Source organism: Prinia subflava, chromosome 15, assembly GCF_021018805.1.
Source record: "Prinia subflava isolate CZ2003 ecotype Zambia chromosome 15, Cam_Psub_1.2, whole genome shotgun sequence".
NCBI lineage: Eukaryota > Metazoa > Chordata > Aves > Passeriformes > Cisticolidae > Prinia > Prinia subflava.
In genome coordinates this window covers 13,724,045-13,845,940 of record NC_086261.1, presented here as the reverse complement: position 1 = coordinate 13,845,940, position 121,896 = coordinate 13,724,045, and the positions used below count along the sequence as shown (strand labels likewise).

Sequence of the window (121,896 nt, the reverse complement as noted above, 5' to 3'; positions counted from 1 at the left end):
GAACAACTGACATTTAATAAGAATATTTGGGGCTATCAGAGATCAGCACAGCTAGTTCTGACTCTCAGGCACAGTGAGAGTGAAGAGGAGCAGCGTGTCCAGGGACAGACACTGCCAGCCTGCCAGGAAATGAACCTGCTGGGCATTACCTAGGTGAGAAAATGCAGCCACTGCACGCTGTGCCACAGCTATTTGTGTCCAAAATAACAGCAAAATTAAGGACAAAACCTTCAGCAATCTCAAGAGGTAGAACAGGGACTTTTATGTTCCAGCCTCTCTTTGCTCCTTAGCATTCCCCTGTGGCACTTCCCATCAAAGCTGATCCCAGCTGAGCTTACATCCATTGCTTTTCTCCTGGCCCAGCCGTGAACAAGAGGGAGCTGCACAGAACACAGAACATCAGACAGGCTCTGTGTAAATGGTGTGGTTGGAGGAGGTGTCACTCACCTCCTCCATTTTCCCACTCCACACTAACAGTCTCTGGCTAGTTATGTTTAATAAAACAGGATGAGCACTCAAGATGAAATGCCATTTTCAGGCCTGGCACGTGACGTTTGCTAGCATATGCTGGACTGAATGAACAGTTTTTAGAGCTGGATCTTTCTTGCTACCAAGGTGTTCTTCATCATAGCACAGATGAAAAAAAAGGGAGCATTCTACTGCAAACAAACTACAGCTTGTTAGTTTTGCTTTTCTGTAATAGGCTTTCTAATGAGGAGTCTGCATCAATTAAGGTGCATTGCCTGAGTCACCTGTTTAATGCTGCAGCCTTTAAAAATCTACTTTTATATAAAACAGGCTCTAATTCAGTATGTTCTGTTGAAGGATGTAGTTTGTATAGATTCTCTAATAAGCATCCTAATGCAAAGAGCCGATCCAAGCAATGAGCTGACTTTGTTACAGAAGCAGTGAAGCAGGAATGAAGAATGGTTCTGTTAAAAATACATCAGATTTACCTTTCACTTGAGTATTTCCTGCTGAATGCACAAGAAAATTCCATTTCAAGATCTCAAAACTTCCTTTTATTACATACTGGAAACTCTTTTCAAGAGCTTGTGTATACAAGTTTGAAGAAACATGACAATAATGTGAAACACCAAGTGAGTAAGAGCCTGCCTGGCAATCCCAGGTTCCCAGCAGAGCCTGTGCTTCCCTGGAGCTCGTGTGCCTGTGAGCCACAGGAGCAGCTCTGAGCAGCTCAGAGACATTCTCAGCACATTATTTCTTACACAAATGACAGGGACAGCCACAAAATGTACTTTTTGCCTTGTGTTTAAATGAATTATCAGGAATGCTAATTTTATTCTCTGGTGGTAAAACCTTCCTTTGGATCTGCTTTGTTGGGTTGCAGATTCCATGAGTGTTTTGGAGATTCCATGAGTGTTACAAGAAAACTGGTGGATTTGAGCATTTACAAAGTGCCTTATAGAAAAACATCTCTATGGCAGTGCTCAGTTTTTTGCTAATCTTAAGAATACTTGTGTGTAGCTTTTCTATGTCAACTATAATGCAACAAAAAAAAGCTATGATTTTGCTTTCTGTGCTAGTATTTATCTAGTGGAAAACAAGTTCTACTCTACTTTTCTGGACACTTTCATATATATTATGTAGGTATTTGCAGCATGTGCATGCTAAATTGTATAAATAGATTTAAAGTATAAATCTAAACCCTTTTGCCAGAACATGAGCTGGAGAAAAAAAAAAAAAAAGGCAAACAAAGTAAACAGAAGTAGATATTGTCTTCCTGGTACTCCAAGACTATATTGTGCAATATTGTTTTCCAAGCTCACTTCATATAGATAAAAGCAATTCTGTTCAGGTTTTTTGATCCTCAGGTACTGTCAGATACCAACTGTGACAGGTGCTTTTGGAATGGTTACTCCCAGCAGGACATAAATTAATCTTCCAGGTGAATTGCATTTGGGGTATTAGGAAGCTCTACTGCTTATAACTTTTACCACTAACAAGTTCAACTCATGCAGCCCTAGATTTCAGGAATTCTTTACCTTTTTTCCAAAGCTTCAAGACCTGTAAAGAAAAAAGGATATTAACAGAGAACAGCATGCCTTCCATCTCAAATACCATGAAACCCTTTACTCCTCTATTGAAAGAAACAGAATCATCTGGGAGCTGGAACTTCATGATGAGCACTGTATTTAATTCTTCTTCCTGTGACCAAATGACCATAATTCCTCTAACTACAGTGTATTAAGTTTCAGGCACATCAGGCTGAAACTGGAAATGTTACATGAATTCTTCTAATATGAGCAAGTATCGTAGGCAAAGAGATAAACTCCATAGCCACAACAGCTAGATTCCTTCCAACAGGAGTTAAAGTGGCAATACTGTCACTGAAAATAATAACAAACACTTAGCTTGACATATTTATTTTTCAAGGTCAATAAATAAATGTAAATACACAAATTTGGAAAAAATCTTAGTAACAGAATGTTTTTAAACAACATTCTGGCTTAAAGTCTCTGTTATTGACACTATTGGAATAGTTTCTCATCTACTTAAAAGTAGCTAAGTCATTATCTTGGTGATCCTCCATCACATTAATTTGTTTGAAGAAGTTAGGCTGCTGCAAAGGAAAAAAGACATCAACCTTTGCTTTGACATAGAAAATTATCTGAACTGCATACATTACGTATTAAAATTACTTCTCTGGGCATGACTTTTCTAGAGAAGACACTTTTAAATTTACAGTTTATATATTAGAGACCTCCTACTGTTCATTACTTCATCATTATAAAAGGGAAATCATAACAAAAGTGGAACAAAACAAAAGAGGAAAAGGCATGGAAGAAAAGTGATACAAATTGGCCCTTTAGCTGGTAAGACATTCTTCCTTTATCTCATTTTCATTCTAGGTTGGTAACAGATGTGTGTGGTGACTGGCAGCCATCAGTGCAGCGAGTTTGCCTGAAATAATTGTGAAGTGGCTTTTTACTGGTGGCTTGTGTCAGACACCCACTTTTCTAGACATTCTCCAAACACCTGGAAGCAGGAATGTCACATTCCACCTTCGCTTGCCCAGGTTATTCTGTGTGAACACTAAGGCTGAGAGCACAGGTACAGAACTTGTCCAGGAGAAGCAGCCTTTTTCAAAAGTATCTACAAATCACTAAATAGAAATTTTTATCAAAAGCAAGAAAGTAATTGTTATTGAATTAATGGAAGTGGAGGAAGATCTGTGGTTCCCTCAAAATTCATCAAGTGTTCTGTTTCTGCATTCTATAAATACTACAAGATGCAACATGTTTATTTGGTTCCCATAAATTAGAAAAATCTGGTTTCCAAAAATTCTAAATTAGTGATTTAAAAAACAAAATATTACACCTGACCACCTTTCAAACCATCTCAGAGAGCAGTTTCACTCCTCTCTCACCCCTTCAGAAGTGTGCTTTTTTTTAAGAATACATGATTTATAAAACAAACAAAATAGTGTGTTTTTAACTACAGTACACTTGCTTAAATATACATGTGGACACGTTAACGTCATGTTGAAGTTCAAGGTACTTCTGGATAAAAGGCAGATAGTTAGTTATTTTAACTCTGCATTCTTACATAGAATAACGATTATTATAGACTTTAGTATCCTCTCATCATTCATCTATCATGTGGAGAGGTCAATAAATAAAAGCTTATCTGGTCCAGTTTACCTACAAGAGAAAAAAATAATAAAAGAAAAAGAAGTTACCTATAAAATTACTTGTTTAACCCTGATAATATCTGAGTTTCCATACCCAGTTTGTAGTTGCAAGAAAAGCAAACAATATTCATCTTGCTTTTTAATAAATGCCCCCTTTTTTCATGACGATTTTTGTACACTGCCTACCAAGTCACATATTCTTGGGGCAAGAAAGCTGGCCAGGAGATGCAGTGATAGCAGTAACAAGTATAAATCTGGGTTCAAAAAAAGAACATACCAGATCCAGAAGCAAAGAAACCTGGACACACTGAGGAGGCAGTGCCCAGCTGTTATTTGGGCTCTTGTGTCGTGGAGGCTATACCCAGCCTAAGATATAGTTTCATACTATGGTAACACAGAACTCCATTGTGCTCGTGTACAGACTTCAGGAGAAAGCCTTACACAAAATGAATTACCTTTGTTTAGAGTAGAAGATAAAATAGCTTACTAACTGATGTCATGAGTAATGGATGTCACTGTGACACAGGACTTGCCATGAGTTGTGTGTTCAGCTACAAGGTGCAGTATTTCTTATGACTAACTCAAAGCACAGCCGCATCCAACTGTGATTTGGAACTCCCTCTTGAGCAGCACGCGCTATGACTTTGAAGGAAGTCTGATTGTTACAAAGTCATCCATCCTCTCTTGGAACGTGAACAAAATCCATGGGGTAATCAGGCACAGGCGGCATGTAACAGGTTTGTCTTCCTTTCTACTCCTTGCTTTGCTTCTGAGGACACGCACTTGGCTCCGGGTGGACTCCCTTCTCTGTTACAAGAGGACGCAGCTGTTCTTCTCCTTCTCCCTCTCCTTCTCGCGAGGCTCTTTGCGCTTGCGCTCAGTGCTCCCGGATTGTCTTGCGCTGGCTGGAGAGGCAGCTCCTTGTACCTGCTGTGCAGGGAAAGGGACATGGGAAACAAACCCAGCACCACGGCAGGCACAGCCTGAACTGTCACTGTGTGGGCAAGGTCACACACACAGAGTTTAGTATTATGCAAACCAGCAGAATTCTGGTAGGGGTTTTTGGTATACCTTCTCCAGGACCTCCACAAAATTGTGTATTTCTTGAAAAGTTAAGTCAGCTGAAAATATATTTCAAGTTTCATGTGTCCCTTCTATTGTATCCACATATTCAGATCAGCAGTTTCAATAAAATATGATGTTCAAGCATTTTCTGGCACTTCTGTGTTATTGCACTGCAATTTTTTCCTTATTTCTCTTATAAGTACATAATCCACATTTCACTATCTGCAGAGTAAAAGTGCTGGTGTGGACAGTGAGATAATGGGAAGGCAGCAGCTTTTTGTGACTAGAAACTCTTTAATAACTTGGCAAGGGCAACATAAGTTTTACTAATTCATCATCTATTCCCCCTTGTTACCCATTCACAGCTTCAAATGAGCAGGCTCTGAATCCTGCTCAGCAGGTTCTCAGTTCCTTCTGCCTTTGGCAGCCAGCAGTAATGAATCTGTGTTTTAGATAGGTACTCCTATTGAAGCAACAAGCAGTGCAAATAACACGGCTTTTACCTGTGAAAATTCTTGTTTCATGCTTAACAAACTTACCAGTTAATGGTTCTGAATTACTTCAGGCCAAAGATGCAGGCTTTATATAGATTATTTCCTACATATTTGTAAATAAAAGCAGTTCTGAAAGTCCTCAGTGATTAAGAACTCTCTAAATCAAAACATCAGTATTGTCTCTGCCATAGAAGATTCAGTTAAATCACATTTTCAGAAGATTTTTAAATCAGCTGCTTATGGGTATGGGATGGAAAGGTGTACTGGGAGAAACTGTGAATTGCCTAATTTGGGACAGAATAGATTCACATGAGATCACAGTCTAAATCACCTAAAAATGTACAGCAACAAACTTCTGCAAGACAAAGCTTCAACTATCGAAAAGTTTAATTGAATGCTCTTCTGCAAGTAATATAAAATACTGGCTAATACCATCTTTGTAACCTGATATACTAATTCATACTATCATTCCCAATTAAGTAGTATAAATTAAACCCTAATTTAGAAGGTTAAGCCTGCTTTAAAGTATTTAAATGTTTGCACTTGCCATATTTACATGCGTAGTCCAACAATTGCAGCATATTCCTGAAGATTCCTATATTCACCTCAGGAAATATGTACAAGCACTGATGTGTCTATGCAATTATTAATACTTCTAGAACTGATGATCATGTTCTGTAGTACTGTTTTCTTACCTGGACCTGAGCAGCTGCTTGTTCTTGTTCCTGATAGTACTGAGAAGCTCTCCTGTCTTCCTCTTCCTGGAGCTTCTTTGCTAGCTCTAGATCACTGATTCCTTCTGGGATCTGTTCCCAGTTAATCTCTTGATTCTGCTGCTCTTGTTGTAGAGACAATGCCATCAGATAATCCTAAACAGTAAACTTGGTAATTAATGCTCTTTCACAGAGAAAAGAGGTCATATCAAGTGAACTTTTCAGCATGTGCAGCTACACAGTACGATCACTTTTCTCCACCTTATCTTCAAATGGAGATCAGGAATTTGTTTCACAACTTGTCCATAACCTCAGCTGCAGAAAGGCTGAGAACAGCTATTTTATATGTCTGCTTTCATGTCTAAGCTGCAGCACACAAAACACAAAAACTAATTAAAAATTTTTGCTTTCAAGTTTAAATTCTGTTACCCAGACAGCAGCAAATTATCTGTCAGATTTTTGAGAGATTCAGTGCCTCAGTTTATTAAGAAGCACCTTATTAATTTTCCTCCAATACTTAAAAAACACAAATGGTGATCACTATAAACTTGTTTAGAATGCAGGATTTCCAAGGAACTTTGTCTTGCTCTACACTTGTGCATTATTAACTGGTACAACTCAGCCCCACCTCAGACAGGACTCCCCCAACTCTGTCTCAGTCAGAACAACCAACACCCACCATGACACAGAGTCTGCTGTGGGGTTTGTCCTGCGCTCAGCCAAGAGGCAGCACGAGGCAAAGTGCAGCTGTGACAATCGTAATGAGCTGAAGGGAGTTTGTCACGTAGGAGGAAATGCCACAGGCCACTTCTGTTTCCATGCACAAGGCAGAGGTGACATTTCACCTGAGTGAGGACTTTGAATGTGGATTCTGAGAGATTAAAATCCCATTTTCCAAACTACTCGGTTTTACTTCTCCTCCCTCAAAACCATATTAATACGTTCAAGTGGCACTTTTGGGAACCCCAATCTAATTACCTAGAGGAGTTTTATAGTCCCACATGTGCATGAGTACACACACATACACATCTGTGGAACTACACATAAATAGGACTATAAAAATCAGTACTAAGGGACAGTGGAAAGGCAGAAATGCAGTACCTGATCTATTTGATCCTGCTGCCCTCTGTAGACAGTTTCAGGGTCTGATGGAGGCCGCAGGTGGAACTCAGAGTCACAGAAATTCCCGTCACCATCCACGTTGTGTAAGCTTTCCCACACAACCTTCTCTTCTGTAAGAAAGCCCTGGTCTGTCACCAGCAGGTAAAGTTGACCCTATGCAGAAGAACAAGAAAAACTTGTAAAATTAAACAAAAAATACTTTTTACAATCTAAGTAGCAGAAATGATACAAATGTTGCATTCCAACAAAACATTCATTTAGAGTTTTTTAAATAAATCAGCAAACAGCATTAAACCACCAGATACTAGTATTCACTGCTAAATTAACGGCCACACAATTTCTCTTTCCCATCTTGCAACTCTTCATTCTTAATGAAAATTCATATTGACTAGAAATTAATATAAAACATTAATATAGATATATGAATAGAAATACTAATATAAAGCTATATACCTTGACACCTAAGAAGTAGACTTAAAAACTGACAACAAAAACTTGAAATCCCAGGAGTAATCAAATTAAATTCTAAAGGCAAATGATGGAAACAAAGGTGATCTTTCCAAACAATCCAAGAGGCATTACCTCAAAATGGCCACATCTCAGACGTCATGTTTCATAATGAGTTTTGACAGAATTTGAGCTCTGTCAATTGAAAGCTCTGAATTTAAGATTCTTGCTATGACTTATCACCAGTAACTGCTTTTGTTGGTATTTTAGTAATTTTACAGTTCCATAAGGCCAAATTTCTTGATTTCAAAGTCTGAAATTATAAAACAGGCTGGTCTGGAGTGAAGGAGACAATGCTAACAAGTGCAGATAGCAAGGCACTGGAGGGATGGAATGTAAGCTTAGGCTGAAGGAGTGGGAGAGGAGCTGAAATCAAAGGGAAATAACTGGAGTAGGCCACAAGTAAAAGGAGATGGTGCTGCATGTCTGAGGGACAGAAAACAGCACAAAATACCCATTTCAATTTCCATTTAAATCAATCCATTTATTTCATCCTACCTTTTTTATCAAGATTTTAGGATTATACTCCAAATCAGGAATGTTGTTACTGACCACACAGCACATTAAGACTGAAGCCTCCATTAATATCACTGAATGTACCAGATCAATACATGCAATACAAAACTTGTAGCAGTGGTTTAGCTGTTAAAATCAAGGCAGTTTATTGTGACATCCATAAAAATTTGTTATTTGTATTCCAGCAGCACACAAAGGGTTCTCAAAGATCACTGTGCTAAAGTTGTACCAAAGCAAGAGGCAGATCCTGTTCTAATGATTTCTAAGGCTAAACAAGAAATGGAAACTCTATCCATACCCAACACATACAGAACAAGCTCCCTGAGTTCTCTGAAGTCATCCCATAACTCTCTAAGGGAGATGCTGAAATTCCAGTCACATCTCGTCAATCCCACTCTGTTTACAGCCACCCCTCCTGGGGCTGGGAGGTCACTTGATGTCACAAAAATATTATTTGAAGACTCACATGCAGAAATTACGCCAGTATTACCTAATACCCTAACATGGACTTATACACAAGGCCAGAGGATAGAAAACCCAACCCAAAACCAAACAGGTAACACTACTCTATGTTCAAGCTTGGGAATGGGAGTTAATCAGCACAGGGGGGCTTTGCAGACATAAATACAAGTATCAGCAATAAGTCTGATCACATAACACGATCTAAGAAATCATCTGTCCCTTGGAAACCTGATTAAGAACTGAATGATACTCCTGACACTTAAAATCACCTGAAGAAAATAAAAGGAAGTAATTTCACAACATGTCCAGTTTGCACAGAATACCTATTTCACAACATTTTGTGTATAAGAAGTCCCCAAAAAGATGTAAAAAAAAAATCCCAGAATTTTAAAGATACAATGTATTTGAACTTTTACATTTTATTTTGAACGGTACATTGACTCAAAACCTAAAAAATGGGGTGGTGTGTGTGTCTCTCAGGTTTTCCTCTATTATGCCCATACATTTTTAATTAAAATCCATAAACTGTGTAGCTTAGTGATACTGACATTGTGAAAATACTAGCTTTTCTATCTCCAAACTATTATAAGACTTATTTTTCCACACACAAATATTATGGCATATCATTGCCTTCATGGAATTAGAATCTAGTATCGAAGGATGGATTAAAGCTAACACTTGTTTGAAATAGAGACCTGTTTCAAATCTTAAATATGATTTGTATTTTTACTTTGTAAGAATTTCTCAGTTGAACACTGTAAAAATGTCACGTTACAGTAAGTATTAGAAAATAAATGTAACACAGCTTCCTAATGGAAGGCATTAAACTGCATTACATATCACCACATCACCAGAACACCAACACTGCAATTCCAGGACCAACTGCATACCTTAAAACATTCTGCTTCACTTGAACAAAGCTTAGCAAACCAACAAACACAGCCTCCCTAGTACCTGATAAGAGACAGAGTTCGTGTTCACATTATTGGAATGAAAGAAAAATGGGAAATCACAGATCAGAGATCCAAAGCCATCTTTCCCTCATTTTTAACCAACTCCTCTGTTCTATACATCATATCAGTATAATTAAATTGAATCCCACAAAAAAACCCAACCAGGACCCTCATAACATTGCTAATATTCACGGAGCATTTGCCAATAATTTCAGATATAAATTAAGAGGAGTTGGCTCTTTTGCTAGGAGCTGTGATGTAGCCTCTCATCATGGGTTTGCTCCTTCTACTCGCAACAAGAAAATAGAGGCCCTATCTACAGACTGGCTTCCTTTTAAGCAGAGTTCTAATGCCAGGCACGTTCTCTTCCCAGTGCCGAAAGCACAGGCCACATTCAGTGGCACACCCGGACTCCAGCAAGGAGAAAAGCCTTTTATCCTCTGACCTTGGCGCTGCTCGGGCCGGCCTGCACCGAGCCACGCCGGGCCTGGGGGGCAGGACGCAACCGCCCTGCCCGGGCACTCCCACAGCGCGGGCCGGGGCGGGCTGTGCGGGACACGGACAGACCCCGGGGACAGGGACAGCCCCGGGGGACGGGGACAGCCCCGGGGGACCGGGACAGCGCCCCGGGGGACCGGGACAGCGCCGCGTGTGCCGCTGCTGCCGGTGCCGGGCACGGCCCGCAGGCCGAGCAGCGCACCGAGCTCGGGCAGCGCAGGTAACCAATGCGCTCAACAATGGCTTTGCAATGCCCCGCACCGGGAACAGAATCAACGCTCCACAAAATGTCTCTACCTGCAGAAAAATCTGAACTGACCATTTCTAGAGTATTACCAACTGATCTTGTAGATTTGTTTTGAAATGTGGGGGGTTTTTAACAAACACCCAGTCTCGTGGGTTAACACTGCCCCTCAAAATACCAGCACGTAATAGCAAAAAATCTACTACTAACTATAGTCAATAGGGAGTAAAACCATAAAAGAAAGTCTTAAGTGCATAACTATTGTAGACACAGTTTACTTTAACAAAGTTATGACTAATTATTTATCCTAAGAATCAATATTTAGATACTGTAGACCAATGCCCAGATTTTATAGTTTCACATATAAAAACCTTGAAATAATGCACAATTATTGTCCTGAACAGAGATCTGTCAGTCTTCTGGTTTGCATAAAAAAACCCTCTCTGAAATCCACAGATACAGGCTACAGGGGACGGTACTAGACCTCATTTCCTTGGATAATTTCATAATCAGATTAAATAATTAAGATTAATGTTTTTAAACTACTTGTTCTAATGCCAATTACCAAGTTTCCAGTAATTCAGAAAACTGAAAAAGAAAACCAAACTCTTGTCCAATAGCTTCATACAGGAAAAACAAAACATTTTAAGCTTTATGTTTTGAATAGTATGTACATATTCTCTTGGACTTCTGGATCAGATCCCTTCATTTTGTGAAGGCTGATGAATGAGCGTTGTTTTAATTTTCTCTAACAGATAAAACATTCATATATACTAATATTAAAAAGATTTTTTAAAGAAAGTATATACTACTGGATTCAGAGTAACCTCAGTGTACTAAGAACTGTACACTTAATAAGAAATTGAATAATAAACATGTTTTTAAGCAGTTATATTCATTGCCTCTACTATGCCAATCCTAAATGCCCAAGGAAAAAGGGCAACTATTGTTATGAAATACACTTTGTATTGGAATAAAAGTATCTGTTGAGTTCTGAAGCAGAAACACAACATTTATAAAGTAGAAAACACACATACTTAAAAATCCAAACAGGTAAATGTTTTGATACTTTTCAGTAAAGAACACAGGTTCTATTACAAACAAGTCTGTGGGAAAAATGCCCCAACTGAACTAAGATCTTCTTACAAAACTGATCCCCTCTTTACAGTCCTGTTTTTCCTTGATCTAGGGAATTATGATTTGATGTATTTATTATCTGCACAATGAAAAGCAAAGGCAAAAAAATAAAATCACATTTTTAACTGCTGAAAATTATTACTGTATAATCACATGAGTCAAGACTATTAGTATGCAATTAAAGGGACAGGAAGTAGAAAAAATGATTACTTGGGCAAATGGACGAGGTATGGAAATCCAAGTCCTTTCACTAAAATATTAAATAAAGCCTTGAAAAAAAAAAAAAAGCCCTGAAAAACCCACACTGCACTTAAAAAATATCCCCAGTGTACAAGTCCTTATATCAGCTGTACATTATAGCTGCCAAATAAAAACTGAAGCATTAACTTCATTAGAATAATAATTGCTAATTACTCAAGCTGTGTTTCTAAAAATACACCAATTTTATTACATGGACATTACTTATTATATGTGTAATTCAGTTTTAATTAACTTTACAGCTGCTTTATTTATACGTTTCCATGTATTGGTTTGGAGGGAAAAGAGGGAAAGGCAGTATTAGAGAAAGATAAAAAATAATTGCATCATTCTTGCCCTAGAGGTTCTACACCCCCATTTTTCCTGGCTTATGTTATGTCTCCAGTTTTCCCAATGGATGCACTTTTCTCCACAGTCCAGCTACTGCTGACTGCTGCTCAAACTGTGAGGAGACTCCATCTGCAGAGCAGGCATTCAACCCAGGAGATGGAAAGAGTGAACAGTTGGAAAAAAATCTCAACTCTGTAGCAACAATGCATTTGGCACTCATGGGTATCCTGGAGGTCCAAAAATTTCTGGGTAGCTGATCTTGGCTAAAATCCCAAGTTAAGTCTATTTCTGACTTGATACAAAAGACCCCCTAAATGTACAGCTATTGCAAACAGCTAGTAGGTTAGAAGCAGGCAGAAGTGTTACTGCTGGCCTTTAAATATCAATTTTAAAATTATTTTCTGTCTTTATTAGAAGTTTCTAGATATCACAAGTTCTGTCATGTACCACTCAGCAAAAATCCAAATCAAAATGAGCACTGTTTACAAGCAATAACCTCAGGAACAAGTAAGTAACATGGAAACATGGAAATTCAACACTAACTGCAATGGAGGGCTCCATAATGATTGTGAAAAACAAGAATAATGGCCTCTATTTCAAAGCTTAGCATTTCAGAATTCTAAGAATTCTCAAAAAACACAAGATTAAAACCACTGTGACTTAGCAGCAGCAAACCTTCAATATACAAACAACACTCTCATTCAAATATTTTAACTTTATATTTCTCAGGACTTGTATTTAGTTCCTACAGGTAAAACTCAAGACACGGATTCTCAGTCACTGCCTTAACCTGTTCTATATTTTTAATATTGGCTAAGCATATTTAACTCATTGAAGTGTTGCATTTTATTTCTACAAGGAAAAAGGATCTCAACTGAGAAGTACAACTTTACAAGTATGAAATTGATAAAGGACAGACAAACACACACCAGGTTCTGGCCTTTAATCTAAACACTGGGCTGCAAAAAGACTAGAAAGAGTATGTGTTTTACAAAACTAATCTGTATTTATAATCTACAGGTCAAAGTGATACTCATTGACTGTATTTAATACCAATAACATTTTAGATTTTAAAGGTTTTAATAATAGCACAAAAACACATTATTTCCAGAAGGATTTATGTATTTTATCAGGAATAGCCTTTAAACAAAGTAAAAGAGGTATCCTGCACCTCTAGATACCATTTGTACCCAGAAAGTACAGCTGTAGTTTTAGTATTTTCTTTTTTAAAACCAAACTAGGTTGAGGCTGGGATTTATTCTTTTCTCCCCACTCCACAATGAAAGCATAACACAGTGTACAGGCTTGCTTCACAAGCTACCACCAACTAATCCAAGAACTAAATTTAGAAATGCAGAGAGCAGAAAAACTATACTTAAAATTGTGATTGAAATGAGCTGCATCAGGAAGTGTAACATTTGACCACACACAGGTATATTTAATAGCTTTTGGTTATTTAAATGAAAGAAGGAGGAGAAGGATCCTTTTACTTGCCCTACTGCTGTATGAGAGTGGCATTGTGTGCACAGATTTAAAACAGATCTCAGATGTACTCTAATCAGAAAACCAAATGTGTTACCTGCTAGTAGAGTTAATCATTATTTATGAGGACTGTTCAGACCTTTAGCTCAGCTTATGAGGAGTTACTCAAAATGCCAGATAGCACTGACAGTCAAGATAAATGGAGGAAAAAAGGACTAGTAGTGACAAATGAAAGTGTCATTCACATGAGGTACATGACATTATCATAAAATGGCAAAACCAGTGGTTTCCTAACTTTTTTGCATGTTACACACCTCTTCTTTTTTTGCTTTTATTTCCATTATTCATAAGTACAAATGTACATGAAATTCAAGTCTTATTTAATAACAGATAACCAAACCAGAATTTTAAGAGTTCTATACAAGGGTAAAAACTCATACACTACCATGCTAGCAAAAGTAAAGTTGTTTTAGCATGAAGATGCTCCATAAATGAATGTAAACTTGCCAAGCCAGATTCTCCATTCCACAGAGAAATGAGTCCCAGAAGCAGTAACCAAGCTGACACTTGCTTTTTGTAACCTGGAATACTTCTTTCACAATTGCTGCCATTTTGCTTCCCAAGATACAGATAAAAAATAATTTTAAAAAATTCTCTTCCCTAATAAAGGGAACCAGTATTGTAGCCCATCTCAATTTCTCCAAATGTTTGGCATTTTGCACATGGACCTATTCATCCGCTGGCCCAAATGTAATGCAAACTTTTAGATCCTCAGAAACAAGAAATTAATTAAATTAACCTTATTATGCCAATGACAAACTGCAAGAAAATTGAAGCCATGTAAGAAGTGTATGTAACTATACATAACCACAACGAGTTAACACAGGGAGTAAACTGAACATAAAGGGAAAGGCTACATAAAGATTTAAAATAGTAATAGATCCCAGGGTCTAAATCACTGTAATCAATAATTCCTAAGTAACATTTGCTACAGACCTTACATTTACTGTAAGCCATATTTACATGTAACAACCTGGAATTTAATTTTATTTCAAGACAGAGAAAAACCATGGCTTGCTTTGAAACGAGCACACTAAACACAACAATAAAGACAAAAATGTTGGATGTACCTTGTATTTGGTCATGGTGCTAAAATGGTTGTTCCTGAAGAACACACAAAGTTCTCCCTCCTGGACAGCTGATGTCAACTCACACAGTCCGTGGTATGTCAATTGTGTAGCTGTGTTATTCAGGAACTGCTCAGCCACAAACCCTACAAAAGCAACACATACTGTTACATGTGTCTATTACACACTGGCTAATATAAGACCTGGTAACAACAGTAGTATTTTTCCTATCTCCCCCCTACTTCCCCATATTACCACAAGCCTTAGGGAACACATTCAGAGAGGAGCCAAGTTTCAAAGTTCTAAAACCACAGCATTCAAACAAACCTTCCCGTGTTCTGAAATGCTATATCCACTTCTAACATTATTCATGTTTTTCATTGTTGTAATGGAGTATATAATTCATATTATAATTATAAGAGATAATACATAGCTAAGTTGAAATCTGAATGCTGCCACAAGAGGGGAAGTTCTTGCCAGCTTTTGAAAATATCAAGAATAGATCAAGAGAATGCATCAGAGAAGTTGAGAAGACAGGCACAATGCTGTATGCCTGCCTGGGGAAAGCAGCTCAGCACACAGAATGCAGCTCTTCCCACTTGTATCTCTACTCAGCATGACCCACATGGAAAATATGTAACTTAGATTTGGCAGAGCACATACTTTGATAAAATACAGAAAAACATTACCTTCGCTGACCAGTTCACTGTTTTCTGACTGCTTACAAGAAATGATCTTCTCCACCAGCTGATTGTAACTGCAGTTACCAACTGCTTTTACTATGTCAGCAACCTGCAACAGGAACAACATGGAGAATTTACCTTTGAGAAGAACAGAACACAACTGCAAGCCAGTGGCAATTATTAATAAGACCGTAAGCATTCAATTAAGAGAGGATGTTATCCCCTTAAAAAATCTTGGCCAGAACATTTTAAGCCCAGAGTGTTACACATTTTGCTGTCTCAGATCCTATTTTAAACCCTTCTGTTAACCCTTAGCATCAAAAGCTAAGGCACGTGGAGAGCACAGCATGAGTTGCATCAGCTGGGCCAGGGTAGAACAGCAACTCTCACCAACAAGGCATGAAAAGACAAACTCTTAGGCATTATTATTCCAGCAAAACTCACCAGTTTCCCCCTAAGTAAACAATACCACTTTATTGTTTATTAAATAATATAATTAAAAATAAATTACATGTTTGCTAAAGATGCAGTTCTCTCCAACCAGTTCCACCATGCTCATTTCTCAATAGCAGTGACTAATAAATCAGAATTTAAAAAAGCTGGAAAGTAACTTTGTATTCCTTCCAAGTGTTCTCCAACAAGCTTTCAAAAATGATGACTGGGACATCGTATCTGGGGCAACTTGCTACTTCCCTCAGAAAAACAATTCTCCTTTACAGAGTCATAGAAGGCTTTTAAAGTAGTTTGACTATAGACTCAGGCTCTGCAAAGTTCCTGCACTAAAGAACACACAGTCTGTATTCACTCCTCAATTTTTCTGACTACACCTAAAAAATCCATTACTGTACTCATTATTGACTTGTTAAAATTCGGAAATACCTCCTCTCCCACCGATAACTTTCAGGATAACTTTTTCTTTTAATAGTTAAAACAGAGTAAGTTACCTGAGGGTCCACTAACCATCCATGGTACAAGGGGATATCAAGAAGATCAAACACTATGCATTCAGGCGTGTATTCAAACACTCGGACCCCCGTGAACTTCACATTGACATCCAGACCCGTCTGCAACTTATGCAGAATTGCCATTGCATCACTCATGTTCTGACAACAGAAAGAAAAAAAGAACAGATGACTCAATAGTGGTTACTCTTGTAACCCTTCATCATTTAGTACTCCTCAACTCAACACTTCAAAATAAATAAAAAAATTAGAAGAGTAAATTACCTCAGAAAAGTTTCAATGTACATTCATGTTACACATTGTGCCAGGAAATAGATGAAATATAAGAATCTTTCTCCAGTCACCTCTACCTGATTGTTTCTTCTTTTACACCTATAAACTAGTTTTAAGCAGTTGTGATTGCTCTTACATCTATTTCCCAAAGCCACAAGCCAGATGTTTGCAAGAAAACTGAATTATAAGGGAATCTTCAAGTGACTTTTCTTGAAGTATCTTCTTCCCTTTTAAGCCTTCCCTTACAAGTCAGGCTGAAGTACTTGTCACTACATAATGAATGAACAATAAGACCTACGCAGACCCACTTGCCAACTCTAATTCCAGGGTTCAGTACTAAGAATCTTAATTGTTTACCACTTTTTTTCATTAATAAAAAACATTTGCTCTCTTATTTTGGGCATACCTTTAAATGGCCTGTAAATTCTACGGTAGAAACAAGTCATGAAAGTAGCACTTATTATAGTAGTGATCCCAGTGGAATCCTAAGGAGAATTATCCAGTTATGAAGTTCCAATCACAGAAAGAAAAGATGAGCCAAAGAAAATGTGCTTTGAGAGGCAGTTATCTTGAACCAAAAGATTAAAAAAAATTCCTGACATGCAGGAAAAAGGATTTTCCACTAAGTGAGAAAAGCCCACAAAGAGTATGGTCAGAAAGTCTGTGCAAAATATTTGGGGAAACTGAGGCACTTTTTTGTTGTTGTTTGTTTGGGGTTTTTTGGGTTTTGCAACATTCTGTTGTTTAAAAGGAATTCAGGCTTACATCAATGGGAAAAAATTATGACAAAGACCAGAAATACAGATTGGTCAGGAGACAGAGACAGCAAAGAGTCACAGACTAAAACCACTGATAGTTACAGACAGTTGCCTCTGTTGTCTTCTGATCAGAATCTGCACTTGAGCATGGCTGCTATAAATGAGTTTTAATGCCTGTAGCCCTTTAACTGCACTGTTCTGTCAAGTTTCTATGACCAGGAAGGGAACAGCTCTCATTACGTTAGTACATTTTAGTTCATCTTACTGACAACTTTGTTATGCCACAAGGCTTAGAATTTAGCAAGATTTTGAGGTAATTCTCAAGACTGACTTCAACTTTCATCATTTTAAAGGCAAACCAAACCACCATAAGAAGTGCATGTCATTAGTAGGGACCAGATAACAAACATTAAAACCTGTCTGAGATGTTTTGAAAGAAATTTTGCCAAAATCTTTCTCTGCTAAATGAATAACAAGTCCATAGTAAGTCAGCATTAGCTGTGCACAAATTCAGATCATACATCTAACAGACAATAGCTGCATTCATTTTTTAATGTTTACTTTATAAACAAAGCAGAATTACATCAAATGGACCAGAAAACCACAAAGTTTCTTACTACAATTTCAACATTACCACTTCCACTTTAACTATTTCCACACCTTCAAAACAACTTAGAAGATTTCTACAACAGAAAGCTTCTTAGAAATTACAGTTAAAAACTTAAGGTATGTGACATTTATGCAACAAATCCATATATTTGAGCATAAAAAAGCTATAGAGGTTGTACTTTCACCACACATAATAGTTTTCATCACCCTTCTGTAAGCTGATTATAGCTATAACCTTCTACAGCACAGAATTGTGTGGGGAAAAATAGCCAATTTTGTTTATTACAAAGGTAATTCCTATAATCTGATACAAATCAATCTTAAGTTACTCAATTTGGTTTTCAGCACTGAATGAGAACAGGAAAAAATGACTTAAGAATAAACAGAACTACCTTAAAACCTTACACACCTATTAAAAAATTCAAATTCACTTTTCCATGGGTAACCAGAAAACCAGCTATGACTACAATAAAGCTTGGAAAATATATACTAAATCAACGATTTTTAAAACTAATGGCATTATCTTTAGTATAGAAAGACTTCTGTGATGACATATAAATAGTGACCAATGTAAATAATATTGCATTCCATAACACAGCATCCAACTCTTTTTGTCCATCACGATTAAGAACATAGATCTCTCTTACTCAGAGAAACTCTGGCAGGCACCACAGAACAGAACAACTGAAGGACACGTAACAGAAGACTTCAAAAAGCAATCACCTTGTTACATACTTTTATTGGTACCTTTGTGTTACAGTTCCTCAATAAAACCCATTTCACTTCATTATGCTCATAACGGGCAAAAAAAAAAGTCACGTGTTAATAGATACTGAGTTTGTCTTCACTAATAGCACATATATAAAATTATTACTCTACATCAAGCCCAGAAAAAAACAAACTACAAACAATGGTCTGTATGCTTCTGGTTTTTAACAAGGTGACAAACCCTAGGTGAGAAACGTCATTTTAGTTTCCTCAGACATAAGCAACTGTGCTTGAGGAGCAGCTCCTTACCTGCTCATAATTAAGTCGCTGTATTTCAGATATCTCTTTAGGTTTTGCATCAAGAATGTAGTCTCCTGAAAGAAAGCAAAAATGAAATTAAATTTATTCCACAGTCAAAGCTTAAACATTTCTATGAATATTTCTGACTGAAGCTGACTGATGATAAATACCACAACTGAAGTTTTCTACCAAATTAATGAGATGACATTGTTTTATAACCTGAATTATAATTATGGAGTAAAATATGAATATAAAAAATTAGTAAGATCATATTAAGAAATAAAATTCAAATGGCCAACACTGTTACTAAAACAACATTTCAAAAACTCTTGGGGTATCATACCAATCTCTTCATTATTCAAAAACTGACCTCCCTCTGTGCCTCAGCTTAAAAATATAAAAAGGTCAAACTGTTCACAGTAAGGTATGTGATTCTGTACACAATTTAAAAAGGCAACCAATTATCCTGACTGATACCGTGAATGTTTTGCCATGTTTTATACACCAGTGATTCTACAAAACTTGTTGTGCTGGTTTTGACTGGGTCCAGTTAACTTTCTTTGCAGTGCTGGTGTGGGGCCGTGCTTTGGGTTTGTGCTGAGCACAGGGCTGATAACACAGAGATGTTTTTTTTGTTGCTCAGCAGGGCTCACACAGAGCCAAGGCCCCTCCTGCTTTTCCCAGGGCCACGCTGGAGAGGGCTGGGGGTGCACAGGAGGCTGTGAGGGGACACAGCCAGGACAGGTGACCCCACTGACCACAGGGACGTTCCACACCGCCTGACATCATGCCCAGTATGTGAGGGGGGAAGGAGGAGGAAGGGGGAACATTGGAGTGATGGCGTTTCTCTCCCCAGGTCACCACATGTGACAGGGTGCTGCTCTCCTGGGGATGGCTGAGCACTTGCCTGCCTGTGGGAAGCAGTGAATTAATTCCCTGGTTTGCCCTGCTTTCCCTGTATTGAGTCTTTAACTCATCCCACAGGTTTTCTGGCTTTTACCCTCCCCATTCTCTACCTGATCTCACTGGTAGGGGAGTGAGCAAGGGGCTGCCTGGGCTTAAACCACAACACTTGTACTCCACCTTGGTCTACAACACAAAGGTAATAAATTAGTTGATAGTCAGTCAGCAAACTGAGGTTCAAGATTTAAAACATCTTTAGAGACTAGTATCCACTTTCCAGGTTTTATTTCAATGTTTTTGTACTTATTCCCTTGCTCCATTAGTAAATTCAGAAAAATATCTTTATAAGTTTCCTAATTTATACTTTTTTAACTTGAAAATGGTTGACGGCTGTTTTGTTGGTTTTGGCGGGTTTTTTTAAGCTGTAGAAGAACTGTAACTGCTAATCCTGAGTGAACACAGTTTTACTGTTCAATTTAGTAAGATCATTTTAGCTTCAAGTAAGAAGCTAAAATATGCCTTCAAGAAACAATACACATCTAGACAACTGGAATTATGTAGTGACTTCAGACAGTGTTGTGTCATCAATGCAATTATAAGAAATGTTTAGACACAGGGAGCAAGATTTCCCATTTTCTTGAAAATTATGTAAGTAACTTTTTTCTTCAACCAGAATAGTCAGCAATTCACTTCTGAAAAGAACAAGCTACATTCTTTACAAGCAAAAAGAAAGAAAATATAGTAAGGACTTTTCCTCCTTCTTAAGAAAAATCAAACCTTGTCTATTAAGTTCAAACATTTTATATTAATCAGGCTACAAGGGAGGGAAAGGTGGTACATACAGCTTAAGTACTATCACAATTGCACAGTTCCAGCCCTGTCAGATACAAAAAGCTGCAGTTTTGATAACACTGAATGTGATACCAAAGCAGTGCCTGCAAATGAGACCCCAATCACTGTGAGGACTACATTAATTTTTCTTTTTATTTTAATTGGGTCATACTTCCAAGGATTAGAGTTACTACAGACAATTAAAGACAGAGTTTTGACTTACTACATTCTATCAACTATAATGAAACAACATTGTAAGAGACATGAATAATTTTAAATCTGTCAATGTGTTGGTGCACTAAGCCATACCAACAGCATCAACCAGACCAATCACATTGGAAAGCAGTGCAGAAAACTTCTAAAAACAGTTAAGGAAAAGCATGACTAACTAAATACTGAATGTAGTTTTCTTGAATCAAATAAAAAGCAGAATAAAACAGTAAATAAATAAAACAGTTCTATGCACCACAAAGTACAACATACAAGCGAAAGTGATTTATTTCAATTACTAACCTAAGTATTCCATCAGCTGTTCAGCAGTTATGATTTCCATCATTGGTGGCAGTTTAATCTGTCAAAGTAAAAGTATATTCCCTTTAAACACCAAAACACTACAACTTAAAAAGCATGGTATTTCTAGACAGAAGACTTCTGATTACATTTCCCTCACCAGTTTATAAAGCCATTAGTATACTGGACTTCTAAATAGCAGCCATAAGAAGAGATTAAAAAGGCATTTTTGGTTTTTAGAGAAACCACATGCACACAACACTTTCTCCCACCTGCACGTTTCTGCATAGTGCTCCCTCCTCCTTCCAAAACATTTCTCCAGCATCCCCCTCCACTTCACAGGAGCTCACAGCACTCACTGCAGTGGCTCAACTACAAGCACCCAGAATTAACAGATTGGGAAATGTTAAGAAAAATTCATCATCCTCAAGTCATTGACTCCCTACCTTCATTAAAATTCTTAACTGAGTATTACCTCAAAAAGTTCCTGTGTACAGACGAAGTCTGTAAAGGATCTCCTGTCAGTAGCTGCTGGGACAGGGAAGCCAAAGACTTGTGCAGGTACAAGGAAAAGTCCTCCCAGCCTCTCATCCCAGTTCACATTCCAAGGGTTTGGTTTAACTCCACAAAGAGCAGACCAGACACACAGAACTCTGCAGTGAAGATTCCATTTGTCTCTGCCCTCATCTATTCCCACCATCATTGCCTGCTAAATCCAACCACCTTGGCAGAGCTAAAAGCTTCCTGCAGTCTCATCTCTTCCAGCATCCTGGCTAAATGTTTTGGTTGAACACTTCCATTTACTGCACAGAAAAAAGCAACAGCCAAAGCACAAACATACAAGGACGTGCTTCTGGCAATCTGAAGAAATACCACAGGAGGATACAGACTTTAAACCTAGTGCACTCAATTTTTCTCTGCATAAATGTGAATTTAATTTTTCTGGAGTTTGGAGTTGGTTTGTCTCTGGAGTTGATTTTTAAGCTCTCTTCAGTTTTTAATTTTCTCATTCTATCACCCTCCAACATCTGTCTATTCAAAGTCTAGAAAAGGTATTTATTGCATCAGGAATTTTTGAAATCAAGTTCATCCATACTGATCAGTGCTCTCCTTGACACATATAGAAAGATAGGATGTGAGGCTGTTAACTCATGTTTGAGATTTAATAGGTTTCACCTACTTTTCTGGTTGTGGAGGAAGAAGAAGTAGAAAACCAGGAAATGGAGCAGCAATACACATAAAGCCTTTGATGCAGCACCCCAAACTCAAATATACAGTATAGCAACGCACTACTTAGTTCACATGGTGATGGAGAGGGTTTTCAGTATTAAAACTGAGCTATTTTAATAACTTTGCCTGGAAAATGAGGTGTGATTGCTAAGACAGATACATCTGTCTTATCAAATTTAATTATATTTGACGAAAGGTAAATGTGTTAAATATATGAATTCACAAGAAGTTTCATTAAATTTGGAAGAAGAAAGAGACCCAAGTTAATATGGCTTTGTTATTTATACTCTAAGAAATATGTCCCTACTTGGGTTAGAGTTGACATATGCCACACATTGATCAACCCAGTGATGGTGGGCATATAAAGAAGCTGATAGTACTGGGATCTGGGAAAGGAATTAAAGAAGAAGATCAGGCATGCACAGGCACACTTTTTTTGAAAATATTAAATGAATAACAACTGATTGCAACTTACAGAACTCTTCCCAAAACTAATGCTCAATAGGCTAAATGCTTTCATACTCTTTGATCCTGTTCACAGTATTCATGCTGAGTACTCACAGTATTCACATATAGTGCATTGAGCCATGTAAACAAAGGACTGCAAGTTCAAAAACCTGCTTCTTAAACTTTCAGTTGGGACTGGCATTGTTCAAGTCTTAGCAAACAGTGGCTAAGGTCAGCAAACGCCACTGAGCCAGGGCTCATCACACCTCAGGACAGCATCACCTCCACCAGCCCTGCCTGAAGGGCCACAGCACAGATGTGCCAGTACAATATGAAGGAAAATCAGCACTGCTCTCTCAACTGCTAACTGGGCTCCTGTGATGATTCTTTCAGGACTGAAGTTAGCTCTTTTTATTAGTTATTTAAACCATTTGTATCAGCTCAACCAGCATTGCTTGGGGATTTCTGCTCTGCACCACATCTGGAACCTCTAGAAGCATGCTTACGTGACAAACACCAACTCTAAAGCACAATTACATGGCTTACCTACATTTGAGCTCTATGTACAAATAGCTCAACACATTATTTAGATCACTGGTTAACAAATGGAACTTTCCCTCACAACTGTAAAGCTAACCATTTATTTTTTTACTGCAGAAAAGCAAAGTGGTTTTATTCATATCTCCAGGATCTCTCAAAACTGGATATTTTGGCAAGCTACACCCCAAAATCAAGTGCTTGATTAAATGCTAAGCAAAGTTAATTGGTTACTTGATGGCTTAATTTTAGGGTTGGCATGTGTAGTGGGACCTTGATCACACCTTTAAAGTGGGCTAATGGGGTTCCAACACAGTTCTAAGTACTTCTGAACAGAGCTGACTTAAGGATGTAAAGAAAACATGACATTTCCCAACTGTTCAGAGCTTCACTGCAAGCACTTAAGTAACAGGAAATGTACAGTGAAGAGGAAATGGGAGAGAAAAACACCTTAGAACTCTAAGGAGAGCAAAACATCACACAGAACCACAGTCATCCAGTTGAATCAACAGAGGAGAACAAAGTAAGCAACAGTAGTAGAACAGTAGTATGTTGTCCATAACAATGTATTATTTTGAGGGACACATTTTCTCTACAGGTTTCAATGTTTGGTTGCTAGATTCTACATCAATTCCACATTTTAGGAAAAATGCATTTCCTCAACTCCCACCCATTTCCTGTACCCCTCTACTGCAGTTTCCTGGCCTTTTGCCCTGAGGACTCTTTCTAACTCTTGCTACATTTTATTTCTTACGCTCAGGAGTGGGAAACTTAGTCCTTCTCACACAACTACAGCATGACACAGTTGAGGCATACTTTAATTAAAAGACAACAGTGGTAAACAAATTTTCATGTGGAACAGATTGTCTAATAAAACTTACACAGTTTCTATGAATTAGACTACAAACCCCAAAACGACATAATACTAATTTTCCACCGTATTATTCCACACTACAGAAGGGCTTGAAAAAAATTAAGTGATATAGTCATGCACAGAGGATAACACTTCTGAAAATACTATGAATATCAAAAGAGTCCAAGAAAATTTCTAATGGCTTATATAATAAGTCTTATATAAGACTTATAGTCTCAAAACATGTTTATTTGAAACATGCAACTCCTCTGAACACAGTGTTCCAGAGAGGTAAGGGTAGCTTCAAGCAGCTTTGACAAAAAACAATTAATATTCTGTGCAAATGAGTGTCCCTGGCCTGGCAGGAGCAGCCTCACGAAGCTGTCCACACGCGAGCCCAGCGTGCGCTGCCGCTCCCGCCCTCAGGCCAGCCCCTGGAGCGGCCTCTCCGAGCCCGGGCTCGGCTCCAGGCTGCGCTCCGCGGGCTCCCCTCGTCCCACAGGTGCCGGAGGAAGGGAGGCTGCCAAGGCGGGCCCGCGGAGCGCCAACCCGGCCGGGCAGGCTGTGCCAACTGCGGCCATACGGCCGGGCAGCTCAGCCACAGGCACCGCACATCACGTGTGGAGGGCAGCGCCAGCCTCGGAGCGGCCACCACCGCTGCGGCCTCGGACAGAGGCAGCGGGGATCTGCTGCAGCCTGCTGTGCTCAGCTCCTCTCAGGAAGGACACTTCTATGAAAACCTAACACTAACAATGTCTAACTAGAATTTGTTACTCTACCTCTTCTCTGCACATCAGTTTGGATACATCTAAGCAAGAAAATGGTTATATAAGATTTACTTACATAATTACTATGATACCTAAATAGGTAATTCATACTGCTCTAAAAGTTATCGAACTTTTAGTAGAACTAGGTGTGTAGGGAACGTAGCTCCTTCCATTTGTTGAGAAGATTATGACACAAAAAACTTCCAAAGACATTTTCAAATATGCGACTGGCATTGTTCTCCTACATAAGGACAAGATATTCTATATGCACGCACCTCCTAAGACAATATTAATATTATTTATATTCAAATTGTATAATGTTTTCCCTTTGCTTATTTTATGTTTCAAAATCTTCCCTGGACATTTCCTATATGTCATTTCTGTGCAACATGTTAAAGTTCACAGAGTTCTTTGGCTGCAAGACATCACATCCTACCTAAGAAGCACAGGGGAGAATCACATGGCACCCTCACTAAGCTTTTAGCATCTGATGATTGCCACATTCCCCTCACCCCAAATTACATTTAATCAAATGCCAGAAGTTATCAGAAAGTATTGCATGAACTACATCTAACAAAGATCACAAAAGGCACTTAAAAAAGCCAACTTTGCATTGCTAAGCTTAACTACATAGTGAGCCACAGGCCTGAGCAGAAACTGAGCAACTTCCAGATTTAAATAAACTGAAAAAGAGTGTGCTACACTACATCAGAGAACACAACTCGTGCTTGCACATACATTTCAAATGTTTCTTTCAATCTCTACTTCTGCTTCATTTGCATCACACAAGTCTAACTGCTTACGACACGGTTTTGCACAACAGCTGTTCTGCACAACAGCTACTTTTCCAAGTTGATATCATAGTGCTGTCGTTTTTCTTCTTAGAACAACATTTCTGTAACACTCCTGTAGCAGAACTCCTTGGCTCTCCCTCCTATAGGCTAAACTGCAAGTTACACTTAGACAGGCAGACTGCAAAAACACTTCAAAAGAAAAGTAATTTCATAATTTTAATATTTAAAATACAGCTTCTGCAATCTGCCACCTCAAAGTTTTATGTATCCTTTGAAAGTCGTGGATAAAAGAGAGGCAGCAGTTTTATCACAAGCTTTATCACAAGTTCCAAAACCTGGTATTTTCAAAATGGAATTTGAACGGTCACAGTGAGTTATACTATTTCAGAATTTCCAAAACACCAACTGCCAAACCAGTACTGCACTTGAGTTGGCTGAGACCAGATCTATCCAAAGGGTGGCCTGAACTCTCAACCGTGTCAGGACAGAGTTCTGAGAAGGAAAGACGATGGCTGATACAGGAAATAGAACCCGAAGTGTAAGTGTAACTGTTTAACTGTTGTGACTCTCTTTTCCCTCCTCATCTCCCTCTTATGCCCTTTTTTCCCATTACATGCAGCTTCTTTTCACCTAATATGTACTATGGTATTCTCATTCTACTTTTGTCTGTTTTCATCTTCCAGTCTGCCTTCCTGTTCCCAAATCAGAATTACTTGACCCAGTCTAGTGTGTTCACCTTGGTTCAGGAGGAGTGAGAAGGTGCATGTCCATCCTCAGCCTCCACATGTACCAAGCTCCTGTCAGTGATGCACAGATGAGCTGCCACCCCAACCACTGCCAACGTGGGCCTTGACTATGAACTGGGGAACAGAAAGGCCAATTTGTAGAGGCAGTAATAAGGAAAATCAATTACAAGCAACTACAATATATAACCAAGTAACACAAAAACCCTCAAGCCTATAAATAATAACTCGTGATGACAGTTTCACCAGTTTAGCTGCTTGTCTGCAACTCATGTAAATTCTGCTGAGGTTTTACATAGACACAACTATAGAAAACTTCCTGTAATCTGAGCAATAAGAAACAGCAGGGCACTCCCAAGGGGTATTTTGGTTCTTGCCTATTTATAAAACTGGCTATTACCTTAATTCTCACTAATGTAAGGTTTGATCCCAGCAGAATGTCAGTTAAAATTCTGGTTGGAGAGCAGCAGCAGAGGGAAAAGGAAGAATGTTAAACAACAAAACCTCCAAAAACTTGAGTTCAAACAACAGGACCAGTGGTGTCCCATTAACATCTTTCATTAAATCAAATATTAAAAAGGAAGATCCTGTAACTAGCAGTTTCTTTTAAAATGCCACCACACAAAATGATAAGGAATGGTAAGTTTTTCAAGTCACCCCCAGAGGCTAAAGAGGGAGGACAGAAAGCAAGTGTTCAAGACTGAAGCCTGTGATAACATTCACACCCTCTTGAGGATAGCAGAACCTACATAAGGCAGTACCTTGATGTCACACACAACTTCCCTCTACTTCTTTTCCTGATGCTTAGGTAGCAACCTCACTGTACCCAAGTTCCCTCCTGATGTCCGAGCTATTCTGCTCAGAAAAATGTGTAGAAATTGTAACTCAACCAAGAGCATTGATCTTCTGCATTTAGCTGCATCTAAACAAATTTCTTCTCATAACATATTTTCATTTTGACCTTTTCCTAAGTCACCTGTCACACTGCGAACAACCTCTTATTCTTCCAACACCAAATATCTTCCCCTTGCCACTACAACATAAAAGCTATTCCTGTAAAGCTTTCCTATTTCAGCACTCCATTCTAGCAGCTCTTCAGTCTTCCGGGGCTGAATTGCCAGCATTTCCTGAGACGTGCCCCTCATCCTTGTTTTCCAATGCACACAACCGTACAGCTTTCCTCAACAGATACTCCTTTCACACAGGCATATTAAGAACTACATTATGCCTTAGATTTTAATTACTTAAAAGATTTTTTTAAAAATTAAGACTATGGGGAGTCCACATCCACAATGGCTACAGAGCACAAGAACTTCCAGGTCTCGAAGCTCTACTTGATCACTACCTGATTTATGTATTAATTTAAATTCAGTCTGTACTGTGTAATTGTATCAGTGTGTCCCTATCACTCAGGTACTTATTAGTACAAATCTATTTTTTGTACAATTCTGCATTTTGTACAACTCTACATACACTTTATTATATGAAACTAACCTATTTTCCAAAAATATCACCTGTGTACTCAGCACTATAAACAGTAATCTTTACCTGTACACATCTGCAAACTATTATATATTATATATTGTTCAGCTTAGTAAACATAATCTGGATATTTTATTTCTGTTTTAAGACAACAACGAAGTAAGTCTATATAAGACTGCAGCATCTAAGTAGTATATTGGCAACATACTGCACGCCAGTGTTTATTTCCCAAGTTCTATATGTGACACATGTGCTTAACAGCAGAAATAAGCCTGCGTATTTCTTAAAAGAAACACGGAATGGTTTGGGTTGAAAGAGACTTGCAAGATCAAGTTCCAACCCCGCTACCACGGGCAGGGACAGCTTTTACAAGACCACGTTGCCCACAGACCCAACCAACCTGGCCTCGGACACTGGCAGGGATGGGGCATCCACAGGTTCCCTGGGCAATCTGTGCCAGTGCCTCATCACCCTCACGGGGAAGAATTTTTTCCTTGTATCTAAACTTGCCCTCTGCTAGTTTAAAGCCATTCCCCCTTGTCCTACACGCCCTTGTCAGAAGTTCCTTTCCGGCGTTCTCGATAATGTCCTTGCCCCTCACAGCACGAGCTTCCCGCGGTGCCCTCACGCCGCGCTGGCCCGGGAGCCCCGATCGCTGCCGGCGCCACACGAGCCGCCGCCCGCCCGGCCCCGCCATGGCGCCCGCCCGCCCGCTACCTTCCAGGCCAGGAGCAGCACGTTCATGATGGCCAGCAGCGGGCAGGGGCCGTTCTCGTTCTGGGTGATGACGGGCGTGTTCTCCTCCTTCCAGCGGACCCACTTGATGTGATAGACCGACTGCCCCGGGAAGCGCTCCTTGGAAGCGGAGAGGAGCTGCGAGCCCGCCGCCGGCCTATCCTCTTCGGGCTCCGGGGCCGGGCCCCCCGAGGAGGCCCCCGCCACCACCGCCTCGTCGGCGTCGCTGTTGAGCTCGGAGCTGCTCGGGCAGCAGGAGTGCAGGTTGGAGAAGGACTCCAGCGAGTCCAGGCTGCGGGACTCCTCCCCCGGCGGGCTGGGAGCGCCGCTGCTCCCGGAGCCGGCTCCCGCGGGACCGCTCTCCGAGGCGGGCGCCGCTCCGGGACTCTCCGGCACCGCCAGCCCCGCGCCCTCCGCCGCTTCAGCACCCTCCGCGGCCCGGGAGGGGGACGCGGTCCGAGGGGCCGCGGCGGGAGCGGGGGCCGGCGGAGGGGAAGGGCTGCGCCGCCCGCCGCCCTCCTCGGCCTCCCTGCAGCCGCCCTCGCCCGCCGCCGCCTCTCCCAGGCGGAGCCGGCCGGCAGGGCCCCCGCCGCCCGTCTGCAGCGAGCCCGGGGGCGGCGGGGGCTGCGCCAGGCTCTCCATGCCCGGCCCGGCCGCTCCGCTCTCTATTGGCACCGCAGCGGCTGCGCCTCCGCCCGCAGCGCCCGCGACGCCATCACAGCAGCGGCGCCGGCTCCGCCCCGCCGGGGACGTGCGGGCGGGGGGGGAGCGGCCGCGGGTCACGGCGGGGCCCGGGGCGGGGGGGCCGGGGCGGGGCGGGCAGCGGGAGCGGGAGGGAAACAGGTGAGTCCGGCTCTGCCAGGGCGCTCGGTGCTTTTCCTTGCGGTTTCTTAGACAGTCGTACTAGAAAAAATACGACTGTGGTGAGTATAGTAGGTAACTTGAACAATTTGATTAAATAGACTAATTGAAAGAGAGGAAATATAAGTTACATATTAGGAAGAACTTCTTTACTGTGAAAGCACAGGTTGCATGGAGAGGCTGCAGATGCCCCATCCCTGGAAGCGTTCAAGTCCAGGCTGGATAAGGCCTTGAGCAACCTGGTCTAGTGGGAGGCGTTCCTCTCCCTGGCAGGGGGCTGGAACGAAATGTTCCTTAAGATCCATTCCAACCCCTTAACGTTCTGTGATTCTGTAAGAATTAATGCGGGTGTATTATTCAGACTTTACTGCAACGAACCTCTCCTCTCCCTACAGAAATCTTAAGCTTTTAATCACAAATTTTAAATAGTCTTGGGATGATAAGGATTTATCCTCTCATTCTCAGCAGCTTTCTAATTTGAACTATGTAAACACTTGCATCAACTTCGGCAGCCTTACCCGAGGGTACGTTCACTGTAATTTTGCATTCTATATGCATGTCCATAGCACCTTTTCTCACCCGTATCAGTGTTCAGAGAGAAGTTGGTTTTATTCTAACGTGGAAATAGGTATGGAAAAGCACAAATACAAAGAGCTGTCAGTAAACTGAGAAGCTGGGCACAAACCCTAAAAGATAAATCTTTGAGATAGCACAATTAATGGAAGAATTAGCATAAGGACAAGAGAGGAAACATTTTGTTCTCACATTTGTATTTCCACGGGAGGATTTTCCTGTACCCTTGAATTGTGGAGGTTGTTCAAGACATTCTCAGAGTGATAAGTCCCTGTCCAGTGGGGACACTGCAACACTTCACAACACGTAGAGCATCGGGAGAAGTCGTGACCTAAAATAAAACTCTGAAAGTAAATTCGTTTGGGCAAGGAAAAAATGTGTGTCTGGTAGCGGGATGAAGGAAACCAGAGTAACACTCTAAAAGTAAATTACTTTTTTGCAAGGAAAAGCCGTGTATCCAGTAATAGGACAAAGGACCCATGCGCCGTGTTCGTACTTGGGTGCGCTCAAGGGTCCGGAGCCCGTCCCGGGGCGCGCCGGAAGTGGCGGGAGAGGCCCCGCCCTCGTGTTGGGCCCGCCCCCGGGCGTGTCCCCGCGACCCCGCCCCTTTCAAGGCCACGCCCCCTTGCGTGTGGGGCGGGGCGGGGCGTTCCGAGCGCTCTGGGCGCGTCCCCTCGGCCCCGCCTCCCGGCGGCGTCTGGCACGCGCGCGGGCGGAGGGAGCGGCGGCGCGCGGAGCGGAGGGAGAGGGGGCAGCGCTGCCGGGAGAGCTGCCGATCCCGGCCGATCCGCGGCCGTTCCGTGGGCGGGAACAGTCCTCCGGAGCGGCGGGGGACAAAGCGGAGGGAGGCGCCCAGCTCGCCCCTCCCCATCCCGCCCGGCGCCGGTCTGGGGCGGATGTGCCGTGGGTAGGCGGCGGCGGCGGCGGGGCCTGCGCCCGGCGGAGATGGATCTGGCGGGGACGATAATCCTGCTGTGCTCCTGCGCGGCGGGCGCTGGAGGTGAGGAGCCGCCTGGCCCCGCGGGGCCCTGGTTTGGGGCCGTCTCTCTTTCTCCCTCCCTCTTTCTTCCCTCTCTCTCGCCCGTCTCCGGCTCTCGGGGCCGGGGGCGGCGGGCCCCGCTCTCCGGGGCGCCAGGGCCGCGGCTGGGCCGCTAGCCGTGCTCCCCGTTCCGCCCGCCGCTTCAGCCCGCCCGGGCCTCTCCCCCGCCGCCCGGGGCCGGCCTGGCGCCCCCGCCCCTTCCCCGGGACTTTCCCCGCCGAGAACCGGGTCAGCTGCTCTCCGCTCTTCTTCCCCCTCGGGTCTTTCTCTCCGCGCTCGGCTGTGTTTGTTTTCCCCTTTCGGCTCCGCTTCCGTCCCTCGGGACTTCCCGCCCGGTCCTGGTGGCCGCTTCCCGGCTCCCTTCCCTCGCGGCCGCTTCCCACTCTCGAAACCATGAATGACGGGCAGGCGGAAAGTTCAACTTAAGGAAATAAAAGACGAGCCCAGGAGGGTCTCCCCTCTCTCAAGCCGGGTCAAAACTCGCTTGTGTTTGCGGGGACGTGTGACTGTGTCGGCTCCGGCAGGAGTTGTTCCTCGGCAGCAGGAACCGGGCAGTTTCTCCACTGCGCTTGGTAATGTCTCATTGGTCAGGCCGTGGCAGGGAAAATACTTTCGACTTTGTACAGAAAAAGGGTTTCGGAAAGGGTGGACTTGGGAGGGTGTATCTAGAGAGCTGTGGGTGGAACAGCTGATAAAGACTTATTTCCTCTATTTCATTTGGCACCTCTCCGATTTGTCTGGGCTCTGCCTCTGTGTGCATCAATATGTAGGTTTATTAACAAAGAAGCTAGCGCTAAATGCTGGTCTTTCACACATTCGCAAAAAGTAACATCAATCTGTGGGAAACTTCAGCAGGTTGTACTTGTGGTAGGCTGTGAGATTAAAAGCAGGGTGATTTGCATCGTCAGAGGTCGTCCCGTTGTTTATATGATTAGGAGTGGGATACACAAAAGAATTTAGGTTTTTCTTCATAAATTCTTGTAAGCTATTGAGATATTTCAGACTTAATGGTTGGAACGCTTTCAAGGCTTCTTTGTTTTTTGAACTAAATGGTGCTGGCACAGAACTAAATCAAAATAATTCATTAATCAGTTGTGAGGTTGTTTTCACTGTTTAATTCCAGGCAGGCAGTTGTGCCTTAAAAATCGTAGTAAAGATGTAAAGTGCATTCCTCTGGATATGAGGAAGAAATTTATGAAATGTATTTCAGAAATTCCTGTTAATTTTTTTCTTTGAGAGAAAAATGGGCACCTTCAAAATTTCTGGGCACTAGGAAGCACACCTCACTAGCAGGTGGCAGAAGTGCATGTCTTTGTTGTGTAGCAGTGCAGGTAAATTTTTAAAAAAGATTAATAATGCTGTATAGAAGTCTAGTGATAATGCCAATACACATCTCTAAAATATCCAGTAGAACTTTTATGGTAAAAGTCTGAATGTAATTATGAAAGATTTGCCATAGTTCTGTGTTAAATTAAAAATAGCCTTTGAAGTTTAGGAAGGTCTGTTTTACCTGTGTTCACATATCTGGAGTTTCTTATATACTGTAAATGTTTTCATTTATTGAAAAATAGGGTTCTTCATTTGTATATTTTTCCTTCTCGGCAGGCATTAATATCTGTGTGGAAAGAGCAAGTTCATGCTTCCTAAAGAAGTTACTGTGAGAGCAGTGCAAACTGGAAAGAACTGAAAAGAACCCAACAATTTACATTTCATTTATGTGCAGTGCATCTGGCCTCATTAATTTTACACAGATCTTGAAGCTAAGTTGCATTTATCTGTAAAGTTGTCTGGTTTTAAGCCACATAGGTATTAAATAGTAATAATTTTGGAAATTTCATTAATCTACACTTCAAAAATAATCAAGGGTTTGTATGTGGGGTCTAAGATTGGAGTATTTTTATGGGATACCTGAGTTTGAACTCTTTCAGAACTACACAAGCCTTTGTGCCTGTGTACTGTGCAGGCACTCTACAGACTCTATTGTAATAGTCTTTAGATATAAAGGTATAGATTAACAGATCCAACTGTAACATTAGCTCACAACTAAGTATGAATCATAAAATCAACTTTGAAAAAAATGGTGCAGCATAATTTGGATGGTTTATTTGAGAAGGTTTAATGAAATCTCTTCATTTTGTTTAAAAAAATATTTTCTGTTGTAGTTTATATTATTCTTAAAACTATGTAAGGGGAAGGCAATCAAAAGCAATCAGTGGTGCTGCTCCACTGGTGAAATGTGCTGCAGTGTCTGTCTTGGGCTGCTTCACAGCTTTTAGTTGGTTATGTCTGTGTGGTTAAAGCAGACAAGTTATCAGAAGTTTGGCCAAATAGGCCCAGAAGCATTCTTGATCAGGTTCTGGTGTTAGATCACTTCTAGTGTTCTCTTCTTCTTTTGTTGCTTCCACAAATATTTCCTTCATAAAACCACTGGTCCAGCAGGTCAGTATGAATACTGTTTAAATAGTATAAGAAGGAAAAGCCACGCCATTTATTTTGTTCTCTTTCTGTTAGTAATTAGGGAAAGCTAGAATTTAGGTTCTGGTATATGGTGTCTACTTCAGATAAGGTATATGTACCTTGACTTTTAAGAATTCTTTTTTGTAAAAGTGAATCTCAGTGTTTTCCCCAACACCCCAGAATTGCTTGGCTTTAGGGATTTGTTCACTCACTGGTGCTGTCATGAATTTTGATGTGTGTGAAGTGGTACTGACGTTGGGTTATATTATTGGCAGCTTTTTGTAGCATGCTTAGTTGCACGTGCTGAAGATGCATGCAGGAATATTAATCAGTACTTAATTATCCATACATAATGATGTTCGTAGAGGAATGGAAATAACTGATTTAACCTCTTCGTCTATCTAAGGGTCATTAAAAAAAAAAGGGAAAGGGCAATAGCAAACACAAAAGAGAACTGTTGAGGTCTCTGAGAAACTTGGATTTAACAAGAGTGACCATGCTTTGGCTAGATTGATCATATCAGTATCATTGCAAATCTGTGATAAATAGTTTGTTGTCACTGGTATGACATGCTCTTTTTTAGTTGCTAGAACTTCCTAGTTGTATCTTAGTGTCTTGTGCTGCTGGATATTGAACTGCCTATTTCCCAGTGAGCATGGGAGAAATTCTGCTTTTTTTCTGGACACATGGGGGAGTTGTGGGAAGGCATTTATGAGCTATCAGCATCTGAGTGATTTAGTTGTGTTCTTACTATAAATTGAGAAGAACAGTAGCCTTCATAAATATGGCAGCAGTCAGCCTCCAGCATTTATTTGGATTTTAAAATAAAAACATTATGGTTGATTCAGTGTCTAGTCAAGACAGCTGTCAGATGGTTGCTTCAGAAATGCCTATGCTAATTAAAAATAAATAAAATCAGGTGTTTAGGTGTTTGCTTTGAAATACTCAAAACACCAAAAGCCTCAGACTGCAGTTTGTTTATCCTTTTAAAAGATCCAAAAGTTCATTTTTGCAGTCTGGCAGAGCCGCTGCACTGAGTTGCTGCTGTCTGGTGGTCCTGCCCTGGCCCTGCACTCCCAGCTCTCCTCATGGCATGAGAAGTCAGTCCAAAGGAAAAAAATGAATCAGTTCCTGCCAGATGTGTAACTAGAGTTGCTTTATTGAGCAAACCCCAGCCTGCTGGGGAAGAAGAACTGGGACTTTCACAGGGTGGAGAGGAAGCAGGTCAATAAAAAGCAGACATCTGCTTGCACTGGTGTTGCCATGCTGTCTGACCGTGCCCTACATTGAGGCCTCAGTGAAGGGAAATGATCCTGACTTGACTTCTTGATTACGTGTTTTTCTTTCCCCAAAAATTCACTTGACCAGAAGGGAGAGAATATTTTGTCAGCTGAACCTTGTGCCAGTGCAAGGGGAGAATGGAAACAGAATAGATGTAAAAGGCAGCGGGGCCTGCCCTTCTGCTGGCAGTTTTGAATCAATAGCCTGAATAAATTCTTCAGAGAAGTCCAAGTCAGGAGGTATATGGTAGAATTTCTGGCTTGCTAAATCTGTATGCAGTGTACATTCTTCAATGTCCCATGTTAAAGGGAGCTTTTTCTTAAGATAGATAAACTCTGTGTTGAAAACAACTTGAAGCAAAAATTGCTTTGATTATCTTAATTAAAATTATAATAATAATTCGCTACAAGATGTTTATCACATGCTGGCATTTTAAATCTGCAAATTAGTGATGGTGCTTGCAGTAATAAGACTTGTCTGGTGAGTTTGCTTGGCTTCTGAACAATTTCTGATACTCTGTCAAGTCCTATTCTGTGCTTTTTTCCACCCCACTAACAAACTTGAGTTGTTCTTGAACTATCTGCATTTGTCATGCAAGTCTTAATCTGAGTGGCTTAATGCAAACTTCATCTTTTAGAATAGTGTATGCTTGATTTATCCTCTTAGGGGAAGTTAAATGTTATTCTCTTTTACACTGATGTGTATAAAATTAATAGATATTTATATTTGCATGGGTAAACTTTCAGTACTGTTTCTTACTAGTCAGTTTTTTTGTGTGTGGAACTAACTTCCATAAAAATTTCCTCCAGAATCTTCACAGACACTGAGATTAGTCTGACCAGCCTGTAACTCTCCAGGCCTCCTCCTTAAAGATGGGGATGACATTTGTCAGGAGCTCTCAGAGGGGTGATAGAAGCCTTGAAATGGGCATCAGCCAGCGCCCTCAGCACTCCTGGCTGAGTCCCATCTGACCCCGTGGACTTGTGTAAATCCAGGTGGCCGAAGTGTTCCCTGGCTCAGTTCACCTGCTGCAGGTGCTGCTGCTCTCCTGCAGACTGGGAAGGGTTTGTCTGGGGGGAGAAGCTCTTCATGGTTTCCTCTGGGGAAATACCGAGCAGGGACTCCTTTAGCACATACCACCAAACAACTGCTACATGTGCTCGCTCGCCTTGTGCCGGGAAGCTTACAGCTCAAATCGCATGGATGATCCAATTTAGCCTTTGCATAAGGCTGGTTAGAAGGTGAGAGTACATGCCTCACACTCTGTACCTGTCCAGGGGGATTTGTTTGTTCACAGCAACAGCAACTGAAGATATTCACAGCTCTCTGGGGATCCTGAGGAGTTAGTTGTATATCTGCATACACAAAACATGTTTCACAGGGACTGGCAAACTGAGACATTTGCCTAAACGCTCTGCCTGATTCTGTTTAAAGTAAGCCTGTGAGAGGAAAGCTTCATTCCTGCAGGGAATTTGTCATAGGAAATGCCACATCTAGTTTAGCAAGTCTTTAGAAGACTATACTGTCAAGTTCAAAAGCCATCGCCTTGTCACTCTGATGTCTGTATCCTGATAGCTTTCTGTCTCCTGGCTTAGTGTTCAGGTGAAGTGTAATGTTGTTTTATTCCACCAGATTGCCTGGAACGGCATCACCCTGTCTTTGTTTAGTTGATGGCAACATGACACATGGAATTTGTAGAGCAGTTCCCATAAACTACGTTTAGGTGTTCATGGTTCAGTGTTTCTTACTGCGGGCTTCCTGATTGTATCTATAATTGAAAAGATCTTTGTCATGCAATCTTTGTTAAAAAAACCCAAGGCCCTAGTTTTTCTTCTACAGAAAATAACGGCAGTAGTTTGTAACAGAGGTTGGGATGTGGTATGTCCTGTCATAAGGATTTCTTGGGGTGTGCTACTTCCAGATTCTGGGATAGACTTCTTCCTTTTTGATGCCGTCTTCTAATTACAGAAACTGGAGCCAGCAGTGCCTCAAGTACCTCAGTGAAGTTTCCCTTCCAGTTTAATGAACTTTTGCCTCAGAATCCTCTATAGATTCTTGTGTTACCAAGGTTGAGCTACTTATTAAGATACCTTTGTGGAGAAGATAATCCATTTTGATAGGTTTGATTAGAAGGAGAGTGTGATCAGTTGCAGACTTTGAACACTGTAGCAATGTTGATGTTATAGAGGCTTCTGGAAGTAAAAATATTAATTTTGAAGCTTTAAGTCCCTTTTTGGAGAAGCCATAATGCTCTAGGTGATAAGCAGCTGCTCTGCTTAAACAAGAAGAGAGCAGCAGGAGTGTTTGTATTAAGTGTTTGCTATGAGAGTTCTTAAAACATAAGGAGTTATTTAAGTTTTGGAGAAAGGGAAAAGTGTTGTTTCCCTATTTGATTATACCAAGTGTATTCTTTTTTTTTTGTTGTTGTTAAGAAGAAAGATCTTTGCTTAAAACCCTCTCTGCTTTTCCTTAGTAGAGAGAACAGTTATAAAACTTCTAATGTCAGTAGTCTTTTGCTGCCTTGTCACAGTAGTTAGCACTTAAAAACTATTCTTTGTGACTCAGTTAAATGCTGTCTCTCATCTCTTCACGTGGTCATGAGACCTGGATAGAATTCCAAGTGTTACTGGGTCTTCTGTAAGTTGTTACATTTCAAAACTTTTTTTCTGGGTGCCTGAAGCTGTTCAAAGCATACCTTGCAATACTGAGAAGAAAAATGGTCTGTAACAATTTAAGGAGTGCATTATTAAAAGCTTCCTGCCACAGAAAATTTAAAGATGATTCTGAAGCACGGAAGTTTACACATTCTGCAGTGTACTTACTCTCTAGTTTTGATCAAGTTCTTAAAGCAAGTTACTAAGATTGTATTCTAGATTCAGGTTCATTTAACAATTAAAATTTTTAAGTTTTAGCCTGTATCAGTTAATTTTGAAGCTTGTTTCCTTTAGTGTTGACACTTCTGGGTCATACAGCTGGAACTGGAAAGCGTGTATCTCAGTCAGGCACATGTATATTGTGCATGCTCTCAGGCCAGTCTGGCTTGGTTTATAAAGTTTTTGGGTCATTGGAGTTGTTATGGTTCATTTTGGAGGGATTATGTTGGAAGTGATGAGAGAAACAACTGACACAGACAACATCCTGCATCCTCAAAACTTCTGCTAGTTACTGAAACTCTGTAATGGTCCTGTGTCTTACTGGGATTAGAATTAATGTGGACTTTCTTGAACTGCACATCTTAAACATTTTAAGATGCCTAAGATGCTTTGCTTTCTGGAAAGCTGAATGAGAATGGACTTGTATTTTGAGACCAAGAGTGAGAGGAAATTAGAATGAAGTTTTGTTATTGGACTGTATTTGCAGTTAACAATGAAGAGTCAACATTTGCAAAGCCTACAGTACTGTGAGGAAATTTGAATGTGATTTCTCTGCAGTATAGCATTAATTGAATTTTAAATAGATACAGCAGTATTATCTTATGCACATGGCTGCTAAATGCAAGCAATGCATCTGAAACTATTAGTTTACTTGGTCATCTTTTTAGATATCTGAAGAAAAATACCACATGTAGTCCCTGAGAACTCACATTTAGGTTGGTTTGAAGTTGATTATGAGATACTGATTTTTGTTCTTGTATAATTCAGAGTTCTGCTGGTTTTCTCCACAAGCTGTGTTTAGGGGTGTTTTTGGTGATTAGTGTCTCTTCCTCCAGCAGGATAGGAAGGTCAAAATCTTCATCATTTTCTGCCATGAACTCATATTAACATGAGTCATAAATATTACCCGAGAAGGAATTGTGCAAAATAGACTGAACTGAATCTACATCTCTGGAGATATATTTTTAAAAACTTTTCCATGTGATGTAAAATGTGTTGCTACATGGCATGATTTGTTCTTAATTTCCCTGGGTATTTCACATGTAGAATACAGACATTCCGAGCAGATATTGTGGTGTCATGACTGCAGAGTGAAGTTGGAAACACAATTTCAGGGAACCTGAAGAAAGCTATTCAGCTGTTGCTCTTCTTATTTTGAATCAGGAGTGCCTTTCTGAAACATCTCTCAAGCATTCCTGTTGAGAGCGGTATGGTTTGCTTTGTGGAGTAGTTCTGGAGTAAATGAACTATACTTGTTTTGATTGAAATTCAAGTGGAAGATGCTTTCCAAGGTTCATCTGATGCACTTGTAGCTGCAGATTGTATGTCATTCTACTCTGTGGGACTGGAGTAGAATGAATCTGATGTGTGCAAAGGAGAAAAATAAGTTAAAATGGATATGATGTAGAATCTGGGTCCTTGCTACCAACTGCTTTGCACCACAGGTCTGCCATGCCTGGTAGTATAGTTATAACCTTACTTATCTTATTTTATCTTATTTTTCAGGCCAGTATGGAAATCCTCTAAATAAGTACATTAGACACTATGAAGGACTGTCCTACGATGTGGATTTGTTACACCAAAAACACCAGCGTGCCAAAAGAGCAGTATCACATGAAGAGCAGTTCCTGCGCCTAGATTTTCATGCTCATGGAAGGTTAGTGTCTTTTTAAAAGGTGTTTGTTTTAAATATTTTATTCATATGTGTTTTATTAGCAGTGAAATGTAAAGGATGAAATACAACTACCAGAATAACATTAGTTGGAATACACTACATTGCACTGTTTACAGTTTCTATGAGGGATTTTCTCTCATGTCCAGTTTAGGTATGAGATTGTGACTTGCAAGCTCTTCTTCAAATATCTGATGGTAACTATTAATGCACTTTGAAGCTTAAATAATTGAATCATACTTGTAACAGAATGATAGTTGATTCTGAGTTTATAATGTAGTTTTGTGTTCCATATAGGTTTGTTTGTTTTTTTCTTTGTAGTTTTTTTGTGTTTTTCAAGAATTGCACCAAAGTGCCTCAGGAGATTTAATTGATAAAAAGTAACATTTCAAATTGCATTTGAAGCTACAAAATAGGCCAAAAAATATTCTGTCTTGTGTGTACTAGTGTTACCTGATTTTTTGTGCTATTGTGAAATTAAGAAGTTATTTGACATGGGGAAAGATGATTACTGTTACAAGACATGCTTTGCCTTGCATGACATGTAAGATCCAGCACAAAAGTTAGATATTCAGTCTGACCAACTGAAGGATAATTTATAGGTTTTCTCTGAGGAAGATCTCATTGCAATTTAGACTTGCCTGGTTTTTGTTTAACCCAGGAGAAATAGGAAGAAAGTTAAAATATTTGTGTCTGTATCTCAGTTTCTATGACTCCCTCCTTTGCAGCACCACTCTCTTTAATATATTTCAGGGATGTGCAATGCCCTTGTTTTTCTTGTTATTTCAGTTGCAATTTAAGTATTCAGAACTTGATAATAATTGTTAGTCATACGTAGAAACAAAAGGAGTTTAACAAAAAAAAAGTAAACCCGAGTCTCCTGAATCTGTTTGGGATGTTGTTTTATGAGTAAGTGTTTTGTTTTGGGGCTAGCTTGTAATTTCTTCAGGGAATGAAGTATTGTTCCTGGACGTTTATGATGTAATGACTGAATTTCAGTGCATGCTCCCAGAAGGTCAGCATTAGGGTTGTATTTCTAAATGCCTTAGAACTACAACCCAAATCCTGAATTTGAAGTCCTGTCCTTAAAACCATGTTTTCAAGTGTGATTTTTAGTCCAAGGAATTTTATTGTTTAAAGAAGAGTCATAGTGCTGCTGTCTCTGTAACTTCACTGGCAGTCTCTAGTTTTGCCTATTAAATTGTTCTAATAAACAAGACTGCAGAGTAGAATGCTTCAGAGGTTCCTCACAGTGTAAACCTCTCTACTTTTTAATCTCCAGCAAGGTTGCAAGGCAGTGAAGTTGGAGTTTAATGCTGCCACTTCTAAGCTGCAGGCTGGAGGATAATTTTGGCTCACTGAAGTGTGCCCTGCTGCAGAGAGAAACAGGCCTAACCACATTCCCAGCATCATCCTTGTGCTAACACTGCTGATGTTGAAGCCATGCAAGGAATAGCAGCTGGGAACTAATCTGTCTAGAAATTATTTGAAAAAAAAAATCAGTGTGACTTGAAGGAGTGATATAAGAAGGATGAGACCATTCTTTCTGGGGGCAGGCCACATGTCAGGCCACTTGAGCAGGTTCATCTTGTCACTGGTAAAGATCTATAATAATCTTCTGTAAGAGTGAGCTGCTAGCTTAGCCTCTGAGTTCTCTTTGTGGTGTGAGGGTGGGTTGAACATCCTTCTCCTGTAAAAATGGCAGTTACACCCAGGATAATGAGGTCTAAAAAAATCTCTGCTCTTACTTCACAGAGGAGACCAGATTTTAGTCAATCAGGTTTATAAATACTTTGATAACAGCTACTGTTATTCATGTTGTTTGTATGTGGAATTGATCCTAAATCCCTATGGTTTGAGGCACAAATCCATTATTAACTAAGGAGGCTGACTGGAAACTGACTGTAAGGTCAAACTAGTCCATAATTCAGGATTTTGGTAGTGTCCTGTGGTACATCTAATGCTTCCTGCCAAAGAGAGGGTAGTTGACGGGATGTAAATTTAGTTCAAAGTTCCTGTTAATCAATTTGGATGTGTTCTTACAAAATATTTTCATTTTGCTTGAAATATGAAGGAAGGATCAAGTGAATTGAGTTTTGCTTCACAGAGTCTGTTTGCTTTGAAGGTGTGTAGCAGTTTGAGAAGCTGTATAAATAGGATTGGCTTTTTGCAGTTGCAGCTGGTTTATTGTGAATAACTAAGTGATTTATGTTATCACTGAGAAGGACAAAAGTAAAACCTTTCTATCAAGTATTTGAGTTACTTTGTGTGAAGGTAGGAAATAAAGCTTTTGTAAAACACTCAAACTATTTAGATACTATTTAAAGTGCTGTGGTATTTAAATACAGAAACTTAAAGTTATTCAATCAACATGAGAGTTGAGATTCTGAAATCTTTTTTGAATGGCCTTTTACCAAATGATCTGTTAGGATTTGTTCAGGTGTAGTGGTTTATGGCACCCAGCTGTCCAGCTTGCATCCCCTTAACGTAATAAATCAGTAAACAGCTTCTACTTATGAAGACTGAGATGACAGTCTTGTATTTTGATTTGGATTCTGATGAAATGGCTGCATTTGGTAGGCAGGGAACAATGGAAAAGCTGTCCTAACATTCACTGCCCTGCTCTGCTGGCAGCAGTGAGTGAGGCTGGGCCAGTGGTTCTCAGGCTGTGTCTGTGACCAGTTGGAACTTCTGAACTTAATCTTTGGTGTGTGCCAAAGGAAGCACCTGCTGCTCACGTGGCCACTCAGGATGGGAAAGGGATCTGGCTGCTTATTTTCCAGTGAGGTTAATTGGTTCTTCTGTTCAGTGCAGAGGCAAATTTGCTGTAAGAAGAAAGAGTGCAGAGCTAAGCAGCAGTGCTAGAGGGAGGCTGCAGTACCAGCCTCTTCCATGGCAGTGCTGACATATGCCAGATAAGCATTCGTCAAACTTACAGTTCCATTGTCCAGAAAACGGCTGGCAGCTAGCAGTGTTTTAGGAGTGTGTAAGTAGCATCTGTTCTTTTCAGTAGGCTGTTTGGATTTAAGAACTGTATCTCGTAGTAGCCTTCTGTTGAAAAAGGAAAAAATAAAAACACAGTTCAAATATTACATATTGATACCAAGTTAAAGGGACCACTTTACTATGGGCTGACAGTTTAAAAATGAACTAGATACTGAAATGATGGAATTAAATGGAATGGAATTTTACTGGAATTAAATCCAAAGCTACCTTTTTTCACAGCAGACTCAGTAATTCTACAAATGAATGTATAATATGCCATCACTGAGAAACCTTGTCTGTTTAACTTTCTTCTGAAAGTTGGATGCCACACAATATACTGCTCAGAATAGAAATTTTTCAAAATCTTTGTTGTTTGGTAATATAAAATACAACTTGTTATCGTAAATGCAATGAACTAGACTGAACCAGCCACACTATTCAATGCTGAAATACAAACTTAGTAGGACAATTATAATTGCTGAAACTAAGCTACAAATCCTTATTAATTCTTTTTAATAATAAACCGTGTATTAGATTAATTGGCATTATTGCTTCCCCAGTGGTGCAGAATGTGCTTATTTCTGTAACGCTTCAACTTGGAAGGAATATGAAGGTTTCAAACGATCCTGGTTGCAGATCAGAGCTCTTCCACATGCCAGTTCATATTGAGGGTTCTTGTGTGAGTTAATTTAAGGTGCCCTTTGAGTCCAGGGAAGGTTCACACAAAGTTAACGAGTGCACAGAATTAATACCAGCAACTTGGTTAGTATAAAACAGTTCTTGAGCCCACCCCACAGCCCTTCAAAACTCAAAACAGCAGAGACACACTCCCCAAAATACATGGACTGATTCAAGGAAGAGCAATGCCTTGAGATCCAAGGCACTGGCTTGAGATACAGTGAAGCATTTTGAAAAGAGTAACTCCCTTTTGCATGTCAAGGTAATGTCAGTAGTTTCAAAAAGAAAGTTGAAACATCAGTTAAACTGACATTTGGCTTTTGTGCACAGTTTTCAGCTGATCACAAAATGTGAACGTGCACTTGTTCACTTACTGGACACAACTCTTCCCCTGCAGAGAAACTGGAAAGTTTTCTTCCCTTTTTCAGTATAAACATTTGAAATATATTAATCATAGAATATCTTGACCTGAATTCCTATCCACCATAGAATGTCAGAAATATGCTGGATACTTCATAGTGATTTTGAGGACAGAGCTTATGAAACTTGGATGGTGTCTGGTATTCTGACTGTACTTCTTTATCAAGTGACAAAACTGGGAATTCCTGAGATGCTGATGCATTCAGAAGGGAAAAAATATGTCTGTGTATTGTTTAACTATTTTTTCAGTGAACTTTTTATTTAATACATTACTAGTAACTTGTGCTTTCTAGTTCTTTGCTTGGTCCTGTTAATTGTCCATCCACACCCACTTTCACTACTCCTAGATTAGTTGATGACTCTTGCTTGGGAAGGTGCCCACACATCTTGAGTGAACAGTTGAATTTTCAAGTGGTACTTGAACACATGATAACACCTGCTTATTATCAAATTAAAGATACACTGAGAATTTTTTGCAGATGTTTTACAGTTGAGCTACGTTTTTCTGTAGGTTTTTACCTTTTTTTTTTTTTAAGAAATACTGTAAGTTGTTCAGACATGTTTGTAGGAGTGTATGGTCTGTACATGGTCATTATAGAAAAACTGTGGACCACAAAATTTCAGTTCTTAATTAAGTCTGAGGGGTTTTTTTTTAAATTCTGGATTCTGTAGTAATCTGTAATCCTTCATATTGCCCTCATTATTCAGAGCTGGTAAATGTGTTTAAACAAGGTAATTGTTGGCCATATTTGAGTAGGTTATGAAAACAAAGGAGGATACCTGCAGAGAAATAATACTTGATAAGCTGAATTTTAAAAGTGGCATTTTGAGCATGCTGCCATGCTGAGATGGACAGAAGTAACCCAGCTAGTTACTCTTGCATTGAAGAAGACTTTATATTGCCAAATTAAGGTTTTTATTACACTAGATGTTCTTTTTTTATGGCATTTAATTTAAGTACTTTTTATATTATGCATACAGCACAGTGCTCAACTCATGAAATGGGTCTGTCTGCTATGTTCTATGAGCCTGTCAGAACAAAAAGCAGATTCAGTATTACTGGACTAATCTGAAAATATATGTTATGTCTCTTTCAGTTCCATGTGCACTTAAACACACCCCTGAACAGCTCAACTTCTTAGATAGGTTGGTTTAGTGGTCATCAAATAGAACTTACTGATTGGCTTTGTGAGACTTAGGAAAACTATTTTCATGAATTTTACTAAGTGAATTTTTTTTCAAGATTCACTTACTGCATCTCATTTTAGGCTGTCCAGAATTTGAAAACTAAAAGAAATTGATGTCTTTAGATGTCTTTAGTTCCTTCTGTAGTCTTTTTAGTATTATTCACTGCTCTGTGGCAATCATTACCTATCTATTGTACCTCTAAAGTCATATACCTTGACAGGTAACTTATCAGACAAGATGCCTGTGAATCAGGTGTCACTTCCTACACCTGTTTTGTCAAAAACAAAACAAAATAAAAAAACCCAACCCAAACCAAATCCACCCTATGCTGGTGCTTGTAGGTAAAGCAGTTTTATCTTGCAGAGAATTGGGAAGCAGAGTCCTAAGCTCTTACACGTTTTTTAACTGAAATGAAGCTAAAAAATTCTAGAGACTGAATCTGTGGCTTAAATGTCTTGCATTTTATGAGTTTAAATACAGTGAGCTGGACTATGTGTAGCCCTCAGGAAAAAGGCATTTGATGTTTGACTTGGGTGTGTCTGGAGATACCTGGTACAGTGATGTTGGACTGGTGGGACAGCCCAGCCAAGGTGCAGCATTTGCACTCTGCTGCAGAAATTGGTATTAATGGTTTACAGCTCTATTCCCTGGCCAGCAAACTTTAGTAGACATAGCCATGTTCTGAGAAAGTCATGTTCTTCAAAGGGATAGCAGCATATTTCAATGAATGTACCTAAGCTATGTGCTCATATTATCAGCTAGTGGATTTATCTTCTGTCTTTACTTGTTTAACTAAGAAACATTCTTTCCTGCTTTCATAGTTTGAATTCATGTAGTAACTTTGCTTGTGCTTTTATTCTAGTACATCTTCACCTGTTTTCTGATTTTTGATATCTTGTTTTTGTTAGAACATGGCATTGCATATAAATAGTCAACTTTATGTAAATACAAATGGGAAGGTTATTTTCACTAAACAGGAAACCAGATAGTTGACTCTGTACTGAACTTCCTAAAGAAGCTTTACTGAAAGGGAAAAAAATGTCAACCTTGGGTAAAGGCTGTTCTGCCTTTAAAATCTGTACACTGTCCTCTTCAGGACAGAGAGGTACTTTATTAGAGTGTAAATTAGCCAACAGGCAGCTTCGTGTAATCCTACTTGGATGGTTTCTGTTATCTGAGCTGCCTTGTGTTTGCAGCTATGTATATCAAGAGTAATCAGTGGCAAATGCTTTGGAATGAAGGCTGCACACTCATTGTAGTGTTCTAGAATACCAAGTTGAGCAAGTCTGACTTCTGAAGGTCAGGAGAGACATCTGAATAACCACAAGTATTATCCTAGAGGTGTTAATGGAAAACAAGCTTCAGTTGCAAGCATTCCAGCTGGGATGGCTGAGTGGTGAAATACTGTGGAGGCTGGGATTACGTAAATACTTACTAGGGGATGATCATGTGTGCATCTAGGTGGATCAGAGAGTGATAAACCTGGAGACCCTATCATTCAAAGATAAGTTTTCTTTAGTGTAAGTAGCAGGACTGTGGGAATTATCATTTAAGTGGTAAAGTAGGTTGTGTGGGTTTAGTAGTAAGTTAAAACAATGAAAAAAATTTGGAAGTGGGATGGTTCTGTAGAATGGTTGGTAGTATAAATCCAGCATTAAGTTGTTAAGCTGCCTTCTGTTTACTATAGTTCAGAGCTGGAATGAGTTTGACAGTCTTGTGGGAGCTGAGTAGATTGTGGGATGCCTCGTGGAAGCAGTTAGAAAATTATCCCCGTCCATTTATAGATCCCCCCTTTCCATTTTTTCAAAAAGAGAGTTTTTGAGCTTGTAGGTGGGAAAAGTAAGGATAAAAGACTTGCACCTCAAGCAGAACAGTGTTTTCTAGATGCTGACTTGTGAGGAGGCTGATGGAGCCACGGCTGCGAGATTTTTCTGGTTCCTACTGGGAAGAAGAGACTGTGAACCTAAAAATGGACTCTCCTTGTACAGAAGTCATATTACATACTGCTGCCAACTCGTCCCCTTCGGTTTCCTTTCCCCAGCCACTTCTTTCAGCTGTGCAGTAACTCCTCCATCTCCTTTTTTCCCTTTCTCTTTTCTCCACAGTCTCCCCTGGTCACTTAATGATTCTGTGAGCCTGTCACCAGTTGCAGCATTTTGAGTGAGGAAAGGCAGAAAAGGGAAAGTACCAAGTGCCCTTTCTGTATGCCAGATAAGAGCTTTGTCTGCCAGTTTTGTGAAAGTCTGCAGGCTTGGTGCCAGTGACCCAATGTATTGGACACTGTGTTGTGGTGAAATCACTGATCTTAGAAAGTAACTCATGTTAAAAAGAAATGGAATAATAGATTAGGCATTAACTCTAGCATCTAAGCCTTTATATACTCTTTATCAAAAGTTGTCAGAATATAAACATGGCTTGCCTTTTTTTTTTTTTCCAAGTACTTACCCTGATTAGAGCATAGGATCAACGTAACTTGAGCCCCTGGGAAAGTACTGGGTCTTAGCTAATGTGGTGCTCTCAACTATAATTTTTCTTTAATTATGTCTGAATTGCTGTGTTACTTGCAAATTGGACATAGTCTCCCTGAGGTAAGCTAGAGAAATAGAAATCTACCTCTTTATAGCCTTTTGGGTACTGCCATTGATATGTAAGATGTAGTTTATTATCAAAGCAGATTATGTAATTTTAGATGTGTGTACAGATATAAAAGTTTTACCAAAATTCTGTCTACAAGCAGATGGGCAACCACACAGTAACTAAGTAGTGTTCTCTTTACCACATCAATTTTCAGATCTGTGGAAGACAGAAGCAGTAACAAATGAGCAAGGTCAAAACTTGGTCTTCATTGATTTAATTCTATTCTAGGGATCACTGCTGCTGGGAAGTGTCTTTGTGAGGTAGAAAGTGTGTAAATAAAAGATGCATTTTTCTGAAATTAGTTAATCTTCTGCCTGGTGTGTAGCTAGGCTAAGGAATAGCTTAGTTTGTACTGAGAACTTGGTGCTTGCTGTAGAAATTGTAATTGCCAAAGGCTTATGTGAAGCTTCTTGTTTCTTCCATTGTGGCTAGCTCAGAAACCATATTCAGTAATGATAGAGACAGATTTGTTTAACTTCCCCGGAGTCTCCTGTCCTCAGAAGAGTCCTGAAGTTACTGGATTTAAGCCTGGGTAGAATTTATGTTTGAAGTTTGGTGATGTGTTAAAGCTGTTAATTATTAGAAGTAGACATGAATAGATGCTTGTTTACTCCTCCACCCTCCCCAGCCCCTTTCTTCCCCACAGTCCCAAGTTGTCTCTTCCTTCCTTTGGTGGGGGGGGAAATAAAGAAATATTTGTCTATTTTTTGTTATTAAGAAGGTGAACAGTCCAGAATGACAATCCTCATTCTTATTGTTCTCATCAAGCATGTTTGAATTACTAAGAAAAGACCTGTTTAAAAATAGCTGACAGGTGATCAGGTTATCTAATAGTTTAACCAAGTTAAAAAATCAAATAGAAAATTGTTAGTTTGTAGCACAGCTGAGACTTTTTTGTATTTAAAAGAGTTCTCTAATCCTGCAAATACAGCTAATTTTATTTAAAGAAATAAAAGACAGCATGGGTTAGAATCTGTAGTGTTTATTATGTAGCAATGTGGAAATAAGGAGAGGAGCTCAAATCTATGTAACACCCTGAGCAGTGTGTTACATCCAAAGCAAGTATAACTTTTTTCAGTACTTAAATGAAGTTTGTCCTGTTCTCATCGGTGTTGGTCTTAATTTCTTTCTACCTCCTCATTTTTAACTTCTGCCCAGGAGAGCCACATGAAGTGGCTTCAAGTCTCCACACTGCCCATCACCCCACCCTCAAAAAAATTGTTGGGTAATCTTGGAGCATTCAGTCCTACCCTGTGTCTCTGGGTTGTTTGTTGGTGTTACTTTCTCTTCCTCACGGACCTCTGGGTTACCAAAGGGCTGTTGTGGCAGAGGTAGTAAAAACACAAACTTGAAGAACAATGATTTTTATTTCTGTCTCTCAGTGATGCCAGTATCCGGGTGCACAGTGAACTGTTCCTTCCTTTGTCACAGGAGAGTCTTCCTCATAAAATACATTTATACTGGAACTGTGGTAGGAGCACTGCTGGGCTTGGCACAAAGCCTCAGTCCCAGGGAACTGCTGAAGTTCAACCTTCCCTGTCTACAGCCACATCTCCGAGTTTCATACCCTGGTGGTAGAAACCTGTGACACATTGCCAGAGGAGAGTTCGTGCTTTGAAGCTTTATTAACACTGTGGCAGTAATAACAAACACAGTTTGATTGTGAAATGCTGTTTGCATGACTGAATAGTCAACATGAGTCACTGCAGCCCTTCCCAGGCTCTTTTTTTTCATCTTGAAGTTTGCATCTTAATGTACATCTTAATGTTTCAAGATGCTTATAACTCTGATGTCATATTTAATGTGGAGGTGGAGACTGAAGATACACTTTGTGTATGCTCATTAGTAAAAAGTAACTAGATTTAATCAACCTTACACTGTGGCTCTCAATTGCCTGGGTTATTTTGTTGGTAGCGTACTTGGATACCAACTTTCACTGTGAAGGTGAGCTCTGCTGGTCATGGTTTTTAGATGAAGACTCTAACCCAGATGTACTCTGATGACTTATCAGAGTTACCTTTTGTGTAACAAATTGGTGACATAACTGTAATATTCCTTCAATTTCATCATTGTGCGGAGAAAGAAAAAGATAGGAAGAAAATCAAGACTAAAATCAGAATGGCTGAAATTTCCACAACTTCATGATCTGTATTTGCACAAATGTTTATGCAAAATTTAAGAGAATACCAAAGGAAATTCTGAAGCAAGCTAACGGTTGTCACAGTATGAATTCATATAATATCAGGTATTTAAAAACACTTCAGTTATGCTTGAATGAAACTCCTGTTGTCATACAAGCAAGCTGTTTGATACAAAGATTGGCAGAGGATTTGCATTAAAGTACGTAGTGTTGCAAATGAACCCAATCATTTCATGAATAGAGCTGTTTGCATAGTTGTTCATATAACTCTGCCAGTTTGAGTATTTTTATTAGCTGTTGTTGCCCATCTTATTTTTTGACTTTCAATTGAAACACTGATTAACTCACCTGCATTTCAATTACATTGTTTAAATCTTAAGTGTTATCAATGGAAATAAAGTAAGTAAAAGCTGGTTTTATCTGTTCTGCTTCAAAGTGCTGTGAAGTAAAATAGTTGCATTTTTCCTAAACTATTCAAGTGTCTTCTGAAGGACTGGGAACAAGTGTATAGTCCAAGTCAGCATTTTAGAATTATGTGTTTAAGTCTAATGTGTTTTCTGGCTTAAGTCTTGTAAATTTAGCTACTTATATGAAAAACACCTGAAGAATCTTGCCTTAAAAATCCTTCTAGGCTCTGGTCTAATTCCTGTACAGTAAAAACATTTTCTACAGATAAATTTTAAAAGGTCTGCAAATTGTTTGCACAAAATGTCATTTTGAAGTATTTTATTTAGTGCTCTTGTAGCTGAAGCTCAAAGCCAATTTACTATCTTGTTTTATTCATTTTAGACAATTCAACCTTCGAATGAAGAGAGATACATCTCTTTTTAGTGATGACTTTAAAGTAGAAATATCGAACCAAGTAATTGATTATGATACCTCCCATATTTACACTGGACACATTTATGGTAAGTATAACACTTTAAAATGGAAGAAAGTGCAGCAATTTTAAACAGTAACTTTCTAGTAGCACCTGGAGAAAATTAGTGTCTGTTTAATTAGATTATTGTTAAACTTTAATAATGCATCTAACACATTTAAACTCGCATCTGCTTTAATATATGGGTCACACTTAAATGAGTATTTTATCTAATAATTTTCATAGCTATAAACTTGAATTTCAAATCTGTTTATAAACATACTCTTCATGGAAGTCTGATGCATTAAAAAAATAAAAGTTGTATGCATTGTAGAAAAAGGAAATCAGGTGCCATTCTTAGTTTAAAGGAATAAAAGGAATATAGAGTTACCATCACTAAGGATAATATATCTGATTTTAGTAAATACAAAAGATAAAATTGATTAAAAATGAAGAGGACATACAGAATTAAAAGCAGATGGAAAGAAGACAGGGATTAAGATTTACTCTGCCCTTCTTTATACTGTTTGGTTTTCCTGAAGGTCTTTCTAAGCCATTTTCTGCAGTGTTGAAGTGAGCATTTTCAACTTTGAAAAGTAATAAACACAGGGCTTCATATGCATCTAGGCAGACCAATTTACCACTCATTTGGAGTAGGTCAGAAGGCTTTTTCATAGTGTGATTCTGAGCTTTGCCCAATGGAGGAGTATATAAACATGCTTTTAGCAGAGTAATCTTTCATCTATGTTGTAAGAGTCAGTGATTAAACTTTGACAGTTGTACTTTTCCTGATTGTTACTGTTACAAATACAAATTCAGTCTATGCTAGGTTTGAACCCACCTACAGTTTTAAGAGCATTATGCTTAAAGAAAAAAATGAATGTCTTGAATGTGTCTTTCTTTGAAAGCTTTTAAAGTTCTGTATATGCTCTGATTTTATTATTTATTATTTCTAATTGTATGATCGGATGTTTAAGGATAGGATTTGACTACAGAATTAGACATTGCTGTGTGTGTACCAGCTTTAAAATAGAGAGCTGAATTCTTCCTTGTATGCTTTTTAAACATTTCATTTAAGCATCTGATTGGGAAGCTGCTGAACTTAGTGCCTGTGATTTTGCTGTAACTGTTTGTCTCACTGATGGATAATCTTAGTCTTAAAAAGGATTTTTGAAGGGTATAAAAGAACTGATACACTTTGTCCCTTAACAGGTGAGCAGGGAAGTTTTACTCATGGGTCTGTTATCGATGGAAAATTTGAAGGATTCATCCAAACTCACAGTGGGACCTTTTATATTGAGCCAGCAGAGAGATACATAAAGGACAGAAACCTCCCATTCCACTCTGTCATTTATCATGAAGATGATATCAGTGAGTACTTCCATTTTGTGCTACAGATGAAATAGTTTTTTATTAAATGTCAAAACCTGTATGCCATTTGTAAGCATCAAATGAGACTTTGGCTTATGTATGACACTGTGAATTGTGCTGTCCTCAAGTGATTCATATAAGTTATGGTGTGAGAGAGATTTATGGCAAACCAAAGTCAATCTTTATTCTGCCATTTTAAGAAATCCTTAGCAGTTAGGCTTACATGTGCAAGCAGTACATTTCTTACCCAGTGGATACATGTTTCTTTGAAAAATACATTCTTAAAATTATCTTTACTGATTGCTCTTCCATGTAATCTGGAAAATAAAAGATAATAAAAGGTCAAGTCACTAAATCATTGCCTGTAACCCCTGAGGATGACATTTGTGTAAAATAAAAGCTTCCCCTCCATGTGTCTCTGATGTGCCTTCAGAGGGCTCTTAAGAAGAGGTGGTGGCACCCAGAATATCCCATTTTACACAATAGTGATGGAATTGTACAGAGAAAGTACTTAAATTTGACAGGTATAGCCCCAGAAATCTAGCTTCAGTTACAAATGCTCAGAAGGATGAAAAAGTACCATGAAACACTTCTACATCCTCAGAACTGATGCACCAGAGTTCTCTGCACTTTACATGCCTATTTATGTATCATCAGTCTTCAGATGTAATACAAATCAGTTTTGTTTGATGCTAAAGTTACACTGAACCTCCAAAGTACTGCAGTAAAGTTGTGATTCCATGTTTGAATCCTTCAAGGATCAAGGAGGTATCAAAGGTAGATGTTAGCAGCGTCAGTTTAAGACTAACTTTTGGTAATTGAAGCTAACAAAATGTCTTTCCAGCTAACCTCAGGATGTCAGTCTTGCTTAAAAATAAATTTAAACCATAACTTCATTTAAAAACATGTCCCATCAGGCCACTGTGCCTGAGGAGGCTTGGATTAGACCACTAGGAATTACTTGAACCACTCTGATAATGATGTATGTATAAATCATTTTCAAAGTATGTCATAATGAGACTGCATTGTGAAAAGAATTGTCAAAGAATAGGAAGTTAGATGAGGAAAATCTGACTGTGATTCAGCTTTGTATATTATAATTTTCTCTGTGCTGTAAGCCAGTGAAAAAAACAGGGTTATTGCATATTACTCTCCTTGATTACTTCTCTTGTGTGAATGCAGTGAAGAGAAGTGATCTTTCTCCACTAAAAACTCAGCAAATTTGGGTGGGTTTTTTGTATTTTACTTTCAGTGGCAGTATGTGTGCTGTCTCTGAGTATATTAAAATTGCTGTGAGCTAGCAAATATGTTTGTCCTTCCTGTTAACTCATTCTGTAAATATGATTACTAACGCAAAAGCAAATAGAATTTCCATAATTTTAAAGAGCTTGTGAACGAAAGCATTTACTGAATTTGTGAACAGTATTTGTTTTCTGACTAAGTATATATTTTCCTGGTGCTTACAAAACCCATATTTGAGAATAATTTTATGAGATAGCATTCCATCTTTTTGATTGTTAAAGAGAAGCTGCAGCGTGAGCTTCATTTTCATCTCTGCAGAGCGTTGCTGGTCAGTTCAGCAGGGGGGAAGTCAGTTCAGAAGGGAGAAGGCAGTTCTGCCTGTTAGCTGCAGTTGGAGTGTTACTGACTTTGCTGCTCTAGCAGGAGAGTAGTGGGGAAAAAGTAATAAAAAAGTTACAGAAGTCTGGTGTGGAACTGTAAGATACATCTTTCATAACATTTCTGTGAATAATTCACACATGCCTCTAAGTTTTGGGTTGCATCTTACAGGTCTCACTGAACAGTTCAGTTCACTGCTTGCTAATGGGATTGTTGGACTTCCACTCATGTAGGACTTTGTGTAAATAAGTCACAGTCAGCTTCATAAAGGGTTTTATTAACAAACCCTCTTGTTGAAAAGAGGGGGTGGAGGAAAGTAAGAGACATAAGGCAGTGATGGGCCCAGTTTTCAAAGGTTGAGACAAGCAAGAAGATTCTCATGTCCCAGTTCCTTATGCTGTAAATAGTGAGTGACTAAAAATACTCTTCACTGTTATTGAATACTGACAGAAATAGAACTGTGCCTTAAAGAAGCAGATAAATTGATTTTATGAAAGTTACTATTGCTGTTTTGTAGGAGTGATCTCTGTTGTGGAAGTGTAAATGGATCTCTTTGGAAACTGGAAAAAGTAATGTTGAAATTGATCTTACTAATGTCTTAATGAATGGGAGCAGGGTATGTTGGGTTGGTTTTAATTATTCAGGTATTGGTATGTTGGCTTACATCTTTTTTCCTCTTGAATCTAGTGCATCAAAACCATCAGTTAGGAACAAAATCAGATTATCAGAGGAGATGGTCTAAATCTATTCCAGTGAGCCACATTAAGGCAGCAGTGCAGTATGGCTTCCAAATCGCCAAGTGAGTGAACACTGCTGCTTGCTCAGCAGGGTTGAAAATAGCTCATCCTGGAGCAAGGTCTAAGCAGCACTATTTAAAAACACATCCCTCCTGTTGCTTGCTGCCAGGGCAGTCTGATGTGCTGTGTTCTGATTGTGTGGTGTTGCTGCAGTCATTGGGACCATAGATTTCTCTAGGATTTCTGTTGTCTGAGCTATCTGGAGTATACAACTGCTTCTGTCTCATTCTGCAGGCTGCTTTTGAAGCTAAATTATTTTTGTCTTTCATGAGACCTATTCTTGCAGCTTCAAGAAATCTCCACCAACTCAGAAAAGCTAAGCTTTGTAGTAGATTCATTGCTAGTTTGTTGTTACTGCTCTAATCTAAAGCTAGCTCTCATGAAATAGAGCCAAACCACTACTATCTTATGTAGGACAAAAGCAACAAAAATGGTGACATTTCTACCTCGGGAAAGACTGAGGTAAAAAGTCGTCTTTGCTTTAATTTGGGTATTTTTTTGGTCACCCATGTTTCAGCCTTTTGAAACAATATGCTTTTTAGTGCTTTTCAGAAACCACAATGCAACATATGATTAGCATCTCAATGAGTTCTTTTTCAGTAGTTAAACAAAAGTTGTTTTGTAAATGGGGATTATATTGTCAACTTTATAAGGCAGCTTTTGTCTGTTACAGTGGATCTGGTGACCAGTGGAAGGCAGCCTTCTATTCATGACTTGAAACACAAGTTGAATGATTTTAGTTTTTAAACCAGTCTTGATCAAACTGTTTTATAGTTTAGTGTTAGAAAGATGCAAATTGACTTACATTAAGATATTTAGGAAACATTTTTTTAAGGTTGAGGATATATTTACTTTATTTAAATCAAATTTGCTTCAAGTTCCCTGAGTTCATACTGTAAAATAGAAAATCAATATTTCTTCAGATCAACAGTATACAGGAAAATCCTGTTCAGACCTTCTGGAAAATTAACATGGTCACTTAATTGTCTTTCTGATCTTGGAAGGGCCATACAGCTAGGAACAGAAAGTGAAGTGGTTTGTAATTTTGCAAAGCCCTGTCTGCTGACCAGACTGACCATTGCAAACTGTGTTATTAATTAGAACCCAGGTTCTTTTTCATCACATTGTGATGACAGTTGTCATGGGAGCACAGCATCACAGAGTGCTGCAAATGAAATCTGCAATAAGGATTTTTTTATCTGTTTACATTTACAGTTTTATTCTGACATTATTGCTTTTGCTAGTATTGGGCAAATCTCTGTGGCTGTTAAAGAATTGAGTTTTCATCATTTGTAATGGAAGTTTGATGTCATCCTTGCCCAAGATGCCTAAATCCAGTAATTATTAAGTTAACCTAAATGCTTAACAGATCATACTATTTACTGATAATCAGAAGAAGAAAAATCAAATGTTGAAGAATATCTTTGTGGAAGGTAGTAGTACATCTTCTTAAAAGGAAAAAAAAAGTTATTTTGAAAAAATCATCTGCCATCTAATTAATCTAGTTAGAATAACACATTGTAATCAGAAGGTATGAAATTACAAGATTTTGTGGATGTTTTTTAGGTTTATTGTTATTTTATTCTACTCTTTATTATTTTTAACATTCTGGCAGGATGTACAAAACCTGAAAGTGGACAGTACTGGAAAATAAAAAGTTGGGGTTTTTTCTGCCTAATGATTTTTTCCAGTTAGAAGATTGAACCTGTTACTGACCTATTGTACTGTAGCTCTGTTGGAAAATACTCTTCTGTTTTCTCCTCAACTCTGCATTCACTGTAAGCAATCATTTCATGGTGAAAGCAGGTTTTTTCCTTTTCACTTCTGAGAGTTGTGGTAGGGATAGGCTGAGAAGCTCTTGATCCCCCAGGGCTGGCAGAAGGCTGCACAGAAAGCTGGCACCTCTCAGAGCACTGAAAAGCTTCACAGGAGCATGGATGAGACTTCAGGCTCGTGGGTCAAAACTGGCCAAGTCATCTGGCACTGGGTAGTTCTTGCTTAGCTTCAGATATTTAAAAATGGAGCTGCTGCAGGGGATGGTGGAAGTAGGATGGAAATCAAATGATGATGAGGGAATGGTGCCTTCACAGTTTGGGAGCAGTTCAGCATTTAGCAAATCAAAACTTCATATGCAACTTTCCTTGGAAGTTAGAAATGGTTCCAGAGTGATCTATCCCGTTTTACCTGTCTCCTGTGATTAGCAGGGTGGTTTCAAATCTGTCTCTGGGAGATTTCTTTTCCAGCACATGCCAAACCTTGGCAATTGCTGTTACAGGCTGTTTTGTGTTCATTTTTTTGTAATTTTAACTGTCATGGCTTTAAGGTGTTTCTTACTAGATTATTACTTTTGAAGTGAGAAATATTTGAATTGCAGGCAATCAGTATAAAAAAATGTGTTAAGAGATTTCCCAACATCTTTGGGAAACAAGATGGAGAGAAAAGACAGATTATTCTGTGTAATACACTGAGAGCTTTTATTTCCAGTGCTGTTCTGTCAGTTGTCCTAATGCTGCAGAGTGGGGCTCCTGCAGGAGTTGCTGTCAGGGCAGTGTTTTTCTGCAGGGCAGTGTGTGGGGGAAAGGCAGGATGGGCATTCATTGCTCCTGGCCCTGGGTAACTGCTCTTGTTGCAGAGGAACAGTCAGTGGTGTGAAGTCAGGTCGTAAGTAATGAAAATTTGCATCAGACTAAATACAGTAGAGTTTTTTATACTGTAGTGGGAGGAAAAAAGGGTGGTGGAGATGGAGAAGGGAAGGATCATATCTACAGTCCTTTGCTTGTAACTCCCTCCAGTCTATTGGAGTGATATTAAACAAGATCCCAAAAAGTAGGAGGTGACTCCAACTGAGTGGTGATTTTTGTTTAATACTGGTTGTAGCAAAGTCAGTGTTCCACTACCATGCTGGAGCAAATTGGGTGAGGTGACTGGCAGTAAGAGCATATTTTTCTCTTTTTCTTTCCGTTCTTCTGGCACTGTGCTGGGAGGAATGTGATGAGACAGCAGTTTAAAAATGGTGTTTGTATGGTGGTAGAAATTGAAATGAGGGAAAGCGATATGTAGAAAATCATGAAATAAACTCACAAGGTAAGCTGTATATTGAAATGGTTTAGCAGTATCATGCAGTATGACTGTAAGGAACAGGCATAAGAGTCAAAGATAATTAAAGGCAGCTGTCAGATGAAACTGTAGCAGAGCCCAAACTCCAAGGGAGCACATCTGTGCTCCAGCTCCTGCCAAGCCTTGATTCCACAGCTCAGACTAGAGCTAGTCCAGGGCAAAATCACCTGAAATGTGGGTATCAGGTCCTTGGTGCCTAGGCTTTACAATTTTACTCTTACATGTCTGTTCTATTTACTCTGTGAATTTGGATCTCCACTCTTTAAAAAATAAACACCTCCCCAAACAAAAATTGGAAGACAATGAACCAACCAAGAACTCCCAGCACAACAAACCTTGGTAAAGTTTGCACATTCCTGACAAAAGTGGTTGAGATGGTGCTAGAACTGGTTTGCTCCACAGAAACTGACTTGTCAGCTATTCAGATCTGTGGCTGCCATAATCTGTATTCCCTTATTTCTTACTTGGGCACCAATTTATGATGGGGTTAAATCCACAAAGAAATCAAAGGGAGAAGTATTGAGTATTTCTCATCTCCAGAGGAAGCTTCTGCAAATACAAATCTGCAGTAGGTACTGACAGTAAAAGCTAAGCACGTGTGTCTGAAGCAAATTCCCTTGTGCAATGAGGTCTGCACAGGCAACTGTTGAAGAGCTGCCCTTGTTAAACAGGAGATTGTGGGATATTCTCACTGGTTTGGATCTCCGGCAGGTTTAACTAACAGGTAGTGGTTAACTGAACCGTGGTTCTATCCATTAGCATTTCCCTTCTTATGTATTGATAGTTAAATAGCATAATGGGAAAACTTCCAAAAAATCAGTGGAAGATGAATAAAATAATAAAATGCTCTAAGAATGTTAGCAAGGTTTCTTAGGTTATTTACCAAGTAGCATAAAACCTCCTTGCTCTTACCCAAGCAGTGTATCTAATAATTGATATCTAATAAGTTTCCATTGTGATGTCATTTTTTGAAGGCTGGTTTAGATGTAGCAAATGGGTGTAGATATGTAAATAAAAGCTCTTGTTCTTATGTTAGGCACTACTCGTCATATTTTCTTGTGCTGCCTGAGAAAATAATGTTAAGAAGCAAATGTCAGTTTTGTTCTGTTTGTAAAACTGAGAATATTTTAGTAAAAATGTTTCATGAAAAAAAGCTGCATAAATCTTGAATCTTCTAATGCTTCCCTCAAACCACATTGGACACCAACTGAATAAGTTGCGCTGATGCAGCCATATTTTGGACTTGTACTTGGAATTTGAAAACTCAACCTGGCCTTCCTCTTTTTAGAATATCCACATAAATATGGACCACAAGGAGGTTGTGCAGATCATTCAGTATTTGAAAGAATGCAGAAGTACCAGATGACTGGTATAGAAGAACCAACAACAGAGGTACAACAAAGGCTAATGGATTATGATTAGTACTTAGTGTGGTAACTTCCTATTTCTTGTAAGTTGTCTCTTTTACTTTTGGTGATCTGTCATTCCTCCAAATTGTGAGATACTTAAATTATTGCTGGAGGTTTCTTTTTAACATAATTCTTCTAAATTCCTTTTCTCATTGCTTCTGTAGCCCAGCTGTGCTACTTATAGTCTTATTGAATCCTCCATGATCCCCAATTTTTCAACAGTCAGAATTTTAGATGGATGTGGAAATCAAGCTTGAAACAGGGAATATACTTTATTGCAATTGAGAGGGAAGAGTTTCAAGATCCCTTGATCTCCAAATAATACATTGGTTCTAAAGAGTAATAACTTCTAGATTTTCTAGTTATTTTAATATAACACACTTAGGATATCTGAGTGCTTTCTGTGGAAAGTTAAGTGGTGTTGGTGGGAGGGTCTTCCTAACAATCCTGTAAGCTTGTGGGGGTTCCAGCACGTTGCAGATTGGCTGCTGTGAGAGGTGAGTGTCCTGTGAAAGGAACCTCAGTGCCTGGCTGGAACCCCACAGTGGGTTTGCATTTGCACCACATGTCACCAAATACTTTTTTTCCAGCAGCAAATTACTGAGTTTTAAACTTAGCTATGTTCTGAGCTGTTCCAAGTCTTGGCATAATTTTGTGGTGTCAGCTAAATATATACCCAGAAAACTATGCAATATGGCTTGTTAATAGCATCAGCAACTTTATTTATGTTGTGACTCCAGAAATTTGGAACATTGATGTGCTTTTCAGCATTGATAACAATAACATGCTTCCCCAAAACTCTGTAAAGCTTCATGGAGAGAGAGGCCATCAACCAGTGAGTACTGAGAGAGGCCAATGAGCCACCAGATACCACTTTGACTAACCAGAGTTCCTTTAACTTCTTGTTCAGGGCCCCATTTTTCTATGCTGAAGTGCATAAACATTTCTGTTTGCTGAGGTAGCTGACTAAGGGAATTACAATTTGAAATAACTGCTGTTAGGGAAGGTGCAGTTAAGTCCCACCAGTGCTGATTTTTTTTCCTAACCTATCAACTGGTTGTTTATCTTAGAAAAGGATTATAAAAAAGAAAAATTCCAAAGATCACGTGGAGGAAAAAGTCTATGTAACGTTGACTGCCTTTTGTAAAATAAAATGAAGCACAGAGAGAGCTTTTGCTAAGATTACAAAGTATTTGAAAACTGAGCATAAAGTACTTAATTCAAGATTCATCAGACTTTGCAAGTTAAAGAAAAAGAATAAAAATCTGTCAGTATTAGTGGAGTATGTTTAGAATCATTGTTAGGCAATCTAGTGTGGAACTACAAAATTAATGTATTCCTTTCCTGTACGTTTGTAGAAGCCTGTTGAAGAGCCTAAGCAGGATGATCCACAGCTTTTGAGGAAAAAGCGTGCCACTCAGGCTGAAAAGAACACGTGTCAGCTGTATATCCAGACTGATCATTTGTTCTACAAGCACTATGGAACCAGAGAAGCTGTGATTGCACAGGTATTTCCAGTCCCTTTGTTTTAAATCACCTGCTTTTACTTCAGGTAGTCCTGATAAATTTCATGTAACTTATCTGTGTGCATTTCTGCTTATTTACTTTGTAATGTCTTGTTTCATTTGTTAAAATGGTCTTGACATAATTGAAACAGCATTTTTTATTTTGCTGAAAAGATGCTGTTTCTGTGACAAAAGTCTTGGGCGTTTGTGCCTCCTGTAATGGCAGCTGTGGTGTGTTTAACACCTCTGAGCAGGACTTGCACTCTGACTGTTCTCAGTTCTTACTCAGAAAAATAATATTACTGAAGAGTTCTGTGCTGTTTGACAGCCTGCCAAGCCTCTGTTTTAACACTTGTATAGGCTTCCCTTTGAAATTCTAGCTCAAAAACACTGTGAGCTAACGATGCTGAGATCTATTCCTGTAGTATCTGATCTAGTGGATGGTTAAAAAAGCAGTGGCAGCTAAAGGCAGATGCTTTTTATTTGTCACTATGCTGTTAACTGGGAAAAGGGTCCATATGATTCTGTGGTTTTGCTGATAATTAGCTAAAAGTATAGCTAGCATGTTAACATACTTCTGAAGTCTGAAGTTTCTCTGCCACTTGCAGATCTGAATTTTACTATTTATCACACTATACATAGGCCATTCAGGCAGCATTTTTCAAAGCTCAGAAGTCACCTTCAAAATCAGCTTTTTAGTGAATTAGCATTTCTACGTGCTAGAAAAGGTAAATGATTAGTGTTTTTCACAAATGTCTCCTACCAGAAATGAAAGAACAAATCTTAACAAGTAAATCTTTTTCTCCAAGAAAGAAATAAAGTACTTTGAATATGATTTCCACTACAGTGGTGTCTTACCAAAGCAGTGAGTAAAGGAGTATCACAAACAGCTATCTGAAAGTTGATAGAGTTATGTTAAAAAACTCAAATGGCAAAATCCTTTGGCATGGTGGTGATGCAGGTACTGGTAGTGATTTATTTCCATTAGGTGCCATCACTTAATTCAAAAGCTCTGTTAGGAGCTCCTACAGCACAATATCATTGTAGGAGTGCAGGCCTTTCTGTTTTAGATAAGCTACAATGCAGTGCATAGATCTCTGAACTGTAGACACTTTTGTTTTCGACAGATTTCCAGCCATGTTAAAGCCATTGACACCATTTACCAGTCCACAGACTTTTCAGGGATCCGTAACATCAGCTTCATGGTGAAACGAATCAGAGTAAGTGTGTTGGAAATGCTTTCAGCTTCACTGGTGCTGCTTTGAGGCTGTGTTCTTCACATGTCTTGTTCCTGTTCACTTGCACCCATTTATTGTTTTATAGCAGTTCTTTAGAACAAGTGTCTCTGCAGGAAATGATGCCCTAAACCATTTATTTACTTTGGTTTTAGTGATTATTGTCAAAAGCCCACTACTTCTGTTATTAAGCTGTGGTCAGTTTTTCTGTAGGAGTCAACTTTGTTTCAGCACTGTTGTTGTGTGGTGAAGAGACTATTGCTATTCTCCAATAACTTTAGCACTAAAACAGAAAATGGCTGTCCAGATTGGGACTTCCTTGTAAAAGTGATAATTTAGGATGATAAATACAAAATTTTGAGTACTGATGGAAAAGAAATAGAAGGAAATAAGACAATGGGGATTTACTACATAAATGCAATTCTTCATTTGTTGTAGGGCTTTGTTACCGGGGTGATATTTACAATGAAGGCTTTTAAATTCTAAACAACATCTTTAACTCCATAACATAGCAAGGCACTGACAGCAGTGAGCCTCTTAGCTGGCATGTGCAAGTGGAAATGAATCCTGTCTGACAGTTTGTTTCAATTTACTTTTAGATTAACACAACCGTAGATGAGAAGGACTCTTCCAATCCCTTTAGATTTCCTAACATTGGTGTGGAAAAGTTTCTGGAACTGAACTCAGAGCAGAATCATGATGATTATTGCTTGGCCTATGTGTTTACAGACCGTGATTTTGATGATGGAGTCCTTGGTCTGGCTTGGGTTGGAGCCCCTTCAGGTAATTCTGTACAAGCCTTCAGTGCTATGAAATCAGGTTCTGTAGGTAGGCACTAGAAGAAAGGCAGAATCCATCTTTTAAACTGACAGCAAAGCTCCTAGCTTTTCACAATTTTGGTTGGTTATGTTTAATTTTATTTTTAGTATATTGTGCCATTTCAATTCATCTTTCTGTATTTCTGATGAGCAGGATATGAATAATAAAGAAAAACATACTTTGTTGTAAAAAGGTGAAATTACTTGCATTGCTTTTTATTCATGGTAGGTGTGAATGACGAGTAAAGTGACAAATAAAACAAGTATTTCTGCTCTATATGAACAGAGCTTACTACTATGAGAACTACTCAGCAGAACCTTTAGGTTTTCTAGGTAATATTGAAAGATTTTTTTCTTAAATCAGTGAGATCTCGTTCTGGGAGATAACAGAATAATTACTGCATGACTCTTCTTGAACTGATTCTCATCAGTTTCAGTCTAGGTGTGTATTTTGGGTCTAAAGTATGTGCTTTGATGTAAAAGAAATCTCAATCAGTGAGGCTTTGCAAGAGACAGGATGCCTTAATGAGAACATTATTGAGAGCTTTAACAGAATTGAGTAATGGTGGAAGAAACATGAAACTGTTCATGAGGGGGAAGAGATCAATAGACCCGTGACTGCAGTTGATATATTGGTTATAGTTGATATATTGGTTATAGTTGATATATTGGTGCCCATCTGTGTGGACTAACCTTAGTGACTGTGGAGGAACCATAGGAAAAATAATGCCCAGATGGTGAATAGAAATGAGAAATTGGGTCTGTTATGGCTATTCTAGTGTATACACTGAGCCAGCACAGGGTGGATGGGAATGTGCACTCCATAAACACTGCTTTCAAAGCTGAATTTAACTGAGAAAAACTATGATCTTTGAGAGTCTCATCCTTAACACACATACTGACGTAGATGAAATGGGATATGTTACTGAATCAAAATTTTACTTAAGAAAGACTTTTTTTAGAGTGGTCTTCAGACACCATTTACATTAGCAGTAGAATAGCTGAATTTTAGAACATTAATAATGCTTCAGTAAAAACTCAAATTAGGGAAAAATTTGGTGAAATTAAAGTCAGAATTTTGGGAATTTTCCAAACAGCAAGCGTGATGCACTTGATGGTCAACCTTCTAAACATGAGTCTCATTAACCACCACATCAAAAGCATTTTCAGCTTCAGTTTGTACTTTTTCTGACAATGATGAGTAGGTAACGTTAGGCGTTTTATATAAAAGCTCTTGCTGTGAGAGAGGATCTCTGAATTTACCATGTATTTTTTTACTCTGTGAAATGCAAATAAGATGTAGATTGAGGCCACTTCTGTTGGACATTGCACCCTGCTATTCTTGTACTACAGGTGTGGTGGAATAAGGGCTCATCCATGCAGTGAATGCCCAGAATAGCTCTCAAAAGCAGTTTTAAAGCAGCTAACTGCTTGTGTGAAGGGATCCAATCAGTGTTGAGAGCATTTGTGTGAATAAATCTAATCTACTTTCAAGGTTGTGTTGATATTAATTATAGAGATCTCAGTCTGTAAACCTGCAGAGACAAACTGTGTGTTGCTCTGGATGTCAATAGACAAATAACACAACACTTTTTTCCCTAAATGTGTGACTGTTGCACTTTTGTGGGATTGCAGGGAGCTCTGGTGGAATATGTGAAAAAAGCAAATTGTATTCTGATGGTAAGAAGAAGTCTCTGAACACTGGAATCATCACTGTGCAGAACTATGGCTCTCATGTGCCCCCCAAGGTTTCTCACATTACTTTTGCTCATGAGGTTGGGCATAACTTTGGTTCCCCTGTAAGTATTACTGGTGATCTGTTAACTCACTCTCAGCCATTTCATTGGGTGGGATTTACAAATGGAGGTTTTGCTTCTTACAAACCAGGAAAGCAGAACCCTGACCCCATGAGCACATTCCTTATATACAAAGAAAGTGGATGGCAACTGAACCCTTTTATTGGTATTTGATAACACTGGTGCAACTGTGCGTTTTGTGAATTGTTTATTTATATTAGTTCAATCCCTTACAAAGGTACTTGATTATTGTTCCCTAAATACTTCCCTGTCTTTATGAAGAGTAGGGTCACACACATCTTGTTAAATATATTGTACTTTATCCTGGAGAGGAGGAAGGAGCACTGCAACATTGATTAAGATGACACTTTATTCAGCAAGTGGCTCACTTGCTGAATGTTAGATGTTTTATAGTGACAAGTTCATGTAAGAAAATAGAGGAGGGAATTAGGACACCAAGAAGAATGTTTTTGAACAGAACTGTTTCACAGACTTTTAGGGATGCAGCTTGTTTATGGCAAGCTTGAAAGCATGAGGCTTTTTGTTTTGCCAGTGTGTAATGCATTTCATTCCTCGTGCTGGATATTGTAGATGTAGTCACTGGCTGACAAATTCCTGCTCTGTTTTGAAGTTCTCTTTGTACCTCCCTCAAAGCAAACAAGAAGAATGGACTGTGCTTTCTGTTAGCTCCTCCCGCTTTTATTCCACAGAATGCTGATTACCCTGCTGTGATCATAAAGCCATTCCTTTTAGGAGATGGCAGCTTTTCCAAGCCACTGTTCATCCCAGGACGTGCACTTGGGGCTAAACTACCAAGAATGCAAATAAAATGAAACTTAAGAAAATTAGATACTTGCTACTGTTGTCTTTGGGGGAACAAAAACAACAGAACAAAGAGAACCCAAAATCAAACCTTGGAATTATATATAGTTCTTGTATTGGAAAGAACCTGAGAATGTAAGATGGTGGTTTGTTTTTATATTTTTATTCTGTATAAGGCTACCAAATCGAGGTTACTTTTGCAGCTGCCATGATTGAGTTAGTTGTAAAATATTTGTTTTGCAGCATGATTCTGGAATGGAGTGCACCCCTGGAGAGTCCAAGAACTTGGGACAGAAGGAAAATGGCAATTATATCATGTATGCAAGAGCTACGTCTGGGGACAAACTTAACAACAATAAGTTCTCTATCTGTAGCATTCGAAATATCAGCCAAGTTCTTGAGAAAAAGAGAAATAATTGTTTTGTTGGTATGTTTTTAATCTTCTTGAAAGCAGAATAGCTAAGATATTACTGTAATGCTTAATTAAAATTTTTAAATTTATTTTTATTTACCTTATTTTTTAAAATTTACTGGAAGATTCTGCAAGTAAAGAATTGAATTTGAGATCTCCAGTACTGTGTCAGGTTCTGGGCTGGCCAGCACAGAAACAGCAGGACATATTGGAGTGAGTCCAGCAAAGGGCCACAAGGATTATTAAGGGACTGGAGCATCTGACATAATTGGAGAGTCTCAGAGAGCCTGTTCAGTGAGGAGCAGAGAAGGCTGGGGGAGGCTCTTCTCTGTCTGTGTAAATGCCTGGTGGGAGGGAGGGAACAAACACGGTCACTCTGGTTTCAGTCATGCTCATTGTGAAAGGACTAGAGGTAAGGAGCACATGTTAAACTGCAGGGAATCCTGTTTAGACATGAAAAAGAATTTTGCATGAATTTTTCTTTCTGGAGTCCGATGTGTGAGTGTTCACCAGTTTTGTGAGCTCACGCTCACATGGGTTTGCACATGTACTCAGTAGGTTTGGATTTTGGAATAGTTCACCCCAGTACCATCAGCCTTGGCCTCAAGGTTCTCTGACTGTTAAAGGAGTGCAGGAAAGGATGCAGCTCCCTGGGAGACTGAGCAGAAAGCTTATTCTTACACTCTCACTCTTAACAGCCAAACCTTCTACTCAGAGGCTTAAAATTGTGTGAATTACAGGAATGACTGAGCTGGGTGTTGTGCAGTGCTGCGAGTTGGCTTGAGCCCTAGTCTAAAGTCCAACTTGAGCAGGCTCTTTCAGTCGTGATTAGCTGGATGCTTGTTAAGGTTTATAAGTATTTGCATTTTCTTTACTGCTTTATATATAAACATACTGGCATTTTTCAGAGTCTGGGCAGCCCATCTGTGGTAATGGACTGGTTGAACAAGGAGAAGAGTGTGATTGTGGATATAGTGACCAGTGTAAAGATGACTGCTGTTATGATGCAAACCAACCAGAAGATAAAAAATGCAAGTTAAGACCAGGCAAAAACTGCAGGTATTGTTCACATGTGTTACCCTACACTTCAATTTTGGGCATTTAATGGGAACTTTAATCTAATTTAACTTTAAAAAGTGGGGACTTCAGAATCTGTATCTGCTTACCTACATTTTTATGAAAGTACTGATTGTGTTTAAACTGCTTTATACAACGAGTGAGAAGTACAAAAGCATAATTATGCTATGGTAAAAATTATTTTCAAGTCACATTTTGATAAGCACAAATCAGAAATTTGTTGAGTGCTTGAGTAGATTGTTTGGAATGGTTCATGCATTTTCTTGGCATCCACAATCTGTGTTTCCTCCCAGCCCCAGCCAAGGCCCGTGTTGCACTGCCCAGTGCGATTTCAAATCAAGGACAGACAAGTGTCGGAATGACTCTGACTGTGCTAAGGAGGGGATGTGTAATGGTGTCAGTGCTCTCTGCCCAATATCTGAACCCAAAGAAAACTTCACCGTGTGCAACAGGAACACCCAAGTCTGCATAAAGGGGGTATGGTTTTTACAGTCCTGTGTAACTGCTGATGTTCATTGCAGGGCACTGTATTGTGAATTGATTCTGTACTTACTGCACAGGAGTGCCAGCTCAGTCTCTTTCTGTGTAGATGTTTGGTTTATTGGTGTCAGTCAAAATAACAGTGAAAGTACACCAAGGATTAAGAAGTAGGTAACAAATCCCAAGGTAGCTGAACTGTCGGAGAAAGTTACATTTGAAGTTTTTTGTAAAAAAACTTCTAAAAATCAGGATTATTTTCTAGTGCTACCTTTTCACTTCAGTCTTGGTCAATAATTCTGTTGCTTTATAAAACTGGACATACTGCCAATAGAGGTTGAATTTAGTTTATTGACAACACACAGTTTCTCCAAACATGTACATACAGCACTGACGTGTGAGCATATGGAATTAGAATGATTCTGAACTGCCATTGGTTTCCTGGGTTAAAGAGAACATGGCAGTTGCTATGAAATATTGATGGGAAGTCTCTTATAAATTGATCTCTGTTTACTTGGAAGCAAACACAAGCAAAAGTCATCCTTTTAAAGACCTGTAACTTGTGTTGCTCTATGTTTGTTTTCCACAGTCCAGGATTTTAATCAAGTACTGCTTGTAATATTTTTCAGCTAATTTATAGCCATCTTAAAGACAGAAGAATGGTCTTTGTATAGTTACTGATTTTGAAACAAAATTATGAACACACTGAACTTGGAGTTTGAAGGATCCTCACACAATGAAATTAAATACAGACTCTTTTCTGCCATTATTTTTTATTGTTTTCCAAGAGAAATATTTGGGTATACCTGCATTAGATTTATTTTTCTAACCAGAGTTTTGAGTAGTCATGTTTCAGTGTGAACTGTGGTGCTGTGGGTATTTTGCAGGGTACTCTCAGGTTATAAAAGAAGATACTGTGTTAAAAAATAAGATAGGGTAAATCACCTTTTAAAAAAATAGAAAATGCGCCAAAATATTGACATTGACTAACTGTAATAATTTTTTTGTTTATAAGCTTTGGAAAAAAAAAATTGAAGCAGTTGCTTTTATTGATAAGCATCTTTAATCCTATGCTTTCAGATATTAATTTTTAATATCTTTTCTAATGTCAGTGTGCTTAAAAGTGGAATTGATTTTTGTGTTGCTGTGTTTCTGTCTCCCACAGCAATGTGCTGGCTCTATCTGTGAGAAGCACGGCTTGGAGGAGTGTACATGTGCTAGTTCAGATGGCAAGGACGACAGAGAGCTGTGCCATGTCTGCTGCATGAGGAAAAGTAAGATTTATCTGAATCACAGGTGTAAATAGAGCAGGAGGCTCTGAGGAACCTGCTCATGGTGTTTGTACTTGAGGCTTTGTTACCTCTGAGAGCATTTTGTTCAAACGTAGTTCCAGACAGACATTGCATTGTACTGTGTAAGAAATAAACCATATATTCTGCATTTTTACAGATTAATGGAAAAGCATTTTGAACAATTAAACACAAGGCTGGGTTTGCATGCAGAGATGCTTTAATGCAACAATGGTTTGATCAGTTTGTATTCACTTTTCAGTGGACCCAGCTACTTGTGCAAGCACAGGCTCGAGCCGATGGCAGGAGTATTTCCATCTTGAGACCATCACTTTGCAACCTGGCTCTCCCTGCAATGATTTCAAAGGCTACTGTGATGTGTTCATGAGGTGTCGGCTAGTAGATGCTGATGGCCCTCTGGCTAGATTAAAGAAAGCAATTTTTAATCCAGAACTATATGAAAATATTGCTGAGTGGATTGTGGTACGTGTATTTTTATATTATAAGTCTGATATGAAATGTTCTTGGTAATCAGGATTCACAGTTGATAAGTGTTGATGTGCAGAGTGCTTCAGCATTTTTCAAAGTATAATTAGCCCTTGTTTTACTAGATTTTCTGTAAGCACCCTGTGTGCAACAAATAAGTTTGTTAGAAAGGGAATGGAAACAAACAAGTAAATAGGATCTGTTAATACCTCTACCCATTGACATTTTTAATTTACTGTTTTTTTCATGTTTTGACTCTTCATATTTGAATGTTCTGACTTCTTTTAAGGAACTAAGTATTTTGATCTTTAGCATTCATCATTTTTATTGTGCTAGATGACACTTTAATAATAATATACTAGAAGAAGAGCTAGAGTGAGACACCCTTGGAGAGCTGCACAGGCAATTTTGTGTAAGCTGTTGATTGTTTTAGGCTTATACAGCTCTGCTGGAGTGTATCTTCTGTGAAGTACCTTTCTGATACTAGAATGGAAGTACTGGGGCTTTTCTGTGGAAGAACTTCAGGACATTTCTTTGACATTTCTTTCAAATGTAGGATCGCATGTTCTTGGTGATGTTTCAGAAAGCTTTTCCATGACTTCTGAAATGCAGTATAAAGCCATATTCAGTGTCCTCTGTCTCCTGTGCATGTGTGCCAACCCCCACATGATCTTTTTGTTGTTGTGGTTTTGTTTTTTAGGCTTACTGGTGGGCAGTGTTGCTTATGGGAATTGCATTGATCATGTTAATGGCTGGCTTCATTAAGATATGCAGTGTTCACACTCCAAGCAGTAATCCAAAGTTGCCTCCTCATAAACCACTTCCAGGTGAGTACCCCAGCCAATCCTAGAGAAACGTTTTCTCTTCAGTTGTTTTGTTCTAAAGAGAAATTTCAGGTGTTTCAACCTACAGTTCTTAGTCTGGCACTGTGAAACTGCAAATGGAATTGATGCCAGTGAAACAATTCATGAAAAACTAATTATTGTCTTATTTTCCTAGAACATAATATGCATATCAAAAAAATCTTTGAAGACTTTTTCCAGCATCAGAGTTGCTTTTATTTCCAATTCCATGCTGCATTTTGTAAGAATTGGCCTGTTTAGAGAGGTACTGATGAGATACTGAATGTACTCTGTACATCCTCCATGCAGTTACTCAGCTGATTAAAACTTTGCAGGTCTGAATCCAAAGCCCTCCAGAAAAATAGCTGTACTTGATTTGCATGGCCAGGGCAGCCCTTCTGGAAATAACTTGAGTTTTTAAAATACATTTTAATCATGGCTACTTTTCTTTGAAACAGGCACTTTAAAAAGGAGGAGACCACCACAAACCACTCAGCCCCCACAGCGGCAAAGGCCCCGAGAGAGTTATCAGATGGGACATATGAGACGCTGACTGCAGCTTTTTGCCTTGGTTCTTCCTAGTGCCTACAATGGGAAAACTCACTCCAAAGAAAACCTAATAAGTCATTGTCCCCAGTCTAACTCTCAAAAATTGAAGAGGAAAAAAAAAAGGCATGGTGTGCCCTCAAAACAAGTGGAAGGGATTAATTTTTAATGAGAGAATCTTCCAGCTCCAAAAGAAGACAAGTGTTTTTCTTGAATTTTTTTGATTTAGTGGCACAAAGTCCTAGCATATCATGATTCTTTCCCCTTCTGTGCTCTTCATTGCTGCATTTTCTTCACTTGCAGGCAAATATGGCTGTAGTAAGACTTTTACTCAAGAATTGAGAAAAAGATCTATTTTTCAACTGCCAGACAAGGCTAGGAAGCTAGACCACCTCAGCATTGGAGACGTTACCTGTCGGTGTATATACCTTGTTATATGCAGACATGTATTTCTAACGTACACCCGTACTTGTGTGCAATTGTAAACAAGAGAATTGCAATATGGATGTTTCTTTGTATTATAAAACTTTTCCGCTATTAATGAAGAAATTACTGTTTAATTGACATACTCAGGATAACAGAGGATGATGGTGTGTAGTGGTCAAGGGTCCTGTGATGCTTTACACAGCAATTCTGAATCCAATCACACTTTTTTTATTGTTATCAAAGTTGTTTCAAGCACTCATTTCATCTTTATCCAACAGCTGCTAAGACACAGCATGCAAGACTGGATGGTCTTAGAGAGATTTAACAATGTGTTCTGCAAACTTTGCAAGTGTCAGAATGTTTCAAAAATGTTTTATGTTAAGTGTCTTCCTTGTAGCTCAGCATAAATATTTTTAATTTGTCTGATTATTCAGTGAAATAATCAATAGTTAGATCAAATATTTCCACGCTTTATTAGAAAGTTCTGCCTGTTATTCAACTTGTTTTAAAAATTGCAACCACTTTATTTGGGATGTTCAGATATTCTTACAGTTTGGTAATCAAGCTCATGTTCTAAGGGATGTGGAAAGAAAGAAAAGCTGTAGTTTTTTTATTTTCTTTTTTAATTTATCAGGTGTTTGGATAACTTTTCAGCATGATACTGTTGATTGATAACCACTAAAGTAGAGTGACTTGTCTGGCTACTGAGGCAGAGTTAAAACTGTAGTTAGGACTACCAATTTTCCCACATTTATACCAGTAGTGAAGTTCAACAGCACAATGTCCCATTCCAGAGTTTTTATTACGAATGTAAATAATTGGCATTTTTGAAGATTAAATAAAAGATGTCTTAAGGTGCTTACTGCTATGCAGGAGATGAAAGGGGGCATTACAAAATGTTTAAGCTTGTGATGTATTTATTGCTTGTTTTCCAAAAGCACCAAGCTAATTAGAGATGCAAATGGCTATAATTTTCCTGGCTTTGCTTAGGAAAAAATTTACTAAGGGTTGGACAGGCTTCCTTTGTTTGTTTTTTTTTTGGTTTTGTTTTGTTTTTTAAGAGTATAAGGTTTACACAATCATTCTCATAATGTGACGCAAGCCAGCAAGGCCAAAAATGTTACAGAATATAATGGGATCTCTTCCTTGTAAACTTGTACAGTATGTGGTAACTTTTTCAAAATACAGCTTTTTGTACATGGTTTAGAGACAAATTTTGTACATGAAACCCCAAGTCCAATAGACTATATAAATAATTCTAAATGATCTTAACTAGTTAGAAGTGTATGTAGTTGCTTTTAAGTCATTTTAAATACATTTGTTTCAAGACTGTGCAAAGATTGGAAGTGGGTTTGCATTTCTAAAATGGTGACTTTTATTCAGCAAGAGTTCTTAGTAACTTCTTGAGTGTGGTAGACTTTGGAACATGTAAATTTTTTGCCTGTAATGTTATCCTGTGGTAGGATTTTGGCAGACAGATGCTGCCCTATTTTATTTTGAGTCTAAGTTAAATGTTTTTTGAAAACAGAAATGTGCACTGAACTCTCCACTGCAAGTCAAGATGTGGTAAAGCCGAAAGGAAGTTCAAGACAATGAAACAGAATACTACTGTCGATTTCATGTCCACTGTGTTTTATACAGTCTCTTTTTTGTTCACTTTGGAAATTTTTACTAAAAAATGCAAAAAATAAAGTATTGTGCAAAGATATGTAAGGTTTTTTGAAACTTGAAATGCATTAATAAATAGACTTGATGAAATAATCTTCTGAAGATCCATTTACTTGTTGAGCCCTGAAAGCAAAGAGGAATACACAGATTCCTCTTTGCTTGATTTTTGGCTTTTACTGTCACGCCAAACTGTAGTTGTACTCTCTGTCAAAGTGCCCCTCTCAATTTTAACGTCCTGCAGTTATATATAAGAATAAATGTGTTTTTGTAACCTGTTTAGGGAAAGCCATGAAATTAATTTAAAATTACTTACATGATCACAGGAATAAAACTTTTCTTACCTTCAAAATGAAAATTAGTTGCTGGTGGGATGTTCAAGCCTGGCATCATCTGTTGGATACCTTTGGAAATCTATTTGGAGAGGAATATTGGAATTAATGTGCAATACTTTGAATACACAATTGATGGATGGGACTTACAGAAGGAGCAAATGTGCTTTTTGTGTTTTAGAACTGCTGAGCTGGGTCTCTGGGTTTTTATGTGTGTTATGGTTGATTTAAGTGATAAGACTGTTTTTAAAAGCCAGGTCCTGCCAGTGACTCTTCCATTTTGAGGGCTGTTTGTTGAGAGTGGCCTGCTTGGACATCTGTTTCCCAAAGTGAGCAGGATGGACTTTGATGTTATCAAAGCACTCTCAGAGTTCCTTCCTCACAATGCTCCTGCCACCACCCCCATGACTTTTTATAGAAGTGCTTCTCCCTGTAGCTAAATAGCACTGTCTGTGCAAGGGGCATTAAAAGGAAATCCCTTGGAGCAGAGCCCTCCTGCAAATCCTCATCGAGGTGGTGGTGACTGTGTTTAAATCTCTGTAGGAACTCAGACCAGAGGGGTGGATGCCTAAGCAGCTCAAAGACAAGTTTCAAGTATATTTTAAACTATATATGAAACAAATCAATACTTAATTTTTCTAGCTAATATTTGACATAATCTTTTTTGTACCTATTAATTTATTCATCTTGCATTTCTTAATGAAAACATTTTATTTTATATTTATTTTTATATTATTTTTATATACATTTTTATATTATTACTATAAACTTTTATTTATAGTTATTACATGTATACATTCACCTCATGTAGAAGCACATACAGCATAGTCAGAATGGTATGAGTGTGGAAAAGGCATTCAAAGTCCTCTTAAGCTGTGAAACTTTATACCATACCACACCATTGATGGAATTTGGGTTTTAATTAGTGTTCCAATATTTCTTTCAGGAAAAACACAAAAAGGAAGGAAGAGGTTTTTATTCCTGGGTATTGGAGGTTCATTATTGCAGAGAGGTGGTGAAAAGGACAGCAGGCATCCTGTCACTGAGCTGGGCCAGCAGTAAGCACCTGGTGGCTTCCAAGCTCTCAAGTCAGCTGGATGGAGTGAGACAGGAGTAATTCAGGGAGCACAGAGTAAGGCACCACGACAGGCACTTGAAATTGTACGTATGACTTCAGGTTTATGTTCAGGAATGGTGAGATGTATTACAGCTTGGGCTTTATTCCACTGTTATATCAGAAATTAGTGTATGGCTGTCAAAACAGGGACAGAATTTATTTGGGTGTAAGATTTGTGAACAATGGCATCAGAAGTATCCTCATATCCGCAAGAGTTCAAGTACTGAATGTTCTTTTAATTTTCCTCTTGACTTTTTAAAACCTTTCAAATTGTCTTATCTGAGGCTATACCAGCTTCTGTTAGTTGATAACTGGAGAAGTCATCAAACTGCAGTATCCCCATTTCTTGAGTTTCAGCACAATGTAGACACCTCTGACGCTTCTTCCACCTGCTTTTCCTGAAGTAATGCCTGTTTCTCCTCAAGTTTAGATCCCTTTATCAGCCTTCTTACCAAGTAAGTGGTAGTAATTTGCAAGAAATGCCAATTTTGATGTCTGAAATGTTCCTAAGAGCGTAGTTTCTCTGCTGGAGGAGTACAGCCCAATTCTTTTTAGCCTTTGTCTCTTGCTCTGTCATGCTTCAACATCTTCTGAAAAAAGCTTTTGAGGAGTAGGGGTAGGATTTGGTTCAGGAAGCTTACAAAATTCATAGCTTGGAAAGTTGGTGGTAACTGATGTAAATGCAATTTCAGTGACAGTATTTAATTGTTCTCTAAATAGACAAGTATTTTATAAAAAAAGAAAACCTTGAAGCAGAAGTAAGTGGCAGGTCTTTAGCTTTTTGCAGAAGCAACAATTCAATTCTAGAAACAATCTAGAGAGACGCCTAATTTGAGTTAGCCACACATACTTCTCTCTCTGTTTACTCTCATTTTCCATTGTGCTTTGGAAAACTAAAATGGCCACATTGTCATTTGTTCCTGTGTGTCATTCTGCAGGACAGGGTCCTTTGTAACTTCGTGCCCCTAAAAATGCTGTCACTGGGTTTCCAGTAATTGAGTCTCTCCAGTGGATTATAACTCCTACAAATGTAAAAATCAACCAAGCAAAGGGCCTTGGTGCTTAGCTAACTCTCTCAGATACTTTTGGCTGAAATTTCCCTCTGTGTATCCTCCCAATTTGACTCAGCTATTCTACTTAAGCAATTGATTCTTACACAAACACAGAACATATTACAGAGCTCTCATAATTATGTTGCAAATTTTAAATATTTGAGATAGCAACCTGAAGCATGAAATTAATCACTTAAATTGTAATTTTTGACACAGAAAGTGGAAATACTTTTGTGTTTAAAAAACCAGTTTGCTTCATTGAACAAAATCTTTCAAAGCACAAATCTCTGTTTTCAGTGAGGGACTAAGGATTCTTTTGCATGGGCTTTGTATTTAAATAGATAAATATTTATCTAATCAAGATGATACTCCTAGGAGCCATTTTAAATATTGGAACAGCTTCTGGAATGTACACTCAGGATGGACAACAATTCTCATTTGAGATCCAAGTATGCTTCAGTTCCCCAGTGTCGTTTGTGAGCCTTTCTGATTCTGAATTGAGTATTCCTGTTCGTTTAAAGGGATGGTGGTTATTGAAAACAGCTTGGAAATAAAGTTAATATTTTGAATGGTTGGCAGCGATGCCTGCATTCAACATCTGATCCCTGTTCACTGCTTGCAGGATCTGCTCAGCTTGTTCATTTGTCAGGCTATCTAAATAAATCCCACTTTATTCCTGTAAGATCTGGATATTTTGATTCAAAATTCCCTGCAATTTCTTGGCGTTAAAAAAATATGCTTTGCTTCAGGTCTTAGCACTTTCTTGCACTTTTTTTTACCACTTAGAAAACATTTAACACAAATCACATTCAAAATTCAGAGTTCAAGAAACCTTAATTTTTAATGATCCTGTGCCTAGCATTAAAGTGACAAATGAATACATATATACTGATTTCTGTTTCAGTATGCACAAACCGTAGAATAAAAACAATCTGAGACAATAATGTTACTTTTTGTTGTTTATATTCTGACATAGGAAACAAGGGAATTGTTTATGTTTGACCTTACAAAGTTTGTTTTTATGCTCTGAAGGTGTTTGAAGGTTTAACCATTTTCATTTATTCTGGCAGTTTCAATCTGGTATACAGAGATTTAGAATCTAAAAATCTCAGACCTTACCTGAAAGGATAAATATGATTTAAACGCAAAAATTAAGTGAACTTATTTGTGCTAGAATTTTGTGTAGTATACGAAGTATCATTCAAATAATTAAATTGCTAGTAATTTAAATCGGTTCTCTAATTAAAATAGTTAAATAGCAAAGCATTTTCAAAGAGAACAAGGCTTATTACAGAATTTTTAAATGATACTGTTATTGGGGTTTTCATATGATTATTACAGCTCAATCATTATATATTTTTATATCGATTTGGTAGTATTTTCTTTTGAGAACTATTTAACTCTGCCTTCATTAGGAAATAATTTGGAAAAGTTTTAACTGATAGGTGTAGCTATTTAACATTTCAAAGTATTTACAGGGAAACAAATTTTCTTTTTTTCCCTTAAATCCACCAAAATTCAGTTTTTCACAGGTTACAGTGATGATTTTGTCAAACAATATTTTTATTTCTGGTGAGCAGATGTTTTTTCAGATTTTAAACAGTTGAAAATTGACAGTTGCCTTGATGAAACTGCTCACTGACCATTTTCAGAGTATGCTCCTAGATGATCAAAGAGCATATTTCAGCTTACTGTTGGATGATGAAAACTAAATATCTTAATGTATTTTTTCACCATCTCTGAAACTGCTAGGATATTTGATGCAGCTATGAATTTTTAAAACATTTGACTAGATGTATCATATTTTGAATATTGTGGTGAGGAGTTGTCTTTTTGTGTTCTTGCTCATTTTCTGTATTCTTTCTGGAAGCGATCTTCACATCTCACAAATGTCTTCACTTGGGATGGATGAAGGTGAATGTTGTCAATGCTTTGGGGGCAGAATGTACTTCTGGAAAGAAAAGACAGCATGTGAGCATAGTGTTGATTAGAAAGCATAATGTCAGTTAGAATCTCCCATTCTTTAGCCATTTCTTTATCCCGTCTGTGACAGGAAAGCACCTTTCTGTTTTTATAGGCTTGTGAGGAAGGACCAGAGGTAGAGAGGAGCAGTCAGCTCCTGGAAATGAGTGGGTTGTGCCTGTGTCTCCCTGGTGTCACTGTGCACGTTCTCCACAGCACACTCACAGTCACTTGGGCTGTGCTGCCAGTGGGGCAGTGCCATTGTTCCAGCTCTTGCTGCCACCACCGTGGTTGCCCTCTTTGGGCTGCTGGAATATTGATATTTAGCCAGGAGGTTGCTAAAAATCATCTATGTAGGAATCTAACATCAGCAACTGCTCATGCTACAGAAATGTTGGAATCTGGTATTTTATTGCTTTTAATGGTCTGTTTGTTAATTGTTTTTTAAGTTTATGCTGTTATATCTCAAGTCTCTGCCATCAGATAATCTAACAAAGGAACTTTCATCATGTGTACAAAGATCACAAACATCCAGAGGTAGAGATACCCAGAGATAAAATATTGTCAACTGTTCAAATGCTTGAGAAAGCACAAGAGAAGTCAAAATACATTTTGTGTTTACTACCTTTTTAAATTATTGAATTTCCAAAATTGCTGATTCTCCAATACACGATGTTTGGCCTTCTGAGGAAGGCAGAAATCTACAGACTTTTCTTCTTTGAAGAAAATACTTTTCCTTGAGTGTCCTTTGTTTCTCCTTTTAGAACTACCTAATAATCTTTCATTCCCTCCTCTAAACATTAATGCAGTATTTCAGTGATAACTGAATGTCACTGCCCAGACTGCAAAGAACAAAACCCAGCACATACTCTGTGTCCACTAAAAGCTTGGCACAAACTGCTTCCACTTGCAGCAAAAAAAAATTCCAAGGAGCATTAGATACCAGCAATTTTTTTTTTCAGTGTAAGTGCACCCTTCAATTAATCATTTCCTAGATAAGGAAGCAGTAATTTGCTTGTGCCAGGTTACTGGCACAGCTGCACTGAACAAGAGCTTCCCAGTTAGGAAAATGACTTCTCACCTTCATACCTTTTATCTCAAGGTACAGGAACCTGTACCTAAACAGAGCTCCCTAGTTTGCAATGTATGCTTTGCTTTAATTTGCTTTGCCAGCTCGATCAGTACTATTTTGGTGATGTCAGAGAAACTCCTTTTATTCTAATGGCAGGAGCACATGCCAAGTGCCAGGTTAGGAAAACACCTCAAAAATACATTTTTAGGAGGATTCAACCCAGAATATGATCCTTCCTCTGTCCCCCAGCACACAGATTGTCTTATGAAATGTCTCTTTAAATTGTCTAATTTGTTTTTTGTGCCAATATTAAGGAGATGCAGCTCTACCAATAAGTTGTTCTGCAGGAAGTCTGCACCAGTTGTGGTGGTAAAAAAGGGAATGGACCAAGGAAAAAGAGAGTGCCTTCTAAGACTGAGCCTCAGTTACAAGGTAAGGCGTGGATTTCTCATTAATCTTAATTAAACTGCTTAGATAAAAATTCTCAAAGGATTAAAGCAGTGAGAATCATAAGTTTTTTTTAATTCTGTCTTCTGGCTGAAATTTCTCTGTATGAGTAGGCAGTTTCAAATGTGTTGTCAGCATTGCTGTATGTAGAGAACAAGGCTGCTCAGACTTTGTGATACATTTTTAAGCAATATACAGGGGAAAGAAGAACACCAAAAACAATCAGCAGACTGTGTAGCATGATCCTTCTAATGAGTATTTTCAAGAATGGTGATGCTGAGTTTCTCTAGGAAGTAGGTATTGAAAGTCAAATAATTCAGATTTGGCATATTTTTTGTAAGCAGGAATCTGAATATTTCATTATGTTAATGTTGGAATCATTATTTATCTTGCATAGTACCTTGTTTCATTGAAATTTCATATGGTCCTTATGGAGTGAGGTAATTCCCTTCATTGGTGTGACTGCTGGGGCTCGGATGCTTGTGTTTGAGCTGGGATAACCCGTGTGCCAAACACTGTGGTGTTACTGGGTGCTCTCATTACACTTACTTTTGCTGTGTTTCCCCTGCTTTCACTCTTATTGCCTTCACTATAAGGCCTGGCCGACGGGTGCCTTTTGTCCATGGTATTATGGTTTGGAATGTGTCCCAGATATTTTCCCAAACTGGAGCTCCTTCCCATTTCAACTTGATCATTATGAGGTCACCGATATCAGTGTCCAGGGTGATGAGAAAGGAGTAGGTTTGATTCCCAATAATACCTTCAACTCTGGAGAAAACAAGGTGAGAATAATGCTGTCTTAATTATTATGAATTAAAATGAAAAAAACCTAGGATTTTTCCCCCTGAAAACCAGAGAAAGAACTGTGTTTCCTTCTCCAGGACAAAACATTAATGTCTCGGGAAGGTTCTTCCTCCAGGTGCAAAAAAAGGTGATGAAATATGACAACATGCTAGGAAAGAACCAGAAGTGGCAGAAGCTTGAACAACTTGAAGCAGTAGTGGTTTCTGACAGCAAATAAAAGGTGTCCCATAATAGCATCTATGTTACAGCTTCTGCTTGCTCGAGCAAATGCTGACCCCCACTCTTGCCTTTGCTTTCACTAATACAGATAGTGTCCATCATGATAAATACCCCAAATTCTTTATCTTAATTACAGCTGATCTTGTTCTTTTGTGTTTTAATTGATTACACCTCCCTGTCTTAGCCGTGGGATGGACCAAAATAAGCACACAGAATAATTTCCAAATTTACTGTTTGTTTTCTAACAATCTTTTTTCTGCACAAACTCTATCATCATTGTAAGAACTTGTGACTTTCGGGGAGTATGAGTGAAGAGAGGACAATTTCCAGTTCATGTTCACTTAGCTGTACTGAACCATTTCACTCACAGCATGATTATCAATGTGATATGATATTACAAATTGGCATCTTTTGTCACATGCACAATTACATGTGGAACAATACTCACAGTGGGATATGCAGGTTTTTAGCATCCTCCTTAGTCCCTGCCAGTGACATGGTGAAGGCTGGGTCTATTGCCTTGCCTGGGATTTCATTGATAATGTGGATCTTGAACTGATAATGATACACTGTAGGAAGGAAGAATTTGCAAAAAGAGGCAAAATGCATGGTCAAACAATCAATAGATTTCTTAGGCAAAAGAATTTTGCCTTTCAGAGCAGAAAGTTGACAGTTATTCCATTTTATTTTTCAAACTAATTTGTTGAAATTGAAACATTGTCATTTTTTCTAGTTGTTGCTGTGCTGTGTAATCTGTTAGCATTTCAGGCCCTGTTGCTTTATTTAAAGGATGGAGAAAAAGGTAATCAGTGTTGAGTTTCTTCTTGGGATAAAACATTCTTCCATGGGAAATATTTCAGTTTTTCTGAAGTTTAATTGTCAGAATTTCTGGCAAGCCCTCTATCTAGTGACCAAGCAAATCCTTGTGACTGTGCATGACTAGAGATGTATGATACAGATCAAAGATCTTAAGCAACATGGTCAGGCCGTTTCTCTGATCAACTGGAAAATTGCCCTGCAAAACAGATGACTCACAAACTTTCCTTGACTGCATAATGATACATTGTGCTTAACACACATCTGTTAACAGTGTCATTAATGCTTCAAGGTCTAGGGAGTTTCTAGAACAACACTGTTTCAAAAAGTCAGACCTGAGCATTGTCAGCATGAGAAATGCCTAAGATGTCATCAGTTTGATATTTTGTAAATTATGAAAAAGAAAACCCCAACAACATATATTTTGACTATGTGCATACTGATACTCTCAGCTGCATTAAATGTCCAAAACTCTTCTATCTGGTCATTCTTCCAGCAACCTTCTAAACAAAACTGATGTAGATACGAAGGAACATTATTCCAGCCTCTTTACCCACTTCAGTCTTCACTATATCTGAGAATGGCTCCTCATACTCCTAATGGAATCATCTTTTTCTGCATATGCACAGATAGGTTTGGGGTTTTTTTGGTGCAGCTCAGAGTGTTCATGATGGAAAGTATTTACTGGAACAGCTCTATCCTTTTGTTGTTTTGTAGTTGTTGTATGTTAGTGAACAATGTATTTTCTTTTGAAAATGTGTCCCTCAGTAGAACACAAAATGGGTGATCCTGTGCCGCAAACCTGATGAGGACAAAGGCAGAGAGGTTTGTTTACAGATCATTTGTATTATAACTAATCTGTCTTTCTCTGGGTTTTCTCTTTATGTAAAAACTGATTTTTCAGTATATGATCAGACACAGCCTAAGGTTTTGCTGTGATTATGGTGCTTACTTTCAGGAAAAATCATAGAAAAACTCAAGGTCCCATCACAGTTTTTTATAAATGTTAACTTCTGTGTAAGAACCTGGGGGTTTTGTTTGAGTTGGAATGGTCTATGCTCCAGAATCTAATGTCATTAACTTGATGATTGTTAAATTTTGTGAAGACGGAGGATTGTGAAATGTAATGTTCAGTTGCTCAAATTTCTTCTGTTTGTGCTTCTCACATGATCTTCAAACCTTTTTTTTTTTAATGCATTACAAAGATGACTTTGTAAGCACCTTCCCACAGTTGCTGCTTTGTTTGGGCACTTTTGTGAAAGGACATCATTGTCTGGAGTACTTTTATCCACATATTTGCCAAGGATGGTTTTTTATGCAAAACCAGTTCTAACCCTAAAAATGCAACATGTTTAAATGAAATCAAAGCCAACGGGACAGAGATATTTTACCCCAAACTGAAACTAGCTCCATATCCAGAGAGGAACACAACCAGCGATCACATCTCAGTGCCCAGGTGTGGGAGCAGCGGGTGATGCATCCCCAGAGCCTGTCTTTGATTCTGATGAGGCTCTGACCCTGGCTGGGCTGGAGCAAGATAACATCAGGAACTGGACACAGCCTTTGGAGTTTTTAAATCTACTCCAAATATCTTCCTGAGCCATTTTAAACAGTACTAAGAACAAATTCAGCAGTTTCAGCTGTTCTGAGTATCATTCAGGGCCACGCAGATCCCTGTGGAGTCATCACTGAATATTTCACAGCTGTGCTAGTGGAAGACTTCCAAAATTATTTTAAAAGTACCTGAATTTTTGTTGGGTTTTGTTTTGGGTGGTTTTTTTGTTTGCTTGTGAGTGTTTTGGTTGGGTTTTTGTTTGTTTGTTTTGTTTTGTTTTTGATGTTATTGTGTTGGGTTTTTTGTTTTGTTTTTGGGTTTTTTGTTTGGTTGGTTGGTTTTTGTTTTTGATCTATGATAATGCATCTGAGTAACAGGCACTGTGGGGAGACAAGCTGTATAATGCAAGCAGCCTTTTAAAGCCGTTCTCCTCATCCTTTCAGTGTTCGTGCCGGGGTGCTCGAACGTGCGAAGCGCTTCCAGCCCCAAGGCCCAGGGGCCGGCGGCGGCAGAGCCCTCAGGGGAGCGAGGCTCTGGCCGGGCACGGCCCCGGCAGCGGCTGCGGGACTGCCGGGGCCGTGCCCGGGGCCGTGCCCGGGGGCCGGCAGGGCCTGAGGGGAGCCTTCTCCCTCAGGCTGAGGCTGTGCCCGGGGCCGTGCCCGGGGCCTGAGGGGAGCCTTCTCCCTCAGGCTGAGGCTGTGCCCGGGGCCGTGCCCGGGGGCCGGCAGCGCCTGAGGGGAGCCTTCTCCCTCAGGCTGAGGCCGTGCCCGGGGCCTGAGGGGAGCCTTCTCCCTCAGGCTGAGGCCGTGCCCGGGGCCTGAGGGGAGCCTTCTCCCTCAGGCTGAGGCTGTGCCCGCCCCGAGCCCTGCCCGGCCGCTCGCGCCCCTGCTCCCCTCACGCCTCATGAGGGGCAGCCGGGGAAGGAGATGGTGAGGAGAGCAGGGCGCCAGGAACACCTGCACTGACAGCCTCTCGGAACAGGGCTGTCCCACATCATCTTGCTTGTTCTCACTTTAAAATGTACGTAAACTTTTCCAGTGGCAAGGGAACGTCTCCTCAAGCGCAGCAGTGGGATCTGGTGTCTGAGTGCAATGGAACCCGGTTGGAAGGCCCTGCGCCCCCTGTCAGGCCGTGGCCCCTCTATCTGATCATACGGCCAAAACCCCACACTGACTCGGTAAAGTAATGTAGTAAAGCTAAAGCCAGAGTGCCAAATTTTAGTGCTACAGTTCAGCCTTGTAAAAGTCCATGCGATTCTGTTGTCTGTCCATTGTTTGAAAAGTAGTAATTTATATGTCATTTCATAGTCTAATTGCAGATAAAATTTGGGCAAATGTGGAACAGGATGTTTTAGAGGCCTCCCAGAGTAATTATGCTGCTTTTTTTGGCTTGGCTGTATGCCTGCATATGTTACAACAAACCTGCACGGTCCAGTTGTAGGAAAATCCTGCAGATCAGGACCCCGGGCATCTGCCAGCCCTCAGCTCGCCCGTGCAAGCATGCAGTGTGCTTTCTCCCCCAGAAACATGAGATCCAGGATCTCGGTGAAAGGGCATCAAGAGGGCCCACTGGGATTCTCAGTTATCTCAGCAAATTGATTATTCTCACAGATTTTATAAGCTTTAATGAATGAATAAATAGGACCACAAAGCTTAGGCTCAGTCTTCCACTTTGTGATCAGTGTGGATGCTGTAAAAAGTATTCCCACAAACCTTTGAAGGGCATACGTGCTCTTGTTTTCAGAAAGAGCCGTCTGCTTTTGGGCAACCTTTCCTCCCTGATGTTGTAGCCCAGGGTGTTACACCGGTTCTTCTTACAGCTGAGGCAGAGTCCTTTGTTGAAAGTGTTGATGTCGTTGCACCAGTAAGCCGTGCTTTGCTTGTCCTTGTGCAGCAGAGAGTCAATGAACAAATGAACTGACCTCTCATGGGCACATTTCACAGTTTGAGTGATGCCTGAAAAAATGCAACAACAGAAATTTACATGCCCTTGTTTCTTTTTACCATTTCAACTGCAGGGAAGTACTGTAGCCAAATATAAACTATAAACATATGTTATTGTTTCCCCCCACACACACACCCCTACCCTTTGCATCTTGGTTTTTGCCTCAGAAATCATCCATCATAGCAATTTTATTTCTAGGATCATTCAAAAATAGAATGGCTGAACTTCCATGATAATAAATTTTCTGCTTAAACTTCTCTGGCCTGACTGTATCACACTGTAAATATGAACTTTGATTTCATTGTTCTGGCTGTTTTTGTCAATAGAAAATACAGCCTGAATTGATGTGCAGTCTTTCAGATCATGCCACATTAAACAAAGCAGTCTCATTCTGGATTGCTGAACTCTCTTGGATTTTGGATGCTTAGGCAGCAACACCATATTTTGTCCCTATTAGACTGACAGACTCTTATGTTGAATTGAATTTTTTCTTGCAGTTACTACTTGGAAAAAAGGAGCAAAAATTTTATTAAACGCAATAAAAATATCAAGTAAGTCTGCTATTATGAGAAGTATCTTTCTGTTCTTTAAGTGCCATAGAATTACAAAAATTATTTTATGCAAATAGGATGTATCACGATGCTTTATATCTCCATTGATAAGCTTCGAGCTGATGCTTGGTTTCACATTTGTCATCATTTATCTTCTAACAAGTCAGGCCCAGATTTAGGCCTTGTGTGATGATAGTTGAGAAATACTCCGGCTCTTTGGGGGTTTTCAGTAAACACTTCTGGTTGTCTCTGCACATCAGGACCTTTTCCAGTATCTTGCATCAGTTTCTCTGTATGTTCATGTTTAGGTACGTTGGAGGTAAGCTTCTCTAGGTAACAGCAAGGCTGGAGCACTGGCAGTCAGGTCCTAGAGAGAGCATCTGCTGAGCCATCACAGGACAGGAGCTGGGAGAAGGTGAGTAGTACAGACCTGTGTTTTATTCGATTTGAAATAATTAATGACACACTAGACAAACCTGGCTTAATTAGGATAAATTTTCTCATCTCCTCTACTGCTGAAACAAATACCATTAAATTATTCAGAGGTGCTTGACAGCAGGATGCTCATGGCCTCGTTTTCAGGAGTGCTAAACAGCTCAATTCCTTCCTGGAGTCAGTAAAACCAATATGAACTCAAGATATGTAAAAATGAGATAACTGATCTCTAAACAACAAAATACCTTGCATATAATGGGTGATAATAACAATACTTAGATGCTGTTTAAGACCACAGTTATCTGGTTTCCCAGGGAGACTCAGTGCAGCTGCCCCGCTGCTTGCCACTCTGTGCCCTTGGTTCTTACCAGTGATGCCAAACTGTGCGATGTGGTTGTACACGTGCAGGATGTGGCAGCCGGGCTGGAAGGTGCCTCCGTTGGGGTAGAAGTCAAAGTGAGCCACGGGCTGCTTGATGCCGACACTGAGGCCCATGTGCTGCTTGGTGAAGGTGTGAATCGCATCTACAAAGTTTGCATCATCTGGAGATAGACGGTCTGTTGGTGACATTCCCTCAAACAAGGGACCAGCGGGGTCAAGGCCTGCAGTAAATACAGATACTGCCATTGTCATACACTGCAGAAGGACAGTTCTGCTGCTGTCAGTCTGTGATAAATTCCTGAAAACAGGCAGCACCTGGCACTTCACAAGGTCTTTCTCTGACCAAAACAGTAAGAACGCTTGTCCCACAGAGGGTACATGGTTACACTCAAAGCGAACACTGTAACAAACACTGACTGGGACTGCACAAGGACACAGGCCCAGACACAGACGTGTTTGTCAGAGACAAACTGTGCTTGCTGCCAGCGTCACCTGAGGGACCTTTACATAATTTTGTTCTTCCAAACTCGAGAGGTTGTGTGTTTCAGAGGTCCTTTGGAAGACAGCAGTCCCACAGCAAGGCTGACTTTTGCCTACATTTGGCACCTGAAACTTTATAAAGCTCCATTTCTTGTTTAAAAACCTTATATGTCTGCTAAATTTTGTTTATAATAATTCTTTATCTTAAAAAATCTTCAAGGCAGATTATTACAGTATTCAGAAAAATAATATTCCACTTAGGGACACTTGCTGATTTTTGTTTTCTGGATTTTTTTGCATGGTGCTCTTCTTGGTTGGGAACTGATTTAGGAAGAGAACTTTGTGCTTAGTTTAAAGCTGTGTTCTGCTTTAAGGACAAGCTCCCAAATTTGATAGTCTTCAGCTGGTACTGTGGAATAACATAGTTGCATAGATATAACCAGACAAGACTAGTAACACAGGCAGCAAGTACGGAAATCCCCCAAAGGCATACATTTCTTTTTAGCTTTAATAACTTCTATCACTATCAATTTTTAGAGCTTATTGTTACAAGTCTGAAAAACTGCTGAAGAATGCATGTAGCTGTTAAGGTAAGTAATGTGCTCTAAGTTTTTTACTTACCCATTTTCAAGGTGTCGTGTTCTAATAAGGTTTGAACAAGCAGTTCAAACTGCTTGGGGAACTGAATCGGTGCATACACTGGCATAACACCATGACACATTTTGTAAAATCAACTTCTTGGCATGCAGGCACGGCCATGAGAACTGATTGTGAAAGAGACTGTGCTATGTGGCAATGAATCCAAGATCAGGATTGTGACTTCAAAGTACAGCCATTTGTATTTGCCTCACTCCTAAATCTGATTAAAGGAAAATGTTTTCTCTGATAAGTTAAATGTAGCTGATGTGTGTCTTGTGTAAAATGCACTTCTGATTTCATTTTGTTTGGTTTTTTTAAGCTGTCATTGTGCATTAGATGAGGTACTCTGTGCAGTGTATCAATAATATTATAGATGTATTTTCATTACACTTATAATTAGTACAGTTACAAATCATTACAGAAGGTTCAGAATGTCACTAGTCAATCAAGGGTTGGGGTAACTTTGTTTGCTTTAAGCACCTACTAGGGATACGCTAATGCTTCTTGTAGAATGTATTCCAGAACTATCATTTTGGCTACAGGAGAGCTGTTTTGAGTTCACTGTACAGACACTGTCCCACAATTAAAACCTCAAGCACAGTCAGACAATTTCCTTAAAATATTTTTTAAATTACTCGCTAACAATGAACAGTATTTGAATGACTTTGGGTCAAGACAGTGGCCAAAGATCCGAGGTTAGTGGCTAACATTTAGTTTAAGGTGTTACTGGGAATGGATAAGAGATAGATTTAAGCAACATGAAGCTTGAGGCTTTGGTATATGATTTCTAGTCCCCATGCTTGTGTATTCTGGATGTCATAATTTGGACTGAGGTGGGAAAGATCAAAGATAGAAGTGCTATGAGACCTAATTTTCAAAAAACTTTTCATTAAGTTTTCTAAATCTAATTTCTAAACCAATGAGATGAAACTTCTAAACTGTGCTGAATATTGCTATTCAACAGCTAATTGTTGATATGGCATTAATATGTCAAGTATCTTTCTAACTTGATTCCGTTGACTGTTATTTTTCTTAAAGGTATAAGTCTTTTACCTGTAATTCTTCCAATCTTTTTTGTACCATGGATAAAACTTCCAGCAAATCCTGAAACATGAGCTCCTAGGCTGTACCCAATTAGATGAACATTGCTTCTGGAAAACTGAATGGATTCCTGGAAGATAGTGGCAACTTGATTTAGATGAAGAAATGTGAAAAGTAAACAGTGAAATATCTATTACAAGCTAAGAATACTGTGAATTATAACACAAGAAATTTGTATGTTGATGGTGGTTGAATGAGGTGCATGAATCATTCATCACATTTCTATTGGCTGAGCATTATTCCTTGCTTCTTTTTCATGCAGCAGGAAAATGTCACACATTTGGGCACTGCCACTTATCTTCCATGCACTGGAACACCATCAACACAGCGGAATTTTTGTTGTTGTTTGTTGAAACAGTCATTCTATTCAGATGTTCACTGCCTTTTGTCTGCAGCATTTCGCTTTCCTATGATTATAAAATTGATATCTGTTCTTTAACTTCAGGGTAAAACAATCCTCTATAAAAGCAGCCTTTTTTTTTGCCTGAGATACCAGGACAAGCCAAAGTAAAGGGATCAAAATATTGACCAGACATGTTAAATGATAACAGCAATGATATTTCTTGTACAAAGATGTGTGTGTGATTTGTAGCAAACCTATTGAAGCAGAATTGCCCTTCTTTCTACCTAATCAATGCCATGTACGTCTTAAGCATTTCACCTGAACTGCAAGGCTCAAGGTTTTTCTGATTTGTAAAGAAAAATATGGCATTTTTTGCTTGCAGGAAAGGTGAACCTTGCTTTAAATTTCCTTGTGGATGTTGCCTGTCCCAGTGGGGTGGCTGTGCAGTTTCAATACCAATCTCTTCTGAAGATGAGGTGAAACTTGCAGAGACTTCTTGTGAGAGAGACAGCTCTTAGAAATCACGAGATCTGACCAATTTTCTTGTTGGATGATGCTGAAATGGATGCTATTGAGGGTGTTACTGATCATGCCCTCTTAACTCCTGGAATAAGAGCATTAATATTACTTATTGTTTATTCTTTATTGAAATGTTGTGCGGCACTGCAGATTTTGTTAAATCCTTTAAGAATCTTTGAAATAATTATCTGCCTGTAAGCAGACAGAAGCATAGCAGGAAGGTCGTTGTGTGAGTTGGAATGAAGGGGTTTTAAGTGTTAAACTCTGGAGGGGTGCTTCTCAATATGAGGAACATTTACTGGTTGGACACTCTCAATGCTGTGAAAATGTGTGATATATTTAAATTCTGGAACACATCACAGTACAAGAGTAACTACCTACAATACTGGAGCAAGGAGTAATTTATTCAAGCCTTGATTTGTTTGTTGACACTAGAGAAATCACAGATTGTCTTTATTGTTGACAATGTGCTGTGTCCTCCTGGGAACTGATCAACATCCACCATTTGATTCATTCAATAATTAAACAGCTTCAAAAAATTACTTTAGGCTCCAGCAACTTAAACTATATTTGACCAAGAGCTAAGGTTTTTTCTAATATCACAATGAAAATGGTGACTCGAACTTTCCTGCCTTCCCTTTTGTGCCTGGTGTCTCTAACTGGGTGTGGTGTCTGACAGCTTCTTCTATCCCTGCCAGTCCTGCTGAGGCTTTCAATGGTATTTGCTACAAACCTTTCAGCCTTGCAGTACATTTCTCTTCCACCTTAGGCCTCACCATCTTTAAAGTAATGTGTTCAAAAATTCATTGCCCGGTACAGAAGTAGAATTTAATTTCAAAATAAGTAGCTTAATATTAGAGGTTGATACAGTAAGAGTTGCTTAGGATTCCTGGTTTGTATGAGTGATTCTCATTCTACTGTTTGCTTTCTGCCTTTTCTTAAATTGTGCTGGAGACCAGTGATCCTCTGCAGACTTGGCTGCAGCCTTTTCAATCCAGCCATGGCCACTGCTCCCCGTGTAGCAGGAATTTTGATAAATAGTCATTGCATTGGTGTGGCTCTGTACTCGCTGCTGCCTCCATGTCATCTGCTTTGTGAGGCATGTCTGTCCTCTTGAAAGGTCTCCCTTTACATTCTGAATCTCTAAGCCATTATTTTATCCTAGTATTTAGGAAACTGCACCAAAAATAAGACACTGTGTTGGGATTGAATTCTGCATTAAAAGCAGAAGTTTAGCACAGATAACATAATTTTCCTGTACTAGTGTCTTGCAAATGATGATGTCTGCCTGTTTTCTATGTGTGCAACAGGGTCAGCTGCCTACACACATGTTAATGGAAAAGTCAAAGTAGCAGGAAACTATCTCACCTCTAAAGATATATAAAAATATTTTCACAAACAAGACCACTTGCTTTTTCCTCTTGCATGATGCAAGTTCTACAAAGGCATATGAAAGTTTATGGGATAAAATTGTGCACTTCATTAAAGAAATGTGAGTGACTGAAATGAAAGCATTAGCAAGCGTGGTATTTCAGAAAGGTTGTGGAAGTCTAAGAACAAGTAAATGCATTTTTTCCAGAGAAACGTGTTGGTCTGGGAGCTCTCACCTCCAGCCACTGCAGGAACTGAGCAATCTCCCGTCCTGTGGTGCGCGTGTTCCACACGGCAATGGGGTAGTGCTGGTGAGCCAGCGTCAGCCAGTCTGCAATGACCACGTTCATTTGGTTACGCTGAGCCTTCAGAGCTGCTGCCATTTTCCAAATCCAGCTCTCTAATATCCCATCCACCTGGTGTAATTGAAAAAAGAAAGAAACAAACAGTAAGAAAACCATTGTTATGGGAAAGCAATCTCTGACAAATAGTTATTGTGAAAACATAAGGAAATAAAAACCATAGTATGAACAGGGAGGGATTAATGCCGATAACTAGATTTTAAGGGCTTCAACTTGCTTCAGTGCTGAGAATCTTTAGGTTTTGGTGGACCAAAAAAAAAAGAGTCAATATAATAAGGGTATTATAGTGTATGTTTTGTAACAGGAACTCTTATAAGTGAAAATTATGACTCCAAATACTTTAATTCACCCAGAGATAATTGGTAGTACTGGTGAAAAAGACAGATAGAAATGCCCAGGAAATGTCTGATTTCATTCAATAGCAGCTATCCCTGTAAGTATAAGCTAAAAAAATCAGAGAAGGGAAGCTGAAGGATTGCAGACCAGCAATCATCTCTAGCCATTCCATTTTGAGAGCTGCTTGTTTTGAGTCAAAAGCTGCTTGCTTTTGTCAAAAAAGACAATTCTTTTTTGAATACCTGGTTACAATTTTCTCACATCAAAGCATGTTTCTGATTTGATGGACTAGAATTATTATTTAATCTATCAGATTGAATTGTTATTCTAGTTGTATGTATTTCGTCAATTGATAAAATAACCTTATCTCTTCTAGTGTATTAGAATTTGGGAGTCTCATGTCTGGGTTTCCACATACACTCCTCTAAGAGCCCAACACCTCTGCAAATTAAGTTAATGTGAATGATGAACTGCAGTGGCAGCAGCTTCAGGCCCGTGGTTTGAGGAGTGTGTAGGTTTTGAACAAATTTTTCTTTGCGAGGCTTGGCTTTCATTTACTAAGGGAGTTGAATGTGTCTCTCTTATTTGTTAAAGGAGTTCTGTGCATCACAGGGGGTGTTCAAAATTCCTCTGCATATTTGCAGGTGTGCAAGGACGATCCATTGTTCCACCTTATGTGATTGCATTGGTTCTATGAGAATTCAAGGATCTGTTAAAATTACTTCATTTCTTATCCTGCCTTTCCTTTTGTTTCTTTTCCAACTGAGATGCTGATGAAAAGTCACTCTTAGTATTGGCATGCTTTTGAGAAAGATTTTTTTTTGGTGAATTGGTTTTTTACAGTTTAACTGAAGCTGTTCAGTGATAATTCACTGATGTTGAAGGCTTTGCTTTCAGCTGAAGGGGCTTGTGGAGAAGTTCTTTTTAAAGGTGTATCTGCGAGAAAGATGTGCAGATATTGTGGCACTTTTCAAAAAGTCTGTAAATATCTTGCAGTGAACATATCAGAGAAATGAAGCTGGTATTCAGCTCTCTGGGGCATAGCACATTAATTTAGCTACTTGTTCAAGCTCTGCTGGCTTTAAACTGGGGCTGCATTTAATCCTTGGCATGGGAGCCCCATGTGAAAAATTGCAGATTGTTACTTCAGAATCTGTTGGGAATATCCACTCTGTGTTTTTTCTAGCCATGATAGCTACCAGTGAAATCTTATCATCTTTGTATCACAACCTTACTTCTGAAGTTGCTTCCACAGCATAATGAGAAGGGAAGTATATCAAATCGGATGTAATATGAATTAAATATAAAATGTGAGTTCATACCGACCAGCCATGGACTATCATCACCAGAGGAAGAGAGGCATTGAAACTGCATTTGTCAAGAGTCTCCAACTGATTAACAAAAATCTGGCAGCTGCCCTCAGCTGTATCTGTATAGAGTCGAAATTTGGTTTTTAAGTGTTGCTGATCTTTCATTGTTGTAGTGTGTTCACTCTGTGATCCCAGTGCCTCTGAAAGGAAATTTGTGACAACAGTCATAATAGGAAGGAATGAAAACCTGAAGAAGTTACTAGTGAGCACAGTTTGTAAAACAGTAAATGAGTAAGCTCGGAACTTTTCCTATGTCTCATTGTTTCTTGTTCCAGCTGGGCCTAAGCTGTAATTTTGAGTCTCTTTGAAAGGGATCTCTTTCAAAGTCTGAGATGGTCTAGATGTACCTCTGAGTGCCTCTTTGTGAACAGTAACAGTTACACAGGAACAGTGATTGCTACGGCCCTTTATAAATGCATGAGGATTGTAAGATCACAGTACAGGTGTTGGGGCTTGACCATGCAGTGCATGCACAGACAGGAACACTCAGAGGCTCTTAACTCTACAGAGCATTTCTATTAATGTGCATTGCTAGTAATTGCTGAGCAAGCATCATTACACTAAAATAACCATTTTATTCAGGGTTATAACTGCTTTGAGACCTGGGTGACTGCTTAAAACTATTAGACCACATCATACTTCTTTTTTTCCTCTGAAAACACAAGATTAATTTTTTTTCTTTTAGTTGTAATATTTTTGATGATTTTGTTTTTAGATAAAATAGCTTGGTGCATTTAGGACAGCATTTTCAGAAATGTCTGTTAAGTGAGAAAGTGGGAGCAGTGTGAACTGTAGTCTTATGACATCATGAGCTTAGAAGGAAAAAACATAAAATACAGAGAAATTGCAGGAAAATAGAGTAAAATCAAGGAGAAGCTTACAAAAAGCACCTTATGACATGCAAGCCTTTCTAGTGAAACTTCAGAATATTTATTTAGCTGAAAAACTCCATATAATAAATATTATTGGAGCTAGAAAAATGGGGTTTAGTAGAAGAGGTGATGAACTAGATAAGAAAGAGGTTACAGTTTCTAGTATTGGAGAGGGGACATTTAGATTGGAGAGATTTTACTAATGGAGTTCTGGACAGTTTTTTGGCTAATCTTGTTTAAATTTTTCCGTTGAAGAAGCATCAGGAAAGGGACAAGACTGACAAAACATGGGATACCCTTGCTAATACTGAGAAGACCAAACCATTAAACGTTAAGAGCTAGATGACAACTTGAAAATACAGCAAGAGAGACTGGTAGAAATCTCCTACTATAAAGTGCAGGGTCATACAGTTGATAGGAATTTCTCTATAAATGGGACTCTTAAATTGGAAATGACACAAAGATAAAAAAACTTGACTGAAGTAATCAATAACAAAACTGACCATGAGTCACTGCTACCATTTGACTGTGAGAAAGGAAAATATGATTCCAAGATGCACTAAGGTAGATGGTTTTGGTAGGAAGAGAGGGTGTCAGTTGTAAGTAAAGATAAGTAAAACCAGAACAGTGTGCAGAGCTCCTGTTGCCAGGCGCATCTGTGAGAAAGATGTGGGGATATTGTGGGCACTTTCTCAAGAAGGCTGTAAATAATTGGCAGTGAATAGATCAGAGAAATGATACTGGTGGTTTCATTTCAAATGAAATTGGTGGTTCAGGTGTTACCAATTCCATCAATTCCAACAGCTGCTCACCAGCACTGCTGAAATGGTCAGGGAGGAGGCTTTTGTTTTCATTAGACCAAACAAGTGAAGAAATATGACTGGAGGTGAAAATTGAATATTTTATTCAATGAGAAGTTTAAATTATCTGTGTTGTAACAGCAGTGAAATTAGTTAAATTTCAGTTCATATTTTCTTGCATAAAAGTTCCTTAATAAAACATTAATATCAGAAAAATTGTACTTTGTCTTCTGAGACAACACATTTCTTTCTTTTTTTTTTTTTTTTTTGGGTACATCAAAACTCTTATGTCTGTAGATGTTTTTAGAAAACACCTAAAATCATGGACTATTCATTTCTATATTGTATCCGCAAATCTATCTTGGGGTTCTGTGATGTTGTCTTGATGAGATTTTGGTAGTTTAAAAGGAACTTGTGATTCATTTACAGGGGAGTCTGTCCTGCAAACAGATGTTGTGGCATGAAGCTCCCTTGTTTAAATATCTGCAGTAGAAGCACCTTGTGATGAACAATGCAGAGAATCCCAATGTGGAAGTGTGCTGGGTTTAGGTCAGACTATGTTTTTACCACATCAGTTCTGTTGCAGGCATTGTTCCAGGTTTAATTTCAGTGTAGCGATAAGACATGATAAAACAGCATATTTAATTTGTTTATGTGTGTGGCAGTTCTGTCAAGAAAACTCCTAAACTGACCTGCACTGGATGTGCACTGTTTTCTATTTGTTGCTAATTATTGTTCATTTCAATGAACAAGCAATGTTATGTTTCATAGCTAGGAAATGTTATTGAAGAAATTTATTCAGCTTTGTACAAGAGTTGGAATTTAAAAAGCTTCAAAGTTACAGAAGGTTTGTTGATAAGATTTGTAGCTTCAGTGTCTCACATTTTCCTTTCAGGACACTTTACAGTGTCATAGGCCTACGTCTGATCACTTCTTTTACAATGTCCACTTTAAAGAATTTCTGTTGGATTTTCTTTTTTCCTCTTGCAAAGGACTTTGTTTCTGAAATAAGTAATATCAGTAAAGGGCAAATCTACATAAAGAACTGAAAATTAGAAAGAACTTTAATGATGTTGATATTCTTATCATATGGTTTATTCAGCCTTTGGAGAGTAGTCTCTACAAAAAAATGAACATTGTGTTCTATTTTTAGCACAAAAAGAAAAACAAACAAAAACTAGCTTGTGCCTGTTCCATTGTACACATCCTTTCTTTGTTTAGTGCCTTGTTTTCATTTTCTTTTTGCTCTCTTAGTGTTTGTGCAATGCAAAGGCGCTTTGTCACTCTGTACTGTTTGTACGTAGTGCAGAAAACAAGTCTGATAAAAAGCTGTTTTCTTCAGACACTGGCTGGGAAGTGCTGCAGTGCTTTAATGGTTTAGCATTGTTTTGCTGGTAAATTTGGCAGAGGGGATTAAAAATGCTGCTTGACCTTCTTCTTGGCTGTCTAAAGTTAAAAGTTCCTATAGGATCCTATAGGATGTGTTATTCGACAAGGAGCTGCTTCAGTCTGTTAATCTGTGTAATGGTTTGGAGAAGGAAATAGTGTCTGAAGAGTCTGGCTTCACAACAGACTCTGCTGAAAATGTCACACCAGTGACTCAGTGACACGGCCACAGGGAACTGGGACGTTTCATAGGTCAGTTTGCAAAAACAACACAACTCAACTGCTAAAGATTTTTTCATGGTAATTACAGTTAAGCATGCAGAGATCTCCCTGAGCCTCCAAAGAGTTTTGATTCAGAATAATACCAGGTGAGCAGGTTGCTGACTTAATTTAGTTTTTCTCAGAAGATCCTACTCTGACATGAATTCTTTCAGCAAAGGCAGTGCAGTGTGGCCTCTCTGATCTATGTGCTTCCATAAGTTACCTTCCCACAGAGCAGTGCAGTAATCACGGGCAAGAAAAGCTGTTGTGAATTCTCCACACCCCAAAGGAGGCTCAGCCTTTTACCTTTACTTTATTATTAGCTATTAACAATGTTTCTGTGAGCTGCAGTAACGACTGAAGGCTGGGTTTGTAAACACCATTTCATTGCAACATAGCAAATTCTTGTAAAATGTTTTGGAGTTGGTTTTGGGCAGACAAACCAGAGCATTTGGGTTAAACATTAGTTAGGGCTGTTTAGAAAAAGACGTTTTGAAAAAAGCTTCCCTTGCTCTTCAAGTTTAAATGAGTGATGAGATTAGATATTAATAGGTATTAGATTAATAATTAGATTCTCTATCTGAAAAGTATTCTGAGCTGTCATTTCTTGTTTCTCTTGTCCTGTGTGCATGCAGGCATGCCAAAGGTGAGTTAACCTCACCCTGAGTGTAGTTTGTACCCAAACAGCCACAGAGGGAGAGTAGAGATGATTACCTAACTGTTGTTAGCCCTCTGATAACACACTTTTAACCCCCTCTTGGGAAATCCAAGTGGAGAGCACACAAAATTGCACCTTTCATACTGAGTGTCTTCTCTCTGTGTGTCCTGGCTTTCAAACCATCCAGACAGCGCTATGGGAGGTGACATTAGTGAGTTTTGGAACTGGAGAAGGATGTGTCTGGACAGAGGCCAATCCAAAATCCACTGGAGCTGGTACCAAGGTTTTGTTAGTGAGGCAGTGGCACCTTCAGTGGAAGGTGTGTGAGATGTCTGGTCAGAAATCAGCTCTGTGCCTATCAGGGATGATTCTTTACCATTAGAATACAGAGGATTTCTTATTTTCTTTGAAAATCAGACCCATCTAAAGTCTACCAGAAACCAAATTTCTAATTCTTTACTGAAAGATCATCAACACTGGCAAATCTCTATTTTCTGCTGTCTAAATATGGCTGATCTTTGACGAAATTTTTATTATCAGGCACTTTTCTCATGTTTTGAAGAACAGTGGTCTGAGAAAATCTGTAAAAACTTATCCTACTATTGAACAAAGCAAGGATTGTTCTGTCCTGCTCTCCCTGGATCTCCCAGGTCTGTGTTCTGTATTTACCTGGACTGTTTGCAAGAGGGGTGAGGAATGTGGAAATTTGTTTGTAGATGTGTTTATCAGCTACCTTGTTATAACTGTCAGCAGATATCCATACCCCTAGCACTTTCTGATTACTTTTATTCAGAATTAATTTCTGGTAGCATGGAATTGGAGAAAGAGAATTTGATGTTTTGTTCAGCAATGGCAGAATCATGTCTTTTAAAAAGTTTTTAAAATGTTAATAGGGAGTTTAGACCAAAAAGATATTTCTCCCTCTTTTTTAAAAAATTAGGATGCTTCCTTAAGGAAAAGTCATTTGAAAAAATACCCAGCATTGCATTCATAGCATATACAAGAACTGTACAATATATGCAGAGTAGTCAGTACAGATCATTGTTTAGTACAGTTTGTTTGCTTGGTGGTCTAAGACATAAAGGAGTGCAACCTACTTTCAGAACGTGCTTACATGAAAGGATTTGATAACAGAACCTTGTCAGTTAATTTTGAATTCTCTACTTATGTAGCTTGTGCTGCTGTTTATTTGAAATTGCCTCTCCCAGAAGCGTTTGGTCAGGTGATGGAGACAGGAACTGTTTTAGTTCCTCAGAGTGCCTTAAGTGGGAGTATTTGGGGATCTGGAGAAAAAAATGAGAACATCAAATGAAAGTCTTGCTAGAAAACCTTGAAAAAGATGGCAAAACAGATCAAATAGCATGTTTTGGTTTCCACTTGCTGTTGTGTGTTTCAAGTATTTAGAGACATATCTCAAGTCACTTATGATTCAAATAATACATTTCTATTTAATGCCTTCAAAACAGGGAGAAATAAAATGCAGTGTAATGTGCCCTTTATGAGAAAAAAAATAGTAGATTATCCTTTTGCTTTCCTCTGATTTATCTATTTATTATTTATATATATTGGAGTATTAGGATATGTATTTTTATCTTCTTCTTCCTGAATTTGTTTTTCTGTCATTGGTTTTGAACACTGGGTTGCTTCAAAATTCTCTAAAGAGCTGCCTCTTTTTGATTCCTGTGCCATACTATTTTACCCTTTCTCTTCCATGTAAAACCCCCCTTACTATGTGAAATTTCAAAACTTATTTTTCACATCTCCTTTATTTAGAATCAAGTACTGAAGTGAAGATCAGAATAAAAGGCAAAGAAATAACACCCACCCTCCAAACTGTTAACTGCTTTTGTCTTTTTATATCAGGTGAAAACTTCATGAGAAATGCTGATTCTCAAAAGTTGCTATCTATTTGATTGTCTGACTAAATGAGATCAATAAATTTTCCTCTTTTCTATCCTTAATTGTGACATAATATGTAAATATAATTTAAATCTCCACTAAAAACATGAGTTTAAATACAATAACCAATAAACCTGTGAGATTGTTGTTGCAATAAATAGGGAAACCAATGTTCCATGAAAGCAGCAGTGCCCCTTGAGAGCTCAGCTGCTGTTCCAGCAGGAAAATGCATCCAAATCACTCTCCCCTCTTGAAGAGTGTGCAGGAGAAGGCACCAATCACACAACTCACATTGTTTGTGGGGTGACAGACACACTGTCCTCTTAATTGTCTCATCTAAAGCCAAATACTTCTAAATATGAGCCTTTAAGTGCTATTTGTATAATGCAGAGTTCCTAAATTGAAGTTAGTGCACCAGTGCTTTAATTTGACCTAATGTGAATTAACCAAAATCCTGGCTGATGAAACGATTCTCCTTGAGACATGTAGTTAATCTGTGGAATTCCTCACTGGCTGTGATGTGGGAATGAAGCATTTATATAAAGTTGCTTGGAAACTGGAAGTGCCTGAGAGAAATTTAGTGAGGGTTACTGAGCACATAAACAGCTCTGCTTAGTCAGGAGATCTGGGAGCTGGGGATGGTTGTTGGCCTGGGGGAAGTGCTGTGTGTACAAACTCTCCCTGCTGAGTGTGCACCAACTTTTGGCAACCATCCTTGAGGGTTGAACTGGGAGGGCCTGGGTTTCATCACAACAGCCACACTTATGTTTGATATAGAGCTCTACCTGGCATGACTTTTGACTTACATTTTGGCTGGTTCTTAAACAACTTGTGAAAAATAACAGCTTTTGGAAGATGCGTCCGCTGAAAACTTTTTATTCCTTTTCACATCCAAATTATCAGTGTTAATACTTGCTCTTCAGAATTATTAATTATCTGGAAATAGTTGTTAAATTTAAGTAAATAAACAACAATGTTGAAATCAGAATGACCAACAGCATATTTAGGCTAATTTATGTTGAAATCTTTGAAGTTTTAATTTGCAATTTTGTTGCTGTAAAGTTTTGGCTTTTTTTTCTTGTTTGGGCAGGAAAATATTCCTGGGAGGTGAAAATATTATCCTGCTCAGCTCCTAAAAAGTCAAGTCAGAGTTTGCGCTGGAAGAGATGGACAAGTGATAAACAGGAAATCTAGAATCAAAGGATTCAAAAGTGTTTGTGTATTTGCTTGTAACATCATCATTTAGAACATTGTTTTTCTTGGTTTAATTTCTAAGGGACCAGGAGAAAACTTGTATTACCTATCCCTTGGAACAATTTTCCATATGCTGATACTCTCATGACAGATGTAAATTTTGTTTTAAAAAATAGACTGTCTTACAATAGATAAGACATTTTTTGAGTTGTATTTTAGGGTTGCTATGCTGGAAGTGGGAGCTCATTTTCTTCCTATGGCCTTACTTTTTTTTATTGTGATCCTGCAGTGAAATCACTTTTCTGGTGCCAACTTGCTATGTCAGAAATTCAGCATGATTTCTGGATCACAGCATTCCATAGTATGAGAGAAGTTAAATATATGCCCCAAGAACATGTGTTTAAAGTTCAGAAAAACACAAAACAAAACCAGAAGAATGAGAAGAGAGAAATACCAGCATCGTTAGAATATTAGCACAAGAAAGCGTTGCACAAAACTCACTGGCTGGGGCATGGGACAACCCTCCAGGGCAGACTGTTGGATAACAGATTTATTCCCTGGAAGGCAGAGCTGAGCTGGGGAGGGTGGGTGTACAATAGTCATGTGTACAACCAGCCTTGTCTGCACAAAGTTACGGAATTGTGGGTTTATTTACTTATTTGTTTGGGTTTTGTTTATGAATTTTTGGTAGTGGTTATTCCACCAAACTCCCCTTGTGAATATTTATGCTTGGCAGCCCTCTGGTATTCAGAAAGACAAATTACAGTCTCAGTTTGGAGAATGGCAGTGGGGAAAATGAGAGGTCAACAGGGCCTGGAAGATGATTGAGTGTTGCAGTGGAAAGGAGGTAGAAAGAAAGGGAAAGTGGATACTCAAGCCTTGTTCAGTGGTGGATTCTGCCTGGGTTGAGTATAATTAAATCTCTACCAAAGTGGCCTTTGTTCCATTCAGGGAATAGGACTAAGCATCCACAAGTCTCAGTCTGAGTGTGACTTGGCATCTCGTCCCTTAAATTTTTCTACTTCCAAGAAATCTGTGTCTTAGAGGAAATATTGGGAGAATTTTAAATGATACGTTCTTGGGAGTTCTATTTTTCGTTAATCTCCCACTCCCCCCTTTCTCCTTGTCTCCTTTTCTCTTGCCTCTACAATCAGTTCCTGTTTTTTTCCATTATATCCTTTGATTTTTTTTAATAATTATTTTTTTTAAATAGAGAATTGTTTTCTTTTACTGTTTTTGTCTGAAAGCCTTATTTAAGCCAAAATAACTGAGGGGAAATCCTGTTTTTGCAGCAGATAAAAACTTCTTGCTTTGACAATCACTAGGTGTGTTCATCTAAGCAAGAGTTTGATGGTTTCGCTGATACACTGTTAAAAGGCTTTGATCATTTTAAGTGTATCCTGAATTTCTCCAAACTGATCTTTTACAGTAGATAACTGTAGCTATTTCTTCTGAAACCTCTGCAGTACACACTGTTTACCAAAATTATTTCCAGGCAATTCTGCCTAAAAATTAGAATTTTTATCAAATACTGAATTAATTTCATTGTTTTAAAATTAAACTCTCTAAGAGGAAGAAGAATTTACTGGGGATGTATTTTAAGTACATTCTGTGTACAGAACTAGTCTTAGAATTTTTATTAATGCTGTCATGCAAATTTTGTTACAATTGCACTTGTTTAGATGAACAGAACCCAGAGTATAACGATTGCCATCACTTGAGCCATAGTTCACAAAGAATTTCTCAAGTACATTTGTTTAGTGCTCTAGTACAACTCTCTTTTATAAAGGGGCCTCACAACGGTGTCCTACAAAGATTTGTCTGTGGAAGTTTGGGGTGAGCTATTATTAAAGTTGGCAAAGTTATTGCTGAGCTCTGCAGGCCTTTCCAGGAATCCTGTGAAAACTCTTACAGAAGATACCATTTTGTGGAATACTTGATACTATCTGCATAGTACCGTGCAAAATGATACTAAAAGTATTAACAGCAAAGAAAATTTTTAATGGTTTTATCCCTTTTACCTGTAACACCAGACACCTTTGCACATTGTGATTCCACTCATAGGGAAAATACGTACAAAATGATAAAAACTGCTTTTTAAAAGTCCTGATGCTAAGGTCCAGTGAGTTAGATGGCTAGACATGTGATTTGTTTCTCACTCAAAGCCTTAAATCTCAATTTCAAGTGAAATAAAGCTGCCTCTTGGCAGCACTGCAAGGGCACGCAGTGCTGCAATTTTAACCTGTTACTGCAGTGATGGGGAGAATTCAGTTTCTGGGCCTCTGGCAGTATTTGAGGTTAGGGTGCAGAATCCCAAATTTGAGATGGGCAGAGAAAAAAATACTTGTTTTGTTTTCTGGTAACTTCAAAATTTGTAGGATATTAAGGGGTTCTGAGACCAAAACTCTGGAAACCAGAAGCAGTAAATACGTATTAGAGGGCAGCAAAGTAGTGCTTTGTAACAGTATAATGCCATGTTAGAGTATAATTTGGTTCATAACTGTCCATTATAGCTATGTAATTTATATAATTATCTTACATAGTGTTGTGTAAAGTGCATACACACATAGAAACATGTATATATTAAAAATATATATACACAGTTGTTAAATGCTATTTATAAATACTACGACACTTACATACACTTAATAAAGCACATGACATTCCTCTCATTATTACAGCATTTAATGTGAATGAAACATTACTTCAGGGACTTGTCTTGGAAGATTGAAGTGTTTCATATTCAGAGACCATACACAAAAAATATGCATTATCTAAATCTTTGCTGTGCATCTGTGCATTGCTGAGCACTTTTTCCAGGCCCAGAGCATGGTTCATAATGCAGATGAAGGACGTGAACTGAACAGCTACAGTAGGTTGGATAACCTTCAAAATGCTTCAAGGCATAAGTCAACCACTAATTTTCAAGATAAATTTAATTTTTTTTTCTAGACCGTTCAGTATTGGTACCTCTCTGACCAGATTTTTAGGGGGTCTTTGGTTAGATCTGTTATTTCAGTTCCTTTAGTCCTACGTTATTTGAATTTTGCAACAGTATGTCACATTGAAGAAAAAATTTGAACATTCATTTTCAGTTGGATTATTTTTTATCTATATGGGGGTTTTTAGCAGTTGTAGACTGACATGAACCAAACTGGGAAGATTGAAGTTGTTTTCCATATTTTGAACACAAAGAAATTGATGAACAAAATCACTGTGTTCCAAAGTGAACAACGGTATGATTGGTCATGTATTTGATTTTTAGGCTATCTGAAAGCACACATAACTAAACCTATTGTGCTAAACCTATTGCCAAACAATTGGGAAAAATCAATGCATGATCTGCAACTATTATTTGGAAATCTGGAATTCCTGTTCCAAAAAGTGTCTCTCAATAATTTGCCCTAAGTAGGAGTGGCCAGCAGAATGAACTGAAAGCCAGGGGCAGACAAAGGGTTCTGCAGGGGTAGAACAACCCAGGAATGCTTCTGTTCGTGCTGGTTTTGGTCTGTGAGCAGGAAATGTCAGCCTCCCAGTCAGTCAAACCCTTTTTGGGAACAACATGTTCCTGATGCTAAATACTATAGTTCAAGCAAAAACACATTTTCTCCCCACTTTTGCATTGTTTTCCTACTTGGGATGGGGTTTTATTTTACAACTAGTTTCCACAGTTGGAAATACAAACTTTCTTATTTCATCAGCTGCCCTTGCTCATTCTCTTTAGACTCTCCACCTTCACAAGTTTATGAATTTCAGAAAAGAAATCATTCCATGGAGTTTCTTTGATCTCTGCCTGTGATGTCTTGTTGATGAGAAATTTATCATAAACTAGCTGAACTATGAATGAGTTGTTGAAATTTTTCACACATTAGATTTGCTGGTGGATGTTTAATGAGGCAGCTCTGTGTTCTGTCACCAGGAGTTGTTCAACGGAATCCAAGAGGGCAGCACCATGAAAGAATGCTGAGGCCAAGTTCTCTTTGCTTTGCAAAGCAAAATGGATCTGCTTTACTGGAAAAAAATCAACAAGCATGGGCAATATTAAATTGTTCTATAAGCTTGTGGTGTTTATAAGTTTGAAGTATTAAACCTTTCCAAAAGGAGTTTCAATTTTGATAAGTGAGGCAGGTGCTGCAAGGGAAGATGTTCAGAATCGATCCCACAACAGCAAGGGTAACAAGAAGTGTTCAAATTTCTCTTTGAAGTCTTTAATTTAAAATATTGTGAGTAATGTGAAGAAGAAATTGATGTGTTGATGCTACCTTGTTCTTCCTAAATGTTAATTTTTAGATTGAGCATGTCTGTATTCTACTTTTGTCTTAAGGTATTCATTTAACAAGACTTTCTGGACTCATATAAATAATCCATGTAATGTACACGTTAGTACAGGAGAGTAATTTCCCTAAATCTAGTAACTGAGAGTTGTTATTTGCATTGTAGTTATACCTAGAGGGCTGTTCAGGATAAGAACCCATTGTAGCAAATGCTGCCAACCATCCAAGATTAGGGGATCAATGTTCCCCTGAGAACCCAAATGATTTAAAGAATTTTTTATGAATTTGACTTGTGTCTTTTTCATGTCCTTAAACTTCACTTCTGGGGTCTTTAGGTATGTGTCCCTCTAAATCAAGTTTATATTCTTAACCCTTTAAGTTTATAATCCTACATCTTTAAGATAATCTTATATGTTCGGTAGACATATTAGAACTCATTAAAAAAAAATGTAAGACCAAATGTACCAAACCCCAGTGGGAGCAGGGACACATGACTGAGAGTGGAGGCATTCAGAAGGAGACACTGCTGTTCCTCAGGGTGCTGGGTGCTGTGGGCTCTGCAGCTTTCCAGGGGTGAGGATCCCTGCTGAGCTTTGCTGTGTGGGGATGCTGCGCTGCCTCTTGTAGGGTGTTGTGACACCAAGCCTGGCCAGGCCGTGCACTGTCAGACTTGGCTCTGTAGGCGCATGAGACCCATGAAGATTTTGCTGGTGAGGGAGGAACCCCAGCTCCCAAGGCAGAGCCTGTCCCGGGAATTGCACATCCCTGGAGGTGATAACAGAAAATTCAGAGGACCCAGTTCCCCATCCCTGAGTGGCTCAGCCATGATTCTTGCACTCATTTGATTCAGTTCACTCAGCCAACATGTGAAAATGAGTTTTCTTTCTACTGTGTTAGTTTGCTGTTGGCTTAGCAAGGTAAAAAGACTCCTGCAGAAACTGCATAAGTCAGCGTAAGGAATAAGAAAAGAGATCACAGAACTGATCAGGCAAATTCTTCCAAAACCTCCAAATGTGAAAATCAAATGGAAGCAGGATGCATCTAAAGACTTAAGCAAAAGGTTTGTCACCCAAAAGCAATCATTGTAGAAAAATCTACATTTTAATTTGCTCAAGATTGTTCTGTGAAAAATATCACAGCCGACTTAAACCTTTTCTTATTTTTCTATTAGCATAAGAAAAGGTATCTTTGAGAGTACTTGGAAAGCTGATTTTATAATCCCTATGTTCATTTGCCTAGCACAGAGCATGTAGCCTCAGAAGTTAAAAATTCTCCAAATAGTTACAGACCAATTGTGTTTGGGCAACAATGTGAAACTTCTATGAATTGGCTGAGAAAACCTAATGAGACATTCCTCTGTAGTGTTTGAGAGCACAGCACAGCCAAAAAGCCTCGTGAATGCAGTGTGGGGGAAAGGAGCAGTTTGTTATCAATCCAGAAACAGCCATGTCACATGCACAAGCCCAGATGAGACATCAGTGGCTCAGCTGAACAGCCTGGTAGCCAGTTTTGCTGCTTGGTGAACAGCTGTCCTTACTGAGCACAGCAAACCTACAAAAAGCACCAGGACAATGTCAGAGTGGCAAATCTTTCAAATCTTTCCAGCCCTTCTGTGCAAAGGATGGATGTGACACGTAAAGGCATCAAGTAGGCCACAGTAAGAAGGGACAAGGCTGGACTGTGGGCTTGTTCCTGTCATTCTCTGGGCAGGGACAGTCCATAGGGTGCAGCAACAGCTGAGGGCCACTGCAGATCAAGGTCTTGGAACTCTGGTTCTCTGGGAATGAGGAGAGACAGCAATAACTGGGGAGCTGGAAACCTGAGTGCACAGATATGGAGATTACCTTTCTGCATTGTTCTCTTAGCTACTTGAGTTTGTCAAAAGCTGCTTTACCATATTGTGCATAGGTGGTGCACATAACACCATAGCTCATGCTTCTGACTTTGGCTGGCATGTTTGATCTAGAATCTGTCATATTTTGTAGGGCAAAGAAAGCGGAACTGCTATTCATATGCAAAGAATTAAAGATACAAAATGGGAGGGAATCTTGTGTAAAACAGTACTTAAAGGTTCTTCCAGAAGGCTTCCTTTTTTTCACTATATATAAATTCACTTTGCAGTTTAAAAACATCTTTTTTTTTTTTGTAAAAAAACTTTTGGAATAATAGAAACAATACTATTCAGATGCAGAGTTTCCTTTGTATACAAGAACCTAAATGTGCTTTAGACTGTATTCAGATCATATTACAGCATGGACTGGCATCCTTGTCTGCATCCATCTGTACTAGCAAAGAGGTTACCACCTCCAGCTTTTTGTCACCTCCCACCTGCCAGAAGTTACCACCTGTGCTGTTCTGTTGCCAGTGCTCCAATGTTGCCCATTTGCTGCAAGGAAAATCAGCTAGGTTACCTCACATCACCTGTTTTAACTGTTTAAACTGGTCTCATTTATATTGCTTGAAGGAAATTTGGGCGTGTTTCTGTGAACTGATCTCCTACAGGAGCTGGATGAATGTGGTAGCTGTCAGGAAATGATAAAAGTGGGTGGAGTGCCACAGGCACTAGTCCTTGACTGACCAGGGATGTTTGTTCATGGCCTGAGACACATACATGCAATCATTTGCTAATTTTGAGAAAATTGCCTTACTGATATTTGTGCTTCATTCCTTACATGTTCAAAATGGAGATCAGGCATATTGGCTTGGGTGTGATGCTTACTCAGTTCTACTGTGGACATTAGAATCTTTTCATTCTTTTCACTATAATATAAATATACAGAAATCAGCTATAAATAGACAGAACCCATGCATTTTATTGTCATCTTCTAGCAACCAGTTTTCAAAGCATTTTTCAAATCTCTGTGCCCAGAAATAATTTCTAATTGTTCACTTTTATTAAACAACAGAAAGCTCTCTAATTATCCCAAGGCTTTCTTTCATCTCTAAGCCATCATTTCATTCATCTCTAGTGACCAACCTAGTAGTACAGTCAGAAGATAAATAGTACAGATAAACAGAATTATTTGCCTCTTCATGTCATGCCTGGAACACCAGGTAGGTGAATTTATCAGCTTTGTTATTTGACACTACATTTGAGTTCAACCTAGAATTCTCAGAGCTAAGTTTTTACATAAAAACAAAGCTATAATAGTCATAGTTTATGTGGCTAAGTCACAGAAGGTGATAATGTATTATACACTGCCAGAACATTTTGTTTTCCATGTCTTCTCTCTCCAGTTCATTGCATAATTTCCTTTTCCCTCTGGTCCATCCCTTCAAAGCTGTGATAATATCCAGTAAACATGCATATCACATCCTAATTTTTAAAAACACATCGTGTTTAATATTTGCTTTACAAAATGTAGCCTCCTCTATGGACTGAGAAAATCCCCATGGCCAGACAAACAATTCAAATCTTCCCTGTCATATAGCAAAGCAACCAAACATAGCACAGTGACGTGTGTCTTCCCAAAAAAGATGCTGTGTGTCATGCTGCACATGGGACATTCATCCTGTCATCAGAGCAAGTTCTAGAGCTGGACACTCTCCAGTCTCCCTGAATGTCATGACTTGACACTGAAAAACCAAACCAAACCAAATCCATCCTCACTTCTGCTAAATTGGTCAGTAAAAGTCTGCGTGATGCAAGAAGTGATCTCAGAGTGGATACTGCTTTTTAGGCTGGAATAATGTGAATGGTTCAGTGCCAGCTGCCAGCACTGCCTTTGTCCGCTGCAGTATCAGCTCCAGCCAAGTTTGTTCTCATTCATGTCTCATCTTGGCTGAAGAATGACATTTCTGGTAAAAAATAGGAAATAAGCAGAGCATCACCAGCATACTAATGAACCCCAAATTCCCTTGCAGCTGCTGGTAGGCCTGAATGAACCCCGCAGCACTGTGACAAGGGGCATGTGCCACAGTCCTCACCATCCAGTCCTGAGGTTCTCCTGGGAGTCCTCTGTTGAAAAGTGCAGAAAAAAATCTACAGGAAAAGCCATTTATTCCAACAGGGCAGCGGTTTTCTTGGGCTTATCAAAGGCTCATAAGTGTAATGAAACCAGCATGGACAATTGGACAGACAATTTTTAGTTAAAATGTACAACAATTGCATTCTGCACTTTACTGACAGGGAATGATGGTAGCAGAAATATTCTGTCAATTCACTCTTCTTATGCTCTTTCTATAGCCACAGGGAGAGGGATAATGTGCATCCATACTCTTTAAAAGCTAACATAGTATATTTAATTTAAGAAAAACTGTTCAAGATCAATAAAATGTGAAATGTTTATAAAAAAAGGAAATCATGTTAGTAGCAATAATTTTTTTACTGCTTGATCAGACACTTGAAAAATTTATTTCTAGCAGAAAAAGAAAGGATATATTTGAACCTAATTTGTCACAGAAGTAATTACTAGACTGAAGTTACTGATCAACAGATTTGGAGGATACTGAGGGAAATTTTGGTCAGAGAGTCCTTTTGTATTGAATGAGCACGTGAGTTTGGCTGTGTGACACAGCAGACATGAGATCTGCTCATCGGTATGTTTGCTGCTGTCTTTTCTTTTTTCCAAGTAATAACTTGCCTCTGGTTTGGAAATTAAAAAAATCCCACCTTTGTCCTAATAGAGTTTCTGATAGCTATAGCTATGGTAAACAGACTGATAGAATATTTGAATTATTAGATTTATAGAATTACTGATTTTCTATGAATTTTATGTAAATATTTCTCAATAGCAATTGAGAAATAATGTTTATTTGCTTGAGAATGAAAATGCTTATGTATTTCTGCCAAAATCTGTGGAAGGTACTAAAATAATCATTTCTGTAATTATTTATTCTTTAGAGCCTTAGTGATTAAAGTGACTTTACTTTAACCGAAAGAAAGAAAAATAAATAACTTCAATCAACCATGAGGGTATGGCAAGCCAGTGGAAAGTGGCAGAAGATGGTTTATGATAATTTAATTATAGAAAGACCCCAGCTTATACTGAGCTAATGGATGAAAGTCAAGGAGAACTTTAAAGAAAAAAACGAAAACACTCCCTCTACCACCACTTCATCCCAAATTTAGTTCAGTGCTGTGATTATTGTCCTGCCTATTTTGAGTGTTCCTGATACAATCTAGGCAATACAGACAAAGTAAGAATTTATAACCAAATTCAACGTGGGGCACACTTTGGCTGCTGTCATTGGCAGCAATGGGAAACGACCTCTGCTCTGCACTTTCCAGGCATCATGTCTGATATTGCTGATGGGACATTGCTGTGATTGCATTTAATGATTAAATTGACATTTCAGATTTTGCTGTTTGTCAGATTGGTCTGGGGCTTTGTTTTTGGTTTTGTTCTCTTTTTTTTTTTTCCTGGGTTTTCCTGGTTGGTTTTTTTGTTGGTTTTTTGTGGGGTTTTTTTGTTTTCGTTGTTGTTGGTTTTCTTTGTTTGGTTGTTTTTTTGGTTTGTTTATTTTTTTTCTTTTGAGAAGTGTCTCTCTGATAATAGATAATCCATATGCAACTGTGCTGATAGCTGGTGTATATTTTTGCTTCTCAGGCCCTATATCTATCAGCTGGGGATACATCACATGTTTTCTGTAGGGACTGGCTCAGTTGTTAAAAATGAAATGAAGCTCTTTGTTGCCTTTCTTACTCATTTTGTTTTGCAGCAGTGCCATGGGTTTTGTTCAGATTTATGGGAGACTGCCTAGACTAAACTGCCACTGCAAGCAGCAAAAGTCACACTCTATTCAGTTCATTTTGAATTATTACCCATCTACAGAGATTTTAATAACTCCCATATTTTCTGCTATAGATTCACATAAAAAGCATATTATTTTTTAAAAGATAAATACATATTCTTCTACCTGGACCTGACAAATCTATTAGCTAAACCTTCCATTAACAGAAGAAAGAGCTTCCTTTATTTTACACAGGTTCTTTCCTAACCTTTAAGGTAATTAGCTGTAATTATGTTTCTGTGTAATGATGGGGCTGAATTTTCTAAGTATTCTGAATTTTAACTTTAGGCAGCACTTATTCTAATTTCTGTGGTGCTGTGCAGACCTGAGGTAGTGCTCTGGGTTGTAGCCACCTTTGGGTTACATTTGTTGAAATATGGGGAGAATTATTCCTTAAAATGGATGTTCATTTTGTCCTAAGCATAGTTCTTAGTCTCAGCTTTATTGCTTCTTTTATTAGCAGCTTTGCAATTTACCTAATCCTGGACAAGGGTTTTTTGGGAGTGAAAGTAGGGATTTTTTGGCTTTTATTAACAAACGTAATACTCTTACACTGGTATGAGACTATTTTTGGGGACAGGCTCTGCTCCACATGTGTTTTTCAGCTGCCACCCTATCTGGACAGAGCTTTTCAGGACAAGTAGAATAATTGGGTGACATAAAAGGTTTGCAATTGTTTGTACAACCTCTGTCACAGTGGTGCATTTTATAAAACTGTCCTGAGATCCTCAGCCACCCTTGTCAGCTGAACTTTGCTAGGCTGCCACACTTAACTGACTTGTAATTTTCCCATCAAAATATTTTTATATGTATTTCCTGGTATTGCAGACTGAACTTCAGAACATGCTGGAGGCATTCCAGAAATCGCAAGAGAGGTCACAAGGGCAGGGCAGTATTCCTCACAGTATTTCAGTATCTTTGCAATTCCAACTAGAATTGAGTGGAAATGAAGTAACAGTAAATTTGTCAAAAATCTGTGACTTTTAAATTTAGTTTTAAATGTTCTGCTGGGTCTGGAATGGAGGTTGAATAGGGAAAACTATGAAAAAAATCTTCATAGATTCCTCATTCTTTTTCTCAAATAGGTTATTAACAACTGTTTGAGTCATAATGTTGCTGTAGGTCTGTTTGGACCTTATATTCCTTTGGACACAAAGCATGTTCCATGGTGTGTCTGTGGTAAAATCATCCCAAAGGGCAGTGATGGTCTAGGGCTAAGTGTGGGGCAGCAGCAGCCACCTTTATATAAAGGAATAATTCCTTTGTTCCTTCAGTCAGAGAGCTGCTATGTTCTGTTGGACGTTGTTTGGCAGTGAAACATAAAGCTTACTGTAGCATTTCAGCCCAGGGTAGAGAGCTGCTCCCTGGCTCTGAAGCGCCCTAAACCTCCCAGGCAACAGATTTGAGTTGAGTCAGCCTTCTTCATCTTGTCCTTGGCTCTGCAGGATGGGGATGTGTCAGCAAACAGAGACTTTGGCCAGCGTGCAGGGACCGTGCCCGGGCAGTGGGGCACACTTTGCATTTACAATGGATGTGGTGTAGGTGTGCAAACACTGATTCCATTGCGGCAGCAGTCCTGGGCCGCCTCCTTTCTTCCCACCGCTGTGAGCCTTGTGACTTCACTGCTGGTGTGCTTTGCTCTGTGCAGCTGGGAAAGATAACTCTGGAGGCAGAAATTAAAAGTCACTGTAGCTTTGAGATATGTGTGAGTGCCTTTATGAGTTTAAATCCTGCTGCTGCTGTATTAGTTTGGGACTAGACATGCCTGGGGCATGTTCTCTGAACATCATTAGTTTGAACAAGAGGCTGTAGTGGTTGTGCATGTGATACTAAAAGTGAGTATTTCAGAAAGATGTTGCTGACTCATAGAACTGTCAGATAAAAGCAGTATTCAGAGAGGACACAATAGCTGACCTTTTGCCAGCATGAATATAAAGTTAACTTTCCGTAGGACCGTGCAGACTGTACTGAAAAGGAAGGTGGAGTATCTTGTGGAGAAGGAAATACAAAGTCTGGAGACAGAGACAAGCTTTAAGCGACTTACAGGATCTCTGATAAAACTATTTCTCAACAAAGAAGGAGTTTGTTTGGAGGATTCTCTATTTGTATTGTTCTGTTTGTCTTTCAATCTAACTGCAAATTCTAAAAATTGTGGATAAAATGTATTAGTACACAGAGCACTTGGACACACAGCACAGGAACTATTGGCTGAGGCCCATAGATTTTGTGGTGGAGGGGAAAACAACACCTTGGCCAAGAAGAGAAAGGGAACTGGAATCTGAGTCAATGTTATTGCAAAATAAAAGAATAATCATCTCTTCAAACACCAAACCTTATGGAGGATGCCTAAAATTTGCCTAGGTGGCTGGGCCTTCCTCTAAAAGCTGTCTTGCAACAGATTCATTAAAACAGACAAGATTCATAGAGTCACAGAATATGCTGAGTTGGAAGGGACCCATCAAGATCGTTGAGTCCAACTTCTGGCTCTGCATGTGACCTCCAAGAATCCCAGCATGTCCCTGAGAATATTATCCAAATGCTTCTTGAACTCAGGCAGGTTTGGTATCTTTTTTTTTCCTTTTTTTGTTCTCTTTTTTTCCTATGGAGGCAAACAATTCTCTTTATAACAGCTTCTGATGTTTCAGACAGCTATTATGACAGGATGAAATACTTCTCTGTATTTAATTATCGAGTTTTTAATTTGAATTTATCTGGTTGAGTAGAGTCTGCAAAATTGTCAGGCAAAGGAATCTTCTAAAAATAAAATGTTGTTAGCAAGATACTCAGTGTGCATAAGATGAAGGAATTTATAAATAGATTTGGGAAGAATTGAGCTCATTATAAAATAAATCAAAGATAGATTTTTTGGGATATGGCCATGTTTCAAAGTTATTTTAAAGGAGCCTACATCTCCACTGTGGAGACTTTGTCTCATTCTTTGGCACCAGGTATTCTCCAGCCCCCCAATGAAAGGCAGTGATAGGAGAGAGCCTGTGTGGCAGGCACAGGCACAGAGCTGCCTGCAGCAGCAATCAAAGGATTGCTAACGAGCTTTTTGTAACTAGTAACGAGCTTTTATCTCCTCACACCTCCTTTTGTTGTTGTTTTTTGTGTGGTTTTTTTTTAATCAGAAGTGTCATAAGTAGCTTCCCTGGAAAGAAAAGTGCATCCTTCAGCAGGGGTGGCCCCCAGGAATCTGTTGGCTGCTTTGTGGTCCAGAGCAGGAGGGTTTTGCAATGCAAGATGCAGTGGGAGCCGTGCCTGGTGTGGGAACAAGGAGCAGCAGAGAGACCAAGTCAGTGTGGAACCATTCAGTTTTATGAGAGTTCTGCTTCTGGGCTAATGCTACGTTCACTCAAAGAAAATTTACCTTCAAGGAGATGGAGGGGATTCTTTATAAATTTTTTTCCAGACACGCCAAGGGGAAAAATAAAAAAGGAAACAAGCTGTACAAATTATTGTCAGGGTAAAAAAAGGTTTTTCTGTTAATGAGAATTTCTGACAAAATCTCACAGTCATATGTAGTTGTATTGTATCCAATTACTTGCTGCTTGTTACATGTTTCAGCCACAGTGTAAAATTTGTTTAGACATTGTAAAATTGTAAAACACATTTTTAAAAAGAACAAAATTATGTCTATTTGACATATCACGCTTTTAAAAATAGAAGTCCTGCTCATCCTGGCTGTTAGCCTCATCTTCTCGATGAGACCTTTTAAAGTTGCTTTTGAATGAAAATATATCTGGAAATAAAGTTATTATCTGAATTTAATTACATTATTTTGATTTCCATTCCAAGACCCATGATTTACTAATCCCTCATAATTGGAAAGATAAGCCTTGTTCTTGTGTTCCCAAGCCAATTAGATGATAAGAGAAGGTGCCTGGGCAAACAGTTTGTCTGTGTCATGAGAGGAGAACTGAGACATTTTGCTTAAATGGAAGTACAAGTGAGATGCAGCTACGAAAGGTTTTTGTTCAGCACTGGGATGAGTGAAGGTGCCCGGAGTGCACTGTAAAGCAACCCCCTGATCTCCCTGTGCTGTGGTTTGTACTGGGGAGCGATCTGGGCTCACAGAGCAGGCTCCTTCCAGCCTGATCCACACCAAAGCCTTTGGGTTAGAGCAGAGCTTCCCTGGGATCCTCATCCCCAGAGTGAGAGCAGAACAGTCCAGAGGGATCCCAGCACGGCCCTGCTGCAGAGGCCTCTGTGGGCTCACGCTGGTGTTTGACACCAAATGTCTCTCTGCTCACACCTGCTCTTACTGTGCTGTAGGACATCGTGCAGTGACATGATCTAAATGTGATGAATGATGTCATTATCATCTACAGCAAGATAAATAGCTGCCAGGGAAGAAGAAATAGTAGGGAGAGCAAATACAAAATATTTTAAAGAAATAATAGATTAAATTCTACCTAAAGACACACTGCTGATGTCTTTCTTATACACCATATTCTTTTACTATTTAAATTTATACTCTCTTCGAAGCTGAGGGAGGCCGTGGATTAAATATTAAATTCTTTATTCTGTTTTCATATTTGGTTACAATACTGCATTGGAGTGTGCACCAAAGTAGGAAGAAAATGTGTTTTTATTAATTGAATATTGGGGCCTTTTTCTTGCTTATCATATTTAGGGAACTTATTTTCAGTCTCAGGTGAGATATTTAATAAAAATTGGTTGTAAACCCAGTGAAGAAGTAAAAAACAAGAAGAAAATAAATCTCTTTAATTGCTTTCAAATTCCCTTGTTGGCATGCCATTTTCTATTACTTTCATTCATATTTTGGTACCTTATTGCAAGCAGCACTGACAGCCTTCCCTTACTTATTTTTTATTTGCAGTTCTATTTGAGAACATGAATATTTTATCTGACTGCTTCACAAAGCAAGAAACTTCTCAGGGAATTGCATCATGCAAGAACTTGGCTGCGCTGTTAAGAACGTAGCTTAATTTTAGGGGCCTAATATTCATGTAATAATATGTTAAAGAATTGTCTTTCTGCTTTCTGACTTACTGGTCATGACTGGAGATTGTGGGGAATGCCCGTATTTTAAAAAACACCTAATTTTAAAAAACACCTAAATTTAAATCTCTTGAACAAACCTCTTTTTATCTCCTTCCTGTGATGGGATTATTTCCTTTCTTGGAATAAACTTGATAGAAGTTGTGAAGTCGCTGAAGTTTGGATTATATGTGATTTTTATGGAGTAGAGCAAACTGCCAAAAATCAAGGGGCTTGAGCGGATCCAGAAAGCCAGAGTGGTCACACAAGATCATGAATATAGACTTTTATGTAAAATTTTATCTGCTGCTCTTAAACACTCTTCTTCTGGCTGTGGAAAGCTGCCTTGTTAAGAACAGATTGTTGTAATTTATCGAGCAATTTGTATAACTCCTAACAGGGAAACTGGATGTGATCGGAGAGAAACATTATTTTTGGTTTGAAAAGTAAGGAATTGGAACATTTGGTTTTAGTAGTAGTGGCAACTGCAAATAATTCTTGCCCTTTAGAATTGGGGTTACCACCTTGTTCCATGATGAGTGGGTAATGATCAGTGCCATTTCTTTGTGTGGTGGCTCGTATCTAACTGATGCTCAGTAGATTACAGTATGTGTCAACACTGATGAAAACAGAAAATCAATTTTTTCTAACAGAAAATGTCACTAAGAGCAGTCAAGATCATATTCTTTGGATATAGGAGAGACTTTTTCAAGCATTATTATAAACATGGCTACCTCAGCATTGTTTTCCTCAATTTTGCATAGGTGATAAAGAAGACAAGCTGATTATATATTTTGACATTAGAGATTAAGTATGAAAAGCAGAGTCTGGAGTTCCTTATTGTTTGTTTTCTATGAACTTTGTAATCCCCTGCTCTTAACCATTGCTTTTGCCATGCTGACCCTCCCAGCTCACCAGGAGATGTACTGGCTGCCTGGAAACGTCAGGTGTACACCAAAATGTGCCAAAGCAGATTCCTATAGGGTCACATTCCTCCTCTGAGATAATAACAGCTGTTGTACTAAAGTGTATTTAATGTCTGGAACATTTGAACTGGAATATGCTAAAAGGTATGGGAAAAGTTCAGAGATACAACAGCAACAATAGCTCTCAGTCCAGTGAAAGTGATTTAAAGTGAATAATCCTTATTAAGTGAAATTGGGAGCAAAACACTTAACAGTGCTCATACACAAGTTAGCTGAGTTTGGTTGCTTATAAATATGCATTTAAATATTTTCATTTTAAAGTTCTTCAGTGAGCAGGGTGGTATACCACCTTCTAGTCCTGAGATCAGAACCACAATCCCGCATGTCACAACAAGAAACAGATTTTCATTTTTAGTTCTCTAATTTTACACAATTTTTTTTCTGAAACAGGCTGGAAACTATAGATAATGGCTCCTAAAATAAGCATTGCCCTCATTCTTTGAATGTATCCAGGTCTTGTTTATTTGGTTAACAGAATCTCTACGTGGATATCCAAGGCATCCCAGGACCCTGGTGTACTGTCAGTGCTCAGCAACCTTTACTTGACTTTGTAACCTTATAAATGATTTTTCAATGAACCAACTGGATTAGAATCCTCACAATAAGTTAGAAAATTATTGTCTTTTCCTTTCTCAGAGTTAACTGTGAATTAGTAGTGCTTGTTTCCATAGAGAGGTTTGTCTCTACGAGGGAAGGTGATCCTGATACATTTGACATTAATTTCTGTCATTGTGTTTAAAAGGCTTGATTTTACTCAGATGTCCAGAGATTTAGTTCCAGAATTCCCATTATCCTAATTAGTTCAGCGGAATGAAACTACTCAATGCACTTCAGGCAATTATTTCACCCTTCAGCTGCTGGCATGATACTAAAAGAAACAGATCATGCCATTTATGCATTCCCAGAAATACACCTTGTTAGCTGTGCCCTGAAGTCAGGAAATCAAGTGTCTAAATAATGAAAATGCTACAAATGTGCATTGTTGAAAATTATGAAAAAAGACCTAGACACTGTTGTCAGTGTCATGTCTCAGTTTCAAGAAGTGGATAACACAAAAAAGTAGTGACCTTGATTCATTTTCATAATGGTACTATCACTGAGTGAGTGCAGGCCAGAATTTTGATGCTATTTGTATATTAGTTTTAGAGGAAATACATTGCTGTCTTCAGTGTGACAAAGAAAATTATTCAAGAGTGGCACAAGGAGGCTAAAAAGAAAGATTCTAGTCAGATTTTTTTTAAAGCAGTGTTTGTTTGTTCTGTGTTTCTCACTCCCTGCTTTTCACTTTGAAAGGAATGGTAGCTGGATACACATCTTGCCTATTGTCCTTTAAAGCATCCAGTTGTTTCCAACTTCTTGCCATAGAGAGTAGTGACTTATTTTTGGAGGAGAATCTTTTGGGTGCCTGGTTCCCACATAGAAAATTCTATAAGAAATATTTGCTAGTTTTATTTTGGATGATACGTTATTCTTTTGACTCCCTCTACAATTTTGCTTACTCTTCATAGAAAATTTATCTCTAAAGGTCATACTGGCAGTTATCTCAGAGACCCAAAATAGCTGATTTTAACACATTTCTTTCTCTCCTCTTTCAGATAAATCCTGCAACTGCTCTGAAGCAGTGCTTTTGACTAATGAGAGCTATTGCCAGGCTTTCCCGTTATGACACTTTGTTAGAAATGTGCCTAACATACAAAAGTGATGGCTCACTGGGCTTTCATCACTTCTTAACCACTGTCACAGTTAAGATCAGTGTTTTATTTGGAGCTCAGTGATTCAGTTCAGATCTCTCTAATTCTCAATGGAAGCTGCTCACAAGGGCGAAAATTCAGTTTTCATATAGACTTGTGTTCAAAGTCCTACATAAAACACGACATTAAAAGGACAGCACTGTAACTGAGTGGGGTATGAATTGTCTGTAACCTGGTAGAAAGGTAAAATATAGCTCCACTATATTAAGTAGGACCAGATATCTTCCTTTTCTGACTAAGAGTTTGTTTAGACATTTGTAGAATTCCTTTGTTTTGGAACAGCTTCATCATGTCTCTCCTTCTGTAGATCATTTGGTGCATGGATCAGATACAATTTTATGAAAGCCTATTCACATGCAATAGAGCAGTCTCGTGTTTCTAAAGAGGAGCAAGTTCTCTGATTCTTTCAAAGATGTGAGCAAATTCTGCACCATATTGGGTGCCCTTTGGCTGCAGGTGAAGAATTCAACAGCTTGTGGGAGTGCTAATTAGTGCTAATAATAACTTCAATGACCTGCCTTGGCTTTAAAATGCCTGACAGAAATTGCCCTGTCCTTGAAGGACAGAGATTTGGTTTCTGTGTATGTCTGATCAGGGATGCTCATGCCTACATGTTTCTGTGTTTAGTGATCACACACAATTACCAAGTGAGTGCTTGTGTGTGCATAAAAAAGAAGTGGGTGGTGTTGGGGAGGAAAAAAAGGCAAAGATGCCTCCCAAAAATACTACACCAGAAGTCTGTTATTAAAGGGATTTCTCTTGTAGTCTAAATAGCCTTATTAAAACTAGAAATAGTTAATAGGAAAGCATTAGATTAGGAATTGGATTATTCAAAACTAAACCTTGTCTCTCTAATTTTGGTACTTTTTCTGTGGTTACTCTGCCGAAATGTATATGGATAGTTTGAGGAAAATGAAAGCAGTAATTTGAGAAAGTACACAGAAAGCTCCAAAGTATGAAATTTTTATTTCATCTGGATGAAATAAAATATTCATCTGGATTTTATTTTCGTCTGATTGCTGATGGTGCAGAAAACAATTGTATTTTCAAGGACATTGCCCTAGACCTTTTATAATATGAATTTTATTAATGCTAGAAATAATGCAGAAAAATGAATTACTTTATGAGCTGGAGTGATAAATTAGGGGGTTTTCTGACTTCTCTTTCTTTGCTAAAGTGTTTTTTGAAAATCAGTCAAATTCGACGACAGGAAAGGGTCTTTAAAACACTAATAGAGGCTTAATTGGGTGATGGAAACACTGCTAATGTAGCAGATTTATTTATTTTTTAAATTGAGGATAAAAATTTAAAGTTTTAAAAAATGTGACTCCGTGTTTAGTTCCTAAGTAGACGTTTGGCTTCAGTGCTGCCCAAGCAATTCTCAGCAGGCTTCTCCCCCATCTTGCTGCCACCCACTCACTCCTGACCTCCTGTAGTCTCATCATTGCCTCAGTCTCTTAACTGCACAGTGAACAAGATCAGGGAGCTTATCCAGCTAAAAAAGTGGGATGACCAAGAAAAAATAGGATTGTTTTTCAACTGGATCAGTTTCCAAGCTGATTGGCTACAAGAGGAATTGTAGAATCACTGTATGACTCCAGGGAACTGTGCTGCCACAGGGGAGAGCCCTCTGAAGTACCAGCAGCAGTGGCCAGAGGGAAGGGCTGCTTGAGTTGTTAATGCCACCAAGTGGGTCAAGAGCTACAATCCTTCCCATTACATTGTCTGCCATCACTAGACACTGGTGAAGTACAAAGCACAAAAAGTCAAGTATTTGAAGCCTTGCTTTTCCCCAGAACTTCAAATGTGCAGAATGTCTGTAGTCTCATTTTGGTTATTGTTAGAGTATCCTAGAAATCAAAGAGTGAAGAATATTCATATTCGATTGCCATATTACAGTCAATTAAGCTTACTGAGGAGCACAGTTGTGCACTGAGGGACTAACTCGCTGCACAGCAAGAGGGAGTGTTGGTTTACTGCATTTTCCAGCTACCCACACCATCCCAGAGAGTGCAATATACAATCAGTGTGGAAATACCCAAGGCACTTTCGGCTCACAGAGAGTCCGTGGGGAAAGCTACTACATTTTAATGAAATGAAGGGTTATCTGAAACAAGCAGCCTTCCATTTGGAAATTCTAGGGATCCAGAGTTTTCAGTAGTACAACAGTTAAATTGTGTGGCTGTGTTGCCTTTGAAAGACAGAAACACAGGTAGTCAGTAGCTGAATTGTGATTAAAGTAGATCTTTCAATCACTTGTTATAGACACAAGATTCATTTGTTTGGGTTGCTCTGGACTTGGTCCAGAATGTGTTAAAGGGAGATCAAAAGCAATGAAGTGCTGGGTTTGCAGGGTGCTGAGTACTGCTCTGATTCCTGCGTTTTGAGAAATCCTTCTCAGCTCAGAGTACCCAGGCCCTGAGCAGATGTCTGAGAATTGGGTTCCCTTCTGCACATCAGGATTATCATATTCAAAGTATCCAAAATGTTTTTTTCTAATTACAGTTTAAGAACTAGCATTGATAATTCATAGATTGAAAATAACTCATAATTTAAATATTTTTGGTAGGCCCATAAATATCAGCTCTTTGATGGTATTTAAGGGAGTAACATTTTATTGAAATGAATAGCAAGAGACATCTTAAGACCAAGCAGTTATCATGAGTGGAATTAATTCACTTGCATCTAATGTTCTGTGAAGTTGAAGATTTTTAATGAATATATACAATCTTCATAACCTAAAAGAGAAAGATAGAAAGGGGCATAGGATCGTAAGAGAAATCCTAATCCAAGGTGTAAATCCTATGAATTTACTAAAAGTCCAGAGATGGATTTGGGAGAAGGGATGTGCAGAAATTCCTCTTGGATGGAATAGTACATCACATTCCTGGTTTTATTTTTATTCTCCAAGAATCTCAGTGGTAGTTGTGCTAATTTCTGTTACCTGAAATTCCAGATAGAACACAATGTATTCAGCAGCCCTTCCCATTGCCACGTCCTGTGAACTGTGATTTAGGGAGATTAAAATAATAAGCACCACAGGTGTCTCCTCTGGGAGCTGGATCAAAGACTGTAAGTTTTGTAAGTTTTGCAAATCTCCATTGCATTCTTTAGGGTGACACTGACACTACAAAACCAGAAGGTGCTGAGGGACACCTTTCTTGGCTGAAGTTTCTTACAAATTTGCAGTTCCTTTAAATTAACCTATTAAAGTAAAAGATCACATTGTGGTCACAGAGGGTGTGGGAAGAGACCAAGGCTATTTAATTGCACACATCAGGATCATTCTGAACTCCTGTCTCCAGGAAACAGTGCTCTTGGGATGGAGGTGGAGTCCTGACAGAGAGGGAAGGCACTTTAAGGTTTTGGAAAGAGTGAATCCTGGAGGTATCTGTGCCCTAAGAAACATGGAAACCTGACAGTGCTCCCTGGGACACACTGCTGTGCTGGTGTGGAATGGAGGCTGGAGCGCAGAAAGCACAAGCACATGCTCAGACACCTGCTCTGTATTTCCCTGTGTTTGAAGTGCTGCTGCCTTACTGGCTAGAGGAATGCTTTCAGGGCTTTTCTCTGCCTATGCAGGTGTGCCCCAGAGAGCACTAAGCACAGGTCAGCTGGAAAAGGGGAATTGTTTTCGTGGTGAAGGCAGCGAAGGCCCAGCTGCTCTCACTGTTCCATTGCGAGCACTGCAGTCAATTTTGGACCTGGGGATAATGAGGCACTCACTGCCCAGATGGAGTAGAGATGACTGAACTGCATTGTAGTGGTCAGTGAAAACCAGAAGAGTAACTTCAGTACTGCTCACTGAAATGTTTTGTGTGGGAACCTTTTCAGAGCTTTATTGGAATTTCTGATAAAACACCTCATTAGTACCTCAGCTTTCATGACTGTTTGATGTCATCTACTAAGAAAACAATGATTTATGATGTTCCTTACAAAAAAACTGTTCCCAATTAAAAGAACAAGCTCTACTTTCTATTCCTGGGTAAGCAGAAGGTAAGCATGATGGATAGAGACCACAGTAGATTTTCAGATGATGTGCCAGCTGGCTTTCTGTGTAGTTTCCAGTGCTGCAGAGATCCACTCACTAATGCTTTATGCTGGTAGCTGTGTTTTTTATATTTGAGTATTCTCCTTTCCATTTTTTTTTTTCTCTTAGGTCTAGACTCTAATTCTACAGCCCACTCTTCTCATTTCTGTACTGACAGAAGAGCAGGCCAGAGAATTAACTGTAATCTAGTCACAGTTCCCTCTGTTTGCTCTGTTTCTTGAAAATATACAAAAACTGCTTAGGAGTTACTTTCAAGTGTTCAGAGAAGACTCCATTTGTCTCCTGGTTGCAGTTGGTCCTTAACTTGAAAAGCAGATTTGGGGAACTTGCACAGATATAGACTGTGAAAGTCTTGTTCCTGAGGGTGAACCTCTGCTCTGGGTCATGCTTCATCCAGCTTACTCTCATTTGCATAAACACATTAAATGCAATTAGGGCTGTCAGGTTTCCTTGTAGTTTAGCTAAGCACTGTGGTGTAGGTGGCAATTTATATATTGTCATAGACAAGCTATTTTAGTCAGAAACAGTTATGACATTCTTAAGATATTTGAAAGGTCATAAAGATGCTGTCTCTAGTATCTCACAGAGAGTGATATTGAAGCAATAATAGGGACTTGAGTCTAGGATGAGACATTAAAAAGAAATTCAAGTAGATACTAAGGACTTGATTCAATACCTCTAGGAGGTTTTGGGACATTTTTACATAATGTAATTCAGAAAGAAAAATGAATAGAGATGTACAGATATGTTTGGTACAATAAACTGGACGTTAAGTCATTTCCATGTGTCCTAAGAGCACTGCTAATTCATATTATTATTTCTTCCTCACGGTTCAGACACTGAAAGCAACATTATGCTTCAGTAAATAATAATCAGTTTCAGAAATGCAGTAGCTTCATGTCTTTCTGAAAATACTGATAAGGGTTTTAATAGTATCCAGCATTCTTACAAACAGTTAAACTTTTCAAACAATTTTTTTGAAGATTGTAAGCTCCCTGGTGAAAGCATTACCTGGATAATACCATTTGAAATGTTTTTTGCAGTGAGTAAAAAATGCCCAAACATTTCCTTCTCAAAAAGAAAATCAGAGCTTCTTCCATGTCCCTTCCCTTCCTAGTGTCAAACCCTAAAAAGCAAACCTTGAAGATATTTGTACTATCATCCTAAGTCAAAAGTATAAATGACATAAATATGAAAACCAGCAGTACTATTTCACCACAACACACAGAGAAGAAATCAAATAGAAATATAACAAACCAAAATACTAGCCTTGTCAGTATGAATATAATTTTCTAACACCTTTTTTTGTCAAAAAGTCTACATAATTTAATTATTTGTATTTTTATAACAACTCATAGAATTCCAGTCAAAGGTAAGTTCTGGACAAGTTTTAGTCTCCAGACATGGTAATTATTTGGGTAGTATATTAATTATACAATGATTTGTCTGGTAAATGAATTAGATTGTATTTTGATAGTGTGTATATATATATATGTATATATATATGTATTAGTACAACTAAGAACACACATATACACCACTGCCACCTCAATTTTAACAGAATCTCTAATTTGAGTGACTTTTGGAAATGCACATTGGCAAACATGGAGTTAAACCTTAATTGATATCCTCCAACATCCCTTATGACCCATTGCTTCTGAAAGGAAGAGTGGTGCTTGAAAGAGTAAGAAAATTCTTCACTCTGACACTACAGAGTACTTGGAGCCTGAGATGCATAAAGTAGAGCACAAGTGATCT

The 121,896-nt window shown here is 38.9% G+C and overlaps 3 protein-coding genes across 4 annotated transcripts; 1 reads left to right on the top strand and 2 right to left on the bottom strand.

Moving 5' to 3' along the window:
* Window positions 1–2,371: 2,371 nt before the first annotated feature.
* On the bottom strand, window positions 2,372–29,444 carry MINDY2 (MINDY lysine 48 deubiquitinase 2). 2 transcript variants are annotated; one of them, XM_063412745.1, is made up of 9 exons: window positions 28,671–29,444; window positions 21,104–21,161; window positions 18,866–18,930; window positions 16,191–16,349; window positions 15,253–15,355; window positions 14,567–14,709; window positions 7,029–7,202; window positions 5,910–6,083; window positions 2,372–4,585 (listed from the first exon to the last, which is right to left on the bottom strand). In XM_063412745.1, exons 1-9 carry the CDS (start codon window positions 29,328–29,330, stop codon window positions 4,466–4,468), a joined length of 1,656 nt encoding a protein of 551 aa, XP_063268815.1. In that variant the 5' UTR covers window positions 29,331–29,444; the 3' UTR covers window positions 2,372–4,465. The 2 variants fall into 2 exon arrangements, with proteins under 2 accessions (XP_063268815.1, XP_063268816.1); XM_063412746.1 differs by having other exon boundaries at window positions 2,372–4,582.
* Window positions 29,445–30,842: 1,398 nt separating this feature from the next.
* ADAM10 (ADAM metallopeptidase domain 10) lies at window positions 30,843–72,157 on the top strand. The gene is made up of 16 exons (XM_063412462.1): window positions 30,843–31,122; window positions 39,279–39,429; window positions 50,282–50,400; window positions 51,564–51,722; window positions 58,545–58,648; window positions 60,024–60,173; window positions 61,298–61,390; window positions 62,005–62,188; window positions 63,859–64,022; window positions 65,085–65,268; window positions 66,162–66,312; window positions 66,624–66,807; window positions 67,973–68,081; window positions 68,359–68,579; window positions 69,283–69,409; window positions 69,883–72,157. Exons 1-16 carry the CDS (start codon window positions 31,068–31,070, stop codon window positions 69,975–69,977), a joined length of 2,250 nt encoding a protein of 749 aa, XP_063268532.1. The 5' UTR covers window positions 30,843–31,067; the 3' UTR covers window positions 69,978–72,157.
* Window positions 72,158–75,938: 3,781 nt separating this feature from the next.
* On the bottom strand, window positions 75,939–91,543 carry LIPC (lipase C, hepatic type). The gene is made up of 8 exons (XM_063412833.1): window positions 91,222–91,543; window positions 89,438–89,617; window positions 86,921–87,038; window positions 84,736–84,969; window positions 83,150–83,392; window positions 79,515–79,635; window positions 78,593–78,811; window positions 75,939–76,513 (listed from the first exon to the last, which is right to left on the bottom strand). Exons 1-8 carry the CDS (start codon window positions 91,435–91,437, stop codon window positions 76,408–76,410), a joined length of 1,437 nt encoding a protein of 478 aa, XP_063268903.1. The 5' UTR covers window positions 91,438–91,543; the 3' UTR covers window positions 75,939–76,407.
* Window positions 91,544–121,896: the final 30,353 nt, after the last annotated feature.

What these genes read in the sequence shown, in the direction of transcription:
- ADAM10 (XM_063412462.1), top strand. Translation starts at nt 31,068, where the DNA reads ATGGATCTGGCGGGGACGATAATCCTGCTGTGCTCCTGCGCGGCGGGC. An exon ending in TAGAAGAACCAACAACAGAG is followed by an intron (nt 58,649 to 60,023) that starts GTACAACAAAGG and finishes GTACGTTTGTAG; the next exon opens with AAGCCTGTTGAAGAGCCTAA. An exon ending in GAGAAATAATTGTTTTGTTG is followed by an intron (nt 65,269 to 66,161) that starts GTATGTTTTTAA and finishes GGCATTTTTCAG; the next exon opens with AGTCTGGGCAGCCCATCTGT.
- MINDY2 (XM_063412745.1), bottom strand. Translation starts at nt 29,330, where the DNA reads ATGGAGAGCCTGGCGCAGCCCCCGCCGCCCCCGGGCTCGCTGCAGACG. An exon ending in AGCGACTTAATTATGAGCAG is followed by an intron (nt 16,350 to 18,865) that starts GTAAGGAGCTGC and finishes TTCTGTTGTCAG; the next exon opens with AACATGAGTGATGCAATGGC. An exon ending in GCACCATGACCAAATACAAG is followed by an intron (nt 7,203 to 14,566) that starts GTACATCCAACA and finishes TCTTCTGCATAG; the next exon opens with GGTCAACTTTACCTGCTGGT.
- LIPC (XM_063412833.1), bottom strand. Translation starts at nt 91,437, where the DNA reads ATGACTGTTGTCACAAATTTCCTTTCAGAGGCACTGGGATCACAGAGT. An exon ending in TGATAGTCCATGGCTGGTCG is followed by an intron (nt 89,618 to 91,221) that starts GTATGAACTCAC and finishes CAATTACACCAG; the next exon opens with GTGGATGGGATATTAGAGAG. An exon ending in AGCACGTATGCCCTTCAAAG is followed by an intron (nt 79,636 to 83,149) that starts GTTTGTGGGAAT and finishes TCCTTCCTACAG; the next exon opens with TGTATCATTATCAGTTCAAG.